The 124053-nt window shown below is 42.2% G+C and overlaps 2 protein-coding genes across 27 annotated transcripts; one reads left to right on the forward strand and one right to left on the reverse strand.

The window, feature by feature from the left end:
- Window positions 1-4654: 4654 nt before the first annotated feature.
- NMS (neuromedin S) lies at window positions 4655-60574 on the reverse strand. Of its 19 annotated transcripts, none has more exons than XM_073239637.1 (12): window positions 60012-60238; window positions 56694-56810; window positions 50233-50267; window positions 36491-36636; window positions 14668-15011; window positions 12453-12508; window positions 12094-12132; window positions 9033-9056; window positions 8086-8156; window positions 6762-6803; window positions 5655-5704; window positions 4655-4810 (listed from the first exon to the last, which is right to left on the reverse strand). In XM_073239637.1, exons 5-12 carry the CDS (start codon window positions 14738-14740, stop codon window positions 4779-4781), a joined length of 387 nt encoding a protein of 128 aa, XP_073095738.1. In that variant the 5' UTR covers window positions 14741-15011; window positions 36491-36636; window positions 50233-50267; window positions 56694-56810; window positions 60012-60238; the 3' UTR covers window positions 4655-4778. The 19 variants fall into 19 exon arrangements, 4 of the variants coding, with proteins under 4 accessions (XP_073095738.1, XP_073095743.1, XP_073095746.1 ...); XM_073239642.1 differs by lacking the exon at window positions 60012-60238 and adding an exon at window positions 57935-58086; XM_073239645.1 differs by having other exon boundaries at window positions 4657-4810; window positions 8082-8156; window positions 60012-60240.
- Window positions 60344-93805, forward strand: CHST10 (carbohydrate sulfotransferase 10). Of its 8 annotated transcripts, none has more exons than XM_073239590.1 (9): window positions 60345-60579; window positions 60878-60932; window positions 62405-62487; window positions 76665-76789; window positions 77322-77453; window positions 83716-83807; window positions 88098-88332; window positions 90427-90532; window positions 91983-93805. In XM_073239590.1, exons 5-9 carry the CDS (start codon window positions 77354-77356, stop codon window positions 92518-92520), a joined length of 1071 nt encoding a protein of 356 aa, XP_073095691.1. In that variant the 5' UTR covers window positions 60345-60579; window positions 60878-60932; window positions 62405-62487; window positions 76665-76789; window positions 77322-77353; the 3' UTR covers window positions 92521-93805. The 8 variants fall into 8 exon arrangements, with proteins under 8 accessions (XP_073095689.1, XP_073095691.1, XP_073095701.1 ...); XM_073239600.1 differs by having other exon boundaries at window positions 76668-76789; XM_037020021.2 differs by lacking the exon at window positions 60878-60932 and having other exon boundaries at window positions 60352-60579; window positions 91983-92243; window positions 93415-93805.
- Window positions 93806-124053: the final 30248 nt, after the last annotated feature.

A 124053-nucleotide genomic window follows, 5' to 3' on the forward strand; every position in this document is an offset into this window, starting at 1 on the left:
TCCAAAGGCTCAGGAGTACCCTGTTAAAATATATTTTCTAGATGAATTATGAAACAACACATGTGTGAATAGGTGGAAAGTTTACCATGGAGGAAACTGAGGCACAGGGGTGGGAAGTAACCAGCCCAAGTGTTTGGGAAACGTTGTGTATTTTCCTTGGTCCTTGTCTCCAATGCGACGAAGAATTGAAGGACAGAGACACAGTAGTGAAGCAGAGTAAAACTTTTACTTAAAGTTACTTAAAGAGAGAAAAAGTACGGTCAAGGAGAGGCACCCTGAAAGGTTGGAGAGAGGAAGATTAAAAGGTTACACACTTGGAAAGTGCGGGCAACCTCAGAGAGAGGAGTGCCCCAAAAGGTTGGGGGTTCCCCCTTTTAAGGATTCTTTAGGCATGTGACTAAGGGCTGGGGGTGCAGGCTTGTTAAGTGGTCTTCAAATACTTAGAATTAACACAAGGAAGTTCCTGCTCTGATTTCTCCCTGGGATACCAGCGACTAGGTCTGGTTGCAGATCAAACAGGCTGCCTGCCCAGCCCTCAAGGTGGGCTGAGTTATTGTCTATTTGATAAGGAGTAAGTTAAGAATCTTACATTTTTTAACTTCCTGATTATTAAAATACAATTTTTAAAATGGAATCTTTCCAACCTTTTACTATGTTATTTACAGCTGGGCCTGCATGCTGAATTAGTTGCCTAGGTTACAAACTACTTAATTAGAGCCTGAAGGAGAAAAAAACAGCACATAGGTAAAGGTAAAGAAAGCAAGCTGGGCCTGCATGATTAACACAGTAAAGACATGGGCAATGCTGAGGTACCTTCCTTTACCTGGGAAATATTCAAACATTCCAGGCCAAGTTGTGCTTGCCTTTTTGAGCTTTAATTGATTAATTTTTGGGTCTTTTTTAGTGGACTTTCTGGCCTTTTTCTCTTTCCACCCCATTCATATCTATTTTCCTGCCTAACATAAGGTCCCCTAGTTCCAAGGTGGAGTAGGCAGGATTTGAAGCCAGCCAGTCTATCCCTAGCCTGTGTTCTCAAATCTCAAAAATAACCAAGTGATTATTATGGCCATATTGGTTCCTGGGTTCAGTCCCATTGCTTTTATTGTCCAAGAACAAAGTGGATGCCTTACAGAGCAGTCAGCTTCCTGCTCCTGGAAGTGTTGAAGTAGGTATGGACAAGTCCCATCAGAATGGGTGAGCACCAGCTACACTGGCCATGGGTGTGGACTTGCAAAGGCCTGCAAGGTTTCTCCTCATTACAGGAGCCCATGATCCTGAGGATAATGGAGAGAAAGAACAGCACTCACCCATGAAAAGTATTAGTTATTTATTCAGGATTACCTTGATTGACACTTGCATAGATTATATCTTATGCAATTCCACTATCCCAGTCAGAGCTTGGCCCATGGCAGACATTCAAGCGCTGAACAATTAAATAAGCGATTAAATGTTTATACAAGTGAGAACTGTGCAGGATTATTGGGAAAAGGAGAATGGAAGAATAGACCCAGAATGTGAGGGCTTGCAAGGAGGCATTTTGAACAGAGGCCAACAAAAGGGCTCTGAAACTCAGAAGAGGACGACAAACTATGCCCCTGAGGATACGGTTTGAGTTGTGGCCCCTGAGAAAGATAAGTCCATGTCCTCACCCCTGGGACCTAGAAATGTGACCTTATTTGGGAAAAGGATCTTTGCAGAGATAATTAAGGATCTCATCCTTAATCATCCTAGATTAGGATAGCATTCTGGATTAGGGTGGACCTTAAATCCAATGACAAATATCTTTATAAGAGAAGAAAAGGGGTGAAGACAAAGAAACACAGGGGACCAGGCCACATAGCACAGAGGTAGAGTTTGGAGAGATGCTGCCACAAACTGAGTGTAACTCCGGGGGGGAAATCCAGGGGCAAAATACCTTCGAAACCAAAATCAGTCAAAGCGAGAAATAAAGTTTAAGAAATCCATTTACAAGCAGTCATTCGACATCTCTCTTGACCCAGCTACAGAGGAAGAGAGCTCCACCCAACCTCTCTGTCTCCATTTGCTCTCACTCACCCACATAATTACCTACTGATACAATGATGTCCTACTTCTCTCCACCCCTTGGAAACACTGATTGATATGGAGATCTAAGGCCTGGTGAGAGATTCTGGAAGTATTGCAATTTCACCCACACCAAGACAAAGGCCTACAGCCACGAGCAGCTAGAAGCCAAGGAAAAGATTCTGCTCTCAAGTCTTCAGAGGGAGCATGGCCCTGGTGATGCCATTGTTTTGGATTTTTGGCCTCCAGAACTTTTAAGAGAATAAATTTTTGTTTGAAGTCACTAAGCTTAAGAAAATTTGTTATATGGAAGCCCTAGAAAATTAATACAGGACAATTGTTAGGCTGGAGGAAGGAAAAACAAGGACATGCAAACAGAACGGAGAGATGCCATAGGGTGAGAACAGACCAGACCCCAAGGTCCGTGCCCTATATGGAAAGGGGACAGCTCTTCTTGAATTCTATCCTTCTGATGTGCCAACTAAGACCCAGATGTCAGCCTCCTCCCTCTTGGAAGGAAAAAAAGTTTCTAGTTGTCTATTATGGCACCTTTAGCCAATCATACCTCTCCATGCCCCCTAGGATAGCTTGCCCACTCCTCCCCCTCCTAATCCCTTATAAGCCCCCACCTCCCTGACCGGGAAGTCACCTTCCCCAGCCTGTAATACCCAGACTGCGGAACATCACCCAGGAGTTGCACTCAAATAAACTACCTGGCCCTTTGTTGCCTCTCTTTGCCTGCTTATTTCGGCTAAAATTTATCTTACAACAATAACATCAGAGTGAAGAGAGCAATTAGGCCTTGAGCAGGAGCTGTGTGGCCTTGAGCAAGTCAGTTGGCCTTGTTTGGTGGCTTTCCTTGGCAGCCCATGAAAGGTGGAGTTGAGTAATTAATGAGACCCTGCCCACTGCAGGGTTCTAAAAGTCCACAGCTCTTTCCTGGCAGGACTCTGGTGCCAATCTTGTTGAGGCCCTCAGTGGCTCTGTGCAATGGGCTGAGGCGTGACCTTTCCCTACAAAGTGCCCATCAGTGCTGAGAAGACAGGCATTCTCCACCTAGTGACTTGATACTGGGCCTAGGACTCAGCCTTACTCAAAGGGACACCTGGGTACAGTGAATTCATAAGGCCCCTTTTCATAGGAAACCAGGCTAAAAATAGCCTCACACTGCATGTAGGGAGAACCAGTTCTCACAGTCTGATGCTGTAAATGAGAGTCACTTTCCTCTTTGGACTTATGGCCCCTAGGGGTGCGTGGCTGGACACTGCTATGGGGAAAAGGAGTCAGGTGATGTCTGAGATTGCAAAGTCTGTCCCATCTCCCCTTCATCAGAGACTGGCTTGGCAAAGGCAGAGACTTTAGCTCAGATGAAGTTCCTTAGGAGCAGTGGTCCTTTTGCCCACCTCTCTTCCTCGTTAGCCATCACCAGCAGGCAGGTGTGTGGCAGTCCTTTGCCAAGTGCGTGATCCTCCATTGGGGTGGAATTCATCATCACTGGTTTAGCAAAGAGGATTCCGGGGCCTGGTTTGGGATGGAATCCACCATCTTTTTTCTGGAGATCAGTTCTGAAGACGTGCATTGGCAGGACCTCCCACTAACGCCCCGCCTATCATGGAAGTGCAAGGCTCTCTTAGGGCAGCAGGTGCTCAAAGGATCTGGGAGCCACCTGTAGGCCAAAGCCATCTGCTGCTCCCTACCCACTGCCAGGCCTCAGGTCGGCCCCTTGATGCCTCCAATTGCCACCCAGGCTCAGCAAAATGTCATGTGGAATTAGGTCTGCTCAACTCCCCTCTGCGTGGCGAGGTCTACAGAGGGGGCTTAAAATAGTCTATTTGAGAAAACTATTACAAAGGCTTATAAATGCTAAAATAAAAATGAGTCCTAACATGTGATGTCTATATTACATTTTAGAAGGACTTTTACATTTGACCAGAAGCTCGAGGAGCTTAAAAGAAGGAAGGTTCAGTGCAGCATAGTCCGTCCCATGCATCATTAGGGTCCCTCCTTGTCTAACCACCCATCTCCTGCCTCATCCACCCCTTCTGGAGCTCTCAGGGGGTCTAGAAGTCGCAAAGAATTAACCGAGGGGGAGCCTGAGCAGATAAAATCCTGGGCCTCATGGTTTCTTAGAGCCTGGAGTTGTTCCACCTCAAGGCCCTGCTCAACAACCTAGAAGCAGCTCTCAGCAGGGCAAGGCCGTCTGGTCCTGTTGTGGAATGAAAATCATCCCTGAAGTATAACTAGACACCGAGTGCTCACTATGCACCACCACACGAAGCCCTTTACCTAGACCGTGTCCTCAGCCATCACAACGTCTATGCGACGGTGCTGCTATGAACACCCCATTTTGCCATGGAGGAGACGGAGGCACAAGGATGTTTGGAAGTGACCAGCCCAAGGTCCCCCAGCTACAAGGTGGAGGAGTCAGGATTTGGAGCCAGCTAGTCTATTTATCTCTAGCCTACACTCTCAGTTCTCAATAATAGCAAGAGATGGAGCACGCTAAAATAATACCAAAAAGCATGTTTTAAAAAGGTATGTCCTATTATTTTAGAAAAATGCCTGATCCCTCTCCCAAGATTTTCCAATAAGAAATGAAAATGTTGTCAATGCTACTTTATTTTTTATACAACTAAACATCTTGGTGAATATAGAGCAAGACAATTATCTTTAAAGACTCTTCACGAAAAGGAATTTGACATTTGACATTTGTTCACAATAATGGCTCAATTGCCTCATCTGATCCACCTTCCCTTTGCATTGAATTCTGAAAGAGACAAAAAAAATGTACAGCTCAGATCAAATCATTCTCAGAATTGAGACAAGGCCCATGGGCACGTTATTGTATAACATATTTAAAAATGATGCCTCAATTTGACATGTCATAAATGCCCCAATTGGTACTTGTTTGTTTTTGGTGTGTCTAATGGCCATAAGGTCTGGATGAGCAGATGGCCTCAGGGGACAACTCCGCTCTCTCCCCTGGGTCATTGTTTTCCAGCCTGTGGACAGCACCTTGGCCCTCCAGGGCCTTGGCTACCGCCAGCAAGTCAGGACTGGGCTCTCGGAGGGAGGTTGCAACACTTCTGAAAGACAGCAAGCCCCTGTCCCTGGGACCACGTCATCAAGAGAGGCAGAGGGGGCCCAGAGCCTCCCTTGGGCATGGACTTTTGCTTCCACCAGCCTACAGGCTAAGCAGTCTCCCCAGATTTAAACTCTGGGTCTCAGGGCACCACTGAATGGAGGGAATAGCCTTGCCTGGCTGTAGTCTGAAATGTCCCCAAGAATGGTAGGGTGGTTTTTGCCTTATCAGAGGGGCAGGTGAGAAGCCCTGGGATGAGCTGGGCCACATGGGGCTTCCACCCCCTCACAGCTGCCACGGGAGAGAACACACCCGCAAGGGGCCGGCCTACAAGCCACGGCTGCATTGTTCTCCTGTGATGGTCTGTTTCTGCCAGGCTGTGGTGCTGGGAGTGGGAAAGGGAGGGGTGGAGGGTCCTCAGGGCTCCACATGGCCCCCTTTCTTTGAACTATCCCCCTGACTGGCTGCTGCCACACCCCCCAGGCAGACACATAACATCTGCCTGGAGAAGAGCCCTGATGGGACTGACCTTGGGATGTCTTACTGGGTGTCACTGTCAGTGTTTCTTCCATTCCTTGGCTGAAAAAAAAAAAAATGGAGCAGCTTATGGATACTGAGACAAAACTGCCTGGAACCCAATTTGGCCTTAGATCCTTTCTCTACTAGGCCCTAAGGCCTCGATCTCCTAACTGGGAGGTCAGCAGTCTCCATGAGGTCCACCTAGGAAGCCCTCCCCTCTGCATAGCCGCCCTGTGACAGTGCACTACGACCCTTGCTGCTTCCGCAGCCTGACACTCCACCTCTTAGCCTCTGCTGATGTGGCAAGATGATCTTTCTTACCCTAAAGACATCATGGAGACCCACTGTTTCTCAAAGTACTTGCTAGAGAACAACCACTGACTGGCAGATTCAACAGCGCACCTGAGGAAGCATGCGAGTGGGAAGCATTTCCATGTTCAACTAAGTCTGGGAAACTATGATTAAGCTGAGTTAAACAGGTGGTTTCCTGCAGGACCTGCTGATGTGCCCTGTTGACCTCTGAGAATGTTGGGTATAGTGTTTTCTAAGCTAAGCTTATTTGACTTTGCAGAGCATCTCAGCACCAGTGACCCACAGAATGCGGTTTGAGGGGCACAAATCGAGTCTGACTTGCACATTTTTCTGCTGCATACACTGAGGATCTAGGGGGTGAAGCGCTGGTGAGTGACTGATCACAACTAGTACAGTTCTCTCATTCAGTGAACTCTGCAAGAGGCTCTGAGTCTCCTGGGAAGGAGGAGAGGATGACACCTAAGTCCTTGTTTGCAAATGTGTTTGGGGCCATGATTCTGGACCTTTATGCTAAGGACTGTGACTCTGGTTGGCCCCCCAAGTGTCCATCAGCAGAAGTCCCACCTCCTGGCTCTGGGGTTTCAGAGCCCTGATGCCTGTGTCATGCTGGACCCTTTCTTTTACAAGCATCAAGTTTCTAGGAGGGGACTTTGAGAGTGAACCCCTAAGTTAAGGGTGAGAGAGTCCCCACAATTATTCACCAGCTAGCTGTTGGATGCTGGCTGTGCCCATTCTGCAGGAGCTCCATAACTGGGTAGCGGGAGAGAATTGGGGTTAACAACAGGGAAGAGGAAATGTGTTATACCCTGAAAAGGAAAAATGGTCGTCCCAGGGTGGCAGCATCATCCTGCAACATAAAAACACAAAACTGTTACCAACCACTTTGTGCCAAAAGTCTTCCAAAGATGGGAGCACTTTTCAAAATGTGGTCCCCAGACCAAAAGCAATAACAACATCTGGGAACTTGTTAGAAATGCCAATTCTCAGGCCCCTACAGAATCTCTGGAATTAGGGCTCAGCCACCCGAATTTTAACAAGGTTCCCAGGTGTTTATGATTCCTGGTCACCTTGGAAAAGTGCTGGTACCTGGGGTTTGTGTCCCCTGCAGTACCTCTTCCCAGGTTTGTGCAACAGGCATGTGGGCCCCTTCGGCATGTGAGTCAAAGAAAGCAAATCCTCAGGAGCAGGTGCCCTGAGGTGACTCATCTACTTCCCCGGTTCCATACTTGGGCCGCCAGAAGTCAGGTGCAAAGAAGGCAGTTCCAGGCCATTTACATGCTGACCGTGTAGCCAAAGAGAACTTCCTGCTGGAGAAGGGGGGGCATGTCTTCTTGACCATGTTACCATTTGTGTCCAGGACAATGTTAGATTTGCTTGCTCTTCCCACCAGCCTCAACTTGAAGTTGACCCCTGGTGTAGGCAAACTCCACCTGGAATGCTCTACTTAGCAGCAGATCAGACCAGCTATTCCCTGTGCTTAGGATGATCAAGTGATTTTGTAAGAACTGAGCAGTTTTCTGGAAGTCTTGGGATTTTCAGAGCTAAAACCAGGAAAGTCCTAGCAAGCTTAGAGGAATGACTCACCCTGCTTGGGCTCAGTGGCCACAAGAAATTCTTTCTGTTTTCTACCATGGGACAAAACTCTGATTAATATTTTTGAACAGGTTCAGCCTTTACTGAAACTGGTCATTTCTAGATGAAAAAAAAATTTTTTTAAAGAAACAAAGTTCTGAGGTATGGACGAAGGGGCAGATGAGGCAATGGGAAGCAGAGGGTATATCACCAAGGTGAATGTACCTGTCAAGAGGAAAGGAAGGGACAGAGAAAGTGAAAAACAATACCAAAACTAAGACAAGACATACAGGTGAAGAGAGCAGGACAGGAAAGGCCACCCTAGGGAGGACCATGCACCCTCCCTCACCCTGCAGTCACCTATGGGGTCACGGTGGAGGGGACCGAGGCTCGGGAGGTTAAGGAATCCGTGCAAGGTCAAGGGCCAGAGCTCCCTCCCAAGGCAGAAACTTAGGATCAAGGAGAGAATGCAGGCGAGGCAGCCACATGCATTTATAATGGTTACATGAACTTTCAGTGGCATAGAAATATCATGAAAGCGAAAAGCATGTACTTGCAGTAGAAATCTCTTCATTGTCCGGTTGGCGAGCTTGGCAGCCAGGTGCATTAGAGGGTGCATGGGAGGGAACTGTAACGGAAGCGGCCAGCATCAGGCGGGCTCCGGAACATCGCCCTGAGCTGTACATTGACCTTTCCACTCACTCCCTTACAAATGGGTTTAATTTTCAGAATAAAATCTATTTCTGAGCTGATGCTTGAAATTTTATGTTTTTAATAAAGAACTGCTTGCCTTTATAGCAGGTTTCAGTTCCAGCACATCACTTAAAAATACTCCCTTAGGACAAAGCAGACTTTTGTCTGCACTGGCCCTGAGCATTCCATCCTTCCAGTGTGAAGTGCACTGTCCTGGAGAAGCATCTCCATGCAGATCCCTTTTGCTCCCAGCTGTGCTCTCCTCCTAATCTAAGGGATGAGGTACAAGGGCAGCGTCCATTGCCTGATTGCCCGGATGCATTTTATTTTCCTCTACTTCCTGTTTGTGGCTATCCCCACACATAGGCATGCCCACCCAGGTCTTACCTCATCTGTGTGAATCCTTCCTGAGTATTCTGGCTCAGAGTAAATACTAATTTGTGTCACTGACAGTTTATCTTTCCCTTTCCATCATCCTCTCTCCCTTTGAGTGCCCATGACACTCCTTGATAACAACCCCATCCTTACCTGATCCCCATTAGAGTGTCTGTAGGCCCCTGCTTTTCTACTAATTTGCACCTGCTAAGTAGGAAAGGATAAAAGGTATGCAGAGGAGAGGGGCTTTTCCACAAAAATAATTATGATAAAAACACTGACCCCAGTTTTAACTGAATGTGTTGGCTCCCTAGTTCTGGAGTAGTGAAATAGAAACTATTGAACAAAAAAAAAAGAAGTTGATTTTAGTGCTAAGTGTCACTTGGAGGAAACGTGGAAGTTACATGCCCTTGTCACTGGGCTGGGTGGTACTTACCCTTTTGTGTATGTCTTGATTATCCTGGAAAGAGAATTGTGAGGATAAATTACATGAAATTTTACAGAGGCAGGCAATTGATAAGGTTTCATTATAAACTGCATCATAGACCTTACTGGATTTATCCAAATATTATTAAATAAATCGGCACTCTGGAAAGAAATCCAATACATAAACTTGGATTTCTTGCAGGATTTTACAAAAAAGCAAGTTGCCAGAAATACATCATTCTTTTAAAGCTTAATCTCATTTCACCTTTTCAATTTCTGGAGGGAAAACATACCTGTAATGCATAGAAGCGGTACCCTAGTCAATTCCCAGATAACCATCTGACTAAGACTTGGAAGAAAATAATAATTGCTGGACGTACCCTAGGGTTGGTTCAAATTGACCAAACTTGTTTTCTTCCCCAAAAGCTTTCCACATCAATCTTCACTCTTCCTGCAGAAAGCCTAGCTTTTCATCCATCCCAGATCCCTATTAGAGCACCACCTTGCCCTTATTTGCATGGGTGATAGCCCAGAAAATCTTCATAGGCAGCATATTTTACTCAAGGAAGGTGTATTTTAAAATGAAATCACAGGTGTCTGTGTATTGTAAAATTACTAGAGATGATTACTGCGAATGATCTTTCAAATATGCTGAGCTAGTTCCTATAGGTCATTCACATCTCATTCACATTTAAACATTCTTGAATCAGCTCAAACATCAAACAAGACAGAATTTAAAGTTGTTAATAACATTTCCAATTTTATTGCTGTGAATACATCTTCCTACAAACTTTGTGGAGAGCTTCTGCAGTGGAAGCACCCAATCCCTATGTATTCTCTCTCTTTCCCTCTCTATTGTGCATGCATATGCACACGCACATGGGCACACACCCAGACACATTATAATCAAGCAGCATTACTTATAGCAGAGGCTTTTTATTTCCTTATAATCAGCATTTCTAAATCAGCAGAAAGTATTCACTCTCTTTACATCTCCTTGTCTCTTTGTCTGCATCTTTTCACAGCAGTGTGTGTGTGTGTGTGTGTGTGTGTGTATCTGTGCTGTGTGTGTGTGTTCTGGACACATATTAGTCAAACAGTTATTTTTTTGTTCATCAACCTAATATTGTTACTTTTCAGTCCAAGAAATAAGAAGGAATATGGAGATACTTTTCTAGAAACACTACTCTCAACATTTCATATGCACATTCCTTGTTTTAATTTTTTCTTTGTAAATAAATTTTTTTAAAATTTACTTTCCTGTGTTGTTTATTATCTATGTCTCCAACTAGAAGATAAGTTCCATGAAAGCAGGTAGTTTGGTCTGTTCTGATCACAGCACCTGGCACATGGCTTGCTCATATAATTTTTGAATGGATGAATAGTAGAGTTGTGTTCACAATAATCTGTTGCCCCTTTTCCCATCTAAACTTCTTCTGATCCCATATGGTGACCAGCAACACAAAGCATGATGCATTTCTGCAGGTGCATCATTCGCAGAATGTAACTGCTTTCTGAATTAGACCTGGACTCTTCTGCAGATGAAGTGGACTTAAAGCCCAGGTAACTCATCCCAATGTTGGGTAGTTCATGGAGCCAGGGCCCCAGCCCAGGAGAGGCAGTGTAATACCGAAGATTGAATTTCAGTGCAGAAGCAAGACCAGGAAGAGCCACACTCTCTCTATTGATAGCTTTAAAATTTTAGTTTTGTTGACTGAACAATCCCCTGCTCTTCTGCAATTGGAAATGATGAACAGGATCAGCTTTGGGAAAATGGAGAAGATGGAACGAAATTCATTTCATGTGGACCCTTGCATCTGGGGAATGCCACAACCCAATTTTATATTGTAGGTAATATGTACGACAGCCACATCCACTTCCTCTGCTTGTGCAGGGGACATCCTCACAACCTTCATGCGAGGAGCTGGGAAGCTCATTCTGCATGAGGTGAAGACCAGTGGCAAGGAGATGGAAGACTCTGAGCTCTCGCCCTGAAGGTTTGCTCTGGGTACTAAGGGGTAAAGATTAATTCTAAAGGTGAGAGATGACAATTGTCCTCAGACATATGCATAATGGTAAACTGAAAATAAGAAGAAATAGGCATGATATGTTTGTGATTTTTAAGAGGTGATGTTTGAGTCTCGAGGAATGAAAATAAGCTGTGTCAAGAGACAATGGTAACAGCTGGCCCTTAAGTGCCGCCATTTACCATGTTCTAGACACTGTTGAAAACACCTCACAAATATTAAAGGTATCAATACTCATAATATCATAATAAATTATGAGGCTAGTAAGATTATTATTCCCATATTACAGACAGGGAAACTGAGACATAGATTAAGAAACTTTCCAAGGTTAAGTACATCTGGGTTTTGAATCCAGTACTTTGGTTTTAGGGGCTGAACTGTTAACCACAGCCTGCAAAAGAGGCAAAGGCATTATTGGCTGAGGACTTGCCTGTGCAGACACAAGGGCCTCACGCATGTAGGGAATAGTGAGAAGTCTGATGTGCCTGTGGGTATGAATAATATGAAGTTTAGTGGTATGTTGTGGGTTGGGGGAGGAGAGGGACAAAAAGGAGCTATGGCTCAAGATGAAAGCACAGTCTGTGCTAAGAATCAGGGACTATACCCTGACACTACCCTCTGGTACTTTTGACTGAATCAGCATTTGCCTTATATCTATTGGAACATTTCTATTGTGGTTACTATAGTTACTGTTAGGTCCTTCACATGAGATCCATTGTTTTGGAGAACTATTATATCATGATATATCAATTTGCAAATGTGTGTTATGATAGACTGTAACATATACAATTAATGTAATTACATATATATATATTATGATAATTGTAAGAATATGCATGAATTACCAATATTTTATGGTAATTTATATTTAAGAGATTCATTTTTTATTTCATAAAATTATATTCTTACACATACACTTAAACATACACACAGAATTCTATAGGTAGCAAAAAAGTATGCTTAATACAAATATCGGTTATGGTGGAAACATGGGCATGGGTAAAGCTAAAAGAATTATCATATGTATATTAAATTTTTTTTTACCTTAGGTTGTGTAGGAAGAGTTGCCCAATAGGCCAGCCTCTAAAAAAAATAAGGTAAAGAATCAGTTTCACTCATTATTCAGTAAGTATAAATTCCTTAGTTAGTAGAATTTGATTACAGCACATATAAAAGTCTAAAACTGTCCCGTTTATGAACCTTGCATTATCTTCTCAGACAGAGGCAGTGAATTTCAACACAACCCTCAGGATGCCTTAAATGAGGCCAAGGAAATGGCTATAGCGAGTTCATGCCACAGCCAAGAATCTAATCTTAAAATAATTGTAAGTGAACATTGTCCACATGATATTTTCAAGACCAAGACTAAATAAAAAATCTCACATTACTGAATGACAGTGTACCTCAAGCTGCACAATATCCAAGTCATCTGGAAGATCAGCAAAAGATTGTGGAAATCCTATTGTGAGAAATCATAAAAACATCACTTAAGGGAAAAGAGGTCATAGCATTAAATTTAAATCTTTACTATGAAAAACATACAGAGATTGTATAAATACAATGTTGTTAAAAGGATATACAAAATTAATAAAAAACAGCATAGTTGCTTGTTTGCTAGGACTTAGCAGCGTAAGAGTTAGCAACTTAGGGAAGAGAAAGAAAAAAATACCTGGATTTTTAAAATACCAAAATTTGTATGTTGATAGAATTTATGAGGATAGAGTATCAGGAAATGGTGTCAACAGAGTATCTATATCAGAATCATTTTGGAACGTTTAAAAAATATGTATACCTGTCTTTTTGCTGCACCAGACTCTCTTGGGGGTAGATTCTGGGGAAGGTTGCTAACAGCATGCAGCTGGGTCCTATGTCAGTTAATCTTTATGTGACCTAAGTGAAATCTTCATCTCATTTGTATATAATATGACACTTAGAGGAATAGCTAACACTGTAATTGAAGGAACCAGTTCAATAGTTCAAAACTAACAAAATGAAATTAAATGGGATAAACATAAAACCCTGAACATAGATTTTTTTTAATGTAGGAAAGAGAGTATCTGGTTCAAGAGTAAGATACATATTTTAATAAATTATATATAAAATACACTTTTAAAAATACTGAGTTATATTTTGTTCCCTGCAATTCCTCTATGAACCAATAAAAAGCTAAAGCATTCTTATACTATATTCAAATAATAGTGTCCAAGTCTTGAAATGTAATATAGTCCTGCTTGAAATGATAGGATATGTGGTAGCATTGGTGGGACTGAGCATAATTTTTTTTGGCAAAGAGGAAAATAAGGAAGTGTATGTTAACTCCCTTTGAATATTTTGAGAATAGTCATAAAATATACTGGATCTTACTCTGTATATTCCCCAAAGGATAGAAATAGTGCTAATGGTTAGAAGTTACAGGTGACTAGATTTCATCTTAGTGTAAAGAAGTTTTTGATTATTGAGCCATTGAAAAATGCAAATACATATCAGTCCTGCAACGATTTATTAAGAAGTTCTATGCTAACAATACAATGATAAAACTCACAGATGCCCTACCCTCAGGGAACATAAAATTAAATGGGAAAAAGGGGGAGATGGATATAAATATATAGACAGATAAATAATAACAAATTTCCAAAAGTGTAGTATAAGCAAGATTCTACTGGAGTCCAAAGGAGGAGGCAGCTACTGGCTGTCTTAGGCTGGTAGTGAGTTGGATGTCACGAAAGGAATCAAATAAGAGAAATCACAGAGGCGATCTCCCAACTCTCCGTGAAAGGTTAGACTAATGACCTCCACGGGTTCTTGCAATACCTAGGTTTTGTGATTACACTACAGGATATGGCAAAACAAACATACTGTTTGAAATATGTTTTCTGTTTGAATATATTTTCAAAGATTTCCTACTCCTCCAAATTAAAATTCTAAAGGAAAAATCTAAAATTTTAAAATACTGAGTGCTTCCAACCAGAGATGCCACGACATCCTTCCCTGCATCCTAAGGCTAGTTACCTGGATATGGGCAACGGACTCCGCCTGCTGACCCCATACCCCGCCTCTAGTTCCCTACTAAGAATGCACTGGTTCGAAGAAATTGGGGAAGCAACACCCGCGTCAGGTCAGTACCTCGGACAGCGCCTAAGCCCGCCAAGACCTAGGTCTTCTGCGGCGCTGCCCGGCACCCTGCCCCTCGGGGCCCGCTGGAGAGGCTGCGAAGGATTCCTTTTTCCTCCCACCTGCTCCTCTCCAGCTGTCCCTCGTACTTTTGGGACTATAGCTCACTTTTACCGTCTCGATTCTTGTCTCTTCAGTATTCCAGACGAACAAATGGCTAAGACTCTGAAGTCGTCCCCCGATATCCCTCACAATTTCAGAGGCACATCCCTGGGACAGCCCTGGGGCGGAATCTGTTCAAAGATAGTCCACTGGGGAAAACTGCCTGCTTTGGTAAAGGGCTGCAGCATCTAGCTCTGTTCACCCTCTGTAAGAACAGACACAGATGGGAAGGCCTTTGAAGAAGGGAGAAATGGGGATAGGTGAGGGAATAGTTTGACTCTCTCTGGTGCCACCCTGAAAGATTAAGGTCTTTCTCAGTCTTCGTTAGAGCTCAGGAAGCCTTACCTGAGGCGGGAATCTGGAGCACACAGAAGCAATAGATAGCCAGGACAGGAGGGAATTGGGGAAGATGTTTCATCTTTAAAGTCCAGTTGCTCTTCACTCGTCACAGATATGTGCTGCTAGGACAGAAGTTGAGCATTTCCTGAAGTTCCACAGGCAAAGGAGAGTCGCAGTCCTGTATCTGATCAGCTCAGTGGAGAAGGTGCCTTTTTTTGCAATGCCCTTGGAGCCCATTGGCTGAGCACCAATCAGCTTTGTGCAGGAGGACCCTGTTTTTTCATAAATGTCACACTGGGCCCTTATTTGTAGAACAATATCCTCCTGGTGCAGGCATTGTACAGAGACATCTTTTTCAACCCAGCAATAAAAATAAAAAGTAGAGAGTCATAATTGTTATCCTATAGTGGTCTGAGAAACATTTCTGACTCACAAAAAAGGCTTTTTTCTCTTCTCTTAATCAAAGAACTAGATAGAAATCTATAAACCCTTGCATGATGAAATCATGTTTCCTGAGAAGCTACATATTTTCCACCATGAACAAAGGATGTTTATAGTCTTTGGTGCATCTGGGAGCAAAATTTGGAGTCCTGGATACAACATTACAAAAAACTCAAAAGTTCAGATACAGTTATTTTTTTAAATCATGGTTGGAAATTAGATTCCTTGGATTTCTCCAGGTTCATTTCTATGAACAAGTTCAATATTTCAAATTAAATCAATATTCAAGAAAATATGACAGTGTTGTTGAATAACCACCACCATCAACAACAGTAATAAAATGACTCCATCAACTAAACTCCTATTCACATGAGTTATTTCATGTAATTCTCACAGAAAACCCATAGGAATGTATTATTATCCTAATTTTATGAATGGAGAAGTTGCACCTGGGAGAAAATAAAGAACTTGCCAAAAGTCACCAAGCCATCAAGGATACAGAGCAGGGATTTGGGCCCAAGGGTATTTGAGCCCAGTCATATCTGTAAGAGAGTGTTTTAATGGGTATCTTAATTTTTTCTAAAAAGAGCCTCCTTGCAATTAGATATGGGATACAAAAAAGAAAGGTTAAGAATGAAATCTGTTTTCTTGCAAAAAAATTTTAAGATTAATTTTGGGTGAGAGTTGTTAGGAAGGGACTTTATTTATGACTTAAAATGTGGTATTTTGCAAACAACTTCTAATTCATAACAGAGTAGAAATTATGAACTACTTTATAGCCACAGGTTTTTGCCCATTTCCTTGAGCTAGCAAGAAATAGAGATTTGTATTTATTACAGTATTTACCATTTTGGCTCAAGGACAATAACCTGGTCTTTAAACTTAAACACTAGGTAGAGATTATGTCTTTTCTATTAAAATATATACCCATATTAAAATATATACCCAGTGCCTAACAACAAGACTTTACCGAATGAAAAAAAATGAATGATTGCTTTTTGAACATAAACTACTCATCTACATGGTCTTAAACACAACTACTTATGAACATTTTAGACACACATCACACACATACTAGCAAAGTTTGTGGCTGTTTTACTAAGTATCAATCAGCAAGTACATCTTCAATATCTGATGCGTATCTGTCAGTGAACTAGGTGCTCTATTCACAAAAATACATTTTTCAAATAAACCTATGTAATAACTCTGTGTTAACTTTGGTTTCTTTGCTTATTTTACACACATTATTTCTCAGACAGTCAAATAAAAATAATAATATAATTATTATTTTATTTTGGTATCATTAATATACAATCACATGAGCAACACTGCAGTTACTAGATTCCCCCATTATCAAGTCTCTACCAAATACCCCATTACAGTCACTGTCCATCAGCATAGTAAGATGCTATAAAGTCACTTCTTGCCTTCTCTGTGCTACACTGTCTTCTCCATGATCACCTCCACACCATGTGTGCTAATCAAAATGCCCTGTATTCCCCTTCTCCCTCCCTTCTCATCCACCCACCCTCCCCAGTCCCTTTCCCTTTGGCAACTGTTAGTCCATTCTTGTGTTCTGTGAGTCTGTTGCTGTTTTGTTCCTTTAATTTTTGCTTTGTTCTTATGCTCCACAGATGAATGAAATCATTTAATACTTGTCTTTCTCCGCCTGGCTTATTTCACTGAGCATAATACCCTCTGGTTCCATCCGTGTTGTTGGAAATGGTAGGGCTTGTTTTCTTCTTATGGCTGAATAATATTTCATTGTGTATATGTACCACATCTTCTTTATCCATTCATCTGCTGATGGACACTTAGGTTGCTAACATTTCTTGGCTACTGTAAATAGTGCTGTGATAAACATAGCGGTGCATATGTCTTTTGAAACTGGGCTCCTGCATTCTTAGGGTAAATTCCTAGAAGTGGAATTCCTGGCTCAAATGGTATTTCTATTTTTAGTTTTTTGAGGAACCTCCATACTGCTTTCCACAATGGTTGAACTATTTTACATTCCCACCAGCATTGTAGGAGGGTTCCCCTTTATCCACATCCTCACCAGCATTTGTTGTTCCTAGTCTTTTCTATGTTGGCCACCTAACTGTTGTGAGGTGATATCTCATTGTGGTTTTAATTTGCATTTCTCTGATAATTAATGATGTGGAGCATCTTTTCATGTGCCTGTTGGCTATCTGAATTTCTTCTTTGGAAAAGTGTCTTCATATCTTCCACCCCCTTTTTTTTTGTACTAACTGCATTTTTTAAAATTTTGGTATCATTAATCTACAATTACATGAAGAACATTATGTTTACTAGGCTCCCTCCTTCACCAAGTCCCCCCCACATACCCCTTCACAGTCACTGTCCATCTGCGTAGTAAGATGCTGTAAAATCACTACTTGTCTTCTCTGTGTTGCACAGCTCTCCCCATGGCCCCACACACTATACATGCTAATCATAATGCCCTCTTTCTTTTCCCCTGCCCTTATCCCTCCCTTCCCACCCATCCTCCCCAGTCCCTTTTCCTTTGTTAACAGTTAGTCCATTATTGGATTCTGTGATTCTGCTGCTGTTTTATTCCTTCAGTTTTCCTTTGTTCTTATACTCCACATATGAGTGAAATCATTTGCTTCCACCCATTTTTTAATAGGGTTATTTGCTTTTTGGGTGTTGAGGCATCTGAGTTCTTTATATATTTTGGATGTTGACCCCTTTTGTCATTTACAGATACATTCTCCTATACTGTAGGATGACTTTTTGTACTGCTGATGATGTCCTTTGCTATACAGAAGCTCTTTAGCATGATATAGTCCCATTTGTTCATTTTTTATTTTGTTTCCCTTGCCCAAGGAGATGAGTTCAGGAAAAAATTGCTCATGTTTATATTCAGGAGATTTTTGCCTATGTTTTCTTCTAAGAGTTTTATGGTTTCATGACTTACATTCAGATTTTTGATCCATTTTGAGTTTACTTTTGTGTATGGGGTTAGACAATAACCCAGTTTCATTCTTTTGCATGTAGCTGTCCAGTTTTGCCAACAACAGTTGTTGAAGAGGCTGTCATTTCTCCATTGCATATCCATGGCTCCTTTATCATATATTAATTGACCTTGTATGCTTCGGTTTATATATGGACTTTCTAGTCTGTTCCATTGGTCTATGGGTCTGTTCTTGTGCCAGTACCAAATTGTCTTGATTACCATGGCTTTGTAGTAGAGCTTGAAGTCAGGGAGCATAATTCCGCCTGCTTTATGCTTCCTTCTCAGGATTGCTTTGGCTATTCAGGGTCTTTTGTGGTTCCATATGAATTTTAGAACTATTTGCTCAAGTTCATTGAATAATGCTATTAGTATTTTGATAGGGATTGCATTGAATTTGTAGATTGCTTTAGGCAGGATGGCCATTTTGACAATATTAATTCTTCCTATCCATGAGCACAGGATGTATTTCCATTTATTGGTATCTTCTTTAATTTCTCTCATGAGTGTCTTATAGTTTTCAGAGTATAGGTCTTTCACTTCCTTGGTTAGGTTTATTCCTAGGTATTTTATTCTTTTTGATGCAATTTGAATGGAACTGTTTTCCTGATTTCTCTTTCTGCTTGTTCATCATTAGTGTATAGGAATGCAACAGATTTCTGTGTATTAATTTTGTATCCTGCAACTTTGCCTAATTCAGACATTAGATCTAGTAGTTTTGGAGTGGATTCTTTTGGGTTTTTTATGTACAATATCATGTCATCTGCAAACAGGGACAGTTTAACTTCTTCCTTGCCAATCTAGATGCCTTTTATTTCTTTGTGTTGTCTGATTGCTGTGGCTAGGACCACCAGTACTATGTTGAATAGAAGTGGGGAGAGTGGGCATCTTTGTCTTGTTCTCGATCTTAAAGGAAAAGCTTTCAGCTTCTCACTGTTAAGTATAATGTTGGCTGTGGGTTTCTCATATATGGCCTTTATTATGTTGTGGTACTTGCCCTCTATACCCATTTTGTTGAGAGTTTTTATCATGAATGGATGTTGAGTTTTGTCAAATGCTTTTTCAGGATCTGGAGATAACCATGTGGTTTTTGGCCTTCTTTTTACTGATGTGGTGGATGATGTTGATGGATTTTTGAATGTCGTACCATCCTTATATCCCTGGAATAAATCCTACTTAATCATGATGGATGCTCTTTTTGATGTATTTTTAAAATATTATTTTTTAATGCTATTCAGAAATGTGAAAAAGGAATGTGGGTAAAATTGCAGTATTTCCAGAATCTTTCACCTGGCTTTAGTGCATCTCTATATCAATAGGTGTTTCCAAGGAGTGGAGAGAAGTAATCCATCTCCATATTGATAGGTAATTATATGGGTGAGTGAGGGCTTATCTGGACAGGAGAGGTTGGGTGGAGTTCTCTCTTCTTCTGCAGCCATGTCAAGAGGGATGTGGGACAACTGCTTGAAAGAAATAAATGGGTTTATTTCTCCCTTTGACTGATTTCGGTTTCAAAGGTATTTTGCCTTGGGATTCTCCCCTGCCCCTGGAGTTACACTCATTCAACCTCAATTACCTCCTTAGCACCTCATTCTCCAAATACAGTCACACTGGGGATTAGTACCTCAACATATGAATTTTGGAGGGACACAGTTCAGTTAATAACAATGTTGTTGAATAGTATCAAGACAGATTTTTTTCCTGCTTTTTCCTTGTAAAATACTGGGGAAAAATACATTTGAAACCAAAATCAGTCAAAGGGAGAAATAAAGTTTAAGAAACTCATTTATTTCTTACAAGCAGTCTTCCCACTTCTCTCGACCCTGCTGCAGAAGAGAGAGCTCCACCCAACCTCTCTGGTACAGATAAGCCTTGCTGGCCCATGTAATTACCTACTGATACGGAGATGCACTACTTCTCTCCACCCCTTAGAAACACCTATTGATATGGAGATGCACCAAAGTCAGGTGAGAGATTCTGGAGATATTGCAGTTTTACTCCCAGTGAGGCACAAAGACCGGGCCCTAATCTGATACAACTGTTGTCCTTATAAGAAGGGGACAGTACTCTTTGGGCACACACAAGAAAAAGGCTACAAGAGGACACAGCAAGAAGGCACTGTCTACAGGCAGCTGAGGACAGCGTCCTCCCAGAAACAATCCAGCTGGCCCCTTAACCTTGAACTTCGTGACTCCAAACTGAGAATATTAATTTTTGCTCTTTAAGCTTCCCAGACTGTTGTCTTTTGTTATGGGAGCCTGAATTGACTAATACAAACCCACAGAGGTTTTTAGGCAATTCACTACAAACAAATAAAAATAAAATAGTGAAATGACAAGTAAAATACAAGTCGAAAACATTCAGTTTGAAATGATACAATTATCTACCCATAAAATCCAAAGGAATCCCCAACTGGCAATTTGTTAGAATGAATAAGAGTTGACCAAAATGGCCTGATTTAAAGAAAACTGTTCAGGAATAATTTTCTTGGATATTGTTAGGAAAAAGTATAAAACCTAAATGTGATTTATTCCCACTAGGATGTTTAAACATTTTAACAGTAAGGTATTAACAAAGGGCCACGTGGTAGAAGCTGCTCGGGCTGAGAGTGGGGGTGGGGGAATTGATAAGGGCCTGGCTATACCTGTTTGAGTTTTTTTAAACCTACCAATAAGAGTAAGATAAATGGAAAGATATAATGGGCTTAGGCGACTTCCGGGGAAGACTGTGAACCCTGTAGTACTCAGCCAATGAGGAACCATGGGAGGGACTTGTGCGCTAGGAGATAAATTATTGGTGCCAAACTCCCCAGGTGTGCCTGCCCTCCAGACACCTGATCTTGCAGGACCATCATTAAAGCCTTGCTCCACTGCTCTCTTTGTCTCCGTGTCCACTTATTGAATTTGGACCAGTGAGTGTGTTTCTCACAGATATGAGTAAAAATAAATTTTTAAATGTATTACTTAAAACCAAAAAAAAATCTGATTAAAAAGTGCGCAGAGGAACTGAACATTTTTCCAAACAAGATATTCAGATGACCAACAGACATATGAAATGATACTAAACATTAGTAATCATCAGGGATATGTAAGTGAAAACCACATTATTATCAAAAAGACAAGAAATAATAAGTGTTGGCAAGGATGTAGAGAAAAAGGAACCCTCGTGTACAATCGGTGGGAATGTAAATTGGTTCAGCCTCTATGGAAAACAGTATGGAGGCTACCCAATACTTAGAAATAGGAATACCATACAACCTAGTAATTCCATTTCTGGGTATTTGGTTGAAGAAAAAAAACCCCCACTAATTTGAAAAGACATATGCATCCCTGTTTATTGCAGCATTATTTACAATAACCAGGATATAGAAACAATGGAAGCATCCATAGGTACAGGAATCGTTAAAACAGATGTGGTATGTGTATGTATATATATATATGTGTGTGTGTATATATATATCCTGAATATATATAAGAAATTATTAAGCTGTAAAAAAGAATGGACATTTTTCCATTCATGACAACATGGATGGACCTAGAGGGTATGATGCTAAGCAAAGTGAGTCAGACAGAGAAAGACAAATACCATATGATTTTACTTATATGTGGAATCTGAAAAACAAGATGAGTGAATAAGCAAACAAAACAGAAATAGACTCAAATACAGAGAATAAACTGGTGGTTGCCATAGGAGAAGCAGGGTGGGTGGGTGAAATAGGTGAAGGGGATAAAGAGGTACAAACTTCCAGTTATAAAATAAGTCATGAAGGTGAAAAGTACATGGAAATATAGTCAATAATATATTAATTTTGTGTGGTGACAGATTCTAACTACATTTACAGTGAATATTTTGTAATATATACAATTATTTAATCACTATGTTATACATTTGAATTAATATAATATTGCATGTCAACTATTTAATAAAAAATAAATAAGATAAAATATATTAGAAAATGTAAATAGTTTTAGCAACTATGTAGTTCTGAGGACTAAACCCAATAATTAATGTGTAACATATTAAAAAATAAAACTACAAAACTTTATTGAAGGACATAAAGAAATATGTGAATAAATGAAAAGGCATATCATGATCTTTAAGAAGATTTAATCTTGTTAAAGTTTCAACTGATGGCAAATTTATCTATAAAGCCATTGTAATCCTTATTGAAATTCCAAAATGACTTCTTACAGAATTTTAAAACTGATTCTGAAATTAATTTGGGAGAGAAAATATTCAAGAATATTCAAAAAAGTTTTGAAAAAAGAACAATACTTTGCCAATGTGAAAATGCTGTAGAAAGCAGTAGTAATTGTTCTATTGTAATAGTCATTTTGTAATTGATACAGTAACAGGCAAATGGGTCAATGGAATGAAATAAATAGTCTTGAAGCAGATTGATTTAATACAGAATAAAGGTGATATTTCAAATCAGTGCAGAATGATGAACTACTCAATAAATGGTGTTAAGGACAATTGGCTGTTGGGCAAAAAAATTCTCTATTTCACACTGTGAATTAACATAAGTACCAGAGGATTAATTAATTAAACCTAACACACATACAGTTTTATAAAAATTCTGTATTGGAAGAAACATACAATATGTGTTTGATTGGAAGATTGCTCTTGCTCAAAACTCAAAATAGGGAAGCTATCAAAGAAAAGAATAATAAATTTGATTATATTTTTAAAATATCTCATATGAAAAAGATAACTTAAGCAATATTGACAGAGCAGTGTAAGTATCTACAACTATAGAGATACTTAGAATACAGAAAGAGAGAAAGGGGACAGGGAGGAGGATGGAAAGAACACAGGCAGGCACAACCTAATGACCATCATAGAAGAAATATTAAATAATCTGTGGAATATCCATAATATGAACATTTATGCAACAGTTAAAAAGCATAAGATAGAGCTATCTGTATTGATAAGTCCATACAAACTCTTTACAACACAATGAGTAAAGGGAAAAGAAAGTTAAAAAACTACATACCATATGGTCTAGGAAATTTTACTTCTGTTCATAACAACCACTCCCAAGGCTGGTTGTTCAAAATCGGCTACTTATTTATCTCAAAAATTTGTAGGTAAGTAATTTGAGCTGGGCTCCACTGAGCAGTTGTTAATGGTTTGGGCTCTGCTAATCTCAGGTGGACTCACTTAGGCATTTATTCATCTGGTAAATACACTGGTGTGCCTAGAACCTTCCTCCATGCAGCGTCTCAGTCTAGGTTTGGAACTGGCAATCACTTCTGCATTATACTGGTCAAAGCAAGGTACAAGGCTGGCCAGATTCAAGAGGTGGGAACATAAACTCCATCTCTTATAGAGAGGAGCTGAAAAGTGGTATGTCCAATTTTGCAATCTAATTTCCACTAATGTACAAGTTTATTCAAAATAGCATTTAAAATTCCATAAGTACATATGTAGGTGTGAGAAATGCGCTCACTGGTCCGAACTCAGTAAGATGACATGGAGACAAAGAGAACAGTGGAGTGAGGCTTTATTGGCAGTCTTGCAAGATTGAGTGTCTGGTGAGCAGGCACACTCAGGGGGTTACAACAAACAATTTATTCCTTAGCATGCAAGTCCCTCCCCTGGTTCCTCATTGGCTAAGTACTACAGGGTTCCCATTCTTTCCTGGATGTCACCTAACCAAGTTATATCCATATTAGGCTTTCTTTACATTTGTCTTAATTTTATTGGCTGGTTCAAAATTTTTCCGCATTTTTCTGAAGTGATGCAGAGCCCCCTCTTTCTTAATCTCCCTCCTGCTCCCAACAGGTGGTGACTCCCTGGTACACATTCTGACCTGTAGGCCTCTTGTCAATACCCTTTTGCTTAAATCTTAATTCCTCTGGGAATAAATCACATTTAGTTTTATGCCATTTCTAACAGTAGGTAAATGCAAAGAAAAAGAGAGGATGGTGCATAAATACACAAATAGCAGTGATTCTAGAGAAATGGGATTGTGAGGGGTCATAAAAACCTTTGTTTTCTGTACTTTGGAAACATTAAATTGACTATGAACTACTTCTATATGTAAAAACTGATAAGGAAAATATTCAACACAGCCATCAAGGTCAGCAAACTGCTCTTTTCCTCCAGTTGGCAAAGCCCTCCCAGCTCCCTCCTCCCCTCCCCTGGGCTCCTCTTGTGCCCTGCACATGCCGAAAAGCAATATAAATTGCTCCCCTTGCTTGTGCTCAGGGCTCAGACCTTGGGTGATTACTCCCCTCTGAGCCCATCAGTGTAAAAATAAAACTTCAACACTCCAAGACCTCTGAGTGCCACTTGGTTCTTCTTCCATCAGCAATCCAGTCCAGGTTTTTAGGGTTTTTCTGTAACAAAACTATTTTACAAAACTGAATGAACTCCAAGTGCTATTATGAGTATATGGATCCATATTTAAAGATTTGAACATATATATATATATATATATATATATGAAAGAGTAACTCCTACATGTACTCCTAATGTATTTCAGTACCTTTATTTTTCCAAAGTGTTTCCTTTGTTAGGCATTATTGAAGTCTATGGCCAGTGGCTTGTCAACCCCAAGCCAGTTTAAGGAGACACAATTTTTTTCAAATAAATGAACTCACCATGTGGAGTTTCCCCACCATCTGAAACAGAAAACGAGTACTGAAATTACACTAAAAATTCCTCCTTCTTCCCACACTAAATTAGTCTCTGCTTTGTAAATAGTTATTATGATGAAACTCAGCAGGCTTTCAAGGAACTGAACTTTAACCTGTAGGATATTAAAAATGTAATTTTAAAATTGATTATAAGTTTCTGTGTTCAAAGTATAACTTTCTGAGTTCTTTAGTGGCACCCAAAATCCTTCAAGAATTGGAGTCTTCAGTAAATTAAGATGCAAGTATGGGAATTTTTGTTTGATGGCTTCTAGCTACACAGCAGAGTTTCACAGGAAGCAGTAATCAGTTTATTTCAGAGGATGGCTACCAAATCAACAAAAGCTTCTGATGGCAGGAAAGGCCAGTCTTTCCCATGCGCTAACAGTCTCCACTCACCTGAAGACACTGTCTCCTCCCACCTCTGTGCCTGCACCCTGTACTTTACTCTTGGCCTTCTCACCTGGTTTTATGCTGAGCTATTTATACAGGGAATAGGAAAGCCACCGAACCTCAGGAGAACTAGGATGTGCTAACAGGCAGGATCCACAAATATGAGACCCCTGGCCTACTGTTTCCTATTTTCCCTTGTCAGACAGTTGAGCCACTTGCTTCTTGATTGGCCTTCAGCTCCATAAATCCCTTTCCTTATTCCCCTCTGATCATGGAGAGAAGGACACTCTGCAAAATAGACTTTCTTCCCAGCTGTTTGCATGTTAGTTTCTGTCCAGGGGAGAGGAAGCTGGGAGGAGTCTGGAAGATGGGGGAGCCATTTTTTCTGCTTGGGGCAATGCCTCCAGCAGAGGCAGCACTGTGAGCTCCAGTGCCAGCAGTCACACCTCTACATGACATCATGCTCCTAGGTCCCATGGTGTAGGTAGCCCATGCTCCTGGCTCCTGAAGAGAAGTGGAAATGGTCATTGAAACAGCAGCCCTGGGAGGGACCACATTAGTCTTACTGGCCAAGGAACATGAGCTCCGTGAACTCTACTTCTCCTTATGGTCCTGCAGCCCTAGGGGTGGATGGGATTTCTTTAGTTGCTAATCTCTAAGTAATGTCATCTTTTACCATTTTGCAAGTTCAGCCTTCTTGCAGGATTATTTGTTTAAAGTTTTGTTGAGATACGCAGCATGTATTTAAACGGTATAATTTGATCAATTTTAACCAAGTATACACTGTAATACCATCATCACAATAAAAATAACAAACATTATCCACCACCTTCAAGTTTCTCATTTGGAATCTCTCCTATTCCCCTACCACTGATTTGCTTTCATCATTATAGCTTGTATTTTCTAGAATTTTATATAAATGGAATCATACAGTATATACTCCTTGAATAATTTCAATTATTTTACTTAGCATAATTAAACTGACCCATGTTGTTGCATGTTTCAGTCATCTATTCCTTTTTATTGCTGAATAATATTCCATTGTATGTATATATAAATGTATACACATTGTGTACATATATGTGTATGTATATTCCATGTGTGTGTGTGTGTGTGTGTGTACACACATCTCACATATCACAGTTTGTTTTTCCATTTACTTCTTGATGGACATTTGTCCAGTTTTGAGCTATTACAAATAAAGCTGCTATAATCACTTGTGTACAAGTCTATGTTTAGATATCTGCTTTCATTGCTCTTGAGTAAATACCTAAGCTTGCAATGACTGTATCAAGGGTAGTTGTATGTCTAACTCTTTATGAAACATCCAAGTAGTTTTCTAAAGTTGTATTATTTTACATTCCCACCAGGAGTGCATAAGAATTCCAGTTGCCCACATCCTTGTCAACACTTGGTATGGTTAATGTTTATAATTTTAGGACTTCTACTCCTCCCAACACTTTTGTAATCAATTCCCTAAATGAAGGTTCCTCTGTTTAAAACACATAGAGTGATTTCTTTTTTTCATAAGCGGATACTGACTCAGTACAAGAATTAAGTGACCCAAGACTCAATATGTATTTGATGAATGAATGAATGAATGATTTACTGAGAGTAAAGCTCTCAGGGCTCTGAAAGGAGGAAAAGTCAGGAATCATTCTCTCTCTAGTTTACTTCACTTTGCATAATACCCTCTAGGTGCATCTGTGGGGTTGCAAATGGCAGGGTATTATGCCAAGTGAAGTTAGACAGAGAAAGACAAATGCCATCTGATTTCACTCCTATGTGGAATCTAAAAAACAAAACAATGAACAAGCAAACAAACAACAACAAATCCAGAAACAAAACACAGAATAAATAGAGAAAACAAACTGGTGGTTGTCAAGGGAGAGGGGGTGGGGGTATAGGAGAAATAGGTGAAAGGGATTAAGAGATACAAACTTCAGTTTTAAAATAAATAAGTCATGGAGATGAAAAGGACAGCATAGGGAATACAGTCAATAATATTGTAATAACTTTGTATGGTAATAGATGGTAACTACACTTATCATGTTGAGCATTTCATAATGTAGATAAGTATTGAATCACTCTTTTGTATTCCTGAGACTAATATAATACTATATGTCAACTATACTTCAATTAAAAATAAAAATATAAAGAATCATGTCTAGGCATGCAGAAACTATGATGAAATGAAAATACAAGGACTATTTGAAGAACAGGCAAAGGAGAAAACCAGGAGAAGAATCTCTAGCAGATGGAGAGGTAAGGTTCAGAGGTATTGGATGGGAAACATTTAAGGGCAGGAGAGAACAGCAAATTGCCAGTGTCTGGAAACAGAGACTAAATAATAGGAGAGTATAGATGACAGTTGATAATTTGGCAAGCAAGCAAGAGCAAATAGAAAAGACAATAACTCACATGGAATGGACTTCTATGCAAGGACAAATCTGAATAAGAAGGAGGGGCTTCCTGGGGACCAATTAGGGTAAAAGTTTAACTGAAGGCAAGAAAGCATAAACAGCTTGCACTTGACTCCAGACAGTCTATCAACAAAGTGCACAGACTGTGGAGAAATGAAGGCTGAGAGCAGCCCTCATGCCCCAGGACAGGCTTAGGTGACGTGAGCACTGGATCTGACAATGACATAGGCTCGGACTCAAGTGACTTCTCCAGCCTCTGCGTTCCAGACAGGTGGCTGGCTGGGTGGGAGGAGGCAGTTCACTGTGAGCACACGAGTTCCTCCTGATTCAGGAGCTGGAGGAGAAGGGAGGGCTCCCGGGCTGGGAAAGGAGGCATGACTCTTACTTGGGATGTGGGGTAGCCTGGAGCAGTGTCTCCTCCTCTCAGCCCCTCCAATTATTAGCTGATTATGCAGAATCATCTGTTTTAAGGGGTTTGCTGTATTTTTATGCTGAAGCACCTTCAACCCTCAGGACGATGGGGGCTGTGTTTTCTAGTTCTAGTGTTCTTCCACATGCCCAGTAATACATTCAGTCACTTTCTTTAAACAATAGGTACTGAGCTCCTACTATATACCAGACACCAGAGAAAGGAAGATGGTACAACACAATCCCTGAGCTCAAGGACACAGTGTAGTAGAAAAGGCAGAGACATCAGCAGCTCCCTAGTAAAGCCTGTGAAAAGTGCTGGAAAATAGGCACCCATTGCAGGGCAAAGGAGAGGGGAGACTCGGCAGTGGAGCTGGCTTTAGCGGGGGGGTTAAAGGACTAGTGAGAATCTGCCAAGCAGAGCAGGGAGGGGACGGAGAACAGCAATATGAATGGTACAGACGTGTGAAACATCAGAGAAAAGCAAAGGTTAGTGTTTCCAGAAGTTGGGGAGAGAAGCATGGCTGAGAGCTGGGGTGGGAGGGGACGTAGACGTGGCATCTTTGGGAAGATTGTTGAGATGGTGACAAAGATGCAAGGGAAGCAGAATGAGGAGTGCAGTGGCAACAGGCTGTCTGGTTGCAGACTTGAAGAGAGAGTAGACAGGTGTCATTTTTATAAGCTCCCTCTCCCATCTGCCAACGGCGCTGCCTGCCTCCTTTCAGGGTAGAACTTGGCCTCACTTCTGATGGGGGAGGGAAGGGGAAGTGGAAGGAACAGGCCGGTGAAAGATGGCGCTGGCATAGATGCTGCGTTTGAGGAGCCTGATGCGCCATTTCAGGAGGGGGATGAGTTGTGTTGATATCAGGAAGTCACCAAGGTTTGGAAGCAAGGATGTTGGGCTCTGACCTGGCGGCGGCTGCAGAGAGAAGCTAATGTGGGAAATGAGACCGGAAGCGGGGTCGGGTCTGTCAGGAAGTATCTCCGGGGAGAAATGGTGAGGCCCAGGCCCAGGGTGGTGTCACCAGGAATGGAAGGAGGGTGTGGGCTCAGACATTTTAACTGAACTGGCAGGAACTGGGGATGAGTGTCTGTGGAGGCTGAAGGAAAGGAAGGAGCTTGAGGCCTGCAGGGGTTCAGGCCTCCGAGGCAGAGCAGAGACCGGCAGTTTTGACCAAAGGTGGGAGCGCAGGTGTGGACAGAAGACGATGGGGTGTTGTGTTAGACTCTTGCCTGCAGAAGATGCCGATGGAAATGAGTGCCTCATGCTTAAATCACATATGCAGATTGATCACTGGGAGCACAGTGGTGGCTGAAGTCACTAGAGAAGATGAGATCTCTTTGGGATTAAATGGAGTGAAGGACATGAGACCAATGACAAGACCCTGGGGGGGATTAGTGCCCAAGGGCAGGGGAGGAACAGAAGCCAAGAAACCCTCGGATAATGAACTGTCATGGAGGGAATCCTGCAGAAGAGTGGATTCAGTATTGACAATGTCACTGATGAGCAATATCAGCAGGGAGTGTGTGACAGGGAGTCTGTAGAGGAGGTAAATGCAGATTCACTTTTTGGTACAGAAAGTGAAGGACATGGGGACAAGGAAAGCTTTATAATAAATTAAGAGTGGGGAGACTTGAGCATGTTGGCAGGCAGAGGAGATGGACTGGTGGAGACGAGGAGATGGAATGAAACTGAGGAGCCGAAGTCGTGGAGTAATGGCAGGGGACAGAGGCACAAGCCAAAGGAGGGATGAGTCCTCCGCCTCCGACATAGGAGGGAGGTGGGTAAAGACACACATGGGTTTGGAGGTGGTGGGAAGAAATTCCAGCAATGTCACATGACCAGAGCCTCTACTTTCTGTATGAAGAAGAGGCTCAATTGCCGACTTGGGGCTGGTGCAAAGCAGCAGGGAGTTAGAAAGGGTCACTAAGTTGCAAAATCTCACACTTCCATATTCAATTTATTAAATTCTTTTCCACTTTTTCCAGTTTATATTTTAAGTTTTTAAAGATTTTAATAAAAAAGGCTTGTTTCATTCCTTGCAGTGCTAAGTAATAGAAATCCAGACCTTGGAATAATAGACACTTCTAATTGCTGGTGAGATAAATTTTACCAACTAGGAAAAGAAAATATATCCTTCTTTCCCTAACTGAAGCAAAACAAAAGGAAAACAAAAAGAAATGTTCTTTTACCTCATTTAACTATGCCTGTCAATTTTATTTCTAACTTGGGGGTCATAAAACATCTGAACTTCAGAGACATGGCCATGGCTTGTGGATGTGACTGTAGCTTCCACCAAGGTGGCAATCCTCATTGGTCTTGCTTAAAAATGTGTTGCTCTGATAATATTCCATTTCAGATTTGTTTTCTGAAAGGAATACTTATTTGTGAATCTTCTCTCTAAGTCAGAAGAAGGTTATGGACACTTCCTTTATCTCCCACTTATGCAAAGGGAAAAACAATAATAAATAACCAAGGCCTACGACTCTCATTTAAACAAAGAGTTTGGAAGAATAACTCATGTAAATGAAAGGTACTATATGATTGAGAAGCCATGTGGCAAATGAAAAAAAATGGCCAAGTTCAGGGTTAAGGTTAGTATGGTCAGTGGGGACACCTTGCATAATGGGCTGTTTTTCAGTTTTGCATAGCCTGAGAGGCAGGAGAGGAAGGTTCTGGACACTCAAGGAGCTGTGGCAGGGGCTCTGGAACGGGAGCCAAAGGACTGATGAGGCCTCGTTCTAATCAGACCTTTGATGGAGAGTTGGACCAATTCCAAGAGTCATCTCCAGGGGCTGGCTGAGGGGAACTAGCTCCAAGAGGCTGTTTGGAAGCATAGCAAGGCTGCCTGGGGCACAGACTACCCCACTACCTTTGTCTGCAGAGCTGAGCTGTCTAACTATCCCAGTAGGATGTCCCGTTTGAGTCACTTTCTCAGTAGTGAAGGTTGAGTCCCATGGAACCAGCCATTCTCCCTGACCAGTACTTTCTCAGTGCCGAGTACAGTCATACTTCTATGAGATGCTGGATGGATTTTGGGGGGGTGATGTGAGGTTGGAAGTGGAGAGAAGTTAAACATCCCCTGTAGAAACAGTGATGTGATCATCAGCTTTCTGGGGGTCACATGCCATTGTGGGGTGTAACTTCTGAGGGGAAGTGAGCCCCTCTGAGTATGTAAGGAAAGGTGTGGATCCTCATCTCTGAAAGACGCACAGGCATGTCTGGATGCCCAATTTTTCAAACCATATCAGGGGTTCAGGCCCTTTCCACAATTTTTTTTCATGAACCCCCATGACAACCACCCACCCGAAGTAGAGGGCTCCTCTGAATGTAGCCTCCAGATCATCTTCAGAAATACTTGAGGTGTGCAGGACTGCCAGGTGTGGGATGCAGTAATCTGCATTGTAAACAAGCTTCCCGGAGATTCCACAGCAATCTGAATTTGAGATCTGCCTGTGCTTCAGACCCCAGGCAAAGAATCACAGCTCAAGCAGAGCCAGGCAGTTTCTCCTTTACTTGGCAGCATGCTCTCAGCAGCGTGCTCTCAGCCTGCCTGGGGCTCTTTCTGCCTTCTGTTCCCAGTCTGCCTGATCCTGCTGTCCTCTTGCCATCACCTCACAGATGCTCAGGACACGCAAAGGTATTTGTATAGTGGTTCTGGAAAAATACTTACAAAGATAGTCTTACACCCAAAATAAATAAAAGAGGCCTCCCCAGAGCCCACGTGGAATGTCTTACTTAGGTGGTTCATGCCACTGCCCAACTCCATCACAGCTGCTGGTATCCATATGATCTGTGCACAGTCATCTGTATGTGTAAAAATATCATTTGCACACTCACCTAAGCAGCCCCAGTGGATGGGAAGTTCCAAGAAGGCTTTGATGACTAGAATTTGTCATTCAGAGAAGCAGCATGCAAACAACACCGAGACCTGCTGGCTGCTCTGTGGGCATTCTGGCCTTTCCATTTTATGACCCACTATGAATAATTCTCACAACACTCCATCTCCTGATTAGTCACATGTCACAAGCTTCTTTTCTGTTTAATTTTCCAATCCCAGGGCCATACTTCAATACCATGTAGCCATGCTCTTTCTCAGGACTGACTCTGCACCTTTATTATCCATCATGACACCATAGGACCAAGCTTCCCCGAAGGCCCTGAGGCAGACATACTGCCCACTACTGAGCGAGCAATTGGTTCACAGGAAACAGAATGGAACTGTAACTACACATTTATTCCTGCACTTCTAATGTTAGTAATTTTCTTTTTGGTGAGTTTGCTGATCAGTTCATGGATTGATTCAGCTTCCTACTGTGAGAAGGCTACAGAATTCTTGCAACCAAAATTATCCAGCTATAATATCTGGCACTATCATATCTATCAGAAAGCACAAATTCCAGTTTTAACCCCATGCCATACCATGAGGCATCTGTATAAAAAGGTTCTGGATTGTGTTATCATCTTTAAAAATTGGAATGTGTCAACACAAGGAAAGTGAGGATTTATTGTTCTTTCACTTCATCCCTGAAGAGTCAGACTTTGGACATTTGGAATCCACAAACCAAAATCAGGATGGCCAACATTTGAAGTCATTGGTTTTACATAGGTGATTATATTAGCTATTGTATTCATAGAGACACCTTGGCCTTTCAGGGGTCTTTGGTGCAGGAAATCACAGAGAAAGACTGGTTAATAAATGGAGGTGTGTCAAGACATGGCATCAAAATCTCAAGGAGGCCCAGTAAGAAATGGAATGAAAGGTATGCATTGTACCAATACCACCTTGAAATAACAGGATCATCATTAAGTGTTGATGAGACGCTCCTGACCCTCTCAACCTTCAAGACTGATAGAAAAGGCAGGCTGTCTTGATTCTGCAGACTCTGCACTTTTCTCTTCTCACAGGGTTGCTAAGACCACTGAATACTTAGTTGCACTTCCACAAGAACAAAGGAAATTTTGGAAAGCTGTTTCTTTGCCTGCGTGCCCTTGACTTTCTGTGATCCTTTGCCCTGGCTGTTGACTGGTTCACTGGTAAGTGACAGAGAAGGCAAGCCAGGCTAAGTGAGGCCACCATCTTCACCAGCCCTCAGACCCAGAGGAGCACTTGTGTTTTGGCCTAGCTCAGCTTTGTACATGGAGAGAAAATTAGGCATATACTTCTTCACAATATATAATAATGAATTCCAGACAGATTAACTATCTAAATGTGCAATTCAAAATTTAAAAACAACTGGAAGTAAGCATGCAATATTTTATAATTTTGGGGGGAAGTTGATTTCTTTATAAAGACTATAGAAATCACTAGAGAAAATACTGATATATATTATCATAAAAATGTTAAACACTTATATAATATGCTATAAACTAAGTTTAAAAACAAGCCACACACACAGAGAACATATTTATAACAGAACAGATGAGGAATTTATATCCAGATACAAATTAATACATATGCTATGAATTAATAATAGTTAACAATTATACAATGCTTAGTATAATCTGGACACCATTTTAAACACAAATGAAAGCACTTTACCCTAGTAATCACCCTATAGTTATAAATTAATCCTATTATATATTTTTCATTCCTAAGACAACAAAATTTAGAGACAAAGAATTTAGATAACTTGCTCAATATTACACAGCTGGTAATGCCCTAAGCCAGGACTCAGGAAGGGATATGAGCAAGTAATTTAGAGGAGAAATGTAATGACCAATAGATTAGCATTATAGAGGTAGAAATGAAAACAATTAAGTACTATTAAAACAATTAATTACACACATCAGACTGGCAAAAGTCAAAAAGTCTGACTATATTGTGTGTGGCAAAGAAGTGTTGGGTGAGTAAATTAGTACAACCCCTTTGCAATTAATTTGGGAATATCTAATAAAGCTGAGAAGGCATACCTCCTATGTGACCTCATACTACTTGTAGGTATGCACTCTAGAGAGATTCACATGTACACAAGAAGATATGTGCAAGGATGTTCAATGAAGCTCTGTTACAACAAAATGTTTGAAACAATATTAATGTCCATCATTAGGGGAATAGGTCAATAATGGAGGTTTGGCTATGCAATGGAATACTATATATATATATATACAGGACTTATTAGATAAATGAATTCATTGTAAATATATCATCATAAGTAGATCTAAAAACACAATGCTGAGTGAAATAGGAAGATATGCCTTCTTCCAGAGAGATGGAGCAGAGGTACTTTTCCTATTTTTTGCACCATGTACAACAGCCAAAAAACACTGAACATAATATATAAAATATAAGAAGACTCTGAAAGGTGGCAAGGAAAAGGCAGAATTACCAGAGACTCAGGACCCAAAGAACAACACAGTAGTGAGTTCTCTGGGTTTTCTTTTTGCCTCAGATATCTCAGACTGGGTGCTGGAGAAGCCAGCAGTCCAGAAACACCAATGAGCGCAGAATAAAAAAGCTCCCACAAAAGCCTGCTCTCTATATCCAAAGAACCTCAGAAGGGTCAGCCTAGAAAAACAGAAAATGTGTAGAAAATACTCTACTGCAGCAAAACACTACTGGAAACATTACTGTCCCATTGCAAGCCCTGGAAGCCAAGGCTGAGTGGGAGCCTGCACTTTACCCTGGCCAGGCTGTAAGATGCCCAGCCCTACTGCTGTGGTGACATCAGACACGACTAAGTAGGGAGCCAAGACTTTCATCTCCACTGGGTGGTTAAAAACACCCTCCTCTGGTGTCAGAGGAGACTGTGTGAGGAGCCTGGGCTTCCACTCCACCTGGCGGAAATGAGGCCCTCCTCCCATTCCTCAGAGGAGGCCTAGGGGAGAGTTATCACCACCTCATTGTGTGGTGTCAGCGGAGGCCACATGAAGAGCAGTAACAAAGTGCTCCTGACTCACCAGCCGGGGCAGGACTAGCTGAAAGCCAGAACTCCTACCCTACCCAGCAGAAATGAAGAGCCACCCTTACTGGGATGTCAGTGGAGGCCAAGTAGTGAGCCTGGACTTCTCCCACCTGGTGGTAACTGTAATGCTACCACTTCTCCCACCAGAGTAAGGTCAGAGAAGCCAGCTAAAATGAAAGGTTTAAGAAGATCCAGAGATTTACAATGATTTTTTAAATGTTCAGGTTTCAACTGAAAGTCACTCAGTATGCCAAGAACTAGGAAGACCTCAGCTGAATGAAAGGAAAAGCCGAGCAGTAAATACAACACCAAGATGACAAAGGTGTTAGAATGATCATACAAGGATTTTAAAGCAGCTATCATAAAAAGGCTTTAACCAGCAGTTTCAAACACATCTGAAACAAATGAAAAAATAAATAAATCTCAAGAAAGAAATATAAAGTCTCAGCAAGGAAATTTTAGAACTTAATAATGTGATAACCAAAATTTAAAACTTAGTGGATGGGCTCAGCAGCAGAATGGAATGGAGAAAGGAAAGAATCAGCGAACTGAAAGGCAGAACAGCAGAAATGAGGCAATCAGAACAACAGGAAGAAAAGAGACTGAGAAAACGGAAAAGAGCCTTAGGGACCTGTGAGATGACAACAAAAGATCTAACCTGTACAAAAACTCTCAAAACTCAATAATAAAAAATCCAGTTAGAAAATGGGCAGGAGACATGAAAAGTCACTTCAATGAAGGGGATATGCAGACACCAATTTAGCACATGAAAAGCGTTTAACGCTATTAGCCAGGAAGGAAAAACTGAACTATTTAATGAAAACTGGGTGGCAGGTATTGTATTAAGCATTTGTGAGGGATACTTGAATATTGAGACAAGCATCCTGCCCAGGGAATTTACAGTCTATTAGGGCAGAGAAAGTCTTAGATAAATATTACCTCAAGGCAGAAAGTGGTAAGTGCTCTAAAGGAGAGAAAATAATGTCCTTTGAGGTTTAGAATTTCTAGCCTAGATGTATCAGGAAAGATGTGTCATGGCTGACACTTCACATGAAGAATGAATAGGTTTTGGCAAGAGCAAACGTGGAGAGAAGACATGTCAGGTGGGGAAAGCAGGAGGAGTAAGCCCTGGAGTTGGGGGAGCACAGAGGCTCATCAGGGCGGGGGCAGCCAGGTTGGGAGGAGAAGGAAAAGTGGGCGCTGGGCCAGGGAGGGAGCTGGACTCGGGCTGTGCAGACCCTGGTTAGGAATGTACTCCTGTGTCAGCGTTGGCATGATCTATTTTTGTGTGACCTATAGTTGGTACCTTGGTATCTATTTAGTATGAAAAGCACATCCTTCGTAACTTTATTCCTTAGGAGCAAACTACATGGACCTTTTCAGGTGCCTTTGTAAACTTTGAGAAGAGAGGTACCAAATAAATAGGGCGTAGTGGTTTATACTATATTAACTTAGTTAAGCTTATGGCTAGAATTTCCTTTCTTATGTGGCCACAGGACCCTTGTGTGGGGCTTGACATGCAGCAGCCATGTTTAGTTATACTCAGAAGTATACCTTGACTCTTGGTTGTACCTTTCTACTTGGCTTGTAGAGAGTCAGATGTAGTTGCAGGTCATTAGCATTGCTGCAGATCTGCTACCCACCCTGGTGTGAGGCAGTAGCTGGACCCGCAACTCTTTCAGCTCCAGCTGGAGTTCTTGAGCTTCTGGGACTTCCACCTCCTGGTCCAGGCGCACATCAGCTCTGTGACAAGGGCAAGAGTATCTCCCGCATCACTGAAGTCAGAGGCCTGGAGGCAGTGGAGATCCATGGGGGTTTTAGTTCATACGTGTAGGGCCCTGCTTTCTGTTTCATGCACTTTACTTTTTCCTGACTCCTGCCCTATGGATGTCAGGCTCATCTCCAGATGCAGAAACAACCGAATATAAGCTGTTTAACTAGCTCCCACAATCGTGTATGGGCAGATCCCTATAATAAATCCTATATTCTCTATCACCCCTAGTGGTTGTGCTCTGCTGATTTAACTCTGACGAACACGGGGAAATATCCAGGTTTTGCCATCTTTCATAACTATAATCATGGTTAGCACTCTGTTGAATACCTTCTTATGATAGTCTATGCCTACAGAAAGAGTAATTAAAAGCCAATTAATCACTTCAAAAAATGTATACTCAGTAAATAGACTATAGATGAATATATAATTAAAAGGAATCTATAAAGAAATTGTCACAGTTGTTTCTATAATTTTATAATTGCTCATTCTATGTGTCTTGGGTAACGTGGTAAATTGTCTCAGACTCACTATAGCATATCTTTGTCAATGGTTGAAATGGCTGGCTATCTCCATTTCTACAAAGCTGTGAGAAGATGTGATACAAACAAGAAATCTTTAGACATCCTCATAGGAAGTCTCATGTTCCTGGGTAATCTAATGTCTGAGTCATATAATTTTGAAAGTTCAGTTCTTTAAAAATCTCCCTCCAGTTAACACAAATGGGACCATGCTATGTCTACAATTTTATAATGTATGTCTGTGTTTTACGTACATATACAAGAGATTCATAATCTATTGTTTTCTAGATGCTGTTCAGTATCATGCATTTTTAACAACAAAGCAGATTCACTGCATTATTTTTTAATGTTTCTATCACAGAGTAAAACATATAGAAAACCACATAAATCAAATGTATACCTCAGTAAATTATTATAAGGCAAACACTACCCACATTAAGTGGTAGCACTTTGACAGCTACCCTGGAAGCTTTCTCTGTGACCATCCTAACCACAACCTCCCCACCCCATATAACTTACTAGTATCCTGACTTAAAGGCAGTCACATCTTTGTGTTTCTTCATAGTTTTGTCACCCAAATGTGTATTCCTAGTTTAAGGTGACAATCAGGGTTTTTAATATAGAAGAAAGGGAATTCAGATGTAATAGGACAAGAATAAGTAAAAGTTCTAGTCTCAAATTAAAACTGGAAGTGTCTGTGTAAACTTATACATTAAAAATTTTTTACGTATTATAGGTATATATATTTTTTCCTTAGCTCTGCTGAAAAAGGCCAAAAGCAGTGAGCAGCCTCATAGCAAGGAGCATCCCTAGGTTCCCAAACAGTGGTTTCACATTGCTATTCATCACTAAGACCAGAGCTTCTTAGCAAAATGACTCTGAGACAGGAAATGCACAGGATAATCCTGGAATATCTTAACCACCGATAGCAAGGGAGTGCTCAGACCCCTTGGGACCATGCCCAAGGATGTAGGTGCCAGCCTGCAGGGTGTCCAAGGCTCACAGATGAGAATGCACAGGCTTCAGTACCAGGAACCACAAAGCGCTAAACTAATAGGAATTTTCTTCTTTTTCACCTTCTATTTATCTTTTTGTTTACTGTTTATTTACTCTTGTGTTCATTCTAATATATTCTTCATTTCTGAAATGACTTTTTTCTTTTATTTCTAATTCTTTCCTACATCCTGTCAGCTCAGTTCTGAGTTTTTCTAACTCTGATATTGTTCTTCCATCATATCTCATATCCTTTTCTTAATGCCTTTAGGCCATTCTGAAATAATGGCATGCACTTTTATTCTATTTTGGGGAACAGCTTTATGACATGCTTTCATTGTCTGTGGGGCTGTCACTCTGCTGCTATGTTTTTTTCCTACATTGACTTTGTATGGGATTTGACCCTTATCCTATTCTGTGGCTCCTTATTACTAGGAGCTACGTTTTTCTGAATTTTAGAATGGCAGAAGGATACAGGAAAGCCTTTCTAAGTCCATAATTGGCCCTCTTTCTGTTTTTCTGTTTGTTTATGTGTGTGTATGTTCTCAAACAGGGCAATTTAAATTGGTGCAACCCCTGTGGAAAACAGTATGATGGAGGTTCCTCAAAAAATTAAAAATAGAACTATCACATCGATCCAGCAGTTTCACTTCTGGATATTCATCTTAAGAAAACAAAAGCACTAGCTTGAAAAGTTGTATGCATCCCCCTGTTTATTGCAGCATTATTCACAATGGCCAAGATATGGAAACAACCTGAGTCCATCAATGGCTGAATGGATAAAGAAGATGTCATATCTACATATATATATACATACACACAGTGAAATGAAAGAAGGAAATCTTGCCATAAGCAATAACATGGATGGACCTTGAGGGCATTAGGCTAAGTGAAATAAGTGAGACAGAGGAAGACATATACTGTATGACCGACCTCACTCGTATGTGGAATCCTAAAAAAAAACCCAAAACTGAGCTCATGGATACAGAGAACAGATTGGTGGTTGCCAGAGTTGGGTAAAATGGGTGAAGGGAGTGAAAAGGTACAACCTTCCAGCTGTAAGATAAGCAAGTCCTGGGGATGTAAGGTAAGCATGGTGTCCACAGTTAATTATACTGTATTGTGTATCTGGAAGTTGCTAAGAGAGTAGATCTTAAAAGTTCTCATCACAAGAAAAACATCTTGGAACTATGTCTGGTGGTGGATGTTAACTAGACCTATTATAGTGATCATTTCTCAATATATACAAATATTGAATCATTATGTTGCATACCTGAAACCAATATAATGCTATATGTCAACTATATCTCCATAAAAACAAAAAAACACAGGGCAGCTGGCTTTCTGATGTTTCTTGGCTCTGTTCTCCTCCCCACTGGGGTTGGATCTCCTCTTTCTTGCATCCTTGTCATGCCTATCTGGTTCAATTTTGACTCCACAATGAACAATTTCTCATAACAGTGGGGCCCCATCCTAGAAGGGAACCCCAGCAAGTCAGTTTTGAGGGTTATTGAGGGCTACTCTGTGCCAGCCCCTTAATTTTTACTGTTTTCCACAGTGGCTGTGCCAATTTAAACTGCCCTGTTTTGGAACATACACAAAAACACCAGGAAGTGGGTGAATTATAGAGTTAGAGAGGCTTTCCTGAATCTTTTCATCATTCTAAACGTTCAGAAAAACTAACTCTTCATAATAAGGAGCCACAGAAAAGGATCAAGGTCAAATCCCATTCAAAGTTATTATAGGAGAAAAAAGAGAATAGGAGCAGAGCGACAGCCCTGCAGAGAATGAAAGGATGCATGTGACTGCTGCCCAAGCCTCGGTCATCCCCAGTCAGGGAGGGTTTGGGGAAGCAAGATGTACATCCAGAAGATGCAGAGGAAAAACAAAAACCAAGCTACCTGATGTTAGATGTCTGGAAATTCTCATACCAAGGGTCCGTATTTATTCCTCGTGGTTGCTCTAAAGCAATAGCTTTATAATGCAATAGCTTCTATTGTCCAATATTACAAATATAAGGCATGGATATTTTAAGTAGTTATTTTAAGCTGCAGATAGCCAAAAGAAAATAAAATCACCTATTATCCCCATTCCAAGAAATAACCACTGTTACATTTGGTATTTATTCCTTCTGGTATTGTATCAGTGTACTCAATATATAATAATATACCATATGCCTTTTTTAAAAAATGAAAATTGAATTGTCATACATAATATTTCTAAACTTTATGTATGAATGTTTTTTGTCATGAAGTATTCATCATCACCATCTCTTTATTTTTTGCTCTATCATATCCCAATATAATAAACTTATATTAACTAAATGAATACACTTAGGCTTTTTGCAGGTTTTACAGAATTCTAAGCAACATTATGATGGACATCTTCATAGTTAAACCTTCACACATGCAGGTGGTTATTTCCTTAGAACAAACCTGTTGAGGTGGAGTTGCTGAATCAAGGGATCGCAAAATGTTAACGCTTCTGAAGCAAATGTTCAGGCTTCCAACAACCAAGAAAATGTCCTTCCCCTTCCTGAAAACCTTGTACTGCAATTAACAAGGCCAGATTTTACCCCATTGTGTGCTAAGTCAATGAGTGCATCAGGAGGTAAAATTATTCTTTAAGGCATATTCCATACATGAGAAAATGATTCGGAATTGCAGAGGCAAAACCTTATCAGCCCCCACATACCATTTGTTAGTAATTCTATTTGGCCCCATTTGATAAGTTCTGAGTCTCTTGGATCTGCCCTTTCCTCTCAGTGCTGATTGAATTCCAGTTAGCCTTGAGGCTGCACACCCTTCTTAACAGTAGGTGAAAGACATCTCAGGAATAAAAGAAAGGATTTTGTTTTTCTCCATCTTCTGGGAGAACAGATTGTTTATCATAATAAAGCTGTTCTTGCAAATGTAACTGGACTTCAGAAATTGTTACTGTGAAAGTAAATTTTTATATCTAAGTAGTCTATAATTCTAATTGGTTGTCTTAACAGTGTGTTGCCCTAGTTATAATATTTAGCATCTTCATTTTCTGGAAAGCTTAACACTTTGAGTTTTATTAGGACAAAAGAGCATCATCATCATAACTTCCTTATTTGCCCCAATACAAGGAGGTTAAGAACAAGCAACACTTAAAAGCTAATGTTTTTAAAAGAGTTTGAGATGCTATTTCTCAAAGATTTTATAGAAGCAGGGAAAAACCAAAATAATGCTCTCCAGATCAGAACCCTTTCAAAAGACTCAATGCCAAAAGATGTCTCCTTAAAAACAAGTACCAAATGATTTCACTCATATGTGGAGTATAAGAACAAAGGAAAATTGAAGGAACAAAACAGCAGCAGAATCACAGAACCCAAGAATGGACTAACAGTTACCAAAGGGAAAGGGACTGGGGAGGATGCGTGGGAAGGGAGGGATAAGGGCAGTGAAAAAGAAAGGGGGCATTACGATTAGCATGTATAGGGTGTGTGGGGGCATGGGGAGGGCTGTGCAACACAGAGAAGACAAGTAGTGATTTTACAGCATCTTACTACACTGATGGACAGTGACTGTGAAGGGGTATGTGGGGGGACTTGGTGAAGGGGGGAGCCTAGTAAACATAATGTTCTTCATGTAATTGTAGATTAATGATACCAAAAAAAAAGATGTCTCCTTAGATGTATTTTAAGTTAAATTGATCTGAGAAGTTATATGAATATTGCTCTGGATGGTCACAAAATTTTGCTGCCACAGTTCCCCAAAATGAAAAAGAAACACTGTGCATTGAACAGAAAAAAATCAAGTCAAAATAATGAGAATAAGCATTGAGTTATGACCTGGAATACTTACACATCATAATTTATGGGATTCAGCCAAAGAAGTTCTTACAAGGAAATTTATAGGTTTAAATGTAAATATTAGAAAAGGAAAGATTTAAAGTAAATGATCTAAGTTTCTATCTTAAAAAGAACAACACATAAATAAAAAGATGAGGAAGGAAATAATAAAGATAGGAGCAGAAATTAGTAAAAAAGAAAGCAGACCTGCAACAGAGAAAATCAATAAAATTAAAAGTTGTTGTTTGAAAAATATTAATAAATTAAGAACATTAGCAAGACTGGGCAAGAAAAAAGGAGGGAAAACACAAATGACCAATATAAAGAATGAAAAGGGAGACATTAATGCAGATTTCACAGATATGAAAAAAGGGATATTATTATGAACAACTTTATACAAATTTGAAAATCCCCTCCCAAAACACAACTAACCCAAACTTACATGAAAGAAAATAAAAATTCTTAATAGCCTTATCTGTTCAAAAAAATTGAATCCATAATTAAACACTATCTCACAAAGAAAACTAGCAACAGACTGCCCTAGTGAAGTCTTCAAAACACTTGAAGAGCTAATAACAACCTAACAAAATCTTTACCTACCTCATAAGATCGTCATGAAGATTAAATAAATTAATATATGTAATCCTTTGGATTTTCTATACATACAATCACTTCATTTGGGAATGAAGATAATTTTACTTCTTCTTCTCTTAACTCAGCCCCCCAGAACGATGTTGAAAAGGAACAGTGCTAGTGTATGCCTTTGCCTTGTAACCCTAGTCAGGGTGGCACTGACTACAAGATTTTTGTGTATTTGCTTTTGGTCCTGTTTTTGTTTTTGTTTGCAGATTTCCTTAATCATATTATGGAAATTCTCTTCTATGTCTACTTTGCTGACAATTTTATCAAGAGTAGGTATTAAGTTTTATTATATGTCTTCTCTGCATCTATTGAGATGATGTCTTATTTTTTCCTTTATTCCATTAATATACTGAATTACTATTAGTTGCTTTTCAAATATTAAATCCACTTACATTTCCAGAATGAATTCCACTTTGTCATAATGCATTCTCTTTTTTATAGATTGCTGTATTCAATTTATGATTATTTTACTTAGGCTATTTCTGTGTTGGGGGAAATACTGATCTATAATTTTACTTTCTTACAATGTGTGTGAGATGCACTGGCTTGAGAAGAGTTAAAGCTGTGAAAAATGTGTATTAATACTTCTTGTAATAATGTTCTAGATCAGTAGTTCTAAAACTGTTTGGCCAAAACAATAGGAAATACATTTTATATTGTGACCCAGTGCATATAGAGGTGTGAGTATATGTGTGTATGAAATAAAAGTTTTATGAAACAATTTTTATCCTTAATAGGAGGGAAGTACGCTAGTATTTCAATTTTCTTCTATTCTTTAAAATGATGGCTGTGAAGTACTAAACTGATCTCATAACCCACTGAGTTTGCTATCTGCAGTTTGCAAAACATTGCTTGTATATAGTAGTTACTAGGTAAATGTTTGCTATTATTGCTTAATATATTATATTAATACATTAATTATATATAAATTACTATAATATAATATATAGCTTATGCATGATATATAATATATAGCTTATATATATAAAATGTTTAATATATGATATACAGAAATTGTTTAATAATATCTTAATATAAATTATTGCTATTACTATTCATTTAAGGATCCTCAGCATTTGTACAAAACCTAGCATGCAGTAAGCACTTGATAAATGTCTATGAATGAATGAATATGGCCTATCAGTGGTCTTTAAGAAAGTGGCCTTTAACAAGATTATCACTTAAATTTGAAGAAGGGATTAAACAATTTCCAGATAAGCAAAAGCTGAGAGAATTTACCTCCCACAAACCATCTCTACAGTCTATTTTGGAGGGACTGCTATAGATGGAGGTGTTCCTAAGGTTGAACAGCTGTCACCAGAGGTAATAAGCACAGTAAAGAAAGTAGAACAGCTAATTACGAAGCAAATGCAAAATTAAATTAACTCCTCAAAGTCAATCAAGGGATAGACAAAAAGTACAGAATTTCATACCTAATATATAAAGAATGAAGGAGGAAGAAAAAGGAGGAGAAATAGAAAAGAACCTTTAGATTGTGTTTGTAATAGCACACTAAGTGAGTTAAGTTAGACTCTTAGATAGTAAGGAAAGTAACCTGGAACCTTTGGTAATCACGAAACTAAAGCCTAAAATGGCAATAAGTACATACCTATCGATAATCGCCCTAAATGTAAATGGACTGAATGCACCAATAAAAAGACATAGAGTCACTGAATGGATAAAAAGCAAGACCCATCTATATGCTGCTTACAAGAGACTCACCTTAAACTCAAAGACATGCACGGACTAAAAGTCAAGGGATGGAAAAAGATATGTCACGCAAACAATAGCGAGAAAAAAGCAGGTGTTACAGTACTAGTATGAGACAAAATAGACTTCAAAACAAAGAAAGTAACAAGAGATAAAGAAGGACATTATATAATGATAAAGGGCTCAGTCCAACAAGAGGATATAACCATTATAAATATATATGCACCCAACACAGGAGCACCAGCATATGTGAAATAAATACTAACAGAACTAAAGGAGGAAATAGAATGCAATGCATTCATTTTAGGAGACTTCAACATGCCACTCACTCCAAAGGATAGATCCACCAGCAGAAAAGAAGTAAGGACACAGAGGCACTGAACAACACAATAGAACAGATGGACCTAATAGACATTTATAGAACTCTACACCCAAAAGCAACAAGATACACATTCTTCTCAAGTGCACATGGAACATTCTCCAGAATAGATCACATACTAGGCCACAAAAAGAGCCTCAGTAAATTAAAAAACATTGAAACTCTACCAACCAACTTTTCAGACCACAAAGGTATAAAACTAGAAATAAATTGTACAAAGAAAGCAAAAAGGCTCACAAACACATGGCAGCTTAACAACACACTCCCAAATAGTCAATGGATCAACGACCAAATTAAAATGGAGATCCAGCAATATATGGAAATAAATGACAACAACAACACAAAGCCCCAACTTCTGTGGGTTGCAGCGAAAGCAGTCTTAAGAGGAAAGTATATAGCGATCCAGGCATATTTAAAGAAGGAAGAACAAACCCAAATGAACAGTCTAACGTCACAATTATCAAAATTGGAAAAAGAAGAACAAATGAGGCCTACAGTTAGCAGAAGGAGAGATATAATAAAGATCAGAGAGAAATAAATAAAATTGAGAAGAATAAAACAATAGAAAAAATCAATGAAACCAAGAGCTGGTTCTTTGAGAAAATGAACAAAATAGATAGGCCTCTAGCCAGACTTATTAAAAGAAAAAGAGAGTCAACACACATCAACAGAATCAGAAACGAGAAAGGAAAAATCATGACGGACCCCACAGAAATACAAAGAATTATTAGAGGATACTATGAAAACCTATATGCTAACAAGCTGGAAAACCTAGGAGAATGGACAACTTCCTAGAAAAATACAACCTTCCAAGACTGACCCAGAAGGAAACATAAAATCTAAACAGACCAATTACCAGCAACGAAATAGAATCAGTAATCAAAAAACTACCTAAGAACAAAACCCCTGGGCCAGATGGATTTACCTCGGAATTTTATGAGACATACAGAGAAGATATAGTTCCCATTCTCCTTAAAGTTTTCCAAAAAATAGAAGCGGAGGGAATACTCCCAAATTCATTCTATGAAGCCAACATCACCCTAATAACAAAACCAGGCAAAGACCCCACCAAAAAAGAAAATTACAGACCAATATCTCTGATGAACATAGATGCAAAAATACTCAACAAAATATTAGTAAACCGAATTCAAAAATACATCAAAAGGATCATACACCATGACCAAGTGGGATTCATCCCAGGGATGCACGGATGGTACAACATCCGAAAATCCATCAACATCATCCACCACATAAACAAAAAGGACAAAGGCCACATGATCATCTCCATAGTTGCTGAAAAAGCATTTGACAAAATTCAACATCCATTCATGATAAAAACTCTCAACAAAATGGGTACAGAGGGCAGGTACCTCAACATAATAAAGGCCATATATGAAAACACTGGACAGTGAAAAGCTGAAAGCTTTTCCTCTGAGATCGAGAACAAGACAGGGATGCCCACTCTCCCCATTGTTATTCAACATAGTACTGGAGGTCCTAGCCACAGCAAATAGACAAAACAAAGAAATACAAGGAATCCAGATTGGTAAAGAAGTCAAACTGTCATTATTTGCAGATGACATGATAAAAAACCCTGAAGACTCTACTCCAAAACTACTAGAACTGATATCAGAATACAGCAAAGTTGCAGGATACAAAATTAACACACAGAAATCTGTGGCTTTCCTATACACTAACAATGAACTAATAGAAAGAGAAATCAGGAAACAATTCCATTCACAATTGCATCAAAAAGAATAAAACACTTAGGAATAAACCTTACCAAGGAAGTGAAAGACCTATACCCTGAAAACTATAAGACACTCTTAAGAGAAATTAAAGAGGACACTAACAAATGGAAACTCATCCCATGCTCTTTGCTAGGAAGAATTAATATTGTCAAAATGGCCGTTCTGCCCAAAGCAATATACAGATTTGATGCAATCCCTATCAACTTACCAACAACATTCTTCAACGAACTAGAACAAATAGTTCAAAAATTCATATGGAACCACCAAAGACCCCAAATAGCCACAGCAATCCTGTGAAGGAAGAATAAAGTGGGGGGGATCTCGCTCCCCAACTTCAAGCTCTACTACAAAGCCACAGTAATCAAGACAGTTTGGTACTGGCACAAGAACAGACCCACAGACCAGTGGAACAGCATAGAGACCCCAGATATTAACCCAAACATTTATGGTCAGTTAATATATGATAAAGGAGCCATGAACATACGATGGGGAAATGACAGTCTCTTGAATAGATGGTGCTGGCAAAACTGGACAGCTACATGTAAGAGAATGAAACTGTATCACTGTCTAACCCCATACACTAAAGTAAATTCGAAATGGATCAAAGACCTGAATGTAAGTCATGAAACTATAAAACTCTTAGAAAAAAACATAGGCAAAAATCTCTTGGACATAAACATGAGTGACTTCTTCATGAACATATCTCCCTGGGCAAGGGAAACAAAAGCAAAAATGAACAAGTTGGACTATATCAAGCTAAAAAGCTTCTGTACAGCAAAGGACACCATCAATAGAACAAAAAGGTACCCTACAGTATGGGAGAATATATTCATAAATGACAGATCCGATAAAGGATTGACATCCAAAATATATAAAGAGCTCACACACCTCAACAAACAAAAAGCAAATAAGCCAATTAAAAAATGGGCAGAGGAGCTGAATAGACAGTTCTCTAAAGAAGAAATCCAGATGGCCAACAAGCACATGAAAAGATGCTCCACATCGCTAATCAGAGAAATGCACATTAAAACCACAATGAGATATCACCTCACACCAGTAAGGATCGCCATCATCAAAAAAACAAACAACAACAAATGTTGGAGAGGTTCTGCAGAAAGGGGAACCCTCCTACACTGCTGGTGGGAATGTAAATTAGTTCAACTATTGTGGAAAGCAGTATGGAGGTTCCTCAGAATGCTCAAAATAAAAATACCATTTGACCAAGGAATTCCACTTCTAGGAATTTACCCTAAGAATGCAGCACTCCAGTTTGAAAAAGACAGGTGCACCCCTATGTTTATCGCTGCACTATTTACAATAGCCAAGAAATGGAAGCAACCTAAATGTCCATCAGTAGATGAATGGATAAAGAAGATGTGGTACATACACACAATGGAATATTACTCAGCCATAAGAAAAAAGCAGATCCTACCATTTGCAACAACATGGATGGAGCTAGAGGGTATTATGCTCAGTGAAATAAGCCAGGTGGAGAAAGACAAGTACCAAATGATTTCACTCATATGTGGAGCATAAGAACAAAGAAAAACTGAAGGAACAAAGCAGCAGCAGAATCACAGAACTCAAGAGTGGACTAACAGTTACCAAAGGGAAAGGGACTGGGGAGGATGGGTGGGAAGGGAGGGATAAGGGCGGGGAAAAAGAAAGGGGGCCTTATGATTAGCATGTATAATGTGGGGGGGCATAGGGAGGGATGTGCAACACAGAGAAGACAAGTCGTGAGTCTACAGCACTTACTACGCTAATGGACAGTGACTGTAATGGGGTCTGTGGAGGGGGGACTTGGTAAAGGGAGGAGTCTAGTAACCATAATGTTCTTCATGTAATTGTAGATTAATAATAATAAAATGAATTTAAAAAAAAAAGAAAGTGGCCTTTAAGAAAGTGGTTTCAATAGAGAGTTGGGTGTAGTACCCGCTGTTAAGACATTCTTTGTCTTGACTCTGATTAGAACTAGGGTATCACCTAGACCCATGTTTGCCTCTTACAGTTGACAGCAAAGGCACCTTGCCAGCCACCAGAGGAAGACAGGCTGTTCTGTAGTTGTCACTGGCTGTGCATGTCCAAACTTGCTCCTGCAGGCAAGGCATGTGTTCAGCACAGTGCCACCTTAGTTAGGTAAATTACTTTGGTGGCCCCAAATATGATTGAATTTTAACTTGAATTTGGATTCCTAATTTTTGTCAACAAACACAAGGTTTGCAACTATGACACAGCATTGAACAGGGTCTTTGGGTATATAAAGAAAGTCAGTTAATGGCAGGAAGAGTTAGCAAACTTCTCAAGTCACAGAATTTCCAAAGCTAGGAGAGTTATTCTAACTAAGATATTTTACAAGTCTATTCTGTTGCACTGAACTACTCTCTGCCAAAGCCCCTGGCCAACTTTGAAGAAGAGCTTTTAGACATCCAGTCATAAGTGATTCAATTAAGGGAAGAAGGGGGAACAAAACAGATTTAACCAAATGAAAATACAAATAAAACACTAATATTCTTTAGTGTGGTTTAGAATCACACAGTCCCAGAAGTTTGCAAGCAATTAACATCATGTGCACAAGTTAATAATGTCAGCTTGCTTCCACAATGCCAGGCACCATTGTCAGGGAATCTTTAGGCTCTAGAAACAAAAAGGATTTAGGCTAAAATTTTGAAACGAAATTTGGTAACGAAAAGAAAGAGTATGTAATTGTATGGATACATGATTGCTATTTTCACTTAGTAGGAAGTGTAAGATAAATTTTAGCCAAAATAAGCAGGCAAAGAGAGGCAACAAAGGGCCAGGTAATTTATTTAAATACCCCTGGCTGAGGTTCTGTGGCCTTCTTGTCATAGGCCAGAGAAGTCACACCCAGTCGGGGAGGTGGGGGGCTTATAAGGGATTAGGAGGGGGAGGAGTGGGCAAGCTGTCTTAGGGGGTGTGGAGAGGTATGATTGGCTAAAGGTGACATAATAGACAACTAGAAACTTTTTTTCCTTCTAAGAGGGAGGAGGCTGACATCCGGGTCTGAGTTGGCACATCAGGATGGAATTCAGGGAGAGCTGTCCCCTTTCTATATAAGGCACGGACTTTGGGGTCTGGTCTGTTCTCCCCCTATGGCATCTCTCTGTTCTGTTTGCATGTCCTTGTTTTTCCTTTCTCCAGCCTAACAGAAAGAGTATTAGCACAATTAATATAGTGTTTCTCTGCTCTGTCCCCCAACAACAAAATGTTGTCCCTAAATTAACACAGTATCTTATAGTCAGTGGCATCTGAGTATACTAAGGATATCCAGTAATTCAAGACCTGATTAGACCAGTGATCCCCAACCTGGGTGCTCACTGGAATCATCTGGGGAGATTTTAAAAATTAGGGTCACCAGGCCTCACCAGAAACTCTAGGAGACAGACCCATGGATCCACATTTTCTTTACACATTCTCCTGATGATCAGCCAGGTTTGAGAATCAATAGTAGGTGGCAACCAATTGGTTCCTTCCTGGTTTGAAGAATCAATGCACCACTCTTGCCACTAACATTACAAGGGAAAGATTTGGATGGTAAAGAAAATAGAACCCACCCATAGTCAATTTCCAATTTTCCACTTGAAGTAGAGCTTTCTGATAACAATCCTAAAACAATGTTTAGCAATAAGATAGGAGTTTGTTACTCCCTGACACTGTCTGTTCATGCTCTATAATTCAAAGGTCTTATCTGAGAAGGATACATTTTTCCATGCTTTGTGAATTCAGTATTAGAAGAGATTTAGGAGCAATTTTCAAAGTGGCAACCTAGCATCACATTACCTTATCATAAGGGAAGGTCTTCTGAGCAGCATACCCTGTATGAAAAAAGGTAACAGTAACTTTATTTTTAATTGGCACTCTCCTTATCACAAGAGACATAAAAACAGGTTCCATTCTTCCATGATTGCAGAGAAAATAGTAATTATATATTCAACCAATTGTTTGGGTAGTTATCTTACTATATGCCACATACATGAGAAAAATCTACTTACTCATTTTTGTTTTTCTTATTGCTCCTCCTTATTTTTTTCTTTTTAGATAAATTCTTGCAACTCCAGGGGGAAAATATGTTCCCAGCCCAGGACAAATAAACCTTTCAAGCCAAAATCAAAGGGAGAAATAAAGTGGGAGAAACCTGTGTATTGCTTACAAGCAGTCATCTACTTCTGCTTGCTCGAGTCTCTCAAACCTGGCTGCAGAACGGCCCCACCAAACCTCTCCAGTCCAGGTGCTCGCTCACTCCCCACCCCCCTTGTAATCATTTATTGATACGGAGATGTACTACTTCTCTCCACCCCTTGAAAACACCTACTGGTATGGAGTTGCACTGAGGCCAGGGGAGGGATTCTGGAAATACTGAAATTTTACCCACAGTGCTCTGGCATTTTTTTTCCTTCCACTTTGCTACTTTGGTTACAAGGACTTAAATGCAGTTAAAAGTGTACATTCCCAACAACTCTGAACAGATTCAGTTCTAGCTTTTATAGCATAACAGGCCTTTAGAGCTGGACAGAAACACAGCAGTGGTTCAAAATAACAGACTGATTTCATATTAGAAAATTGGGGTCCAGAAGCTTAAGTGATTTGCCACAATCTACATCAAAGCCAGAATGGAAATCACATCTCCTAACTGTTAGCTGAGCATTCTTTCCACCTACCATTTTGTTCACTGGATACATACAATGATGTGAGCTGCAGTATATGTCAGAGTATTTTTTTAAATCACTACATATCCATGTTTACAATTAATATTTTTATTGAGATATAATTCATATATCCTAAAACTCACTCATTTAAAATGTACAGTTCAATGGCATTTAGTATGTTCACTGAGTTGTGCAGCCATCACCACAACTAATTTCACAATATTTTCATTACCCCCAGAAGAAACCCTGTTTCTATTAGTAGACATTCCCAATTCCTGACCCCCTCTCCAGCCTCAGGCAGCTACTCTACTTTCTGTCTCTATAGATTTGCCTATTTTGGACATTTTATATAAATGGAATCACACATTTACATGGTCCTCTGGCTTCTTTCGATTAGCATAATATTTTCAAGATCCCATCCATGTTGTAGCATGTGTCAGGACTTCATCCTTGATTTCACCAAGTGACATTCCACTGTATAGATATACCATATTTTGTTTACTCATTCATCATTTGGTGGACATTTGTGTTGTTTCCACATCTTTGCTTTTATAAATAGAGATGTTGTGAATATTCATGTTCAAGTTTTTGCATACACATGTTTTCATTTCTCTTGGGTATATATCTAGGAGTGAAACTGATGGGTTATATGGTAACTCCAAGAAGTTTTCCAAAATGACTACACCATTTTATATTCTCACCAAGAATGTGTAAGAGCTGCATCCATAACTCACCAATACTTGTTGTCTTTTATTTTTAGCCATTCTAATTGGTGTGAAGAGGTATTTCATTGTGATTTTGATTTTGATTTCTCTACCAATGAAGGATGTTGAACATTTCTTCCTGTGTTTATTGGCCATTTGTATATCTTCTTGGGAGAAATGTTTATTCAGATCTTTGGCCCTTTCCAAAAATGGTTTTTTTGTCTTTTTGTATGGAATTGTAAGAGTTCTGGCTATAGTCTAGATACTAGTCCCTTATCAGATATACATAATTTACAAAATTTTTTTCCTGTCCTGTGGGTTGTCTTTTCACTTTATTCATTGTGTCCTTTGAAGTACATTTTAAAATTCTGATGAATTCCAATTTATCTATTTTTCTTTTGTTGCTTGTGCTTTTTGGTGTCAAATCTAAGGAATTATTGTCTAATTCAAGGTTATAAAGATTTATGTCTATTTTTCTGCTAGTTTTTAGTTTTAACTCTGCACTAGGTCTATGATACATTTTGAGTTAATTTTGAGCATGACGTGAGAGAGATATCTAAATTCATTCTTTTGCATATGGATATCCAGTTGTCACAGCGTCATTTGTTGTAAAGACTATTTCATTTTCACTTAATTTTCTTAGTAATCTTGGTAGAAATCAACTGACCATAAATGTGAGGGTTTCCTTTTGGACTCTCAATTCAATTTCATTGATGTATACATCTGTTCTTAGGCTGGTACCCACTTTCTTGACTCTTGTCACTTTGTAGTAATTTTAAGATTGGGAAGTTTGATTCCTCTGGCTTTAATCTTATTTTTCAAGATTGTTTTGGCTACAGTGAGTTTCTTGAATTTCCATGTGAGTTTTAGAGTCACGTTGGCAATTTCTGCAAAGCCAGCTGGAATTTTAATGAATATTGCAATGCATTTGTAAGTCAATTTGGAGAGTACTATCATCTTAACAACAGTAAGTCTTGTGATACATGAACATGGGATGTTTCTATGTTTACTTAGATGTTCATTAATTTCTTTCAAAAATGTTTGTTTGCAGTGTTTAAGTTTTGTGCCTTTTTTTGAGTTTATCCCTAAGAATTTTCTTTCTTTAGCTGCTATTATAGAATTGTTTTCTTAATTTCATTTTTGGATTGTTCATTGCTAGTCCATAAAAGTACAATGATTTTTCTATATTGATCTTTTACCCTGTAATTGTGTTCAACTCATTTATTAGTTCTAATGTTTTTTTTAGTGGAGTCCTTAGGACTTTTTTATATACAAGACCATGTCACCTGAAAAAAGAGAGAGTTTTATTTCTTTCTCTCAAATATGAACACTTCTTTTTCTTTTTCTTGCCTGTTCTGTCTAGAACCTACAGTGAAATGTTGAATAGAAGGACGTCTTTGTCTTGTTCAGGATCTCAGGAAGAAAGCCTTCAGTCTTCCACCATTAAGTATGATGTTATCTGTGGGGTTTTATAGATGCCATTTATCAGGCTGAGGAAGTTACCTTCTATTCCTAGTTTGTTACATCTATTTATCATGAAGGGGAGTTGAATTGTGTCAAATGCTCTTTCTGCTTCTATTTAGTCTGGTTATTTGTCCTTTATTCTATCAATATGGTATATTACATTAACTGATTTCCATGCTTTCCCGGGCAATGACTCACTTCATCAGGGTGTATAATCCTTCATATATGTTGGTGGATTCAGTTTGCTTGTATTTTACTGAAGGTTTTTGTGCCTAGCCATAAGAGATATTGGTCTATAGTTTTCCTGTGATGTCTATGTCTAGTTTTGGGGTCAGGGTAATATTGGCCTCATAGAATGAGTTGAGATGTATTCCATCCTCTTCTATTTTTTGGAAGAATTTCAGAAGGATTGGTATTAATCTTATTTAAATGTATAATTAAACAATGAAGTCACCTGGGCCTGGTCTTTTCTTTGTAGGAGGTTTAAAATTACTGATTCAATCTCTTACTTGTTATAGGTCTACATTCAAATTTTCTGTTTCTTCTTGAGTCAGTTTTAAGTAGGTCTTTTTTTTATCCTTTAGATCCTTTGAATTAGTTCAATTTTGTGTGTCTCTAGGAATCTGTCCATTCCTTTAGGTTACCTAATTTGTGGGATCATGATTATTCATAGTATTCACTCATAATACTATGTAAGTTAGGCAGTAATGTCCCTCCTTTCATTCCTGATTTTAGTAATTTTATTCCTCTTTTCTAGGTTAATCTAGAAAAAGGTGTATCAGTTTTGTTGAACTGGGATATGACTCACTTCATCAAGGTGTATAATCTAATTTTTGTTTCAGTATTTTCTCTGCTGTTTTTCTTTCTCTTTCACTTATTTCAATTATAATCTTTATTATTTCCTTCTTTTTTCTGCTTTGAGTTTAGTTTGCATTTCTTTTTTCACTTTCTTAAGGTGAAAGTTCAGGTTAAATTTGAGATCTTTTTTTCTTTTTTAAAGTTCCCATTACAGAAATTTATAAATTTCTGAGCACTGCTTTCAGTGTATTCCATAAGTTTGGTACATTGTGCTTTCATTTTCATTCATTTGAAAGTATTTTCTAACTTTCTGTCATTTTTTTACTTTAACTCATTGGGTATTTAGGAGTATGTTTATAATTTAATTCCATTGTGGTTAGAGAACATACTTTGCATAATTTCAGTCCTTTTAAATTTATTGAGGCTTGTTTTACAGCTTAGCATATACCTAAATATACATGTCCTGAAGAATGTTCTTTGTATCCTTGAAAAGAATATGTATTCTGCTGTTATTGGATAGGGTGTTACCTATTAGGTCTGATTTTTATAGTTAAGAATAATGAGATCCATATGGTATTAGTGGATCACTCAATGTCACAAATCTAGCTGGTCACAGAAGTGGAACTATTAGGATGAAGTCTATGAAATTATCATTTTGAACATTAAAAGCTATTCATTATCTGTAATTTTTTATAGTTCCATCTCATAGAAACTAAGACTCCTGTCTCTCAGTCCAGTGTCCTCATCACTAAACTTTTTGGATTGGGATAGGCTGTGCTGTATGAGGCATATACCTGAACTATCCTTGGCTAATATAATGAGTGGTGATTTCTTGCTCATCTTATTCTATGCAGGTACTATAACTTCCCTGCAAGTGGTGACTCAGGGATCACAGCTGCTTCTGTTCTGAGTCTGCCTTCTAGGACTCATGGCACACGTCAGCAGGAGAAAACTTCAGGATCACATGGCACGTTTTTAAGAGTGAGCCCTATAGGTGTCTTAGATCACTTCTGTGTATTTCTCATTGGTCAGAAATTTGTCACATGGCCCAAACCTACTCTGTGTGGCCACCTTACTTCCAAAACAGTTTTCTATCTTTAGCCAGTTACACTGGGAATGTAGTGTAACCTGACACAGACTTTGTCTGTGGTCTCTTCCCATCTCAAGAGTCTAGGACTTAGTTTTTTCCCATTTTAATAATATTTAAAATTTATTTTCAACAATTCAAAAGGCAAGTTTAAAATGCTTCAAATGTAAAATATGAAATAAATCCTTTTGGTGAATTATTCCAAATGTGAAGCCCTAATCAAAATATGGCTGATTTAGGAGAAGTTATTAACAAGACAAAAAAGCCCCCCATAAAGACCACATTAAATTCAATAGAGGTCTCTGGGGGGCAGAGCAATGAATCCAGCCTGTTTTACCCAGCCACCTCTTAGTAAAAACAAAACAAATGCTAACTTTGGATTACGTGGCCATCTATAAATTGGGAAGGAAAATAACTTGTGAAGGGATTTGTATAATCACAGCCTCCAACAACATGTCTCCTGAGAAGAGCCCTCTGACTGGACAGTTCACAGTTCTAGAGCTATAGGTTGTAGCCACTGCAGCTGTTCAAAAGCCTTAACCTGGACAAATCCCATTTAACTCTGGTTGAGTGTCTACTCATGCACCACACCAATCAAGTGCAATTTTTCAGTGGGTTCAGGAAAAGGAACTGACAGTGTGCACTCTCCGTATGCAGTTTGCTATTACATTTACAGTCCAGGGTATCTGAGAAATAATTTCCAAATCCACTCCACTTCTTTTAAAGAAACCCAAGGAAGCCTGTGAGATGCTGGTATCTACTGTGTATACTGAGATGAGAGCTCAGGAATAGAATAGCCAGTATTGTAGCCACTGTCTCCTGCCCTGGCTCACATGGACAGTGCAGGAGGCTCTCTCTGGCTTAGCTAGGACGTGGGGAAGAAGCAAGAAGGGAAATGATGTCAACTTCTAGCCCTCGATACTATAGGACTGCATGTTATATATGCTAACCAAACGTGAAGAATTAGACAGAAATTGATAAAATCTCAATACCACAGCATACTCAGAGGAACTGACAAATTCCTTTTCTTGTAGGATGATGGTTCTCTATATGACCCATAACACCTATAAGAGGCATCTAGATTTCTCTGGATGCATCTACTCAATTTTTCCATTGGTTTGGTTCAAACAGCAATAATTTTCAGTTAGTGGTTAACATCTGTCATTCTCCAGTATTACTTCCAGCCTAAGCACCTCCAGCCTTGACTTTAAAAATACACACTTGGGAGTTGCAGAAGGTAAAAGAATCTTGTATCTTTTTATTTTACCATTAAGAGTTTGGATTTCTTTTACAATAGCAATTCTCAAATGTTTGGGTCTGAGGACCTGTTTATATTCTTAAAAATTATTGAGGAACCCAAAGAACTTTCTTAATCTGTATTTTATCTATCTATCCTTACAATATTGCTAATTAAAACTAAGAAATGTGAAACATTTATTAATTCATTTGAAAATAATAACATTCCCATTAAGTGTTAACATAAATAACACACTTTGAGAAAAATAGCTCTGTTTTCCAAAACAGAAATTTAGCATGGTTTACCTGCTTGCAAATCTCTTTAATGACTTGCTTAATAGAAGATGGCTGGATTCCTGTACTTGTTTCAGCATTTCATTGTTGAAAAGTTACTTTGGTCAAAGCATGTGAAGAAAATCCTTCCTTGTGCAGATAAAAAGAAAAAGGGGAAGCATTTTAACAATATTTTCAAGTAATTTGGGGTATTTTTCTCTAATATTATACCCAAACTCAGCAAGTGGTAGTTCCTTAAAGCTTATTATTATGTGGAATCCAAAACCCCACTAAAGAACTTTTCATATACTTGGTGACATTAAAATTCATTGGCCTGGGGTGTCAGTGATATTAAAATTCATTGGCCTGGAGTGTTTTCCAACTCCAACCACCAATTCTCTGATTCTCCAGATACCACCTGAATGAATGTCCCCGTGATTTATTTCTTTGTTGATACTACCTGGAGTTAACATCAAACTCCACAGGTTTAAGGGTTCAGTCCCACAAGGCTGCTCCCACATTAAAGACCAGACACAAATATTGGGTCTCCAGCTCACTTATACTTCGGTCTGACTTGGCCACAAATCAGGGGCTCCCACGCCCTCCCCCCAACCCCCTCAGTATTGATTTTGCTAGAATGGCTCACAGAACTCAGGAAAACAGCTTACTTACTATTACTGATTTATTATAAGGGATGCAACTCAGGAAAGTCCAGTGGAAGAAATGTACAGGGCAAGGGGTGGGGGAGTGTGCACTCAGAGCTTCCCTTGCTCCCTGCATGGCCATCCTCCTGGCACCTCAATGTGCTTCCCACCCTGGAAGTGCTCCAAACCCTGTCCTTCATGAATTTTGTGATGGAAGTGTCACCACATAGGCGCGATTGATTATTGACTCAACCTCATTCTCCCCAAAGTCAGTTCCAGGCTTCTAATTATCTGAAGCTATTTAGGGGCCCACCTAGAGTTGCTTTATTAAAACAAAAGATAATCCTATCACTCTTTTCATTTGGGAAACTAAAAATGTTTTAGGAGCTGTGTGTCAGGAACCAGGGCAAAAGCCAAGATCTTTTTTTCTTATTGTACCACAATTAGGCTCTCAGCATACAACATACAAATAATAATAATAATAACAACAATGGTTTTAGCATCATCACTGACTTAACAGAAAAGTCTTTAAATATTGGGATGCTGTCAAACTCCTAGAGGCATATAGAGATTCTCCAAAAGTCTGAATTTTCACTTGGAAGCCTGAATTTTATCATTGGCAACACATACCATTAGTTATTTTCCTTGAAGTGACAGGCTCATTTCATTCATTTTGGAGAAAATGTCTGCCAAATACCCAAATCTGTGTAACCACAGTTTGTCTGCAGTTCTTCCAAGTAAAAAAGGTGTTCTATAAAGAAAGCAGCTAGCTGTTTTACACTGCAAACCATTGTCCAAGAGCTTTACCTCCAGACAACCACTACTTTCTGTATGCAGCAAGAGAACTTATGGTACTTCCCATCCATTCCAAAGGGTATGACTGCTTGAAGGAGGACATTCTTCTGACACGTTTTGTTTCGTTTGTATGTTTGTTTTTACTGAAAGTGCCTGGAAATACAATGAGCACCAATTCAGTTTTGTTACACGGCCTGGATTCGTGCTAAGTGTCATCAGTTTTACCCATCATTACTTTTGCACCATGAGTGCAAATATCTAAATAATAAAGACAACTAATGCCCTAGTATGATTTTGAAAATACTTTTGACATTCCAGCCCCCTAAAAGGACTTTGAAGACCTCCAGGGGTCCACAGATCACAGTTTGAGAAGCACGTCTTTAGAAACTATAGTCCTGTAAAAAAAAGGTTAAATAATAATGCTTTCCTGAAGTTCATTTATAGAAACAAAAAAAGGAACTAGAAAAATTTGGAAAAACCCCCCAAAATGCTCAGTTACCTTAATGACTAATGTGAAAGAACTACACTGACCCTTGAACACCACAGATTTAAACTGCGAACAAGTCCACTTAAACACGGATTTTTTTTTTTCAAGAAATACATTGGGAAAAATTTTGGAGATTTGCTACAATTTGGAAAAAATTTATTTCCCCTAGTTTATTGTTAAGAATACAGTATATAATACATATACAAAATATGCATTTATCGACTGTTTATGTTGTTGTTAAGTCTTCCAGTCAACAGTAGGCTATTAGTTAAGTTTTGAGGCCATCAAAAATTATGGGCAGATTTTTGACTGCAGGGGGCAGGTGTCAGGGCTCCTAATCCCCATGTTGTTCAAGGGTCAAATGTATATCTTTTAATATTTGAACAGCATCTTGGGAATGTAATAAATAATAAAAAATAACAATGAAAGCTGTTTGTGTTCATTGTAATGTTCACTCATGGGGGAGAACTGTGTTATGCACTTTAAATAAAAGTGTTATCTCCTTTATTCTTTAGCACCAAACTCTGAGATAAACACCATATAATATCCCCACCCCACCCCATTTCATAGATAAGAAAACTGGGGTACAGAGAGATAAAGGAATTTAACAGGGTCACAAGCTGTATGTGGTGGAAGAATGATTTAAACCTACCAGGGCTTAGATCTGTAGCCCTGCATGATATTTTAGATCTCATCTAAACTCCAAATATACTCATTATGCTTCTCCAAGGTATGAGTGTACATTCAAATCCTCAAGTAGAAAGCAAATGACCCATGACAACCATATCGCCCAAAGAAGGGGCTTAATAAATATCTGGGTGACCAACAGACCAAGTAAACACCTTGCTATTTTTAACCCATGACGGTCAGTAATCAGGTTAAAAGTGAAATTCTGAAATGGTGAACCCCATCAATATTACATTAAACTCATTAAGAGCAAACCATCAGGGTAGAGAGGGAATAAAGATGGCTCCTTGAAAACTTGACAAAAATTGTACGTGTGCATGTGTATGTGTGTGTTCACACATATTTATAATACCCCGTTTGCTAAATAGATATAGATATAGGTAGGTAGTTAACAAAGACGTAGGTTTGATCAAAACAAAACTAGTTTATTTTCCAGCGCAATAAATCCCTCACACCTTTGGGGTTGACTTCTCTCCCAGGCTCTAAAATCCTAATGCTTTACCTACTTGGGCAGGTTAAGTGGTTACAACTCTGTAAAAGGCTGTTAACCCTTCCCGCCTTTATCAGTTATTTATTGACCAAAAGTCACATCCTGCAGACTGTCAGCTGAGGAGCCGTGTAAACAATAGAAGGCCCTGCTGTTCCTAAGAAGGATGAGAAGAAAATACGAGGAGGTATCCCAAACTGGAGAATTTTCCTGTTTCTAACTTAGGATTTTTTCGTTTTCAAACACTCAACCTGTTTTCGGGATGGAGACAGATCTGGCGGGCTTTGCTTTCGCCGCTCCTCTCCGCAATTTCCTGGGATGTAATTTGTTCTCGGCAGAGGAGGAACTGGGCGGCCGGGCCTCGGCGCCCGGCGCGGCGGCAGCGTCGAACCGGGACGACAGTCCTGGGGTCTCCCGGCGCGCCTCTTCGCCCCACCCCGCGGCCCCGGCGGCGCGCACGAGGGGGGGCGGGGCGCGCACGGCCAGTCAGGCGGCGCGCGCGAGTGGGGGCGGGGCTCACGGCCGGCCGGCCGGGGGCGCGCGGGGCCGTGGCGGCCTCTCTCGGGAGAGGACTTCGTGCGAGCGGCTTCCTCCTTCCGGCGCGCGGCCGCCCCATCCCAGACCCGCCCGGCCTCGGCGCGTAGGCAGCCAGGGCCGCCAGTGGCGGCGCGCAGGCCTCCGGGCGGGGCGGGCCTCCGGCGGTCTCGGACGCCGGGACCCCGTGCGCTTTGCCCACCCGCCCGCGAGGCCCTAGCCGAGCTTCGCCCTCGGAGCCGCGGCAGGGCCCGAAGACCCCGGCCAGCCCCGACTCCATGGAGGGTGAGCTCAGGGAAGGGCGGCGGGGTGGGGGGCTCACAAACCTCCGGGCCCGACCCCCACCCCACCCCATGCCGGGAAAACTGGGGTGAACTGCTTTCCCTGAGCGCAGCAGCCCTGGGTTTTGGCGACTTGAGGACCTCGGATTAATGGGAAGAACCTTCATCCCGTTAACCGTGCAGTGAGACGGTGTCCTTGCTGCGGGGTGCTGGATGGGTGGAATTACTGATAGTCGGTGATCTACAATTTACTTATTTCATCCTTGGCTAATAATTTGCATTTGTAATGGGGGTGCGGAAAGAGGAAGAAAATGTTTCGCTCCGGTGCGAGGCGCACGCCGAGAGAGGGCAGAGAAGGTACGTCGCAGCCTTCCTAAGCGCACAATTAAGGACGCCTTCGGCGGCAGAGCGAGGGAGGGATGGTTGGGATGCGCGTTTCCTGCCAGTCAGGCTCCTGAGTGCACTCAGCCCTGGTTTTGACCATCTAGAAGCCTGTCAGAAGTTGGAGGTTGGGGCCTAAATTTCTTCACTTCTGACTGGGAAGATGAACCAGGTTTTCCAAAAGCAGCGTTCCAAGTCCGCTATGGCAGGAAACGGCCGGGCAGTGAGGAGAAAGCAGCAATGCCAGGTTGTGGTAACTGGGCGGGCGGGCTGTCGTTAAGGGGTCTCTGTCTGGAACATCCAGAGTCTGGCGTTGAGTCTTAAAGAGATGGGTATTGGTCAGTTTTAACTGGCAGAATGAGAAGTGTATTAGACATTCTTAAAATGAGGCAGCCCAGTTTAGCCCTGGCTTGCTAATCTCCAACACCTATTTATTCACTTTTTTTCAGTAACTGGGTTGAAAAGACAGAATGAGAGAAATCTTCTCCCTTTCCCCCATTATAATTGGGGCAGCATCTCTCCATCTTTGCCTTAGACCCTGAAAAACAGAATCTCAAAGATACACCTGAGAGGAAAATTCTTTCCTTCCCTGGAATGAAAACTGGAGTGCTTGCCAAACTGACAAAGAAAGGAAAGAATTAACAAATGTCTTAGGCAATTTGCAGTTTATTCAGATCCTTGTTCAAATGCCTGAGCTTATACAATAAAAAGGTGGGAGAGAGCCCGAAATAGAAGCAGGGGAGAGAAGTAAATGCAAGATGCAGAGATTGCAGAAACCAAGAGAGTCTGTTTTCTCCTGATACAGGTATGGAAGAATCTAGATGTGAGTACAGAAAGCGTAATCTTTTGATCTACATAACACGAAATTGCTTTTAATTTTAACACGATTCTTCAGAGTAGAGGGAAGCATAGCTAGGCTGGGCTACATGCATCCCAGTCAGTTTGGACAGTATTGTGTGTTCAGTGAGTTATATGTTTATTTTGCCAGCTAACTCTATCTGTAATCTCTAATTCCATGAATTTGGCTTGTTTACAGTTATTCCTTCATGATAGGACATTTGGCTAGAATTTGTCAGGGTGTTAAAACTTGAAGAAATGCAAAACCCAGAGAACATTTTGCATTGGAAGATGTGATCATTTCATAACAGGAAATCTTTTATCAAATTGAAACCTATGAAAGAGACATAATAGAATTTGACTAATTTTTCTAGAAAACATTTCATTTTTCACACTAAGTTACAAGGAAGAGTCATTTAAACAAGTAACTCTTTTGGTACCTTTAGAATATTTATTCATTTACCAAGAAATTCTAACATAACCTGCCTAAGAGACCTGTTGTACAAAATATACTTGAATAATCAAAGTGGTTAGCTATTTCCGAATTATAAACCAAGGTGTGTTAAGTAAGTCCATCCTATAACTTTCAGAGGTATTTATTGTCTTTTCAGTTATCCTGCACAGTGACAGGAGGAATCAAGAACTTTAGGCAAAGCAGCTACTGCAAGGAAATGTGGACCCCAGGCCTCAGAAGGTACGTGAAGGAGAGTGTGAGCTCACTGGTTATTTGAGTTCCATGTCATTTTGTAGGCTTACTGCCTGCTTTCTTACCCGTATGAAGATTTTAGGAAACTTCGAAGTGTTAGAAATGTTTTCTTAAGTATAACAACAGGAGCACCCTCTCAGGCTGGGCCTTAGGTGAGTTTAATACCTGCTAAGAGCAGTGCCTGACATGCAGCAAGTCCCACACAGGTATTTACTGTTCATTATTTTTACTCATGAGAACCCTACTTAACTGCAGATATGTTCTTCAGCTGGACAGAGTTAGGAGTGGGTTTTCATTCTGGTGATTAAGGATGATCAATCATTCTGAGATAGTAAATTGTAAACATGAAAGTCAAGTAGGCAAAGAACATTTCTGAACTTGGATCGGGAAAAACCCTTACTATGAATTTAAAAATCACAGTGACTGTAAGGGGACTTTATATATATTAGGAATTCATATGCAATATTTTATTTTATTAAGTTGTACTTTAATAATTGTACTGATTAGGGAATGCATTTTAGTTCAAAATCAAAAGGTATAAAAGGGCTGATTGTGGAATGCCCCCTGCCCAGCTGTCCACCTTCCTGTTCCCTGTTAGTCTTCCCAGGTTAACCAGTTCTGGTGCATTATCAGATTTTTTTTTCTTGATGTTTCTTTTGGTGTCTGGATAGGTTTTGAATGAGTGTTTTAAAAACAGAACCCTGGACATGTGATCCTTTTTCCTGGGTGCATGTGCAATGGGGGTGGGACGATTCCAGACCCACCAGGACCCTTCCAGACGATTCCATCCAAGTAAAGGGCTGGCCATTGACAAGATTCTTCATCTGGGCCACTTCCTTGCCCCCCTGCTCCCTTTGCATGAGGGACACTGGCCTCCTTGCTGCTTTTGGGATTCTGCTATGCAAGTTCTTGGCCCAGGAAGCTGCATCATTTTGACTCCATTCTGCCTTTTCTCAACATCAATCACCCCCTGCCCAGGACCTTCTTTGTTATTAGCCCTGGGACTTGGTGCCTACCTCTTGTGATTGTGTATGTTTCTGGCTCTGTTTGTTTATGGCCTGTCTGCCTCTATTAGAACCAAACACCCTGAGAGCAGGGAGTGTGTGTTCCCCTGTCCCCAGGGCCCAAATCCCCAGAACAAAAACTGGCCCAGAGTGGGCACTTGGTAAATATTGCTGAATCAATGAATGGTATTTGGAATTGTTTTAAATAGAGTCAAATGGGCATATTTTCCACAGAACTTTGAATAAGCAAGTTGCATAGCATAAGTAGAACAAGGCAGGTGGAGTTAAGCTCCTCGGTACAAAGTCAAGAAAGGCTTTATGCTTTTCGATGACAACTCAAACAGAAAAAGCCACTGGCAGGAATGTTATTGGCAGCCGAACTAAATGGATTTACGAGCATCTTCTTGATAATCAGGAGAGGGAGAATTTACACCCAAAGGTATTGATAGTACCAAACCCATTGTGAGTAATTACAGACATGTAAAATGTGTGCTTGCTTTAGTTGAGAGAGAGAGAAACAGATTCAGATTTCCTGTATGGTCTCACTTCCCTGATCCTCTTTCCCCATAAGAGGGGAAACCACCTTAGCCACCAGTTCTGACTTGTGGGTTTTCAGAGTTCAACTCTCTGGCTTGGCTTCAGATTCTGCCATCTTGAAGTGGAAATCCCATTTCCTCAGCGGACCCAAGAAGGCTCTGAAGGTGGATGCTGACTCTTGGGGGCTGGAGGGCTCTGCCCAGGCAGCACACCTGACACAGCAGGCCTAAGGTTCCCTCGGGTTTGCTATTAGCTGCAAGAGGCAACTGGGGAGTTGTCTTGGCTCCTTTAACAAAGGAGCATTAATTACAGAAAATGTCAGGCTTTTTAAAGGCCATTTGTTACCAGGCTGCAGGGACAGCAGTGACTCTTGGCAGGGCCGTGGAGAAAGAACTGTTGGTGTCAGGCCCCGTCTCTCTGCAGACAGAAATAGTGAGTCTTGAGGGTGTCATCCTTGTACAGGCGGCAAACCCCATGGGGAATTTTTATATTCAAGCAAACAGTGCAGACAGTGGGGCAGTCTTACCAGAGCTGGACTTAAGGGAATTTGGAATGCCTTTTTTTTTTAATTTAAAAAAATTGGATTAAGTTATTATGATTTGTCAATGTCAGGTCAAATACTAATTCTACAGAGTCTAGTTACGTGTAGGTGGGAGGGCTGGCAAAGAGTAAATAAGAACAGTGATGGAGGTCTTCAATTCTGATTAAACTTCTTTAAGCTGGTTTTTCAGGGCATATGTAATTCAGAGCATCAATAGGCTCTAGTGGACAGATACTCTTTTGTTACTTATTTTATGATGAAGGAAAGGATGGGAGAATGGCTATTATGTTAGAATGCCTAGAATCTGCATGTAACAAGATGCCCAGGGATTTGTGTGGGCCTTAAAAGTTGAGAAGGGCTGGCCAGCAGTTCTCAGTCCTGGCTGTTCATTAGAATCCCATGCAGAGCTTCTAAAACATGCCTTGGATCCATCTCCAGAGATTTGTGTTGCCTTGGCTCCAGTGTTCTTGGGGCCCAGGGCATTGTTCTGTGTTTTAAAAGCTCCCCAGGTGATTCTAATATACGGTCAGGCCTGGGAACCACTGTCCTAAATGTAAAGGCGGACACCATTAGGTAGATATCTGGATTCAGAAAAAATGTAATCATGAAACAAAACATGTCACGCAGCTAACTGGACACAGCGCTCTTTAGGATTCATGAAACCCCAACCTATCAGATACTGTGGATCCTACTAGTTCACCTGCTGATTTTTAGAGATGCAGGCAGTGATGTGTGGTGACATGGAACATGGCTCCAACCTCTGGAAGTGACTGTGAGCCTGGGGAAGGGCCAAGCGGGCAGTTGTGTTTTCCATCTTTGACTCTGATGCAGGGGAGCAGTTTCAGGATTTAAATCAAACAATGACTCCACCAACCTTCTTGTCTTATAAAACTCTCTTCAGTGGCTTTCCATTGCTCTCAAAGTAAAAACTATATTCGAACAGCACTCTAAGGCTGACCTGACCACAGCCGCTTTGGCATATGGCTAGCCGCGTTCTGTAAACTCCAAGTACAGGGCCCTTCCTTTGTGAGTCAACAGCCCCAAGCCTGCCCCTGCCTGCCCCTGGGACTCTGTTCCATGCTGCCCTGGCCTGGAGCCCTGCCCTGCATCTCTTTAGGTAACCGCGCTGCCCCTGACCGCTGTGCCCGGTCACATGCCTTGTATTTTCCTCTCCTAGCACTGTATCCCTCCACCTCAGATCACTGCTTGGATAGCCTCTTTGATGCATGTCCCCCGTTAGACAGCAGGCTCCCTAAGGATCTGAACTGTGGTGTGTGTGCGCGTTTGGTTTGGGATTCGATGTCGTATCCCAGGCACATATTTTGTTGAATAGAGGAATGGGCCTTTTCATGATGTGCTGGTAAGTAATTATTTTTAGGTTATTGTGTCCTTAATGGTGTATGTAGATATACAGCTACCTGTGTTTGCATGTCATAGCTGTAAACCGTAGAGATACAGGACCCGAGGGAAGGGTGTGTTTTGAGAGAGATGTGGCTTTAGTCACATTGGTTCTGCTTGTCTCATGTAGCAAATGACTTGGAGAACAAGGCCCAGGTTATCTAAAATTTTAACTGATTTACCTCAACAGCCTTTTCTCTAAAGTCTGTGTATAATTTGTGAATTTTCTAACTATAGGAAAAAAAGTTTAGTGCTTAAAAATTGTGCATCTCTCCACCCTGGGGCTTTACCGCTGGCCTCCTCCCCACAGACTTTGGGTGCCCTCTCCTCCCCACTTTCTCCAGGCTGCCCTGCCTTTATCTGGGCCGGGAAGGCTACCTTCCTAACCCCTGCTGCTGCTTTGATAAAGAAGTTGTGTGTGGCTTAGTAACAGTGTCATCACCAGGTGGAGGGATAGCTCTGGGAAGGGAGGGGATGAGGACCAGGCAAGCGCATAGATGAGCTCCAGCCCTATTTGTGACAGTTTATTTCCTTTAAAAAGTCCCAGGGAGGTACAGCAAAGCTGCTAGAGCTGTACGCGGGTGTTTGTGCTGTTATTTTCCGTACTTTATGTTTTAAATGTTAAATCATTTAAAAAAACTAACAAAGACAGAGATGTATTTACTAAATATTTAGATGCTTATTGACTTTGCCTCTTCACCATATTCTTCCCTAGCTAAAAAATTATTTACCATCCTTTCCACACTTTGTACAAAGTGGTAAGGAAAGTGCAGTTGATAGTGGTCAGGTAGAAAAAAACTAAACAGAAATAAACACACCAGGGTTCGTGAATGTGGGTGGCATTTTCATTATTTTATTAGTTTTATTATAAAATTATAAAATACAATAAAATATAAAGTTTTATGAGACATAAAATATATAAAATAAATATAACATTATTTTTAAAATTACAGATTTTTTAAATACAAAAATATTCATGTATATAAAACTTCATATTTTCCCATATAAAATTCACAAATATTCATATATATATAGCCTTACATATACACATTCACATATATAAATATGTGAGCATATGCATTTCACATATGTAATTTTTTTTAACGAGTAGGACCATACATTCAATTCTGTAACTTGTCCTTTTTTTGTTTACTGATACATCTTGATACTTTGTATTTATGTAATTGGCTTGGCCTGAGACACAGGGTTTTACTTAAAATGAAAAAAACATTATTTTGGACTCCATGATTTCTTTTCGTGACCCCTCTCCACCCCCAGCCATTATTTATTTATTTATTTATTTTTGGTATCATTAATCCACAATTACATGAAGAACATTATGTTTACTAGGCTCCCCCCTTCAACAAGTCCCCCCCACATACCCCTTCACAGTCACTGTCCATCTGCATAGTAAGATGCTGTAAAATCACTACTTGTCTTCACTGTGTTGCACAGCCCTCCCCGTGCCCCACACACTGTACATGCTAATCGTAATGCCCTCTTTCTTTTTTCCTGCCCTTACCCTCCCTTCCCACCCATCCTCCCCAGTCCCTTTCCCTTTGGTAACTGTTAGTCCATTCTTGGGTTCTGTGATTCTGCTGCTATTTTGTTCCTTCAGTTTTCCTTTGTTCTTATACTCCACATATGAGTGAAATCATTTGGTACTTGTCTTCTCCACCTGGCTTATTTCACTGAGCATAATACCCTCTGGCTCCATCCATGTTGTTGCGAATAGTAGGATCTGTTATTTTCTTATGGCTGAGTAATATTCCATTGTGTATATGTACCACATCTTCTTTATCCATTCATCTACTGATGGACATTTAGGTTGCTTCCATATCTTGGCTATTGTAAATAGTGCAGCGATAAACATAGGGGTGCATCTGTCTTTTTCAAACTGGAGTGCTGCATTCTTAGGGTAAATTCCTAGAAGTGGAATTCTTGGGTCAAATGGTATTTCTATTTTGAGCATTCTGAGGAACCTCCATACTGCTTTCCACAATGGTTGAACTAATTTACATTCCCACCAGCAGTGTAGGAGGGTTCCCCTTTCTCCAGAACCTCTCCAACATTTGTTGCTGTTTGTCTTTTTGATGATGGCGATCCTTACTGGTGTTAGGTGATATCTCATTGTGGTTTTAATTTGCATTTCTCTGATTAGCGATGTGGAGCATCTTTTCATGTGCTTGTTGGCCATCTGGATTTCTTCTTTAGAGAACTGTCTATTCAGCTCCTCTGCCCATTTTTTAATTGGCTTATTTGCTTTTTGTTTGTTGAGGTGTGTGAGCTCTTTATATATTTTGGATGTCAATCCTTTATCGGATCTGTCATTTATGAATATATTCTCCCATACTGTAGGATACCTTTTTGTTCTATTGATGGTGTCCTTTGCAGTAAAGAAGCTTTTTAGCTTGATATAGTCTCACTTGTTCATTTTTGCCTTTGTTTCCCTTGCCCAGGGAGATATGTTCATGAAGAAGTCACTCATGTATGTCCATGAGATTTTTGCCTATGTTTTTTTCTAAGAGTTTTATGGTTTCATGACTTACATTCAGGTCTTTGATCCATTTTGAATTTACTTTTGTGTATGGGGTTAAACAGTGATCCAGTTTCATTCTCTTACATGTAGCTGTTCAGTTTTGCCAGCACCATCTGTTGAAGAGACTGTCATTTCCCCATCGTATGTTCATGGCTCCTTTATCATATATTAATTGTCCATATATGTTTGGGTTAATGTCTGGAGTCTCTGTTCTGTTCCACTGGTCTATGGCTCTGTTCTTGTGCCAATACCAAATTGTCTTGATTACTGTGGCTTTGTAGTAGAGCTTGAAGTTGGGGAGTGAGATCCCCTCCACTTTATTCTTCCTTCTCAGGATTGCTTTGGCTATTTGGGGTCTTTGGCGGTTCCATATGAATTTTTGAACTGTTTGTTTCAGTTCATTGAAGAATGCTGCTGGTAATTTGATAGGGATTGCATTGAATCTGTATATTGCTTTGGGCAGCATGGCCATTTTGACGATATTAATTCTTCCTAGCCAGGAGCATGGGATGAGTTTCCATTTGTTAGTGACCTCTTTAATTTCTCTTAAGAGTATCTTGTAGTTTTCAGGGTATAGGTCTTTCAATTACTGGGTTAGGCTTATTCCTAGGTATTTTATTCTTTTTAATGCTATTGTAAATGGAATTGTTTTCCTGATTTCTCTTTCTATTAGTTCATTGTTAGTGTATAGGAAAGCCACAGATTTCTTTGTGTTAATTTTGTATCCTGCAACTTTGCTGAATTCCGATATTAGTTCTAGTAGTTTTGGAGTGGAGTCTTTAGGGTTTTTTATGTACAATATCATGTCATCTGCAAATAGTGACAGTTTGACTTCTTCTTTACCAATCTGGATTCCTTGTATTTCTTTGTTTTGTCTGATTGCTGTGGGTAGGACCTCCAGCACTATGTTGAATAACACTGGGGAGAGTGGGCATCCCTGTCTTGTTCCCGATCTCAGAGGAAAAGCTTTCAGCCTCTCGCTGTTCAGTATGATGTTAGCTATGGGTTTATCATATATGGCCTTTATTATATTGAGGTACTTGCCCTCTATGCCCATTTTGTTGAGAGTTTTATCATGAATTGATGTTGAATTTTGTCGAATACTTTTTCAGCATCTATGGAGATGATCATGTGGTTTTTGTCCTTTTTGTTGATGTGGTGGATGTTGATGGATTTTCGAATGTACCATCCTTGCATCCCTGGGATGAATCCCACTTCGTCATGGTGTATGATCCTCTTGATGTATTTTTGAATTCAGTTTGCTAATATTTTGTCGATTATTTTTGCATCTACGTTCATCAGGGATATTGGTCTGTAGTTTTCTTTTTTGGTGGGGTCTTTGCCTGGTTTTGGTATTAGGGTGATGTTGGCTTCATAGAATGAGTTTGGGAGTATTCCCTCCTCTTCTATTTTTTGGAAAACTTTAAGGAGAATGGGTATTATGTCTTCTCTGTACGTCTGATAAAATTCCGAGGTGATTCCATCTGGCCCATGTGTTTTTTTCTTGGGTAGTTTTTGATTACTGCTTCAATTTCATTGCTGGTAATTGGTCTGTTTAGATTTTATGTTTCTTTCTGGGTCAGTCTTGGAAGGTTGTATTTTTCTAGGAAGTTGTCCATTCTCCTAGGTTTTCCAGCTTGTTAGCATATAGGTTTTCATTATAGTCTCTAATAACTCTTTGTATTTCTGTGGGGTCCGTCGTGATTTTTCCTTTCTCGCTTCTGATTCTGTTGAAGTGTGTTGATTCTTTTTCTCTTACTAAGTCTGGCTAGAGGCTTATCTATTTTATTTATTCTCTCGAAGAACGAGCTCTTGATTACATTGATTTTTTTCTATTGTTTTATTCTTCTCAATTTTATTTATTTCTTCTCTGATCTTTATTATGTCCCTCCTTCTGCTGACCTTAGGCCTCATTTGTTCTTCTTTTTCCAATTTCAGTAATTGTGACATTAGACTATTCATTTGGAATTGTTCTTCCTTTTTTAAATATGCCTGGATTGCTATATACTTTCCTCTTAAGACTGCTTTCGCTGCGTCCCACAGTAGTTGGGGTTTAGTGTTGTTGTTGTCATTTGTTTCCATATATTGCTGGACCTCCATTTTAATTTGGTCGTTGATCCATTGATTATTTAGGAGCACGTTATTAAGCCTCCATGTGTTTGTGAGCCTTTTTGCTTTCTTTGTACAATTTATTTCTAGTTTTATACCTTTGTGGTCTGAAAAGTTGGTTGGTAGGATTTCAATTTTTTGGAATTTACTGAGGCTCTTTTTGTGGCCTAGTATGTGGTCTATTCTGGAGAATGTTCCATGTGCACTTGAGAACAATGTGTATCCTGCTGCTTTTGGATGTAGAGTTCTACAGATGTCTATTAGGTCCATCTGTTGTAGTGTGTTGTTCAGTGCCTCTGTGTCCTTACTTCTTTTCTGCTGGTGGATCTATCCTTTGGACTGAGTGGTGTGTTGAAGTCTCCCAAAATGAATGCATTGCATTCTATTTCCTCCTTTAATTCTGTTAGTATTTATTTCACATATGCTGGTGCTCCTGTGTTGGGTGCATATATATTTATAATGGTTATATCCTCTTGTTGGACTGAACCCTTTATCATTATGTAATGTCCTTCTTTATCTCTTGTTACTTTCTTTGTTTTGAAGTCTATTTTGTCTGATACTAGTATTGCAACACCTGCTTTTTCTCACTGTTGTTTGCATGAAATATCTTTTTCCATCCCTTGACTTTTAATCTGTGCATGTCTTTGGGTTTGAGGTGAGTCTCTTGTAAGCAGCATATAGATGGGTCTTGCTTTTTTATCCATTCTATTATTCTGTGTCTTTTGATTGATGCATTCAGTCCATTTACATTTAGGGTGATTATTGAAAGATATGTACTTATTGCCATTGCAGGCTTTAGATTCGTGGTTACCATAGGCTCAAGGTTAGCTTCTTTACCACCTTACTGTCTAACTTAACTCCCTTATTGAGCTATTATAAACACAGTCTGATGATTATTTCTCTCCCTTCTTATTCCTCCTCCTCCATTCTTCATATGTTGGGTGTTTAGTTCTGTGCTCTTTTTAGGAGTGCTCCCATCTAGAGCAGTCCCTCTAAGATACCCTGTAGAGGTGGTTTGTGGGAGGCAAATTCCCTCAACTTTTGCTTGTCTGGGAATTATTTAATCCCTCCTTCATATTTAAATGATAATTGTGCTGGATACAGTATTCTTGTTTCAAGGCCCTTCTGTTTCATTGCATTAAATATATCATGCCATTCTCTTCTGGCCTGTAAGGTTTCTGTTGAGAAGCCTGATGAAAGCCTGATGGGTTTTCCTTTGTAGGTGACCTTTTTTCTCTCTCTGGCTGCCTTTAATATGCTGTCCTTGTCCTTGATCTTTGCCATTTTAATTATTATGTGTCTTGGTGTTGTCCTCTTTGGGTCCCGTCTCTCGGGAGTTCTGTGTGCCTCCGTAGTCTGAGCAACTATTTCCTCCTCCAGTTTGGGGAAGTTCTCAGCAATTATTTCTTCAAAGACACTTTCTATCCTTTTTTCTTTCTCTTCTTCCTCTGGTACCCCTATAATGTGGATATTGTTCCTTTTGTATTGGTCACACAGTTTTCTTAATATTGTTTCATTCCTGGAGATCTTTTTATCTCTCTCTGCGTCAGCTTCTATGCGTTCCTGTTCTCTGGTTTCTATTCCATCAATGACCTCTTGCATCTTATCCATTCTGCTTACAAATGCTTCCAGAGATTGTTTCACTTCTGTAATCTCCCTCAGGACTTCATCCCTTAGCTCTTGCATATTTTTCTGCAGCTCTGTCAGCATGTTTATGATTTTTATTTTGAATTCTTTTTCAGGGAGACTGGTTAGGTCTGTCTCTGCAGATCCTCTCTCAGGTGTTATTTGAACTATCTTGGACTGGACTAAGTTTTTTTGCCTTTTCATGGTGATAATGGTAGCTGTAGGCAGGTTGCGGTTGTGTCAGCTGGGAGAAGAAAGTCCTTTCCTGCTTGCTGGATGCCTTGCCCTTCTCCGCTGCCTGTGTCGGTTACCCACACTCCTGGAGCAGCCACCAGGTTAGTCCCCTAAGCTGCTGTGGGCGGGGTCTCCATCAGAGCAGCATGGAGCCCTTTGGGGAGTGGCAGCCACGCCAGGTGTGCTCCTCCATGCTAGTGGCAGCCCTGCCAGGCAACTGTGTGGCAGCAGCGGCCTTTGGGTCTGGCCCGGGTGGCTGTGCGTTGGGCTGGGATTCCAGTTGGCTGCTGGGAGCGCGCCTGCTCCCTCTGGCTCCACTGCAGGTGTGCGCGGGGCTGTCCCACGCGGGCCTCTACTGGGCTCCTCTGGCTCCACTGCTGCTTGTGCACGCGAGCCGCACCTGGGCTGTTCGGTCGCTGCCACTGTGGGCTTGCACAGCCTCTCCTGGTCCCCTCTGGCGCCGCTGGTGCATGCAATCTGCTCCTGGTCCCTTCCGGCGCCACCGCCCCTGCATGCACTGCCACTCTCCCGCTACTGGGCTGGTGTGTCGGGGTCTGCGCCAGTTGGAGGAACGACTGGTAGGCTGTTTAGTGCCGTGAGGGGCTTCAGAGCTCCGCTGCCTCCCCAGAGTTTAGGGCGCCTAGGTTCCCCAGGATTCCCACCTGCTGGCTAAGTGTGCTGGGACGACTTCATCCAGCCATGGGGTCCCTGTCTCTTTAAGACTTGCAGAAAGCACTTGCTTTCCTTTTGTCTCAGGGGCACCGGTTGCGGGGACCTGTGCACAGATTTTGCTTTTCCGTTTCTCTAATATCCAGCACCCCATGCACCTTGTGTCTGCGCTCTGGGGGTAGATTTCTAGAGCTGGTTGTTTAGCAGTCCTGGGCTTTCACTCCCTCCCTGTTCCAACTTCTTTCTTCCCGCCGGGTTCTGGGGTGGGGGAACGTTCAGGTCCCGCCTGGCTGTGGCTTGTATCTTACCCCCTTCGTGTGATGTTGAGTTCTCACAGATGTAGATGTATCCTGGCTGTTGTACTACATCCACTGGTGTCTCTTTTAGGAATAGTTGTATTTATTGTATTTTCATAAATATGTATGTTTTGGGGAGGAGATTTCCTCTGAACTACTCACGCTGCCATCTTCCCGTGATCTCCCCCCAGCCATTATATTTTAAGTTGTATGTCTATTCAAATGCATGTAAGTGCCATGACTTATGTAATATAATTTTCTTTTCAAGCAATACTGAAGTCTTAGTAACTTTTGGTTATTTTCTAGTCTCAGATAATGGATATTAAATATATGTCCGCTCTCCTGTGGAGACTGGAGAAATGTTTTGAAGCTAAAAAAAGGGCCTCAATACTTTAAAGAGTTGGGGAACTCTTGGATGGAGTGTTGGGCGGGGTGCCTTCTCAGTACCTTCCCTGCCTGAGTTTTCCTAGTTGTTTCCTGGTCAATGCAGCTGTTCAGCACACAATGGCTGCTGACTTACTGTGTGCCTACTGTGTGCTGGCCCCTGTTGTGGTCTTTGGTGTCCTGGCAGGCTTACATTCCTGTAGGGGAAGTAGTCAGGCTGAGAGGTGCAAGGAGGAAATGAAACAAGGTGAGGGCGGGGAGAATGACTTCAGGGGGCGCCAACAGGGCAGGGCTCTCCCCTCTGCTGGGTGTGGGGAGAAGAGCGGGCCCTGCTTCCCGGGCACCTACAGGATCCCAACAGGCGCTGCCCTGGGCTACCTGTGCAGGCCCTCCACTGACCACCCAGGGGCCTGGGAGGGGACCTGTAGCAGGGCAGGGGGTTATTGGCAGGCCTCAGCCTGGTCTGGGTGGCTGTACTTAAGACACCTGTGAGGGCCTGTGGCTCTAAACTCTTCTCCAGAGATGTTTTTACCTGTGAAGCTTCCAGATTTGCAGCCTCCATCAGAGTCCCCACGTGTCCTGGGCTGGGCACCTTCCTTGCCCCGTCCAGGTGTGCCGTGAAGGGGTGAGAGAAGGTGGGAGCCCTGCAGACCTCCCTTATCTCAATCCGAGGCAGAGGCCAGGCTTGAAAGGGGAGGCGGTGCTCCAGACGTCTCTGCCTCCTGCTGCCCCCACCCCCTGGCCTCCCGCTTAAGCTGTAGAGGGAGGAAGCACAGGGAGTTCAGGAAACCTTGGCCTGGACAATGCTGTTAAAGGAGTTTAGCAGAAGGCACTGTAGGAGTTGAATTTTTTTTTTAGTAAATGAAATTTCCACCAGAAAGCAGACACTGGATGATGTATTTTAAGTTGCAGAAGAGGTACTTCAGCAGACTGTCTCGGGGGGCCTCTACACATGCTGGTAGGTGTGCCGGTGGCTGTTACCCTCATAGATGAGAAAACCTGGGGCCCACTAGTCAGTGACTGACCCCTGGCCACCCAGCTGCAGAAAGAGACGAGACACACCCTCCCTGCCCCACCAAGATAGTGCGGCTCTCAATTTTCAGCTAACCAGATGTGGAAATCCTCCTGAGCCAATTGGCTTCCTGGAGAGCAGGTGATGTGATCTTCATTTTCACATAAGACCATTATTCATTATCCCCCTACTCTTATCTAGAGGTGAGTGCAGTGACTGGACTCAAATTAGATCCCATCAGCAGACCAGTTGCCATTGGAAAGAGTGGGTTCTTAACTCACAGAGGGCTAGTTAGGGAGGGTGCTCAAGGCCAGAAGCCCAGGGGGGAGGAGCCAAGCAGATCACTGGGAGTGGGCGTGCTTGGGGCTTCCTGTTCCTGCAGAGTGGGTGTGTGTGCGCATGTGAGCCTGTGTCTGTGTCTATCTGTTTCAGACCCAGATGGCTTCCCCATCTGTATTCACTTCACAGCACTTCTCCTGGCAAAGCATGGGATGCCTACCCCAGGCCACTCAGCACCTTCACTTTGTCCTCTAAATCTTCCTGAGAACTAATGCACAGGAGGAGGTGCCTCTTTGTTCAGATTACATACAGCCAGCCTGGTACTTGTCTCCTTTCTTTTTCCTCCCTCTCACCCCCGACCCTAGGCTGTAGCTGGGGTTTCTCTGTGGGCACCCCCACTGCGACCAGTGGGGTGGGTCCCTCTGAGTGTCACTGTCTTGGAGGTACAAGTGTAGTTTACTCAGGATTGCCATGCCCTGGGCTGCTGGCATGGCCCGTGCCTCACCATCTCTAGAAGAGAAGGGTTAGGAGCTTGTCCCCTGAGATGAGAGTCTGGCTTGTCTTTTCCTCTCTTCTTGGGGCAGGCCACACTGCTGCTCTGATTTCTGGCCACCACACTTAGAAGGGTAGATGTAGGTTACAGTGGAAGGTCACAAATATGCTGAGGGTCTGCTGTAGGCAGGTGGGTGCTGGTTTGACCCTCCCTGGGAGGAGGAAGGCCTTGTCTCAGAGATGGGAATTCAAGGTGTAGAGAGTTTAAGTGAATGGCCAAGTCATGATGATGGTGAGCAGTGGAACCACCTAGGGCTCAGCTTTATGCCATGCTGCCGCAGACAAGGAAGGGCAGAAGAGAGAGGGACTCCACTGAGACAGACCACTGGCTTCAGGCATTTAGGAGGGATTGGCATTGCCTTCCTTGGGCACTGCTGCCAGATAAAATACAGGACTCCCAGTTAAACTTAAAATTCAGAAAGATAATAGTTTCTTAAGGTTTAAGTATGTCCCATGCAATATTTGGGACATACTTATACTGAAATATTATTTTACTGTTTATCTGAAATCCACACCCAACTGGTCATCCTGTATTCTTATTTATTTAATCTGGCCACTCTGCTTGAGGAGCCCAGGAAACACACCAGGCCTGATGTGTGGGCACCTGAGGATGGCAGAGGGTGGTTCACGAGTGCAGGCTGCACGGCAGCTCCCACTTGCAGGGTGTGTTCAGGCATAGTCTGGATAACCATTTAGCAGAGGGAATTAGAATTTCAGATGCCTGGTTCCAGTGAGATTCTAGGAAGTAAATGTAGTTGAGACAAGGAGGAGAGTGGATTACCTACTGGGCTCTGCCCTGTCCAGTGGTCAGAAGCTCTCTCAAATCATTTGCCATCAGCACCTGTTGAGAGGACCAGTTCTCCCTGCAGCCCCCGAGTGACGGATGGCTTCAGTCCGCTGGCGGAAAGCAAGCCAGCCCAGCTGGTCCGGAGAAGCACTGTGTTAAAGGTGAAGTGAAACACACCTTTTTGTCTTTCTTGCCTAGAAGGGTTCCCTGCAGCAGAATGTGGCTTGTGTGACCCACTGAGGACCGCGTGCCCTGCATCGCTCTGGGGGCGAGAGCATGAAAAACGCCCACCCCCAAGGCTCCGTGCAGGCCCTTGCAGGCAAGTACGTGTCAAGCTGCTGGGTTCATATACTGCTTTAGAGATTCACTGGGTTTGCTTACATCTTGTCAGCAAGTGGGATTTTAAACACGGCCTGCCTGTAATCACCTCAGCATGGCCTCTGCCCTCCATGAATGACCACACAGAGCTCTAGCCCCGGCAGGCCACCTCCTGTTCACAGGCCCTGGCTGTTGCTTGGTACTAGGAACATGTTTTGTGGTTGCTTGCGCCAAAAAGGGGTCAAGAGGCAACTCTGCAAAAGCAAACTCTTAACACATATTCCAAAAACAAACAGAAATGGCTCCTTTCCTGTAGGGAAATAGATTTGATTGAATGACCAAATCAGTAAATTAATATGATTAATTAAAACTAAAATGCTAAGTTAAATACCAAGTCAAAATACCAACTGTATCAACAGAAAAAATTTTTAAATACTTGTTTTGATACCATTAACTGAACTCACCTGTTCTTTTCATTAACTTCTGTTTAATTGGTTTGTTTGTAAGCAGCAAGGGCCCTTTGCTTGTGTTTTCTAGGAAGAGTTACTGAATGACTGACATTTGACAACATGCACCACCAGTGGCTTCTGTTGGCTGCTTGCTTTTGGGTGATTTTCATGTTCATGGTGGCTAGCAAATTCATCACGTTGACCTTTAAAGACCCTGAAGGTAGGTATGCTTCCTCACAGAATGAATTTTGACTAATCTGGACCTTGCTGTGATCTTATTCCCTGGTGATGCACAAATGACCTTTGTCACAGAATCAAAGGACATTATTGCAAACGTGACCTCAGGGTCACAGTGTCCACATCCTCGCTGTTATGGAGGCGTGAAAGGCGAGGTGAAGAGGATGGAAGGGTCTTCCCAAGCCCCTGCCCTAGTGGGGGGTGAGACATGCTTTCTGTGTGGACTTCTTCAGCAGGCTGCTCCCCGCAGCACCATGCCTTGTGGCTTCTCTGGGACGCCAGCTTTGAGAATTACTGCTCAGTGCCATCATAAGACACTGACGTGATGGATCAGCATGCCTGTGTACCAGCTGGTGCTGAGTGTTGGTGGCCATGTATTTGACATCCCCTCCAGTGCACCAGAAGGAAGGTGATTTAAATATATGTATGTCAAGTTCTGTTTGAGGATTTTTGAACTCCCCTTGACTTAGCATAGGTGTTCAGATGCACACGTATAAAGAGAACCAAACGCAGTCTCAAAAGAGCCGATTCTAGTTTATGCTTTTGACCTTTGCTTACTGAGGCCTTACTGTTTTTCTACAAAATGGGCATGCTACTTGGTCTGACAGCTCCAAGATTGACCTGCAGACAGTGAGGTTGTCTGTGATCTGTGAAGTGTTGGGTATCATGAACCCTGGTCATTGTGAACCCTGAGGGACTCCTTTCAGCATCAGAGTGAGGCAAGGCAGACGGGAGATGTTGAAAAGGCTGTGTACAGGTTTAGACTGGCCTAATGGTGTCTTCGTCATAGGAACATGCACATAGCATCTGTATTCTGCACAGTGTTTTGCTCCTTCTCCAGCAGATGGTGACCCTAAGGAAAGAGAGGTTAGTAACGTTTCTACCCAGCAGTTTTCTCAATTTACTCCGGGCAGCTGCATGATGTGCTGTCTGTGTGACCAGCAGGCTCCAGGCTTTGCTCCACCCCAAGAGCCCCCAGATGTGTCCCTGCTGTGCCAGGGGCTGGCCGATGCCCACACCTCCTGCTTCCATCCTGTCTCCTGCCCTGTCTAAAGAGAAGTAATAAGGTTGGAAGGCAGATATGTAGGCAAAAGAGGGAGGCCTTGAAATTAGCCCCAAGAGGTGGTTCTCAGCTCTACCTCACCATCAGTAATAATGATCGGGCCTTTAGTGCTTGGAACCCAGACTGGCTCTCATTGCAAGTCCCAGCCTCATCTTCCAGGGTCCCTTGTGAGAACCCGAAAGGTTTTCACAGCCTTGAGATGGTGAGTGTTACACCTGCAGGCATCTGCAGTGGCCAGGAGCATTGCAGAGCATCACAGATAATCACAGACATTCATGGCTCACGTGGGGGAACCAGGGCCCTAGTCACGACAGCAAGGGCCAGGCCTTGGAGAGTTGTTAGAATCTGAGGCGATGGTCTCAACTTGGCAGTTTGGACATTCCTCCAGCTGCTCTGGCAAGTTGCCTGCTCCTGTAGTGGGGATCCCTTGTTAAGAGTTGGGATTCTCAGCTTCTGTGACTCTTTAGAATCATCTAGGGTCTTTGTCAACCTTCCGTCTCTTGGGCCCAACCAGAGATTGAAAGAATGAGCATCTCTAGGAATGGGTCCCAAGGGAGAACTCCAAATGTAGAACATGGCTGGGAAGTTGAAAGAGAAACTGAGCTGCAGAGAATATGAAGCTAATGCTACAGAGTCCATATATTTTACTGACAGTTCCGTTACTGTCAACTCCTGGTGAGGACAGCACTTGAGAGACAGGTCATGAGGTTAAATTGCTTATGGTTTATTTTGTTTAAAAAATGGGAGTATAGGTAATATATTTATGAGACTTTCACCAAAAATAAATAAGTCATGTCATTCTCTGGCAGCATAGCTTCTGCAGAACGCCTCCTTCCTCAGTGGCGTCTGATGAATGGGTGTCATTTGCTGTGTTGTGGCAAGTTCTATGCTGAATGTTCTCAGAGCAGTGTAGAAGCTCTAGAGAATTTTGTGAAGAGGGAGCAAAAAATTAAAGGGATAGAAGGTAAAGCCCATGGAGAAGGTTGAAAGGCTTTAGGGTTGTAAACTGGAGAAAACATCTGTGGTTGTCCTCAGCACTTGAAGGCATATGGCAATTCCTTGCACCCTTTGATGTTGGATGAGGTTGCCTGGTCATAAATAGGAGGGTGGTGGAGTAGATCACATCTGTGGGGCCCTTTGCACACTCAGTGCCACCTCTGGGAGGCCTGCAGAGAGCTGCCTAGGGCGGTCCTCAGTGGGGTGGTGTCAGCCCCGCAGAGTGCAGAGAACCTTGCGTGAGAACCCTCTCTCGTCGGGCCCACACTGTATGCAGGGCAGCTTGCCAGCCTGGGCCACTAAGCAGGGATGGGCAGGAGGTTGATGCTCATCCTGCCTGGAGGCCATCAGAGGGTATCTCCTGCTCCCAGGGCTGTGGTCTTGTGGTGCAGCTGCTTAGCCTCAGGCCCCTGCCTCCCCCACTGCTGTCTGGAGAGAGGCAGTTAAACCCCCAGTGGATTTTGCAGCTGTCCTGGAAGCCAAAAGAGGTTCATGTAGCTTTCGCTATAAGAGATCTTCTCCTGTGTTGGAATTTAATTTAATTTTTAATTTCACTTGTACTCATGGTATTGTCTCTTTTGAACTGAAGGCCCCTTTGCGAACTGCCCTCGCAAGGACATACCTGATGGCATAGTGCTGTCCTATGTGGTAAGGTCTGTCCTGAAAAGTGGAGGGCAGGTTCCTGGTCTTGGTGCTCAGGGAGCCGGTGCAGCTCACTTGTCTGTGGGGCTGCTCCTCGTGGCTCTGTCCTGGAGTCCCAGCCAGTGAGCAGCTGTGCTTTTTCCTTACCTGCGTGTCCTTAGATTTCCCAACCATTTATGCTGATAGGAAGAGTAAATTTGTCTTGAACTGCTGTTTAAAACAATGCTTACCTTTTGAAAAAAAAAAAAAATGGTGCTGTGTCCTGTCTTCAGCCGAGCAGTAAAGCCACAGCAATATTTGTGGCAGTGACTCATCCTTGGTTAACAATTTCAGTGTTGTACTGAAGAAGTAGGATTGAAGGTTATAACTGGACTTTATCATAGGAAAATAAATTCCATTCAGCGAAGGGATTTGATGGCATGGAAGTTGCAACTTGATAAAAGAATGACATCCTAGAGAATCTGGTGTGTGTTTGTGGACAGGATTTTTCTTATTCCTTTGTTGGACTCCCTCTTCCAATATTTTGTTTTGACTCAGCCCCTCAGCTTGGTGATAAGCCGCTTGCAGGCAGAGCCCATACTCAAATGTCCTTGCAGCCCTCTGCCCAGCATGTAATGAGTAGTGACACCAGCCACGGAACAGGCAATGTGGTCGGGAGTGGGTGTGGTCCCTTCTAGGAAAGCAAGCAGTGCATCACATGGCAAATTTAAAGGCACTTTGTAAAACATTGTAAATCTGGTGATGCCTGTAAGAAAAGTGAGCTAATACACTGTGAAGACACCTGGCCATCCCTACAGGATCAGAATCCTTGATCCTGAAGCTGGAGTCTTGCTCCTGAGGGTGAGGGTTGGGAGAAGAGACTGCTTTGATCACCACAGGGATGGTGGCATCTGCTGAAAATAAACGGTTGTCAGCAAAGCATTGGGAAAAGAAAACATAAATTGTGCTATCAGTTTTATTTAAATCCAGGTGAATCAGGGTCAGTGGGAATTGGGGAACAAATACCAAGAAGTTTTAACATAGCGAAAATATTAGAAATTGGTAGATGCCTGGCTGGTATGCATGGTATTGGAAGGTGAGATGTTCCACAGCTACCAAGCCTGTTCTGCATGCTTCTAAGTGTATGAAATAGGTTGCTTTTCAAAAACTCATTGATAAGGTAGTAGTTCAGAGTTCTGTGTTGTCCTATCTAGGACATTATCACAGAAGCTTAGGTCTCTGAAACCCATGCAGCCAGGGCAGAGCTCTGCACTGCAGTGCTAGTTAGAAGACGTCCTTGGAGCCCAAAGTCACCAGATGGTGGAGAGTGCACGTTTTTGTTGTTTAGCATGTCAGCGCTCCAGGATGGCGAGGCCCAGAAGAAGGGGGTGGAGAGATGGCGATCTGTCCATGCCCTCGGTGTACACTAAGGAGCTGTGCCAGCTCAGGGCACCGGCTTTGGCCTGTTTTTACACCAGTCACAGTGCTCTTTATTTTGGTTGCAGGGACAGGACAGCTGCTGTGCACAGCTGTGGTTAGAATTGCATTTTAACTCAAACAGAGAAAACAGGAATAAAGACTTTAGTGGGATTCATAAAGGTGTGTGGCAGAGAGATTTATATTGGAGTCAGATGAACTCGAGGTGTAAGATATGGGGAGATGGGACCATTATGATTGGCAGGGCACATGTAAGATGTTTTTATCCTCCCTGTGCAGGAGAACACCAGGCCTCAGTGCTTGCTAACAGTGTGCTGGCTGGGGAAGTGGGAGGTGGGGAATTGGGGTGGGGGGGCGGGGGCGGCGTTAAAAGCCAGATAGGAGCATTAGGGGCTGCAGTAGAGTGTAAAGTGGTGGTATTATGACTGAAGAGTAAGTTTTTCTGTTTTTAGGTGATATGTGCTTTGTTTATGCTTTGTTATGCTGATTTTATGTTCTTATTTGATAAATTCTAATTATGTACTTAGACTTTGTAAAATTTGGAAGTAAATGTTTCTTTGATCATAGAGATCTGAAAATTGTCTTCAAATTGTACCGAAAGGCTTCCCCAAAATCAATTTATTGTAAATTATTACTATGGACAAGCATTTTGTAAGATTCCTCTAGTCTAATCTCAATCCCATGAATTTCTAAACTGATGTATAAGCACTAACTTGATTGCCAACTTAGCTTTTTAAAAAACTTATAGTTTAAGATCACAACACAGTGACATGCAGTTTGTAAGAAATAACACAAAGAGTTCTAGGTACCCTTCACTTAGTTTACCCCATTGGTAATGTTGAAAACTACAGTGCAGAGTCACCATTAGGATATTGGCATGGATCCACTCAAGGTGCAGAACATCTCTATCACCAGGATCCATCCTGTTGCCCAGTTATAGCCATACCCACCTCCCTCTCCCTGCCCCACACTCCTGCTGCCTCCCCCATTGGTAACCACTAATCCATTCTCTACTCTGTAATTTTGTCATTTCAAGAATGTTATATATAATATGTGACTTGTAGGGATTGGCTCTCTTTAATGAATGTAGCTCTCTCGAGATTCATCCAGTGTATCAGCAGTTTGTTCCTTTGTATTGCCTAGTTGTAATACTGTAAATAAGTGATGTACCACATTTTGTCTATCCATTCACCTGTTGAAGAACAGCTGGATTGTTTCCACTTTGGGGCTATTACAAATGAAGCTGCTACAAACATTTGTGCACAGGCTTTTGTGGGAAAATAAACTTTCATTTCTCTGAGATAAATGGCCAGGGAAGCAACTGCTGTGTCTGGTGGTAGCTGTGTGCTTTGTTTAAAGACTACCAAACTGTTTAATAGAGTTGCTGTCCCGTTTTGCATCCCCGCCAGCAGTGTGTGAGTGACCAGTTTCTCTGCGTCCTCACCAGCATTTGGGGTTTTCACTATATTTTACTTTAACCACATTGATAGGTGTGTGGTGCCATCTCATTTTAATTTGCATTTGCCTCGTGGCCAATGACTGGAATCACCTTCCTTCCGTATGCTTATGTGCCATCGAGATCCTTTTTGATGAAATGCCTGTTCATGTCATGCCCGTTTTCTAATTGGATTGTTTGGGTTTTTTAACTGTTGAGTTTTGAGAGTTCTTTACATATCCTAGATACTAGTCCTTTGTCAGATACATGGTTTGCAAATGTTTTCTCCCAGTATCTAGCCTGTCTTTTCAGCCTCTTCACAGAGTCTTTGGCAGAGCAAATGTTTTAAGTTCTGATGAGATTCAGTTTATCAGTTTTCCCAAAGATTTTCTCCTGTGTTTTTTTTTTTAAGTTTTGTAGTTTTATGTTTTAAATTTAAGTGCTGATCCATTTTGAGTTCATTCTTGAGTAAAGTATGAGGTTTAGGTAAAGACTCACTTTTTTGTCTTTGATAGATGTCCAGCTGCTCAGGCCCCATTTGCTGAAAAGCTCCTCATTCCCCAAGTCACTTTGCCCCTTTGTCAAGTCTCAGTCGGATTTATTTGTGATGCTCTGTTTCTGGGGCCTCTGTCTGTCCTGCTGACCTGTGGTCGCTCCTCCATGAGAAGACGTTTTAACCTCTCTGTCTCCTAGCATACAGTGCCAAGCAGGAGCTTCTGTTCCTGACAGCCGTGCCAGCCGCGGAGAAGCTGCCAGGAGAGGGCCCCTTCCCTGAGGACTTGAAGGTGAGCACAGCAGGCAGAGGGCACTGTCCCCTCCAACTCAGTCACCCCCCTCTTCCCAGCTGTTTGCCTCTCACCTCTCATGGGAGGGCCCATCGCAGGGAACTAGCCTCCCTGCCCAGGCTCTCCTCAGCTGGCTGCCCCTTTCCATCATGGTCTGCTCATGGCTGCCTTTGTTGCTTCTGCACATTTCTGCTTCAGGGCAGCAGCCACATCAACTCATGGGTTCACAGGGCTCTGAACACCTGGTGCCCTGTGATTGTCGATCATGTTGAGCCCTGCCAGGGGGTGGGGGTGTTGGACCAGCTCAAGAGAAAACCAGGGGAGTGGGGAAGATCTCTGACCCAGAATTGGGGTTTTAGAGTGAGAAGGAACAGGTCTTGGGCAAAAGAGCAGCTAATCCAGTCCCCGAATGCTGTGCATGAGAGAGCCAAGTTTAGGGAAAAGGCTTGTTACCCAGATTCACGTGGGACTTAGCAGCAGAGCCCAGGCGGCTGGCCTTCACCTGGAGCTCCCCTTCCTTGACATCTGGCTCCAGGTCTTTCTCCACAGGCTCCTTATGCACACACATTCCGAGCCATTCCCACCAAGATGGCAGGTGCAGTTGAAGATCCCCTCCCACTTGCTGACCCCCGTTCTGAGCCTGGAAGGTTTAGGCTGCAGTTACGCCAGAAGGAATGGAATGGGAAGCGAGCTCTAAAGGTATCCTCAGCCTGGAGGTAAACCCCTGAGGGACAGTTCCTGCCCATGACTTGCAGTGTAAGGGCAACAGATTAGAGCCCAACAAAGTCTAGAAAGCCTGCAGCTGGTCAGCAGAGTGCTGCTGGAGTTTACTGTCCACAGGACATCAATACAGCAGAGACCAAGTCTCCAGTACTCTGAAAGGAGCCTGGAATGTTGTTTGTAGGTTGAGGTGTTCTGGGGCAAGGAAGGAGTGTGGATTGACTGCAGAGACAGGAAACCAAAAAACTGAATAGGAAACAGGAGGGTGGCTTTAGCAGAAAAAGGTAAGGAAATAAATATTGGGTTACTTGGATCAATAATGACACAAAGGTAGGGTAAGACTTGTGCAAGAGGAATAAAGTGCTTTGAGATAGGGCACCATTAGGATTCTGCAGTGCTCTGAAGAAGAAAGTGTGCCATCCTTCCTCCAGCAGGGAAGCCCAGGAAATTCGGTCCCACACACGAGAGTCCTGGAAGAAGATTATGCATATCAGGGAGCATGTTTATGGTGGATCCATGAAGGAAGAGCAGGGAGCTGGGGCTGTGGGGTGGACACCTCTGTTGTCCCAGTATTTCCCATGTCCTTGTTTTAATATGTTCTAGAAGGTGTACATCCTTCTCATTTTGTAACTGACCCAGTCCCATGGGGAACACAGGTTGTTACAACTGCCCCATGAATGCATTGCCTGGCAGGCCTAGTGTTTTTTAACAGACACAACAGGCATTTTGGTCCATGCAGTGAAGTTAGTTTAGAGGGATCCTCTGCTTTGAAATCTTGGGAAGACATTCTATGAGACTTTGAGTGACAAAATAGATGTAGTAGTAGAAATGTTCCAAAATGCTGAGAAATAGGACCACAACTAGAGGTGGCCAAAGGAGATGGGTCTCCCTGCTCAAGACTGCCATTTGGGCTGCTGCTTGGAAAACCCCGAGGCACTTGTGGGCAGGCAGCCTATGTGCTGTGAGCAGTAGGAAGATAGGAAGTCACTGAAGGTGACTGAGGATGGGGAGTCATTCATTGAACAGCTTCTGTCTGTGCTAGCGACTCCCCCTCTGCCCCTCCACCCCTGCCCCCTGACACATACCTGAGTACACTTGCACATGCATGTACACACACAGTGCCACACTGTTCTTACTCTCCTGAGGCTTTCTCAGCCTTTCCACAAAACACTGAACTGCCTCCAAGCACAGAGTAAACACTCAGTATTTGTCAAATGATGGAGTCTGCCACGTAACACAGCAATAGATTTAAATCATGTAACAGAAAGCCTCTTGTGTTCTATTCTGTTAAGTTCCAAAGCAGTCCCAGAGAATATTTGGTCATACTTTGGAACTTGAACTATCATCTTTTTTATTTTTTCAAGTCACCCTTCTTTCAAGAAGGAAAGCCAGATGAACCCACTTTGTGTTCGTTTGCCTTGCCAACAGTACTGATTCATCTCTGATGATTGAGCAGCGGAAAGGCCCAGAGGCCACTTCAGGAAGTGGCTGTCAAGCTGTAGGAATTCAGGAAGTGGCTGTCAAGCTGTAGGAAAGGGGTGGCCAGAAAGGAGAGAAGAGGCCTGTGGGGGGTAAGAAGGGATCAGGCCAGCCCTGGAAAGACATTCTGAGGGGGCTCTGGGAGATTTGTGGCTTTTAGTGGAAGATTGTGCTGAAGGAAGAGAGGAAAATGTCTTTGCAAAGCTGTTCTGGATACAGAAAATACCCAAATGTAGTAGAAATCATCCACAGAGGACTTGAAACAGTTTCCTAGAACTTCTAGAAGCCTTTGTAGGTGCTCCCTCTACCAGCCAATATTTTTAAATCATTTTTTTATTAAGAAGTAATACATACTCATTGTGTATTTTAAAGAAATACCCAAATTTGAAAGGAAAAAGCACCAACTACAATCCATAGTCTATAGCCCTCTTCAACCACTGAAAGAACTTTGCATATTTCATCTATAAAAGCCTCCATGGAGGCAAAGCTCTGTTGGGCTGGAACTCCAGGTCCTCAGCGATGAGCGCAGTTGTTTCTCAGTTTAAGGGGGTTTACTTGGCAGTCATGTCAGCTGTACCAGGCGTCTCACTGCTGTGAGCAGCTGCTGGAAAGCACAGTGGCACTGGTTTCTGCTCCAAGGGATCCTCAGAGCTGCTGAGAAAATCTGTGTAGGCTGTGGGGTGAAGCAGGCCTCCCAACTTAGGTGACTGCCTGTCCCACACAGGCTTGCCCCCACCCACGTTCTTAGCTGAGGACATAGGTGGAGGGGCCTGCTTCCCTCTGGGAAGTCAGTGAGGTCACCTGTGCTGACATACCCTGGCAAGACTTAATGTGCTAGAGTCATGACAGCAAAAATCTATAAGCACCCAGCTACTGAGAATGAATTGCCTACAAAGATGTGACAGTGCGGGCCTCGGATTTCCCTGTGTCATTCAGTGCCAGATTGCAGGGAAGCCACAGCTTGAGGACTTCCTAGGGAGAGTGACAGTCTCTTCACTCACAGTGTGTTCTAAGTGTGAAGGTAACAGAAGAGCTGTCTCAGCTGCTCATGGGCTGGAAGTTATACTTCCTATATGCTGTTCTTTATTTTTTTGAGAAAAAGCAATTCAGACACCTGTTCTAGATAACTCAGGGGCGATCAAACTTCAAAGACTGAAATGTCACAGAAGAAAAGTAGCAGTTGTCTCATGCAGCTTGGACCCCGATGTCAGCAGCCTGGCTCGAGGCTGTGCCTTGGGCCAGCTCCCAGGGTCCAGGGGCTGACATGGGCTTCCAGCGTGCCTGCTTCAGCCCGGTACTAGGCCCATTTTTCTGACAGGCAGGGGTTTCTGGCATCAGAGCCTTCCCCCACCCAGTTCATGCAGATTTTCTCATCTGGTCTGTTAACCTCTTGGAAGCAGAAACCAGGGCCAATGTGCTCCAGCCGCTCACAGCAGCTAAACAGGTAGGACTGACAGGATCGCCAAGCAAACCCCTCCCCTCCTTAAACTGTGTTACAGAGAAACATCATCGCCCTCATCCCTGAGGATGTGGAGTGATGGTTTCTACATTTTAAAAACCTAATCTGAACAACCTAGGGTATTTTCTTAAATTACTAAAGCAGATACACCAGTGTAGCAGAGTACCTTCAGACAGCCATGTGTATGTAGACAGTGGTCTGTAGGTCCAGTCCACATACGGGCCCTGAGAATTACCCAGAGGGAAATGCTGGGGAGAATGAAGTGAGCAGGAACTGGCCTTCACTAAAGGCCCTGCTGGCCCCCAGAAATCCTGGCCCATAGCCCATCAGCAGAGTGCCAGGCAGACGGCCCTCCTACCTCCTCAGCTTGCCCAAACCAAGGAGGAAGAAACATGAGGGCCATCTGTGTTTGAACTGGTGTGGTTTGACATACCTACGTAGTCTGAACTGCAAGCCCCTGGAGTGGTCTCCCTGTGGAGTCCTCCAGTTTCCGTGCAGGCCGTCCTGGCTCTCGCCCTCTGTGACCGAACACTCAGCTCAAGGTTAGGGGCCAGGGCTCCTGAGGGCTCCTGCCATGTTTTGTCCTGTGTTGTACTAAGGAACCCCTTGTGCCCCTTTGCATTTTGTTACAGCCAACTGGGAAAATGTTTTCAGACAGCCAGCTTGTTCAGCCCCTGGTCTACATGGAGCGCCTGGAACTCATGAGAAATGTGTGCAGGGACGAAGCCCTGAAGAATCTCTCACACACCACAGTCTCCAAGTTTGTCCTGGACAGAATATTTGTCTGTGACAAGCACAAGATTCTTTTCTGCCAGACCCCCAAAGTGGGCAACACCCAGTGGAAGAAAGTGCTGATCGTGTTAAATGGTGTGTGCAGCGTCTGGGCAGTGGACATCAGGGCTGCTGGGGAGGGTCACTGGCCAGTGGAGGCTGGGGGGAGACAGCAGAGAGGAGCCAAGGGAAGGGACAGTTCTCCTGAAAAGGTTGGGAGCCTTATAGACTGTTCTCTGTGTGTTTTTCTTGTTAGTGCTGTACTTTAGAAGTTTTGGGAGTTAATTTAATAGTGATTGTTTTTCAAAGAGCCACCCCTAAAGCCAGGATCTTGTCACTTTCCACAGTGGCATTCCCATCTCAGGCAGCCTGCCCACCCAGGTTGGTCCCTTTGCTTCTCCTCTTCAGATGCATTGCCTTGATTTTTGCTAGTCTCTAGCTCCATCCTGGTAAGTCATGCCACATACTCCCTGAGCCACCAGGAAGCTGCTGTGAAGGGCCCATATCCCCTGCCTGGGAGGGGAGCCCTACCACGGGGTCTGGGGCCTCTTCACCTGCAGATGAAGTAGCCTGTGCCTTTTGGGGAAAAAGAAACTTGTCCTCATTTTACACTGAGCGTCCATATTCAGAGGACCAAATTGACTTACTTCAGGAAATCTGTTTATTTGGGGACCAATTAGATCATTGAAAAGTGACCTTGTACACTTACAGGTTTTGATCACCACTCTAAAGACACCATGTTTGTTTTTTTAAACTCCAGTTACTGTGAACTTATCCAAGATGATTATGGGTTCTGTCCATTAAATTCAGCTTCAGAAGGAACAAAATCCCAGTCAGTAGCAGTGTGACTGCTGGATTAGGAATCAGACCTCATCATGAGGGATGTGGCCCTGGGGTCCCGTCCTGCCCACCACTCCTGCTGTTCTCAGAGCTGGCGGTCAGTTTGCTGTCATTTGACCTTTGTACAGTTGGTTAGGGGAGGAAAGACACTGGTGTCATCTGGTGTGTGATGATGTGCTCCGTGAGTAATCTGATGGTATGATGGAGTTTTGACCTCAGAGAATGGGGCTGCAGATCAAATTTAAGACAATGTACAAGTCTCTCATACCTGCCACTCCGGTGCTAGATTTTAAAGAAGTAAACAGCCATTTACAAGGGCAGGATAACAATGGGAGTGGGTTTGCTGGGCTGTATTATAGAAAAGAGATGGTCCTGTGGCTGCCTTCAGTTTCCCAAAGACACCTGCGCAGGAACAGGTCCCTCTGAACAGGTCTGTGTGTGAGCCCACAGACCCGCTTTGTCTCACTCCCCTAAGAGCAGATGTTCATTCTGCTCTCCAGCCAGCCATGGCCTGCAGTGCAGGCTCTGGACTGGAGCTCAAATAACAGACAGAAGATGGGTGTGAGGGCTTACTGAGGCTTGGCTGAGAACTTCATGGATGATGGTGCTTTATTGCCATTTGTCTAAGTTGAGAAAAGTGAAAAATTTGCCCAGCTCTCTAATCCGGGGATGGGCCAACACCCAGGTTCCAGTCAGCAGCCAGCCATGGGCACTGTGGCTTGATCCTGCTCTGCCTTCTCAGACACCCTTGGTCCTCCTTGACCCCACTTCAGATAGAACCCATTGCCCCTGCATTACCAGGTTTCTCCAGCACAGAACATCTTTGCCACTTGCCTGTCTGGGATGCTGTGAGGTTGCCTAGGAACACGTTGGATGTGGTATAGGAGAGCCTGGCCTGTCAGGAGGGATGGGCCCATGCAGGCTGTGGGCATAAATCAGCAGTACATTTCATGTCCTGCTCCTCTGGCATCTTCCCCTAGTTTAGAGTGGAGCAGGTATTGTGGTTTTAGGAGGTTTGTTTGCATGCAATGATACTTTTTAAATGTCAGATTTAACCCAATCTAGGTGTGATACCAGGAGGTAGGTATTGCCCGTATTTTCTACCCCTTGCTCCCTCCCTCTCCTTCCTCCTCCCAGCTCATCTGTTTCCTCCAGTTGGCTTATGGATTACCAAAGGCTTGTCTTCATGCCCTCATCTTGCCAGCAGAAGCAGTTGGAATTCAAAGACCTAAACTTGGATTTGGGGGATGGGCTTGTGGGGGACATAGGGCCCCAGTTAAGAAACTGGGCATTTTTCTTGAAGGGTGGTACAGAGCAGCCAGCCCAACCTTCTCCCTTGTTTGTTCTCAGGAGCCTTTCCTTCCATCGAGGAGATCCCTGAAAATGTGGTTCACGACCACGAGAAGAACGGCCTTCCTCGTCTCTCCTCCTTCAGCGATGCAGAGATTCAGAAGCGGTAGGAGCAGGTTCCTAAAGGGAGAGGAGTTAGGTAGTAACACCTGGGCTCAGGTCTGTACTCGCGTGCATCTCAGACTGCCCGGGCTCTTGGTTTGCCCTGGCGAGAGGTAGCCAAGCCTGTGTCCAGCATTCATTGGGCACAAATCCACAAGTCTTCCTAAGAATTTCAGAACGTTTTCTCCACTTTTACCTTTGTGTAGTCCATTAAAATGATGTGTACGTAATTTTCTTAATAGAAATGAGTAGTCATTTCTGTTCTACTTTGGTTTTGTTAAGTTCTGTGGATTCCTTACTGAATATGACCTTTATTTCAAAAGAAAGGGCTTTAGGTTGCAGGGAGCCCCTACTTGATTTTTCATTTTCTCCTAAGACATTATGCCTGCCTCTGAGTAGCTGTCCCCAAGAGTGGGCTCAGGGAGTAGACTGAGCACAGGCAAAGGGAGAGAGACCTCATGATCACAGCAAGGATGGAGACTGGCATTTAAAAAATCACTTAGCTAATATGGTGAAGGTCCTCTATTAGCTGTGACATGGCCCCACAGAACAAGGTTGAAAAGGAGTGAGAACACAGAAGCTGCAAATGCCTAGGCACCAGATTAACTTTGACCTCCCTTGCTTTTCAGCTGCTTGATTTTCATCGCTTCTGGCGCTTGTTGTTTAGCCTCCTGGTTTGCACAGAACCTTTAGGATGCTAGGATGCAGGTGTTAAGTGCTAGATCAGAGATCCAGGCCCCTAGTCAGGGCAGGCCTGTTACTCCCGAGACACTGATCTCACAGTGTTTTGTGAGCAAATGATTGAAGTCCTGCTGTTTCTGGCAGGGAGTAAGCACACTGTAATTGCAGCAATGTCCAAGGTCACCATTGTTCTGTCACCATCACTGTAGGCCCTTCACTGGTGACCCCTGTGCCACTGCAGGCCACCTTTCCTGCCAGCTGGAGCCCAAAGCCTCGTGTTTCATTTTCCCTAGCCCCTCCCCCTCATTTTCTTTCCCCTGTCAATGCTGAACTGAATTTCTAAAGATGTACACTTTGAGTAAATTTATTTGGCCTCAACTCTTACTAATTCAGAGTCCCTGCCCTTACAATTTTCTGCCCAGGAGCAAAACTTTTAAATGTCCTTTAAGTTTTGAAATATTCAGATAAAGCAAAACAGAGGTTAAATAGATATCTTCACAGTGGCCCCCTAAGATGATAACTGTGGTCTCAGATGGTTCAGGGCTCTGAGCCTCCATTTCCTCACTGTAAAATGGGTTAATAATGGGATCTGCTTCCAGGACTGGGCGAGTGGATTCAGTAAGTGATGCAGGTAACACTCTCATCACAGGGTTCATCCTGGAAAGGGATCAACAAACAGTGGCTGCTGCTGCTCGCATTCTTACCTCCTCCCACAGCCTTTACCACCAGCAGTATCAAGCTAACCTCTTGCTTATCTTCATTTTTTCCCTTAGCTTGAAAACATACTTCAAGTTTTTTATCGTAAGAGATCCCTTCGAAAGACTGATTTCTGCATTTAAGGATAAGTTTGTTCACAATCCACGCTTTGAGCCTTGGTACAGACATGAGATTGCCCCTGGCATCATCAGGAAATATAGGAAGAACCGGACAGAGACCAGGGGCATCCAGTTTGAAGATTTTGTGCGCTACCTGGGCGATCCAAACCACAGATGGCTGGACCTGCAGTTTGGGGACCACATCATTCACTGGGTGACGTACGTAGAACTGTGTGCTCCCTGTGAGATAAAGTACAGTGTGATTGGTCACCATGAGACCCTGGAGGATGATGCCCCCTACATCTTAAAGGAAGCTGGCATAGACCACCTGGTGTCTTACCCGACCATTCCCCCAGGCATTACCGTGTATAATAAAACCAAGGTGGAGCACTACTTTTTGGGCATTAGCAAACGGGACATCCGGCGCCTGTATGCACGTTTTGAAGGGGACTTCAAGCTCTTTGGGTACCAGAAGCCAGATTTTTTGCTAAACTAATATGTAGGACTGTGAATTCAAGTATCATTGTTAGACCAGAGGCTAGCAAGGTGGAGATCTGAGTACAGAAATGGCACTTGCGCCATTGCACGCCTAGACTCCCTCAGTCTCCACGGACCTATGCCCCTCGGCAGGTGAAGCTGGACCCTGACCATCAGGCCTTAGTGTGGACATAGGTGCGCTGAGGCCCTCGCCTCTGGCTCCTGCCAGTGCTCTTAGGCCTGGGCTCTCCTCAGAAGGGGGCAAGGACGAGATACTTTCAGTCTCACAGACCAGGAGGGAGCATAACACAGCGTCAGAAGCCATTCTCCTCAGTTGTCAGAGGCAGGCAGGTGTACTGAAGGGTGCCCGGGTGCTGGGCATTCCTGCGTGTCCCCAAGGGATCACAGGAATGGCACCCAGTGCTTTTGGGGGAGATAGAGAAGCTCAACGGCCTGAAAAAGGCACAGGGGCTACAATAGGATCAAATCTGAGTAATAAAATTACACCTCTGGCTTCCATGTTGGCGCTGCTATAACCACAGAGGTAAACCATTCTTTCCCTGACTGTTGTGTTTCTGTGAAGTTCAGGGATGACATCTCAGCAGTCCATCTTTCCAGAACACATGCCTGTGTACTGGTGGTCCGGATTTCTGAACCTCTGCCTGCCAAGTATTTATCTCATTCAGCCCAAGAGACACAATTTTGGAAAGAGGGGAGTGTATAGTCTTTCCGCCTGAGAAAGGGAACATTGGGAGCCTTAAAGGGAATGTGGCATGGGGAGAGGAAGGGCTGGTTGGGGTGTGGGGCTCAGGCTGCTGTGGTTGCGGGCATGTCCACCCTGATTATTGTCCTCCTCTTGTCTTCAACTGACGCATCTGGATGGGCAACAGGGTTCTCTGCCTGTCTCCTCCAGGACCAAAGGCAAGCCCAGGCAACATGCTAGCAGTGCAGAATCCATGCGGTTTACATATTTCAGTTCCCTTTCATCTCAGCAAAATGCTCACCACGGGGCCTATTTCTGATAATGCCATCAGCCTGGACTATAAGTTGGATAATCAGGTTCACCAGCAATAAACCCTGGGCCAAGGCAGCCTCCAGGAATGCATCTTCCAGGAACTGAGGAGCGTCTCAGGTGCCATGAGACAGTAAGAGCCCTTGAGATAACGGGACAATTTCCTGGTGGGAAGCTCCCAGTGCCGGAGAGTCCAGCCTTTCTTCCCAACAGCCTCAACCTTCCCTTTATCAGAATGGCTTCGTGAGTTTGTAAACGTGAAAGTAAAATAAAACATATGTGCCAAACCTGATGTGCTGTGGTCCCAGGGGAGGTGTTCTGTGGCCACGCAGGGTCCCCTAAGCCTGGCACCGTGCTGGGCAGCTCCGCCTTCTCAGATGGCTGCTGGCGACAGGACCAGGGAGAGGAAGCAGGGCTCAAGGGTGGCCGACTGCGATGTTGACAAAGGGGCAAGTCCCTGGGGTAGCCTTTCCCTCTCAACTGACATGCAAGGGATGTAACGGGTTATTTTTCTATAAAGTTTCAGTGAAGTCTTGTTAAATTATTTCATGCCTGATTGATGACCTCTTTCCCATTTGAAATCTAACTGTGAATAATGTATTTAAGGCCTTAAAGTTAGTCCTGATTTTTTTTTTAAGTCATTTTTTCTCAGAAACAAAAGGTTGGACACCTGGATGCTAGCTCTCTGCACCCCCACCCCCACCCCACATTTAGATTTAGGTCATTTTTCTGTCATTTGGGTCAATTTTCCTAACATTTCTTGCCAAACAAGTGTAGACTGTCACCAGAACGTCTGGACATTTCACACTATGTACAGAATATGTGCTCCTGACCCTGGACAGCCAGTCCCCTTGGAGTCATGCAGCCCTCACCCTCCACTGAGGTCATCCTAACCACCTTCCGTCTGCAAGCCCCACTGCATCCCTTCTTGGCCCAAGAAGAGCTGCCCGCTACTGTCACCAAGGGCATTTTCCCCACACTGCTGCCTAAGAGCTTCACAGACACAACCTGGGCAAACCTAGCCCTGTCCTTCCTGGCAGCACCCTGCCTCAGCACTGGGCCTTCTCTGCTGACCCTGGCACTGCCCAGGATCTGGGTAGGTTGGAGGTCCACCATGGGGTGGGGCCAGGAGGGGCCACCATGGGCTGGGCTGGGGGTGGGGTCAGATGGGGTACACTGTGGAGTGGGGCCAGGAGGAGCCACTGTGGGGTGGGGCCTGGGGCAAAGCTCTGGGTGGTGAAGGCATGGCTGGGATGGGGGGTCATCACGTGACAAGGAGAACAGCTCATTCCTGTGGAAAATGGGTGAGAACTTAGAACACAGCTTGGATTTGAAAGAAACATAAGCAACTCAGCCTGCAAGTGCTCTTAAGGCAGGAAAGATTGCGTTTTAACACCCAGGAAGTTAGGAAGTAAGATTCTTAACTTACTCTTTACCGTAGCAAACAGACAATAACTCAGCCTACCTTGGGGGCTGAGAGGCAGTGTTTGATACGCTCCCAGACCAAGACTCCATTATCTCAGGGAGAAATCAGCAGGAAGGCCCTTGTGTTAACATTAAGTAATCTAAATATTCAGGGACCACTTAAGTCCACACACCTAAGCCTTTTTTCACAATTCTCAATTGCCTATAAAACCCCTAGACAATGCACCACTACCACCACTACGGGCCTCTCTTGTCCCCTCCTGGTGTGAGCCAGGAACTCTGTCCTCTCACTTTATTTCTAAATAAAAGCCTCTCACTGGCTCTCCCACCTTGAGTGTTTGCTAAGTTCATTCTTCGACTCCTCAAACAAGAACTCCAGCATCACCAGCATGGCCTGTTTACCTAGAATATCCAGGAACAGGAAACAGCAGAAATCTCCATTCAAAGAGGAAAAATAATTAAGATGGCAGCTAAATGAGAGACCAAGGGAACCTCACCACCTGTTTGATGAAGCCTAAGTTGTTTGTGGTATGTTTTCTAAGCCCCTTGGACATGCCAAGCCCTGCACCAGGGTTGTGGGCTTCCAGAGCCAAGCAGCACAATCAGCTCACGGGAGAAGGGCCAGGGAAGTGCTGGAGCTGGCAGCACAGGCTGCAGTTAGTGGGCATGGTTCCAGCAGATGTGGCAGACACGTGGGGACCAGGGAGGGGGTGGGCAGCAGAAATTACATCTTTGCTTCCTCCATCTCAGGCAAATCTGTCAGTTTAATTGTAGTTACCTTGAAGCCATCTAAAACAAGGCTTGGATGGAAATATATCCATTATCTGTAATTTCCTCAAGACAGAGTCACTGTGTTTACCTGGTAAGTCTTAATGGGCCTTTGCTCAAAGACTTTTTCAGTCTTATTTCCTATTATCTAGTATCTCTAAACACTCAATTTTTGCAACACTGTAAGGACCCACACTTCTGGACTTTTTTTGTATGCTTGTCAGTTTAGCCAATTCTCTCTCCCTCTCTTGACTTCTCTCTCTATCTCAACTTGATAAACATATGAAGAAACAGTCCATATACATCAGCACTTTGCTTCTTTCCCATCACTTTCTCTGACAGTCTCATCTCATCATCCATATTGTCCTGCATAACAGTTTCACTCATCACTGCATCACAGCTGACATGAGTCCCAATCTTCCCAGCCTACCATGTCTATGTCTTTGCCTCCTGGACCCTAGTCACTAAACTATTTTAGGTTTCTGTAACTATGGCCCCAAATATCCAGATACCACTTTCTTTATTAGATGGGGTAGCATTAGCTGTTGTAGCAAATAAACATCAAGATTTCAGTGACTTAGAACAACAAAATGATTATTTTTCGTGCATATAGCAATCTAGTGGCCTGTTCCTTGTACGCAGGGATTTTTCCATCTTATGGTTCCATCATGTCCATGGTCCTTGGCCTCCAGGAGATGGGTAAGAGCATGGGGAAACACTGCAGACATTACTATGGACCGGTTGTGGAATTGGGACATATGCCTTCTATTTTGTTCCTTTGGCACAGAGCAATTTCAAGGAAGCTTGGAAATGTAATTCCTGCCTTAATACACATTTCCTGGTGACAGCTCCACAGAGATGGGTGAGATTCATAGCTGAGATCAGCATACCTGGAGCAGAAGCTACTGGAGCCATAAACTGGTAGGATCACCTGTATAGTAACTTTGATAAATTTCTGGAAGCTGAGTGTGGGCTAGCTTGAGAGTGAGAAACTCCTGGAAGCCACAGTCTTAGGAGATACTCCAGATTTTGATGGGTTTTACCTTCAGGAACCCCAACAGTTTCTTATGGTGAAAAGTCAAGAAAAATCCCTTGCTGGGCCCCCTGGCAGGTGGAGGAGAAAGGCAGCCAGATCATTCTCCATAACAAAGGCCTTTTTTATGAGGACAGACTTTACAGAGCCTTATCCTACATAGGAGAAGGGCATTTATGCAATTCTAGCCTCCTCAAGCCTTCCTGTCTCACCTCAGGGGTGAAAAAATGCTAAGAATCCCTTGTAAAGGGCCCAGCCAGAGAGAGAGGCCCAGTAAAAGGATGAGATTGAATTACTTAAATTATAGGATGGTTCCTCTCCCCCACTGCTTGTCACCACATCAACAGGATTCAAACACAAAAATTGAATTACAGCTGAAAAAGCTGCAAAGTACAGACTCTTTTTAAGGAGGAGTTCTTAGGGAAGCCCAAAGACGACCAGGGAGACAGCAGCAAGGACACTGCAGGAAGCTGAAGCCACTGGCACCTACAGTTACAGTAAATTTTAAACAGTCCAACTCCTAGTCAGATTAACATAAATCCTTGCACTAAAGGCCTTTTACCTGAGTGCTATTACATGATACATTGTGTTTGAATTTTAACAAAAAATTGCAAGGCCTGCCAAGACAACAAAAAAAAAAAACCCACAATCTTAAGACCATCAACCAGACTCACAAGGAATTTAAAATAACCAATTAATACATTGAGAGCTCTAATAGAAAAAGAGAACATCATGAAAGAATGGCTGGGTAATATAAGCAGAGAAATGGAAACTAAGAAAAATAAAAAAGAAATGCTAGAAATCCACAATGTAACAGAAATTCAGAATGCCTTTGATGGGCATATCAGTAGATAGCACTGCATATGAAGCAGGATGGTGTTATTTGGAGGTGGACTTAGATTAGCTATACATGGACATGAAAACTTGAGGGCAACTGCTAGATAAGATAAAGAGAAAATGGAATTGGTATTCTATGAGAAGAGAAAAAATGGAATCATATCGAATGTTCAAAACCATAGTAGGCAAACAGAAGAAAACAAATAAGGACCGTGAATAGAAAAGTTATAAAAATGATATGAATCCAGTTACATCGATGATAACTTTAAATGTGAATGGTCAAAATACACGGATTAAAAGACAGAGATTGCCAGAGTGGATAAAAAACAAGACCCAACTACATATTGTGTACAACAAATGCACCTTAAACATCAAACAACTAGTGAGTAGCAGAATGAAGAAAACCCTCTTTCTTAAATTTCAACCCACTTACCTTCCCAGAGCACACACCGTCAGTGAATTACAGAGTCAAGTATAGTTCCCAGGAAAACAGAGCCTTACCATGCCTCTAACTTATGAAATATAAAAGGTGGATAAACTAGGCTGTCATTCTCCTGCATGCCTTTGAAGGCTTTCTGTGGTTGCCACCTAAATATTGGAGCAAATAAACCTAACTCCTGCTCTCCTGCAAGGAAGCCTCAGGTCAGTTATCTATTATTGGAAAGAATTTGTCAAGTGGATGTATGTTGTCACATTTCCTGCTTGCCTTCACGCCAAACTACCCACTCCTGCTTCTCGTACCCATGACTATGTGATCCTTAAGGGCAGGGACTGCTTCCATTTATCATCATAGCTCCAGAGCCTGAACACAATAGGTGCTCCATAAATGTTGGATTGATTCAGTCAATGAATTGAATAGTCCTGATATGGCATGTTCACTGACCTCCATGATTACCCATCTGCGCACACCCAGGCACAGCTACAGCAACCACTGGATCCTCCACCGCCCCAAATGCCAGTGTCCAACCGGATAGTAAGTTGCTTCTATGCTACCCGATCCCAAAGCCTTAGAGCAACTTTTTTACTTTCGCCTGCTCCATCCCATTGCTTGAGGACAGGGATGCAGGTAAAGTAACATCCACACAAAAGTTGCCAGTTTCTAAACATGTGCTCTTCTTCTTGGCTACTTTTGGCCTTTTTCCTTAGAAAGTGCCATGTGTAAAAGAACAATCAGAATTTGCACTTTCTTTCTTCTCTTCAAGTACCTTAAGTGTCAGATATACTTCAGAACTTCTGTACATGACAGCAAAATTGATCTGTGTACATAGGGCCATTCAACTCATGTCAGGTCACACTGCTTTGAAAATAAGAACAGGCGAATCTCAAGCCAGGAAATTTGGCTCTGCTTCATTTTAAGATTGAGAGTTTCAGGGCCAGAGGCCTTAAGGAAGAGAGGCAGATACCCCCTCTAAGCTGAACCTGAGGGATACGAAGAGACAGTTCTCCAAAGAAGAAATTCAGATGGCCAATAAACACATGAAAAGATGCTCCACATCACTAATCATCAGGGAAATGCAAATTAAAACTACAATGATATATCACCTCACACCAGTTAGGATGAAAAGATTAAGAACAACAACTGTTGGTGAGGATGCAGAGAAAGGAGAACCCTCCTACACTGCTGGTGGGAATATAAGCTAGTTCAACCATTGTGGAAAGCAATATGGAGGTTCCTCAAAAAGCTGAAAATAGAAAAACCATTTGACCCAGGAATTCCACTCTTTGGAATTTGTCCAAAGAATAGAAGTCCTCAGATTCAAAAAGACATATGCACCCCTATGTTTACTGCAGCACTATTTACAATAACTAAGATATGGAAGCAACCTAAGGGTCCATCAGTAGATGAATGGATGAAGAAGATGTGGTACATATACACAATGGAATACTATTCAGCCACTAAAAGAAAACAAATCCTACCATTTGCAACAACATGGATGGAGCTGGAGGATATTATGCTCAGTGAAATAAGCCAGGCAGAGAAAGACAAGTATCAAAAGATTTCACTCATCTATGGAGTATAACAACAAAGCAAAACCAAAGGGACAAGACAGACTCACAGACTCCAAGAAGGGACTAGTGGTCACCAAAGGGGAGGGGTGGGAGGGAGAAGTGGACTGAGGGGTATTATGTTTAGTACACATGGTGTGGGGGGTCACGGGGAAGACAGTGTAGCACAGAGAAGGGACATAGTGGATCGGCATCTTACTACACTGATGGGCAGTGACTGCAATGGGGTATGGGTGGGGACTTGATAATATGGGTAAATGTAGTAACCACAATGTTTTTTCATGTGAAACCTTTGTAAGAGTTTATATCAATAATACCTTAATAAAAAAAATACCAGCTATCATGCTGGGATGTTATACTACACAGCCTAATGGTATTTCCTCAAAGTCTAGTGTTTAGGATGAAATATAGGCTAAAAATATACTTAAGGTCAAGGAGACTGCATATGCTTTAGTAAATAACACAGCCTTAAATTTAATGATGAGAATAGAATCCTTTGATTTTATTCTTCAAATTGAGGTTGATAAATGGGTACCACCAAGCCTTCAAAATATCACCATTCAGTGACCCTGTCAGAAAGGGAAGGTTCATTGATTAGAACATTATCATCATCCTCACCACCATTACCATCGAATAACAACCCCTTTGGAGTGCTCAGTATGTGATCCACAAGGAAGGTCACATCTAGTGATAAGGACGCTATCTCCAGGGATGGTGCACTCTAAAATCAACCAATAATTTAGTCACTTCATAGAGTAGATGAGAAAGATGTCAATTTAAGCAAATATATTTTTGGAGGAGTTGAACTTTTTATAGGAGGTAATTCAGGGTGACTATTTGAATGCTAAGACATATAGTTCTTAACTAAAAATACAATAGGTCTGTGGTAGGATGAAGTTAAGGCTGGTGAAATTAGAAGATACAAAGATTGGATCCAGAGGGCTGCCTGAGCATGCACCCTTGCCTCCTCTTCCCACTTCATTCATGATTTCTTTCCAACTTGCCTCTTACTCACCTCTCCAGGGAGAAAGTTTTCCTCCTTCTTGTAAAATACTGGAGGTAGGGTACAGTAAATAAGAACAGAAGCTACTGACACATGAACAGGGAAACCTAATGACAAATGAGCACACAATCAAGATGCATCAGACACCTGGTGGAAAGCAGCACAGTGCAGCAGAAACAAAATTCCCTAGCAGTGGCAGAAAAAAATAGACAGCAAACAGACTATGACAATAACAAGAAGTATGACTGCTGATATTTTTTAACCAATGTTTGAAAGCAAGAAAGATAATTTTCTTTGTCTGACTTTGTTCTCATGGATGGGATGAGTGCTGGGCTCATAAAATGAGTTGGTTAGCTCCCATTTTTTTCCATGCCCTGGAACATATGTAAGATATGAATTACTTGTTCCCCAGAGATTTCAGAAAATATGTCTAAACCCACTAAATGGGCCTTGAACTTCTGGCAGAGAAAGTAGTACTTTGAATTTTTTTTCAATTTTTTTCTATGGTTATTGGTCTGTCCAAATTTTCCACTTCACTTTGGGCCAATTTGAATAATTTTTATAATCCCATGAGTTGCCTATTTCATCAAAGTTGTAAACTTTTTAATGAAGTAGTATCAGTTTCTAATTAAAAATATTTTCTACATCTTGTAATAATTAAGCTTCCTTCATTTCCTTTGGTTTTTCATTACTTTTTTCTTTCTGTTTCTCTTGATTATACTTTTAAATATTTATTACATTGATCTCAAATTATCTGCTTTTGATTTTTATTAGAGTTTCTATTTGGTTCTTTTTTTAACACTTTCTGTCTCTTGATGGATATTCTCTATTTAGTGAAATATTATACTTTCCTTTAGTTCTTTAGACATAGTTTCTTTTAGATCTTTGAGCATATTTTAGTTAATATTTGTCTAGTAAATCCAATGTCTGGGATTCTTCAAGAACATTTTCTGTTGATTTCTTTTTTCCCTGTGTATGGGCCTTACTTTCTTATTTCTTTCTTTGAATGTCTTATAACTTTTTGTTGACAACTGGACATTGTCAACATAATATAAATTGCAATATAACATCACAATTATGGAGATCAGATTTTCCTCCCTTCCCATGGTTTTTCTTGTAATTGTTGTTCATTTAGTGACTTTTCTGAACTAATTTTATGAAGACTTTGTCATGTGTACTGACTGAAGTCTCTGCTTGGTTTGCTTAGTGATCAGTTAGACAGAGATTTCCTTAAATGCCTGGAACAAGTGAATCTTCCAGTCTTTACCATGGTGCTGTGTGTGTGTTGGGACATGCCTTCAACACTCAGATAGGCAATTGACAACTCTGCCTTAACATTCCCTTCTTGTTTTCACAGACTCTCAGGGTCAGCCAGCAGTGAGAGCTTAGGACTTTCTCAGGTATTTCTGGAGTACGTCTGAATGCTTTTGTCTCCCAAAAATTCATATGTTGAAATCCTAATGTCCAATATGATGATATTAGTAGGCAGGGTCTTTGGGAGATGCTTAAGTGATGAAAATGGAATTACCGTGGATGTGACCAGTGCCTTATAAAAGAGGCTCCAGAGAGATCCCTTGCCCTTCCACCAGATAGGAATAGAGCTAGAAGATGCCAATCACAAGCCAGGAAGAGGGCCCTAACCAGAAAGCAACAATGTTGGTACCTTGATCTTGGTTGACCAATACATTTCTGTTATTTAAACTACCCAGTCAGTGGCATTTTGTTGTTGCAGCCTCAACAGACTGAGACACCTCGTATTTGCACAGCCCTGGGCATGCACACAGCCCTATGAATGTGTGTATCCTTTTCAATATCCAGGAATACTCAGGAGAGTTTTAAACCCTTACAGGTATCTCATGCACCAACTTTTACTTTTAAGGTTTATGAGTAATTTGTTGTTTGCTCTTACTGTTACCCGTCTCCTTAGGCAGCTGTGACATTGAACAATTGCTTCTAAATGCTTTCTACAATTGCCCCTAGGGGACAGACTTTTCTACACTGGGTGAGGTATAAGTCAAGTGAAGACAGCCTTTCAACTGGGATCTTCAGAGAACCACCAGCCCTCTCAAATAAAGACAATTTTTTGGTAATAAGGCTTTGAAGGAGTTCCAACCCCATCATGCCTTACCCAGCGGCTGCCAGGTGTCACCGTGATAGTGCCTGAATCTCATTTACGCTCACTGCTGTTCATTACATGTCTCAGGACTGAATGTTCATTTGGCTCAGCCTGTAGACTTATAAAATCTACCTGAAAGTGTCATCTTGTAATTAAAATTTGTATCTCGGTTGTTTTCTTCACCTTTTTACAGTTTACCCATTTCCTTTCCAGTCAAGATTAAAAATAATAAATACAAATTCCCTATCTACTTCATACTCTTGATTTAAAATTTTTCTTTTCTGATTTTCTGCTGGTACTTGCTATATACATACCAGGATACTCTGAGTTCCTTTTATATGATCAGGTTAGCTGTAAAATATGATTGAGAGGAGGGAATCTAAGCCTTTTTGGGCTAAAACAAGGCCAGGGCTGCATATTAAGCAAAACTGCAGAAACACCTAGAGAAGAATGAGGAAGTTTCATGTTTTTCAAAATGGGCTAAGAGGTGTTTCTCATTTTTGTCTTGAATCTTTATGGCTAGAACAAGAGTTAGGATGGGTTCCGACTCTTGGGCCCATGAACCAGAACTCCATCCAAACACCTGAAATGACTCCTCTCTGAAAGAGAATCCTTAATGCCACTAGTGGGAGTTTGTCATGCTGCCTTCTCATGCCCGGAGTTCAGCCTCTTATTCCCAGGTACAGCCAACCCCAGGTCCTGTGAAGACCAACGCCATCTTTGGTTGAGGAATGAAGGGATGAATACACTGTGCACTGACTCAAGTGCCAGGCAAGGTAGGTGATATCCAGTCATCCCAGCTGATTCCATGACACATACTATTGGCTTCATTTTATCAAAGACTGTCAACAAAGGTAAAGGTTTGAAACTTAAATTTTAAGGTGTAACTAGGATTCAAATGCAGGTCTTCAATTCCTTATTTCAACCTATTTCCATGTGTCTTGCCAATGGGTTTCAGCCCCAGGCAAGTTCACTATGGATTCAGTAAGACTGAGGAATGACGATGGAATGTTCTTGGGGTGAAAGGGTTTATTACTCAACTTTATTCCCGCGGTGGCAGGTCAATCAATCACTAGAATCCCATCCACTCAGAACAAGTCTGCATGCAGCAAGCTGGTTTCTGCCTCTGGGCCTCTCTGCCCTGGCAGCCATCTCAGTCTCTGTCCTTGGTGCTGCCACCACTCCAGTCTCATCTCTGCTCTCCTGCAGCCTTGCAGCCCTGCCACCATGTCGCCCAGAGCACTGGGCAGAGCTCTTTATTTAGAGCCAGTATTGACATATTGCTCACACATGTATAGGGAGCTAGCCAACCATGGCCAGGTGAGAATCCTGGCCACAGGAACTTTCACTTTATCTGCATTCCACCCCTCCAGGATTCTCACCTCTCAATCTGTGTGCCCTCTATCCTCTGCTATGGTCCCTGTGCACTGTAACCAAATTCCATAATAACACAATACAATATAAAAATAACAAATTACAACAAATTATAATAACCCTCAAGCCTGAGGAAATCCATTGCCACCAAGTGATCATCCTGGCTATAATCAAATCAGTTCTACTCAAATGAGTTACCCAAAAGAACCATGAGTGGGCCTTACAATACCTACCTTCTCTAGCCTCTTCAGCAGAAAGTCTTGCAGACACACAGGTCGATCTTGTTGCTTTATCTCTGGCTTCTGCTTTGTCCTCAGTGGCTGGAACCACTGCTCTGGTCTCAGTTGTTTCCACAGCTCCAGGCACTCAGTTTCTCTCTGTCTGCTCCTGCCTTTTCAAACTGACCTACATCTGGGTCCTTGTGACCTTCACAGGGACCTTTAAAGTTTTCCTTTGAAAAGCAGACCAATTTCCTTTTGTGCTTGAGCCTGAGGGCAGAAGCAGAGCATGGAGCGCTCCACAACCTGAGGAGGGGGCTGCACTTCTCCTGGAAGAACCCGCGGTTGCCGAGTCCTTCCACCGGCTTTGAACCAGGTGGGGTTTCAACTGAGGGGCTGATGCCTCTGGCACCAGCAGGGACAGCACCCTCATCTGTTCGTCAATCCTCTGCTCCTCCATTTCTGGGACTGACGGGTCCATGACATCCTTCATCTGCCCCATGGCACCTGGCAGCCTGCACTCCCATGCTGCTTCCTCTTGGGCTACCATGGCATCCTTTACCATTTCCACAGCACCTCGTAGTGACACCATTTCAGTCACCAACAAATTTTCTTTCTTTTGGGGTGGAGCCCAGCCCTCCACCACTTCCCAGTACCACATTTCCACTGGGGGACACTCGAATGTCTCTCCATCCATAGGCACAGCCTGCTGAAACACTCCTCCCTTGAGGGCAGCCTATTCTTTTCCTTAGTCAACAATGAATCCTGCCAACTATCGCCAATTGTCTTGCCAATGGGTTTCAGCCCCACAAGTTCACTATGGATTCAGTGAGACCGAGGAATGACAATGGAATGGTCTTGGGATGAAAGGGTTTATTACCCAACTTAATTCCCACCATGGCAGGTCAATTACTAGAATCCTGTCCACTCAGAGTGAGCTTGCAGCATGCAGCAAGCTGGTCTCTGCCTCTGGGCCTCTGCCCCTGCAACCATCTCAGTCTCTGTCTTCAGCTCTGCTCTCCTGCTGCCTTGCAGCCCTGCCACCACGTTACCCGGAGCACTGGGCAGAGCTCTTTATGTAGAGTCAATAATGACATATTGCCCACACGTGTGTAGTGAGCTAGCCAACTAGGGCCAGGTAAGAACCCTGGCCATAGGAACCTTCACTTCATCCACACCATGATTCCTCCATGATGACATCTTCTTATCTGTTCTCCATGCTACCAAGAGGGAAAACACTTAACTGTACAGTATGAAATGTCATTTATTTCCATTTGTTCTTGTCCCCAGATTTTGGCTGTTTTTTTTTCTTTTTTGTATAAATCCTTGCTTCATCCTGTACATTCTTCCTTTGGTACTTCAGTTATATACACACTGGAGTACTTGATATTGTCCCAGGTCACTGAGGCCTTCTTCATTTATTTTCAGTCTTTTGTCTTTACATGCTTCATTTTGGATAATTTTTTTTTACTATCTATTGCTGTGTCTTTGAGTTCCATAATCTTTTCTTCTGCAGGATCTAATCTGTATATTTTTCCCTATGCAATGAATTTTTATTTTCAGAGATTGGTTTTAATCTCTAGAAATTCCATTTGGTTCTTTTATAATATCTTCTGATTCTCTCCTCACCATATTGATATTTCCCTTAAACAACTTAAACATAATTATAATAACTGCTATGAAGTCATTTTTTGTTAATTCCATAATTTATAGCTTCTCTGGATATGTTTCTATTACTTCATTTTTCTCGTTGTTATGGATCACATGTTTCTATTTCTTGGCATGTCTAGCAGTGTTTAAAAGGATGCTAGAAATTGTTGATTTTATTTTGATGAGTATCTGGATTTTGTTCATTTTTTTAAAGGTGCAGGGCTTTTTTATGGCAGCAAATTAAGTTATTTTCAGTTCCTTTTTATGTTTCTTTTAAGCTTTTTTATGCTGGATCTAGATGTGGGGAAAATTGAAGTTCCTATGGCCAGGATCCTCACCTGAACCTAAACTACCTGAAGATGTAATTGGCCTACTGCCAGGCTACTGCTTCCACACTCATAGGCAATAAGCTATTGTTGGCTGAGTCACTGTATAAAGAGCTCTTCCTAGTGCTCTGGACTAAGGCAGAGATGAAGGAAAATTACAGACCTGCAGACTGTTAGATGAAGATGTAATTCTAGTGCATGACCTATCATCAGGAGAACAAGCCAGGTAATAAACACTTTTACCCTAAGAACTTTCTATTATCATTCCTTGGCCCCACTGAATCCATAGTGAACTTGCCTGGGGCTGAAACCCATTGGCAAGACACTAGAGTTGCCTTTATTTTAGAGATAGGGTAGACTTGGTGCTAAGGTGTGGCTCTTGGGGGTTTCTACTGAGTGTTCTGAATAGTTAAGGAGGATTCTTTACTCTGGCTAAGGATGAGCTTGCATAACTTGCATAATTTCTAGGTCTGTGCGAGCTTTGGGAACCATTCAGTTCATTGCCCTCTAATCTCTCTTTCCTGCTGTGGGGAAGTTGGGGTTCCTATGGCCAGGATCCTCACTGAACTTAAACCACCTGATGATGTATCTGGCCTGTTGCTAGACTACTGCTTCCACACCTTTAGGCAATAAGCTATTATTGCACTGTGTAAAGAGCTCGGCCCAGTGCTCTGGGCAGAGGCAGAGACACTACTGCTCGACCTACCACAGGGAGAACAAGCCAAGTAATAAACCCTTTCACCCCAAAGAACGTTTTGCTGTCAATTTCTTCGGTCACATTGAATCCATAGCGAACTTGCCTAGGGCTGAAACTCATTGGCAAGACAATTGCTCATGGAGTTTCACTCCATACATGCCCATCTTATATTTGGGAAACACTCAAGAGAGATACCCATGCAAATTTCTGTAGCTCTCTCTCTCTTTCATTCTGTATCTTTCTCCTTTTGTACTCTGTCCCATAACTTCCAGTTGCTGGTACTCCAATCTCTGTCTTCTAAACTTAGTGAGAATTCTGTTCTCTGGGATCCCCTCCTTGCTCCATAGTCCAAAATGCTTCCAGACAGAGAGTAAAAGTGAATGGTTGGACTATTATGGGGAAAGTGGAAGTTCCTATGGCTGGGATCCTCACCTGACTCTAAACTACTTGATGATGTAATTGGCTTACTGATAGGCTAATGCTTCCACACCTGTAGGCAATGAGTTGTTATTAACTGAGTCACTATAAAAACAGTTCCACCCAGTACTCTGGGCAGAGGCAGAGACTGAAATGGATTATGGACCTGCAGACTACTGGATGCAGGTGTGAGTCATGCTCAGCCTACCGCCATGAGAAAAAAGCCCTTTTACCCCAAGAACATTCAGTTGTCATTTCTCAGTCTTACAGATGTATAGTGAACCTGCCTGGGGCTGAAACCCTCAGGTAAGACAAATATCATGGGATATTTAAAGAGGCACAATTTTTACATGCAGGGAATAATACAGAATATACTATCCCTGTATACAATGTTTACTACAGAAATAAAAAATCCCTCTATTTTAAGATCAGTTGAAGCTTAAAACGGTTAATAAGAGAAGGAAACATTTGGAAGAATGCTACTAAGGCAACAAACTTCCTTCCCCAGGTATTCCACAAGAAAAGGAAAGAAAAGAAACTGGTATTTAAGTTTCCCTCAGGATCTTCACTCAGTGAGATTAATTCAAAATTATTCCAGTGTACATTCTTGTTCACTTGGATTTTGTTTAGGTGTGTTCAGATGAAATGTTGTTTTGAAGTTAGAATTTTCCAGAGGCCAAGGTTATGCCTATTGAATATATATTCAGAGTTTACTTGGGTTAGGTGGGCTGCCCCTAAAACTGCCACCACCCCACTGTGATTAAGAGGGACTTGCCCAGCGGGGAGTCAGAGTGCCCCCTCCACTCCACGCAGGTGGCAGCTATCATCCACTTCATTCCTTTAATGCGATCATAGCTCATGTGGTTAGCCACGTGTTAAGCCACTGTGTTAAGCCAACACAGGTTTAACAATTATCCAGGTTACCAAGTGGAAGCCAATTTATAGATAATCAAATAACATGGTGAAAACAAGACTAGAGTCAGCCCAAGATTATCCAAGAACAAATTAACTGTGACACTGTGGAGAAAGTGAAAGTTCCTATGGCCAGGATTCTCACCTGGCCCTGGTCGGCTAGCTCACTACACACGTGTGGGCAATATGTTATTGACTCTACATAAAGAGCCCTGCCCAGTGGTCGGAGCGACACGGTGGCATGGCTGCAAGGCTGCAGGAGAACAGAGATGAGACTGGAGTGATGGCAGTGCCGAGGACAGAGACTGAGACGGCTGCTGGGGTAGGTAGAGAGGCCCAGAGGCAGAGACTGGCTTGCTGCATGCAGACTTGCTCTGAGTGGACAGGATTCTCATGATAGACCTGTTATTGTGGGAATAAAGTTGGGTATAACTCTTTCACCCCAAGAACATTCCACTGTCATTCTTTGGTCTGATTGAATCCATAGTGAACTTGCCCGGGGCTGAAACCCATTGGCAAGACAGACAGGTACAGCAGGAAGCTGGATCAGGGGGTCTGATCTCCCCCAGCACATGCCCTTAATTAGATTGATAATTTTGTTGCAGTTAATTAGAAGGGCTGCTGGGTGGGGCAGGGCACAGCTCCCCAGACCTTGCTGCTCGGAGAGTGGTCTGTCAACCAAAAGCACAACCATTACCTGGAACTGGATGGAAATGGAATACCTAAGTCCCACCTCCAAACTATTGAATCAAAACATGCATTTTAAACAGAGCTGCAAGTGACTTGCGTTTGAAGAGTTTTGCTCTAGATTAACCCATACCCCTCAGAGAGTGGGGAGTTGCCAGAGGCACCTGCAAGAATCCCCTTTGGAATGAAAAACATGAACAAAAATGTATATTGAAAGAATATTGGCCCCCAAAATTGACTTAAACTATATTCTTACAAGTCTAACAAGCTCAATGAATTCCCAGGTGTGAAAACAGAAAGAAAATCACATTAGGACACATCAAATTCCTGAAAATAGCCTTAAAGAGAAAATCTTATGAGCAATCAGAAGAAAAAAGACACATTGCATAAATGGAAACAAAGTTAAGAATAATCACAGACTTCTTATCAGGAATCTCAAGCCAGGTTAATGGAATGACATCTTTACAGTGCTGAAAGAAAGCAACTTTCAATTTAGAATTCTATACTCACCAAAAATAGCTTTCAAAAATAAAGGCAAAATAAAAAAAATCCTTTAAAGAAAAAAAGTGTAGGACATAATAGCACAAAAGGTGGGGTGGAGTATGGCAGCATGTGTTGTGAGTTTCTTGCATTATTATTGAAGCAATGTAATAACCCACCACAGGTTAACATAGCAACTAATGTGGACATTTTCAAATATAAGTTAAATTATGTTAGTCCTCTGCTTAAAACCCTCCAATAGCTCTCCACTTCCCTTAGAGAAAAGCCGAAGTCTCTACAGCATCCTGGGAGGTTGGATATAATCGGAAACTAACCCCAATTCCCACCACTGCTTGTGACTGCAATTAATAACACATTTGTGCCTATGCAGAAATTCATGTTTATGAGTTGTCTTTTTTTAAATAAAATTTCATCATGCACCTTTTTAAGATTTAAGATACATGCCATGTAATGCCAGCCTCTTTTTCCTTGCCTATAATTCACTAACAGGAAGGAATTTCTTGCAAGTTCCTATCACTCCCATTTTGCCAAATAGTCCTTCCTTCTAAAATTAAGGCCAGAGCAGAAGTTCCTGCTTGTTGCCTTAACTTTCAAACTAATTTTTAAAAATGGGGAAAAAAATAGCCTAAAATTGATTATATTCTGCTTGAGCAGACTTCCAGCACCTGCCAAGATATTGCTCTTGTGGTCAGAGAGGCAGGGCCTAAGGAAGACTGAAAATTCCCGATAGAATGGAGAATAGCAGCAAGATCAGGCAAGCTAGAGGGCAGAAGAGAGCACAACGGGAGACTACAGCCTTGCGGGTGAAGCTGATATTTAGAAACCCTCCACCCCCCACCTCAGACCTATCCTCTGGGGAAGGCAGTGCAGGGATATGAAAAATCCTTTGCAAGCCAGGCAAACCTTACCTTTATCCTTGAGGCCGGAGCACCAAACTGGGCTGTGAGAGGGCACAGATGTAGCTCTCCTTCTTTCTCCTTATTCAGTGACTAATGTAGCCACTGATTCTGTTTACAGTCAGAATATACTGAAACATAAAAGAAAATACCAGTTAAATCCAATTGAGTTTTAAACTACTGTTCCCTATTAATGTTTCATTGCCATGCTTGATGCTCAGGTAGAATTTTTTAGTTTATCCTCAGCATTTGCCGTATTTCCTATGAATATTGTCATGCTTATTGAGATTTCTTATCACCTACATAGACTTTTCTGAAAAACAGAAAATAATATATAGGATTCTACTTTAGAGGTTCTTATATTTTTTCGAGGACAAAAAAATAGTATATCTCAATTATTCCAGAAAATAGTAGAACATAAAATCTATTTGGATAATACCCCCATTGGCCTAAGATGGAGGAGCTAATGGAAGAACAGAGACCACTAAGTCACATTTATCATTTAAACTCTCTAGGTTTTCAGATCATCCCCACATAACTCAAACTGCATTGATATCCCCTGGTCAGTGTGCTCAAGTAAAGAGTGACCAGAACTGCTCCTTTACTAGCTTCCAGTTAGTACATTTATCCATATATGAAAACACCACTACTATTTCCAGATAGGCTTTCTGTCCTCCTGTGCCCCTCTTTTCCTCTTTTAACTCCTGTTTTTGTTCAGTGAAATAGCCGAATGAGTTTCTCCCTTCTGCAAGTCTCTGATCTAACTATCTCTCATTGGGTCAATGATTTTTGAGTGAACACACCTATGAGCATGCACCCAGATTAAGCAACACAGCATTGTTGACATCTGAGAAGCCACTTCCAGGTACTATGTATACACTGACTTCTAAGAGACGGATTAGTTTTTCTAGGTTCTGAACTTTTATTTATTTATTTATTGTTATCATTAATCTACAATTACATGATGAACATATTTACTAGGGTACCCCCTTCACCAGGTCCTCCCCACAAACCCCATTACAGCACTATCCATCAGTGTAAGATGTTGTAGAATCACTACTTGTCTTCTCTGTATTGCACAGCCCTCCCCATGACCCCCCCACATTATACATCCTAATTGTAATACCCCCTTTCCTTTTCCCCACCCTTATCCCTCCTTTCCCTCCCATTCTCCCCAGTCCCTTTCCCTTTGGTAACTGTTAGTCCATTCTTGGGTTCTGTGATTCTGCTGCTGTTTTGTTCCTTCAGTTTTTCTTTGTTCTTATACTCCACATATGAGTGAAATCATTTGGTATTTGTCTTTCTCTGCCTGGCTTATTTCATTGAGCATAATACCCTCTAGCTCCATCCATGTTGTTGCAAATGGTAGGATTTGTTTTCTTCTTATGGCTGAATAATATTCCATTGTGTATATGTACCACATCTTCTTTATCCATTCATCTACTGATGGACACTTAGGTTGCTAACATTTCTTGGCTTTTGTAAATAGTGCTGCAATAAACATAGGGGTGCATCTGTATTTTTCAAACTGGGCTGCTGCATTCTTAGGGTAAATTCCTAAAGGTGGAATTCCTGGGTCAAATGGTATTTCTATTTTGAGCCTTTTGAGGAACCTCCATACTGCTTTCCATAGTGGTTGAACTAATTTACATTCTCACCAGCAGTGTAGGAGGGTTCCCCTTTCTCCACAAACTTGCCAACATTTGTTGTTGTTTGTCTTTTGGATGGTAGCCATCCTTACCGGTGTGAGGTGATATCTCACTGTGGCTTTAATTTGCATTTCTCTGATGACAAGCAATGTGGAGCATCTTTTCATGTGTCTGTTGGCCATCTGAATTTCTTCTTTGGAGAAGTGTCTGTTCAGCTCCTCTGCCCATTTTTTAATTGGATTATTTGCTTTTTCTTTGTTGAGGTGCATGAGCTCTTTATATATTTTGGATGTCAAGCCTTTATCGGATCTGTCATTTATGAATATATTCTCCCATACTGTAGGGTACCTTTTTGTTCTATTGATGGTGTCCTTTGCTGTACAGAAGCTTTTCAGCTTGATGTAGTCCCACTTGTTCATTTTTGCCTTTGTTTCCCTTGCCAGGGGAGATATGTTCATGAAGAAGTCACTCATGTTTATGTCCAAGAGATTTTTGCCTATGTTTTTTTCTAAGAGTTTTATGGTTTCATGACTTACATTCAGGTCTTTGATCCATTTTGAATTTACTTTTGTGTATGGGGTTAGACAGTGATCCAGTTTCATTCTCTTGCATTTCATTTGTTTCCATATATTGCTTGATCCCTATTTTAATTTGGGCATTGATCCATTGATTATTTAGAAGCATGTTGTTAAGCCTCCATGTGTTTGTGGGCCTTTTGCTTTCTTTTTACAATTTAGTTCTAGTTTTATACCTCTGTGGTCTGAGAAGTTGGTTGGTAGAATTTCAATCTTTTTGAATTTACTGAGGCTCTTTTTGTGGCCTAATATGTGGTCTATTCTGGAGAATGTTCCATGTGCACTTGAGAAGAATGTGTATCCTGTAGCTTTTGGGTGTAGAGTTCTATAGATGTCTATCTGTTCTATTAGGTCCATCTGTTCTATTGTGTTGTTCAGTGCTTCTGTGTCCTTACTTATTTTCTGTCTGGTGGATCTATCCTTTGGAGTAAGTGGCATGTTGAAGTCTCCTAAAATGAATGCATTGCCTTCTATTTCCTCCTTTAGTTCTTTTAGTATTTGTTTCACATATGCTGGTGCTCCTGTGTTGGGTGCATATATATTTGTAATGGTTATATCCTCTTGTTGGACTGAGCCCTTTATCATTATGTAATGTCCTTCTTTATCTCGTTACTTTCTTTGTTTTGAAGTCTATTTTGTCTGATACTAGTACTGCAACACCTGCCTTTTTCTCCTTGTTGTTTGCATGAAATATTTTTTTCCATCCCTTGACTTTTAGTCTGTGCATGCCTTTGGGTTTAAGGTGAGTCTATTGTAAGCAGCATATAGATGGTCTTGCTTTCTTATCCATTCTATTACTCTGTGTCTTTTGATTGGTGCATTCAGTCCATTTACATTTAGGGTGATTATTGAAAGGTATGTACTTATTGCCGTTGCAGACTTTAGATTCATGGTTACCAAAGGATCAAGGTTAGCTTCTTTAGTATCTTACTGTCTAACTTAACTCGCTTATTGAGCTATTATAAACACTGTCTGGTGATTCTTTATTTCTCTCCCTTCTTATTCCTCCTCCTCCATTCTTCATATGTTGGATGTTTTGTTCTGTGCTCTTTTGTGTTTCCTTTGACTGCTTTTGTGGGTAGTTGATTTTATTTTTTGTCTTTAGTTAGTATTTGGTTAGTCTGCTTTCTTTGCTGTGATTTTATTTTCTCTGGTGACATCTATTTAGCCTTAGGAGTGCTCCCATCTAGAGCAGTCCCTCTAAAATACCCTGTAGAGATGGTTTGTGGGAGGCAAATTCCCTCAACTTTTGCTTGTCTGGAAATTGTTTAATCCCTCCTTCATATTTAAATGGTAGTCATGCTGGATACAGTATTCTTGGTTCAAGGCCCTTCTGTTTCATTGCATTAAATATATCATGCCATTCTCTTCTGGCCTGTAAAGTTTCTGTTGAGAAGTCTGATGATAGCCTGATGGAGTTTCCTTTGTAGGTGACCTTAGGAAAACATAACATTTTGATAGCTTATAAAAGTAGATGACAGGTAGAATATATAAAACCATGGAAAACATCAGTAAATAACCTCTTAGGAGATGGATGGAGGTAGACCTTACACATTTTACTTTTTGTGTCTGTATTTTTTGCACTTTATAACACTCAGCAGATGTCACTTTTTGATGAGCAAAGCAGTAAAGATGTTTCCATCTCAACAATAGAAGAGAAAAAAATTATGCCAAGAATGTGCTAAGCAATGGGGATTTGAAATGATTTAAAAATATGGTCCATTTCCTTGAGGGAGTCACAGAGGAGCCAGACATATTTAAAAAGCCCACTTCCTTATCCTACAAATAATTACCTCAGTTTACCAAATCACTTTGTAATTTTATTTTTTCATGATTATATGTGATCTTCCTTGTACTCTTTTTAAGCTTTTTGTAGCTTTTGGAGGCTCAAGATATACTTTACTTCACTTTTTCCTTTGTTCCTTCAAGAAATATTTATGATATGCCCCACAGCAAAGGTACTGTACTGTATGCGATGGTGGAACCGAGGGACCTCTTCTGACCTGGGGAGTTTGCAGTCTGATGGGAATCACAAGGGATTTGTATAAAGAAAAATAATGCACGGGGAGAAAATGATGCAAAGCGCCGCAAAAGGTGAAGTAGACAGTTAAAGGATTCTAGGGCCTCAGAGAGCGTGCTCTGGGAATTTGACAGGCTGGAGAATGGCGGGGAAATTATGAAAGGGGGAATGGACCTGGGATGTGACAGAGGGGTGGGATTTCGGAAAGCAAATTTCATTTCCAAATTTAGAAATGAACTGAGAAATATATAGTAGCTAAAGAAAGTGCTAAAGCTTCCTGCTGTTGTTTTTATTTCCAGTGGCTAAACCAACCCTCCTGCCGCACACCCACTCCTTTGTGCTGTTTAACCAGAGGGGAAGCATGTCAGCTTGGTCCACCCGGATGGTCTACCACTCTCCCCCGCAGGAAGAGCGTGACCCTGGGGTGGGCCTCTGGGGCCCTGGCTGAGTTTTGGCAATGATGGCTCAGGGTTGTTACCCCTCATACCCCTCACCCCATAAAAGTAGCTCTTGGATAGATTCTGGTTATTGGAAACCTCTCAGCAAACCTGATCTCCAAACCTAGTCAAAAGTCTTGTCTGTGTGCAGCCACGTTGCACCTTCCAGGAAGGTGGCTCATGTTCACGGTGGCCTTCCCACAGCCAGTGTGACTGGTGTGTGGAGCCAGTCTCTGCTGGACCCCATGGAACCAGGCTTTTGAGTAAAACGCTCCTTGGAAACAGTAATTCTAACCATTTCCTCCTAAATTCTTATCTCAGCATTCTAGAATATCCCTCGATAAAGATGCTGATTTTCCCCTTTTCTTCTTTGTTCTCACAACTGTTTAAAGAAAGCTTGCATGAAGGTCACCCCTTGCTCTGGTAACAGTGCTGAGTCCTGGTACCCAAGAGGAGCCATCATGTGGCTGGTGGCTTTGATTGAGTAAATCATCATTCCAGAAACTATTTTGGGAACAACTGAGACTGTGAGCAACAGATGTTCATGCCACAGTTAGCCTGGATGGTTCTCTTCCATTCTGTTCTGCAGTCACTTATTAAGCAGTTAACCTGTCCCATGCCCGGGGGTACAAAAATGAGTGACCTGGTCCTTAATCCCTCAGCCTCTGCAGTTTGGCAGCAGCGATGTTATAAATCATATTAATAGTTACCATTGCTTGGGGCCTCCTCTGAATCAGGGGTTATGTCAGCATGGTTTCAGTCATGCTCTACATAACCCTACAAGATAGGTTTTGTTAGTTTCTTTCCACACATGAAGATACAGGGGAGGGGCACAGAGCCCAGGGGAGTCCAGCTAGTGGCTGGGGTGGGATCTGTCCCCAGGATGGGATGGGCGTGCACACAAGGCCCACAGTGAGCAGCGGGAGAGAGCTGGGTGGGCTGAGGAAGCAGGATGGACTATAAAAGGCAGGTGGAGAGGCAGGTGAGCAGCCCTGAGACCAGAGCGGTCTACAGGGACTGAGACCCAAGTACAGGAAGCTGGGAAGCAGAGCTGGCAGCACCCATGTCCCAGAGACATGCAAGAGCTGTGCGCCCAGAGCTCAGGTGGCTGGTGCCCTGTCTTTATCCTGCTGCCAGTGGTACCTCCATCTGCCATCTAGCAGCTTCAGGAAGACAAACCCAAGAATGGTGTAGAAAGAGCACTGCTAATCTACTTCCCTGGAAGGGCAACGCTCCCCTGGGAGTGACTGGGCAGGACACTTCACATCAGGCAGAGCACACTGTGTGTCTGCACAGACCCAGTGTTCCAGAGGGTGGGAGTGGGCCTGGGGGCTGCGAGAGTCTGCACTGGTTCCGGGGTCTGTTTGCCTTTCCCCTTTTTCCCCAGAAGCTCAGCTGGTCAAATTTGATCTGTCATGTTGGGCAAGACACACTTCCTGTAGATGCTCATTTGTATAATGTGAAGGCTTGGACTTGAGGATTTCCAAGGTCCCTCCCTGCTCTCACATCCACAGCCTAAGCCAGCATTTTGAGAAGGAAGATGAATTCTTACACCTCTTCACCCCCATTTGATGAGCTATTTTTATTGCAAAAATCAAACTTTACACGTGAAAAGAAGTACACTAAGCCTTAAGCATATCGACAGAATATAGAAATGTGGGTTTTGAAGATTTTGGAAGTAGCTAGTGTCAGAGAATACAGGTTTAACCTAGGTTCTATCACCCACTGGCTACTGAGCTTTAGACCCACTCTGTGCAAACCCCAGTTTCTACATCTGTCAATTGTAGGAAAGCATCTTACTGTGTAGAGTTGTTGCAAGAATCCAAAAAGACTATGGATATGAGAGGGTTTCTGGAAAGATTAGAAACTAGGCAAGTGCATGTGAGGAATAGAATTTCCAGTATTAAATTCCTGATGGTCCAAGATTTGCTGGCAGGCAAAAGACAAGAGGAAATGCATTATGGGAGGAGGACACAGGCAGTTGCGGATCAGGGCCCTTTAAAGCAGAGCAGAGAGCTTGCTGATCAAATGAGAATTGGAAGAAAGGTGATTTGATGCCAGTTGGGGAGAAGGGAGGGCATTCTGGCGAGCAGTACGGAGGTTTAGAGGAGACAGGATGTCATGAGGCAGGCTCTTCCTTACATAAATGAATCTCCTCCTGCGGGAAGCCAAGCAATGGTCAAAGGGTGCTGGAGTTCACATTGCCTCTCACATTGCTCACCTTGGGATCATCTGGCCACCCCAACCGTCACATTTAAGGATGAGGACACAGGCCAGGGAAGATGAGATGACTGCCCTGAGGTCACAGGACGGGGAGCAAACTCAAAGGGCCCAGGGAAGGAAGTCCATCTGGGAGTGAGGGGTGGTCATCCCGAGCGGAGGTCTGGGGCTGTGCAGAGGGCAGACCTCACCTAATTCTCAGGGTGGTATGGGACACAGCAGGCCTCATCTTGCGTGAGAAGCAGGCTAGAACCAACAGGACACAGATAGACATCTTAAGCTCTATCCACCAGGTTCGATGATAAAAATGTAAGCATCTACATTTCCTGCTTGCATGCAGGACCAGCAGATTCCTCATGTTATGTGGAAGGACTCTGCTCTACATGGCATTCCTGGGACAGGATGTGCAAACGAGCCCCTAACCATTGGTCTGCTGTCCTTATCCCACTGAAATGGTGGAAATGATTCTTGTTACACTACTGTGGCTATTGTTTACTCAGGGCCTTCCATGTGTTCTGTGCTGTGCTATTATCTGTATAACCTCCAATCTGCACAATTACCCAGTAACACAGGTATTTGCAGATGAGTACACTGATATTCAGACAAGTTAGGTAATTTGTCTGAGGTCGCACAGCTGGTAAGTGGCAGAGCCAAGCTTTAAACCCAGTTAAGCCTGGTTCCAAAGCCCAGCCAGTGTTCTTCCCACCAGCTCATGCTGCTTTAGTCCACAGTGATGGCAGAGAAGCAACTGCCAGTGGCAAAACTCTGGATGGTCCCTGTATCAAAATCATCAAGCCAATCAAGAGTTTAAACTTAAGTCAGCAATCAAAATCGTCATTTCCACACTACTGTTATATTTAGTACAACATGCCACCTCCTAAGTTTGGTATAGAGGGCAAGTGTGCCAGGTAGCAGGTGGTCCCGTAAACATGGGATCTCACAGCAGATGAGGCCCCATGTCCATGGGGTGTTCACATGCCACAGGAAATATTTACTCTCAGGTAACATTAACTGAGTTGACTAAAGGGCACTCTTGGGGAATCGATGCTTCCTAAATGCTGGGCACACTACCTGTGAAGAAGTGGTTTCTTTGTAAGACCTATAGGTAACAAGGAGGAAGATAACATCATTATATTTGACTAATATGTATTAGGTATCTTGGGACTTGGGCCATGTTGGAGAAAGGATTAAAAGAAGCCCTATTTTTATACCATGATTTAAAGGTCTAGAAAAGAAAGAAAGAAAGAACTAAATTCAAGTGATAAGTTTGGAGATGTGAATTGGTGTCTTAGGCATCTGGAGGGGGAAAGAGTGACCCAAAACAGCAGTAGTAACTATCTCCATGTTGCACATGGCCATGGCCAGGGTACGTCACAGAGGGCAGCCACCTGCATCCCTTCCTGTTTCCAAGGGCACGCCTACTGTCCCTTCACAAATGTGAGGAACCTGGGAAGAGGGGTGACAGGCAAGCCAAGCGGGAAACATTTTAGTGAGGTTAGTACTGAGTCTTAGGGGTCATTGACCCTATATGGGGACCTTTCCCTTTAAAAAGCATCCATTAATAAAAACAGTAACATCTATTAAACACCAACTGAGAGCCACGCACTGTGCCAATGTCTACAGATGCTATTTATTTTGTACCAACTACCTTGTGAAGTAGGTTTGACTGTCTGATTTTTGGACATGGAAAAAACAGAACTCAGTGAGGTTAACCAGCCAAGTTTACATATTCAGGAGTCTCACCCTTGCTTTTTTAATTCTAGGCCGCAAGCATTTCCATCCATCTCATACAATCTTCCTCTCTTTAAACCAACCAACACTTACTGAGCCTTCACTCTGAATAGTCAGAAACGGCTGTGGACAAATTCAAGAAAGCAAAACACATACTTGCAGACGCAGGAAGCTTAAAATCTAGAAGAGCAAACAGATTCACATAAGAAGATACCCAACACACGTGCAAGGCCACAGAGGGATAATTAAGGGCATGAAGAGAGGGGCTGCTGGCCTGCAGCTGGGGAGGGCCACACCAGGCAGGGAGGGACTTGTGCTGGTCTTCCCGAAGGGGTCTTGAAGGGATGAGTGGAAACCAGCCAGCAGCAGAGGTGGGGTCATGCACACTCTAGCAGCAACGACCTCCCACAGGTAACTCCCAGCCCCAGAGAGAGCAAGGACGCAAATCTTGGTACTTCTGAGGCTTGCGGGAGAGACATGAACATTCTGGAGACATTTAGAAGGTCCTGCTAATTTAATTTTCTTCTTGTTGGTTAAGAAAAGTATTGAGGTAAAATTTACATAGTGTGAAATGCACAGACCTCCAGTATTCAAAGTCAAATGACGTCGATAAACATACACACTGTGTAGTCACCACTCTAGTCAAAATACAAAACATTTTTGGTGCCCCAGGAAGTTCCTTCGTGCCTCTCAGTCTCCACACCCCCCACAGGCAGCCAATAGTCTGATTTCTATATCCATACATGAGTGCTTCATTCGAGAAGAATCGGGGAGTGTGCATCACTCTGTGTCTGACTTCTTTCCTGCTGCGTAACGATTTGAGATCAGTTCGTGTTGTGGCAAGTGTCAGTAGTTTATCTCTCTTCATTTCTGAGTAGTACTGTCCAGTATGAGTGCCCTGGTGAGTCATTCTTTTGATGGATACTTAAGTTGTTTCCAGTTTGGGCCTACTATGGGTGAAATTACTGTAAACATGGCTGTTTACAACTAGTATTGCTTTAAAATCCATTTCCAGGTCTCTTCGTTTTCTTTCCTCTGTTTATCTTCTGAGAATTCAGATGACATCCTGCAATAGACACAAAAAGACCTGGAGCTGAAGCCTCTTCCTTGTTAGAGTAATCACACTCACAAAAGCCTTCAGGTTCTGACCTGTCCATGCCACGGAAGAAAAATCAATCATTTATGTGTACTTTATTATACTTTTAATGATTTTGAAAAACTTGGATGAAGTTATTTGCAAAAGTTTTGAAAATAATGTTTTAGAGTTCACAACTCATGGAAGTTTTAGTTGCCCCACAATTTATCCAGCTTCTTCCTGAGTGATATTGTGGTGACAACTTTCCCTATGCGTACACAAGAATGTCCTGCCCACCCATCTATGCACCCACGCTCTTAAGGATGAAAGAGGTAAAAAATGAGATGGAAGTCACATTTCTTTTTCTCTTCCTCCATTTGTAATAAGAGTCAATGAATTCCTAATTAACTAATAAAGTAATGAGCAAGGAGAAGAAATCTGACCCAGATTCTGTTCTCTTTCCATACACCACTTCAGTCTTCCCTCTCCATCCCCCCAACTCAGTCCCAACTGGTACCCTGCAGAGTGTGAATGCTCGGGGAAATGGTGAAGACTGACAACCCCAACCCCACAGTCACTCACGTCCAAGGTGACTTTCCTGCTATTCAACACCCTTGTCTGCAGACCTTTCTCATTACCAGAATTTCTGATCCTCTTAGGAAGGCCTCTAGAGGGATATCTGGTTAAGTATGGTAGATTGAGTCATGGGTCTGCCTCTACTCCCTCCAAAACCTTCAATAAAATAACAGACGTGAGACTTAACAAAAAGAAAAAGAAAGAGAAACCCACAAGAGCAAAGAACAAGAGAGGAAATGACAGCAACAAATTTTGGAGCCTAGAAATGACACAGGCTGTGCTAACAGATGTAGCATCCTTGAGAAAGCTGAAATCTAAACCAGCAGAGGAAGACAGACAGAAGCAGGTTGATTTGTGCAACAGAAAGCCAAAAAGACTCCAGAATTAGAGGCATTAAGTACTTTAAAGGCCACATGAAATTTCAGAACAGTGAGGACAAACAGAGCATCTTAAAGGCTTCCAGTGATTAAAAAACCCACAATCAAGTCTCAGGAAAAGACTGGGAATCAGAGTAGATCAGACTTCTCATAAGTGACATTCAAAATTAGAAGACAATGATTATACACCTTCACAGTTCTAGGGGAAATTATTTCAAAATCCAAATTCTACCAAACATCAGTGGTGGGTGAGGTAAAATAAAATTTCTAAAACTTAGCCTTACTTCCCACCTCTCATGTTTGTCTTGTTTTTAAGGAATGCTTAAGGAGGGCCCTACCCAAATGGGGGAGTGATTCAAGCAGAGGCAAGTGTGGGATCCAGGAGGAGGTAACTTTGACCTGGGCCACGGGAAGGTGTCCATGCTGATGGGTGGTGGTATCCTGTGGTGACAGGGGCCGCAGGCCTGCAGTGCTGCCAGCTCAGGTTGAAACGGGGAGGACAGAGGGTTACAGGAGGGGTGGCCCCAAGAGAAAAAAATGAAACTGATTAATTGCCTACTATATTTGAACATATTGAGAGGCAATTTACACTTGGGGAGATTAGTCAGTGATTGGCCCATAAAAATCTAAACAGGAAAATTAAGACTATTGCTCTTTTAGGGAAAAAAAGATAAACACTTCAGAAAATATAGTACACGACATGGCTCAGCTTTGAGTAGTATTTCTGTAGTCCCCTATCCCCTCTGGGATGCCCTGAACCCTCTGGAACGTCCGCTTCCCCCTCCGGGTCCTCCCCTAACCCCCTGGGACCTCCCCTTCTCCCTCCGGGACGCCGTGAATCCTTTGGGACCTCACCTTCGCCCCTCCGCAACCCCTCACCCCACTGGACCCTCCCCTTCCCCTTTCCGTCCCTCCCCTGACCCTCCGGGACAGCCCTGAACCCTCCGGGTTGTCCGCTTATCCCTCCGGGTCCTCCCCTAACCCCCTGGACCGCCCCTTCCCCCTCCTTTTTAGCAGATAGGAACCAAGTACAGCACATCATTCCCCTTTCTATTTACCTTCTACTTTTTTTCCCTCCCCGCAGAGCCTCAATGGAAGAGTAAGAGGACCCAGTGGGGTCAGGCTTTGTGGGGAGGGGTGGTGCAGATTTTAGTCCCTTTTTCCTCTCAACCTGAGCATTTTCTGGAACCTTCTCAGTATCAAGTATCTTCCATTGCGGATCGACAGAAGTTTTCGTAGCTGGTCAGTTTAGTGTACTAGTGTTTGAATAAATGACATTTAATTTAATGAACTTGTACCCAGAGAACTGAGTATTCACCTGAAAAGGTGACAAACTGTTAGATAATATCTTATTTTTTCAAAGATATGTTATTTAAATGGGAAGGCACATGACTATAAAACAGAATGTTAAGAGTTGAAGAATGCTAGTTTATTTATTGACATTCTGAACTATCCTTGTGAAGCAGAACTGAATAATCACAGCCAATGGTCAGTGCATTCTGTCTGTAATTAAAATATTCATATAAGAACGCAAGGACAATGTGGATAAATGTTTGGAACTAAAACGAGGAACTAACTGAATCATATTAATGCTCGGTGTCGCTGTTTATTGTGTGGCGGTGACCTACACTTACCCACATTTTGCAGAAGTGAACTGTAAGAATGAACCTGGAATACTGTGACTGCATGATCAGGTCCCACATTTTACCTGATCTGACTATGCTTTTCATCACAATTCTTATGTACTTACTCCCCAAATACAAGTATTTCAAATATAAATATTTGTGAAAAATTTACCTGAAAATTTTGCCTAAAGTTTTGTTTTAAATTGAACAGATTATTAAAACTTGCCTTGTGTATGTTTGTGTGTAAAATTTTTCCTTTTATTTTTTTATTCTATGCACGTTTTCTTAAATATTTATAAAGTGCTTTGAAAATGAATTCATCTTATATGTCATAGAAGTAAACTTTTCTCATAACCAATTTTTCTCTTAGATTAAGTCAAGACCAAGTCGTGTTTCATTCATTCTGACCCTCTGGAGCTGTAAGATGATTCCTCCTCCAGGAACAAGCATCCAGGTTCTCAGCAGACATGTGCGCCTCTGTCTTCTTGATGGTAATAAGGTGAGCTGATTTTAAATGGTGTACAACCATTCACATCAGTATGGAAAGCATTTTGTTAATACCATGTGGTAAACATGTACTGTATGAGATCTGTCTCTTTGTCTATCTCAGTCTTTTTTATATAAGTATGTGCATATGTATATGTATATGTATAAGATAATATGTGGTACAGTGTAAACCACACCAGTTCTGATGACATAGGCTTAACCCCAGCTCTTCCAGTTGCTAAGTGTGATGTTTATATACATATCACAGTTAACTCCTCTGACCCTTAGATTTTCCACTTACAAAAAGGTTCTGATGCCTGTCTTCTAGTACTGCATACAGTTCAGGTCTTAAGTGCATGGAGTACTGCATTTTTGACAAAAGTACACACCTGTATAACCAACACCTCAATCAAGATACAGAGTATTACCATCGCCTTACAAAGTTTACTAGTGTCCTTTCCATTTTATTCATCCCTGATTCCTAAGAGAATACTTTTTACCCAGTACCAAATTAAGAATTTGAATGACTTTAAAAATTGATTTGTGAGATATAGCTTAAACAGTACTTACATGGAAATTTATAATTTTAATTCATAGCACTGGATATAGTAGGAAAGAATTCTCAAATCGATTGTCTTAGTTTCCTCCTGAGGAAGGGTGGTTGAGTTGAAATCTCAGGGGTGAATAGGCCTTAACAAGGCAAAGAGAAAAGGGAAGGGTGTGCCTGGCTGAAGGACTAGCAGAGGCAAAGGCCTTGGTGGGAAAGGACTCAGGAAATGGGAGGCCAGGACGTCTGAGTGCCGAGAGCAAGAGCACGCAGCATGGGATAAAAGGGGAGATATTGGGAAGTCGGGAATACAGCATTAGATACTGTAAGCCATGGTGCAGGGAGTTTTGTTTTT

This window comes from Manis javanica, chromosome 1 (assembly GCF_040802235.1).
Source record: "Manis javanica isolate MJ-LG chromosome 1, MJ_LKY, whole genome shotgun sequence".
Classification (NCBI taxonomy): domain Eukaryota; kingdom Metazoa; phylum Chordata; class Mammalia; order Pholidota; family Manidae; genus Manis; species Manis javanica.

Coding starts and splice junctions, on each gene's coding strand:
- NMS (XM_073239637.1), bottom strand. CDS start 14,740: ATGAAACATCTTCCCCAATTCCCTCCTGTCCTGGCTATCTATTGCTTC. Junction 5,705..6,761: donor GACCATTTTTCCTTTTCAGG/GTATAACACATT, acceptor TTTTTTTTTCAG/CCAAGGAATGGAAGAAACAC. Junction 4,811..5,654: donor ACCCAGTAAGACATCCCAAG/GTCAGTCCCATC, acceptor TGTCTCTTTCAG/AATTCAATGCAAAGGGAAGG.
- CHST10 (XM_073239588.1), top strand. CDS start 77,354: ATGCACCACCAGTGGCTTCTGTTGGCTGCTTGCTTTTGGGTGATTTTC. Junction 88,333..90,426: donor AGTGCTGATCGTGTTAAATG/GTGTGTGCAGCG, acceptor GTTTGTTCTCAG/GAGCCTTTCCTTCCATCGAG. Junction 90,533..91,982: donor GATGCAGAGATTCAGAAGCG/GTAGGAGCAGGT, acceptor TTTTTCCCTTAG/CTTGAAAACATACTTCAAGT.